Source organism: Cynocephalus volans, chromosome 5 (assembly GCF_027409185.1).
Source record: "Cynocephalus volans isolate mCynVol1 chromosome 5, mCynVol1.pri, whole genome shotgun sequence".
Lineage (NCBI taxonomy): Eukaryota > Metazoa > Chordata > Mammalia > Dermoptera > Cynocephalidae > Cynocephalus > Cynocephalus volans.
The window spans coordinates 152,614,858-152,759,036 of record NC_084464.1 but is presented as its reverse complement, the minus strand read 5'-3'; the positions used below and the strand labels follow the sequence as shown (position 1 = coordinate 152,759,036).

Genomic DNA, 144,179 nt, shown 5'->3' with positions numbered 1-144,179 from the left:
ACGAACAAGTCTACTCTGAGAGTTTCCTGGGAGCACGGTGGATCTTCAGGGTAGGCTAACAAGGAAGGTTAAAAGATGTGACACTGGTCTCAGGGAGAAGCAGAGTGGAGAAGGGCAAAGGTGGGAAGTGAGTTGCTTTAACACTCTCCCATCTTCTTTGTATCTTGCTCTTGCTGCAGTTCCATCCCCAGCTTGCAGCGCCCTGTCCTCAGCTGCCCTCTGGCTGGTGAAAGCTACAAGAACACACTGTGGAACCGGCTCATCTCAAAAGGCCCCTTTCTCTGCATTTCCCTGTTCCTTCCTTTTTGCCTGTGCTTTGCTTTATCCTCATCAAATACGTACAATGAGTTCATAGCATATGAAGACTCAAAACACTGAAAAGTTTGAGAGTCCTGAATTTTGATTCTTTGATATAGCTACTAATTTGGAAGCTAGTAGTTTGAACAGTGTGAGGGAAGAGTCTAACAGGACCTGCCAAGTTAGGCTGCAGCCAACCAGCTGCTGACTGTGTGTGTGCACCTGACAGGGTCACCTCCTGGCTATCAGAGAGAATTTGGTGAACCTCTGGATTGGTTCAGGGACTCAGAGACATGACCAGGTGCATTGCATGGGGTCCAGGGGCCTGCAGGGAAGAGGGGTTAAACTTTTCTGCAGTAGTGGTTTAGACATGTGCAGACTTGGCTGATGCATTGAAGGACCCCAAGGAGCTAGAGAGGAGGACGAGCCATGAGGAGTCTGGCAAAAGCCAAGATGCACGGAGTAGACTGGCAGGTGGGAACAGGTGGCAGGCTCCCTGTGTAGAGGTTGCTGACAGGGGCCCTCTTTTGCTATCTGTTCCTCAACCTATGCTCCTAGGAAAGCGTATGTCACCGTGGAATGTCCTTGTCAAAGTAATGAGCTGAAACGTGTATTTGTGTGAGTGTATGTGTGTGGGGTAGATGTCCAGAGGAGGTTTGTGGCAGCACAGGCTGCCACCCGTGAGCAGTGGAGAGGCAGCTGTCCTCAGGACAGATGATGCCAGGGCAGGAGTCCTCATCTATAAGATGGGAGTAAGGACAGCACTAACATTACAGGGTTGTGGAAACTAAATGATTAGCACACATGGATCACTAAGCACAAGCCTGCACAAATTAAATGATAATCGGAGCTTAACAGATGTTGGCTTTTAATTTTACTATTACTATTATTACTTTTAATAATTGTTGTTTTTGTGACATTTCTTCTCTCTACTTATTTTTTAAAATCAACTTCTACTTATTTTCAAGTGGTTACATAGTTTGACTTTATATAATACAATAACATGGATTTAGCCTTGTTTTTGTTTTTAAGCAGAGAAATTGCTCCTTAGGATGTACTAAAAAGGGGTTAGATAAAACCTGAAATGGGTTAAACTTGAGCAAAGTTTTAAAAATAATTGTGTCTCAAAGTTGAATTTTTACTGAATAAAAAAAGGTTGGGCAATAATGTCATCTTTTGCTTTAGGAAGGTTGTAAGAATATCTAATAGCACTTGGGGAGGTTAATATATTATTGAAAGTAGTAATTTTAACAGTTTTGAACTCATGTTCAAAGATATAATTGGAATAATTTTCAATAGACATCAATCTTTGTTTCTTAGGAAATTACAGTGATTAAATTAACTGCAAGCAGCCTTTATTATCAGCTGAGGATAATAGGAGTCTTTGAGGGTTAGTGGGGAAAAAATGAATGATTCATGTTCTACTGAAGACTTCACATTTGAAACATTTCTTACCACTTTGTCTTACCACAGTTTATATATTCATGGCATAATCATCAATGCAGCTTCCTTTACTGTATCCAGATAAAGAATGAAAATAATGCTTTTTCTAGGATTAAAGTGCAGATTTTTCTTTTCAGGGGTGCATAATGTGCCAGTTCAAAAGAAAACAATGTTATACTCGAAGAACTCCGTGAATGTTGAAAAGAAATTTTAGTTCCTCCTTTAGGTATCTTTCAGGATTCTGTCCCTGCTTCTTTATGAAATAGAACACTGGACAAGGGCAATAATATCGCACTCATTATTCAGGCATTCTAAGTTATTCTTGTACTTCAAAATGAGAGATTCAAATCACTGAATGTTGGGGAAATTGTGCATGGATGAAAGAGTAAATGGGTCTCGACCTGTCATCTCAGCTTGAGGCTTTCTGGAGGTGGTAAAGTGGTTTTTATCAGTGGAAAATCACACGCTATTTTCTTCAAGATCTTCCCAAACTCAAAATGATGTATATGGTATTGCTGAGTTTAATACCACCCAGGTAAGCATCTGCCATTGCCCTTATCTGGACGTGAGTGGTACTGCTTTCAAATTTCAGTATTACTGTGAATATTGCCTGGCTTTTACCCCCTCAGTACCCTTGACCTGCAGGATGAGAAAACCTGTTGGGGCTCTTTGTGGCCGGAATGTCTACTAAGAGCTTCATGTTATCGGTTGTGACTCAAGCTACATACACTGATTCACAAACGTTTCTTGGTTTGACCCTAAACTGAACAACACTGGGATTTAGAGGTCCAAAGGGAAAAAGAAAATAAGAAAAACTACCTGATTTAATATGCTAAGAAGTTCCCATAAAAATGCTGATCAATATATCATGAAATTCTGTTTTCACTGCTTTAGGAAGTAGAAGGAAGTGACATGAAATCTTGTTCTGGGGAGAAAGGAAGATCTGGTGTATTACTGCTTGCAACAAGTGCAGAGAAAAAACCATGAAGAAAAGCCAATTATTTGGCATTCAATACAGCTAACAGGAATTTACTTTTACATTTACACTTGTTTATTTTTAAATTACCACTCATTTACTTTTACATTGTTTCTGGTTTAACTATTGTAATTTTGTATTATTATAGTTGGAAAATGTTTAGATAAAGCATAATGTCATTTTTCCTTGAAATTTAACACAACAAAATAAGGCACAGAGTTTAGACAACAGGGAGCACAGGTTGCAGAAGCAAAAAATGTGTAGATTTATGTGACATGAAAATAGAGTTTCTTACTCTAGAGTGATAGTTACAGTATTTTTATACTTAAATTTTGGACACAGAGGTAGTCTTCCTGTTTATATGAATGTACATAAATTTCCATTCAAAAAGTGAAGATTAAAAAAAAAACATCATGGGGTGGTAGTAGAAATTGAATAAATTATTTCACGTCAAAAGCATTTTGTAAATTGCAAACTGTGACGCTAAATTTACTTTATAGGAGGCAATCAGTGTTATTAAATGATTGAAAGAAAATATTAATTCAACCTATTGTATGCTTTTTCTAATGTATAAAAAGAAGGAAAACATTCCAACCTGTGAGTACCTCTGTTTGAAATGTTAATCTGAGTCTAATTGTGGAGAATAATTAGACAAACCCAAGTAGAGGATCATTATGCAAAGCAACTGGCCTGCACTCTACAAAAACGTCAATCATTAAAGACAAAAGGAGATGATAGACATAAAATACAAGAAATGGTGATCCCTGATTGGATCCAGATTTAAAATAAAATATAGTAAATCCTCTAGACTGAAAAGGACATTATTGAAACAACTGGGGAAACGTGGACTTTGATAGTTGTATTGTATCAATTAAAAATTTCCTGAGTATGATCATTATTATGTAACTATGGTAGGATAATTGTTTTTGGGAGGTACATGCTGAAGTATTTAGGGGTGAAATATCCTTGTGTTTACAAGTAACTCAGATGGTTCATCAAAATATTTATATACACAGACAGAGAGATAAAGTAAACGTGGCAAAATTTTAATAATATGGGAATCAATGTGAAGGCTATCTAGGTGTTTGTTGTTAACTATTCCTAAAACTTTTCTATAGTTTTGAACATTTTCAAGATAGAAAGTTGGAAAAAAAATTTAAAAATTAAAAAAAACCCCAATACTCAAACCAGCTGAGTTATTAAAAAACAGACTTTCAAATATGGTCTTTACAGATCATGTTTTCCTACCTTCTTACTTTACTGCAAGATAAAAACATACAGGTTTAAAATAGAAGAACTGGTATTTTAAAAATTTAGGCATTTAGGCAATAAATAGCATTATTATTATTAATTTAAAACATTTTTCCACTGATGAAATTCCAGAAAAACACATGGAAATTCTAAATCTTTCAAGGCATTTAAAAGTAAAGTAAAAATATATCTTGGATGGTTTCCAAAGGGTTAGGACGTTATTTCACTTCATCTGTTAGAAAACATTCAATTCTGGGGATCTTAGTTTAATGATTTCCCCAAAATATATTACCAAGATATTCTTCTTTCCTATGAGATAGAACTTTCTGTCTATCTCAGAAAGTTCTGGGAGGGACACTGTGTAGTGATCACGATGACCAACTTACTATTTTATTGACTTTTCTTAAGGTTGATGTGGTAGGATACTTATTTCCTCCTAGGCCATTGATTCTAGGCAGAAATCTCATGACACCCTTTCTTGTCGTTTTCTTGTATAGGTTAGAAGTAACAGAATAGGACCAAGGAAGTTCATACATTTTAGGTATGGTAATTAAAAACTCCAAGAAACTAATTTTTTCTCTTAGTGATATTTATGACCTGAAGGGCCTGAGCTCCACATTTTTTTTAGGAACTTTAACCTCTTTAGTTTCACTTTGTTATCCTATTTTGTTCATGACTTAGAATAAGCTAGTATGTTTGTAAATCAAATTAGAATAGCCTAGGTATGTTTGTGCCTAGGCTAGTCTTTTCACAGAGAGAAATTCATAGTAGTGATAAATTACCAATTATATTTGGTCCTCTGGATTTCCCTTGAAAATGGATTTTTGGTAGTGATTACTTTGCAGTGAAAGAGTTGTTTAGTAAAGCAATTTATTTATTTATGGATTGATTTTTTTTGCCCCCTCCCTCAAGGTGAGAAACATATCATAACTATCAAAGTACCATAGAATCATAATTATGTAAATAATCTAGTTTATAAGCAACTATGTGTTTCGATTCCCAAATGTAAGTTAAATGCTCTAGAAATGGGGCATTTACTGATCTAAATTTATTAATAATTGCAATAAAATTATATTTAATAATTATAGTACCAAGTAAAACTATTTTAATATGTTCTTGCCACTAAAGTTCATCCCTAATGATTTAGGAAAGGCTGGAATTCTGGAATTCTGTGATTATTCCCTTGATTTTCTATTTATAAAATGATTGAAAAGAATGGTATGTCTTAGCTCCTCACTGGGACATCCATCTCTTCTTTGGTTTAATTAATTTTTTTTTTTAAGAGGAAACACAATTCTAAACTTGCTGGAGAATTCAAGGTGGGCATTCTTTTCACAGCTGTCTATCAAGGGCACATCTTTTTGTGATTTTAGGGATATAACTGAAATTCTAGTAATTTTTCAGAAAGTATTAATATATTAGTTTAAATGATATTACTTTTCTATGAGCCAAAAAAAAAAAAAAAAGAAATCACTATTCTCCCTAGTATGTATTTTCTGCCACTTTCAATTACATTGCAACTGTCTTTGAAATGTTGTTACTCAGGACCCCTTAGTCACCATTGTGCTTTTTTTGGTGGCCACTGCCTTTCTCTTTCCTTCTGCAGTCATTAAAACCCATTGTCCTGGTTGTCCAACTAATTGACATAAAAATTAGTTTTGGTTAAGGCACTTAATAAATGTTAGTTATGGCAGTGATGAATGATACTGTCATTAGCAGGGGCATCTGTGTCTCTTGCAGATTTTTATAAATTGGCACTAATCCCCCACATTTCTGGTCTTTAAGAGTGGAGAGCATCTTGCAATGATTTCTGTGAATTCCCGACAGCTTGTTTCTTCAGGAGTTCTTATGTCCTGGCTTGCTTCTGTCTGAAGCCCACATGAAGGCTGAGCTCAGACTCTTCACCGCTCTCTACCAACACTGAGAGTGTCACATCTGTCACACGGCTTCCCCCCATTTTGCAGGCTCCATCTCCCATCTTCCTCTCATTGCCTCATTCAGGCTGTTCTGCACACAATGAAACACTTCTGGATCTCAGATCTTATGACAAAGGAGCTTATTATGGGATTTTCCTAACAAAGCCAGCTGTTTAAGAGAAAGTCTTGAGCTGGCTACTAGGATAATAAAATGTCCTCCAACTTGATGCAAAAGCATATTAACAATTTTCATCTTTACTATTCTCATTAAGCAGTAGTGAAGGAGTTTTCTCATTTAGCCACTCTGATGTGTTTTAGGCATAGTTCTTAGCCCATGTGTGTGCAGTGGGAGAAAACAATTCATACTGAGTTCTCGTTTACGTGTACCTATATTTCTGGCCCCATGATTATTTTGAGTTCTTCACAGAATTCTTTAGTACAGAATGCTTGTCTAATTATTTTGACATATTCCTGCTGGGCAATGAATATTGTGAAGTTTTATGAGAATGCATTTTGAACACAAGGTTATATTTTCCTGTTCTTTATTTCTTGCTGTGCCTATGGAAGTTATGTCTAAGACCAACTTAATTTTGATTTGTTCCCAAGTGATTCAGGGTGTCAATGGACTTTTTCCAGAACAGAAATGTACAGGGCCAAGTCTCATACCTCTAATGGAGAAACAGCTTGGACTCCAAAGATTTCTTGTCTTGTTTTAAAATAAACTTGATGTTAAAATCTTGTGTGCTGGCAGTGAAAGAGTAGATGACCACATATTTTTTTTTCTTGAAGGCTCATAATTTTTTTTTGCACAAAATAAAACAATGAACAGAAATGGTGACATCTGGATTAAACAAAGAGAATGGCTAGTAGAAGGAATACTTATATGGAGAGTATTCTTTGAAAACAAAATCTGTAAGCTTTTCAAATTATCTAGTGAGCAGGTTAACACCTGAGCTATTTTTTCTGGTTAGCAATATTTGTGCTTTCTTAAATTTTTGTTCAAAAATATGGATATAACTTTCTAGAGGACAGAATCCAATTCCAAGTCCGATGAGGTGTTAGCTGAAAATCTCAAAATCTTTTGAGATTATTTCCACACATTAATAGGGTATTTTCTCAGAAAATTTTTGTAGACAGCAAGGAAAAGAGAAAGGAGAGGAACAAGCTTACTCAGGGGACAAAAGGTTTCTTGTTGCCAGACATTTTTATTTTCCCTTAGTTTATTATCCTCAGTAGAGATATCAATGTCTTTCCTAATAAAATCACCTTCTAACTAAAGTGTTGAAAAAAGGCACTAACTACCATGGGTATATATTAGTTTACTCTACACAGAAAAAATGTAAACAGAACTGAAAGAGATTTAGAAAAGACTTTTGTTAATAATTACTGAGGCACAAGGAACTCTTGTTAGGCCAGGCTAGACTATGCTGAAATTAATCCTGAAATCTCAGTGGCTTAACCTAGCAAACTTTTGTTTCTTATTCACACTATATGTTCATTGCTGGTCGAAAAGCGGGGGACATCCTCTCTACTTTACATAGTCACTCTGGGAATGCAAGCTGAAAGGAAGCTAAACCATCCTGTGGCACCAGCATATCAATAGGTGGCTTCAGGATTTACAATAAAGGGGGAGGAGAATGTGGAGCATTTATACTTTTCTCCAGAGAGGGAGTGACGCTTATCAGCTCCATCTAGACCCCATCAGCCAGAACTAGTCACATGGCCTCTCCTAGTTGCACGGGGCTGGGACATCTCCCTGGGGGCCTTGGGAGGAGAGGGGAACAAGCTATAGAGAGAACTGGTAACTTCTCTGATGAGATTTGCTGTAAAATTCTTGTATTTGGCATCTCTATATAATGGTTTTCCTTCCTAAATCAATCACAATTATAATTTCTTATGTTTGGCTAGGTAGGTAAGTTATTTAAATATTTTTAAATTAATTTCACATTTTTTACTAACTGACTTTAGGTCAGGATGAATAACATCAGGATTATTGAGAAGGAATTAGTTGAAGGTATAGATATAATCAATAATGCAAAAAATGTCTAATATTTTGGCCTTTGTACATCTGTCTATAGACTTTATTTCTATTATTAATAGTATTTCTTTTTTCTTTTCCATAAAACCATAACTTTGAACTTACTGTAACTCCAAATACAGTGAGAAGTGATTGCATAATCAATTCAAGGGATATCAAACTAGGGATAGGACACTGTACTTGAATAGTTGCAAGATTGTCTGTATGTATTTGCTCTTTCTTTGTTTCTTCCATTATATGCTCAGCTTGCCCTGAATCTTAATCTCAGGTTCTTTTCCTTCCTGTATCTTAGGTTTTTCTCCTAAAATTTCTTTGCCAACTTATTGAAATATTTTATCAAGCAATATTCTCATACAGGGTACATGAGGAATAAACAAACATGTCTGAAAATATCTTCATTTTGCAGTCATCCTTGATTGTATGTTTGACTGGATGTAGAATTCTATGTACAAATTATTTTCACTGACTTTGAAGGCATTGCTTCAACGTCCTTCAGTGTCCCACGTCGCATATGTGAAATCTGATGCCATTCTTGATTTTTTTTATTGGTAGTACCTTTTTATCTTATCTGTAAACTTTTATAGTTCGCTGTATATGTGAAATTTCACAAGACATATTCAGGTATGCATTTTTTAAAATACGTCTGGCTGAGCATTTTATGGCATGGGAAGATTTCTTGTTACCACCCCTCTCCCTCTGGGCTCTGCTTCCTGCTGATTTGGTTTCATTCTTTATTCTCTCCACCAGATAACCAAGAGGACCCCTACTAACCCCAGATTTGCATTGCATTCATAGCTAAAATTCCAAAAAAAAAAAAAAAAAAGGATGAGTCTCTCAGTATTTTAGGCAGAATTTCCTGCTTAGCTCGACTTGGTTCATGTACTCTTTCCTGAATGGGTCATTGGGGCAAAGGGGATAAGTACTTTGATCCACCTATTTCTTGCCGGTTCTATGGCTACCTCTGGTCCAAGACATTGTCCTGTCTTCTCTAGATTGTTACATTAGCCTCTTAACTAGTTTCTTGGTTTATGTCTCATCTCTCTTCCAGTCTGTTCTTAATGCTCGAGCCAAGCTGTTAATGAGTTTGCCAGATCAGACCCTGCAAAACTTGCCTGTTTCACTTCAAGGAAGTCTAAAGTCTTCAGCAATAGCTTTAAAGACTGTCACGGTCTGGCTTCCCATGAACTCTCTCCCCACCGTTCACTTGGCCTCAGCTGAGCTTGCTGTGCCGTCCACATTTCAGACACTCCAACCCCAATTTGGGGCCTTTGCCTCGGCTGTTCTTTAGACCTCAATTGCTCCACCCTTGGATATCCACAGGCCGCTTCCTCCCCTCTTTCAAGCCTTTACTCAAATGTCAGCTATTTAATGAGACAATTCCTGTCCACCTACGTAAAATTACAACTCTCTAAAATACTCTTCCCTATTTTATTTTCTCCATTTAATATACCATTTATTTTACTTATTTATTTTGTTAATTTTTTGGCTAACCCCATGAAATATATGCCTCTTGAGAGCAGAAGGTTTTATCTAGTATGTTCAGTATTGAACCTTCAGGCCATAATACTGTGCCTGGTCAATGCATTTTGATGACTGACTGAATGAATGATTGGCCAACCTAAGCCCCATGCTTGATCCTATTTTGGTGGGGCCTATGATTGACGGTATCATAAAGAGGAGAAGAGACAGTTCCTTGAAGTAAAAGAAGCTGGTCAGACAAAAATGAATGAATGTTCAAATAAAAGACCCTTCTGGTGAGCATTATAACAGGGTCTGTGTTTGAAGGGGATGGGATTAGTAGGTGGAAGAAGGCAGCAGGCTCTGCAACCTGACAGTCATTTTCCTATTTGTTTGATTTTTTAAATTTTGAATGTATGTAAATGTCCTTATATGTTATCATAGTGTTTAATGTTAGGTAACTGCTTGGAAAAATTATGGTGCAACTAATTTTTTCTGATTTTCTAAATAATTTGTTTCTAATTTCAATTAGATTTTTTACTTCCACTGACCAGTGTATGAAAAAATAAGATGGGCAAAGAATATTTTATTTTTTTCAGGAGAGCAGAGTTGCAAGAGGGATTATCAGGCAATCTCTCTATATTGTTAGATTTATTCTTAACTATTTACTCATACAAATGAAATTTTCAAAGTTAAAAATTACAGGATGAATAATTGGCAGGTTAAGAGCTGTAACTTGGAAGTTTTTCTTTCTACCTAATTCCCCACCCCCACACCCTAGTCTTGCTGGATTTCTATTTTATTATTTTTTTCCTCCAAAGAACTGGATTTTGGTTTTAATAATTTTTCTATTTCGTTGATTTCTGCCTTTATTTTTATTATTTCTTCTTTGGCTATTTCTCTAATTTTATGTGTTGTATTTATTTTCATTCTTAAATTTTCCTCTAAAAATGCTTTAATCATGTCCCTAAAAATGTTGACATGTGTTTTCAATGATGATAAATTCTAAATATTTATTTTCTTCCTTTCCTTTTTTAAGCCAAAATTTTTTTAGTAGTGGAGATTTAGTTTCCAGACATACAGACTTTTAAAAACTGTACTATGATTATTAATTTCTATAATTATTCCTTATCCGCTAGAGAACATAATCTGTGTTAAATTGAATCTGTGAAATTTGTTAAGGCTTCCTTTGTAATATAGAACTTTGCCGATTTTTGACAATATGCCATGTGTGTTGGAAATAAGCATGTATTATGTTTTTAAAGTGTGGAGTTCTATGTATCCAGTTGTCTGAATTTATTAATTTGTGTCATTTGGGTCATGTGCATCTCAGTTCACTTACTGCCTGCTTAAGCTATTGATTTCTGAGAGATGCGTGCTGTTAGCTTCAGCTGTAATTGCTAATTACTTCTCTCTCCAGTTCTATGAGCTGTGGTTGCTTGATAAATTTTAAGACAATATATTTATATGTTTATGAAAGCTATATCTTCTGGATTTATTTTTTAAACAATCTATAACATCTTTCTTTATTGTATATACATTTTTTTTGCCATGAATTTTATATTTTCACACATTAAAATTGTCACTACAACTTTCTTTTGGCGTATGTTTGCCAGGGTATCTGTTTCCATCTTTTTATTTTTAACCTTCTGTATCCTTTTGTTTCCTGTGTTTCTTCTTTTAGATAACATATTGCTAGTTCTTGACTTTTAAAATAACTTCTGGGCCGAGCCTGTGGAGCACTCGGGAGAGTGCGGTGCTGGAAGCGCAGCGACGCTCCCTCCGCGGGTTCAGATCCTATATAGGGATGGCCAGTGCACTCACTGGCTGAGTGCCCGGCATGAAAAAGACCAAAAAAAAAATTAAATAAAAAAATAAAAAAATAAAATAAAATAACTTCTGTTCTGAAATATAACGTACAGAGGAGTGCACAGAGCAAATTTGAATAGCTCAATGATTTATATCACAAAGCATAAACTCTTGTAATGACTACTTGAGTCAAGAAATAGAATGCTGCTGGGACCCTAGAATCCCCTCTCATGCCCCTTCCAATAGATAATGCCTGACTTCCCTTCAAAGGTCATTACATTTGACCTCCTGCCATTTGTGGTCATTACATTCCTGAATTCCTTTATAATGTTATGACCCAAATACACTTCTCTGGACACTAAGAGCTAGTTTTGTCTGATTTATTATTTTACACAAATGAAATCATATTGTTTATATTCTTTTGTGTCTGGCTTCTTTCTCTCAGTGTTATATCATGGTGGATACAAGTAGTTTTTTCTTTTTTACTGTTAGGTAGTCCATTGTACAACTAAACCATGATTTATTTATTCACTTTCCTGTTGATGAATATTTTGGTGTTTTTTTAACATTCTGGCTATTATTAACAGAGCTGATAGAAACATATACATGTCTTCAGTGTATATGTGCATGCATACCTAAGAGTAAATTTTATGGGTCATAGACTATGCATGTGATGAACTTTAGCAGATATAGCCAAACAGTTTTCCAAAATGGTTTTCCACCAGCAGTGTTCGACAGTTTTCACTGGCTCTGCTAGCCTTGCTGACACTTGGCAACTTGGTATTGCTAGTCTTTTAAAATCTCACTATTTTGGAGTTTTGCCTTGCATTTCCCTGATTGTTAATGAGGTTAAGCACTTTTCCATATGTATATTGGCTAATTGATTATCCTCTTTTGTGAAATGTCTATTAAATCTTTTCTCATTTTTCTGTTGGGTTTTCTGCCTGTTTCTTATTAATTTGTAGGAGTTCTTTATATATTCTGTAGGTTAGATGAAATGCACATATCTTTTCTCATTCAATTGCTTGCTTTCACAATCCCTAATATGTCTTGGCGAATAAAAATTCTTAATTTCAATGTGTTCCAACTTATGAAGCACTTTCTTTATGGTTAGAGACAATGGAGAAATGACAGTATTTTCAATAAGTGATACTGAGATAATTGGTTATTAATTTAAAAAATGAAACCCGACCCTTATATGAAACCATAATAAAAAACCAATTGCAAGTAGATTGTAGATCTCATATGGGTGGCAAGATAATGGAAGTTCTAGAAGAAAAAGTAGGATAATATCCTTATGACCGTAAGATAATAAAATTAACAGCAAAGAAAAAGCATGAACCATAATCATCTTTTCAATATTGAGTCTTCCAATTAATGAACATGGCACATCCATCCATTTATTTAGATGTTTTTAGTTTCTTTTATTAGTGTTTTATAGATTTCTTCATAGAAATTTTGTACGTCTTTTACTTTTTCATTTTAATGTATTTGAAATTTTATGATATAGCTATTATAAGATCTTAGAAATTTATTTTCAAACTGCTTGTTGTTGTCATGTAGAAATGTTACTGATTTTAACATATTGGCCTTATATCTAGCAACCTTTTTATGTCCACTTTTTAATTTTAATAATTCCTGTGTAGATACTTTCCACATGTAAAAATCATATCATCTGAAAATATGGACAGTCTTAATTTCTTACTTTTTAGTCATTTTACCTTTTACTGTTTTTTCTGTTATTTCTGATACATTGTTGTTGAATAATAATGAGCATCTTTGGTTTATTCCTAATATCAAAGGAAAAGGGTTCAACATTTCACCATCATGTATGTGAGGAAGGAAGTAAGAACCTCCTTACTTACTGAAGACGGTGGTTTAACAAGCTCTTTGTTTTACCCATTACAGGAATTTGGGAAGGATTTGGCTTGTCAGTTCATCTTTGAACCACAAGGCTTTAGCCGGGGTGGTGAGCACTGGAGGATCTACTTCCAAGATCACTTTTTCATCCCCACGTCTGGAGCCTTGACATTGCTTGGCTGCTCCTTTTCCACGTGCTGTCCCATTCTCCTGGGCCAATCTACAAAGCTTGGCTCTTTGTAGAATGGCAGTTGCAGAGTAGTTAGACTTTGTAAATGTCAATCTGGCTTCCACTAGAGCACATGTTCCTTTTTCAGATCTAAAATCCTATGAGTTGGAGCCCATGAGGTCATATAAAGTGCAATTAAACATATCTCTTTAAAAAAATTTTTTTTTCTAATCTCAGCTTTTGACATAACCAAGTTTTAGTACTATGGGGTAAAGAAAAAAAATAGATGATTCGTTATATCTTGTCATGATAGACTTTTACTTTTGAGGTTAGATGAAGTTCTTTAGGGCAGGAGTGAGAACGGCAGGTGCATATGTAAGCCAAAGGTGAGGAGGTGGGGAGAGGCAGTGTGTAGATGAGGTGGGACTGACAGAGGGAGTGTGTAATGAGGAGAGTGGGTGGATCACAGGAAGCTGGCAGACCACAGGAAGCTGGCTGGAAAAAAGTCTCTGGCTTTTCTTAATTAAAAGCAAAAATAAAATTACCAAAAGACAAATGGAAAATCTCATACGCAAAGTCTATAAAGGTATGGAAATAAAAAATAAGCATACGTGTGTTCAGGGAAAAGTGAACTGAAGTGTCTGGCCAATTACAATCTGCTCTGTAATTTTTGTATCACTTCTCAGGACTTTATACAGTGGGATAGTCTAATTAAAAGAACAAATAAAAGAGCAAACACTTCCTTGAGAAACACAAAGTATTATTTTGTAAAACTTAGATATCTAGGCTTATGATTCTAATAGTTTAAAAATGCTGTATTTTTAAAAATAATGTTAAAGAGTAGAAAATAATATCAAATTAGGAATCAGAATGATAGAGAATCAGAATCTTTAGTCTCAAGCTTAATATTGCACTTATCTGTTTTTCCACTAGGTGTCTCTTTGCATACATGTTATGATTCCAGAGAAAGCTGATGTATTCCTGAAAGAATTAGCTTCTATGGATTGTGTCACCAAATACCTCAATTTGGGGGATATTTAAGAATGAATTTAACTTAACAATTCTTCCTAAAGAATAAATAGGTGTGTCTCGGGTATACCTCTCATTCTAGCTTTAGATAGTTTGGAGACACTAATCAGAATCTTTAGCAGATGAAAAATTCAGGTCGAGGTGCCCGGGTTGTTAGAGGGATGTTATGGTAGAAGCCTTTGATTCAATAGTCTAACCATTTAAGATTCCATCCAGAAAGTCAGCCCCACGATATTTCTGAATGCATCTTCAGCAAAGATGTACAATTCCAAAACAAGCTGTGTTTGGCTCTCTAGTGTCTCTTTCTGGATGCTATAAGCCCTGCTGAGACAGACCCTTCAAAACCACCCAGTGGCAGCTGATCTGTGATCCTATATGTAACCCTTTGGGCAGTCACATTATAACTGTGAATCACTTTAGGTCCCTTCTGAATTGTCCAAATTTGGTAAATAGCCTGTCTACTCTAACTTGTCCCAACGTTGAGGCAGTGTCAATATAAGTCAACAGATTTTTGTTAGGTGCGTACTGTATGTCTGACACCAAGTGTCTGTAAGAATTATTGGACTCCCTCATTCTGAAAGAATGTAATAAGATTTACTATTTTCAGAAAAATTAAGCATGCAGCTAGGGAGAAGCTGAAAAGGCAAAGATTATTATAAGAGACAGCACTGCTGATGTCCAAAGGACCCTGAGCTTGGAATTTAAAGAACTGAATTCAAATTCTGGCTTTGTAACTTACTAGCTATGTAAACTAGTTAGTCTATCTGCTGTGTATATCAGTTTCTTTATCTGGAAAAGTAGAGGAAATATTACTTTACTAAGTTGCCGTGAAGACTGAAAGTACTTTGCAATAATTCTACCAAATATAATAAAAGCCACGAAGAGAACTTGCCCTATTTTTGATAAAGGCAGCTCTTCCCATTATTATGCACAGTGGTTTAGCTCTTTATGGTCTGTACCTTTCCTTTCTGACTAGGGCTTGGGCACTATCTTGGCAAAAAATCATAAGACCCATTAAAGTGATATTTCCTAATGAGAGAGCTAGCCAGACCAAACAAGAATTTTGGCTCCAACTCATGAGCAATGGTGGCATATGGCTGGCACCTTTTATCACCATTTTTCTTTGGCCTCCTGCCAGCCAGCAATGGTCCTGTTGCAGAGGCCCTGCTACATGGGGTCTACCTGTTCACTTTGACACAAGGGTGTTGAGTGGAACATTGGTGGGAAAAGTGTTTGGCTGCCTCAGAGCAGTGAATACACTGTTAGGATTTCACCAAGTGAGAAGATATACTGTGTTTCATAGAGAGAAATATGATTATTATTCATGTGGAGAAATTAGGGTGGCAAATTGCAGAAAGCTGAGGTCCGTCATTTGTCCTTCCTGTCTGGTCTACCTTAGAGCACTGCATCGGCTCTCTGCCCCACAGGCTGGAAGTAAAGTGAGGCTAGGAAGGCGTTACTTAGGGGCCACCACAGTAGGGACTTGGTAGGAACCAGGATGTGCGTGTGGGACAGACTGTAGTGGGCCTAAAAATTGATGCCTTGCCCAGGGGCTACCAATGCTTCCTGGGAAATCATTATCAGCCTAGTGCCCTTCTTCCTGCATGATTTACCTGCTTGAGGCCAGTGCAAACCTTTGAGGTGGCTCTTAGAGCTTCTATCAAAAACCTCTTAAAATCACACTTAAGCATATGACTATTTTGGATCTTAGAATGGCTGGCTTGTTCCTTGGATCTGGAGCTGACCTGGGAGGAGGCAGATGTGACTGCACCTTTTATCTGCATTGGTAAAACAGAACAAGGGCTGCCACTAGGGTGTGTGGATGTGTGTGTGTGTGTTTGTGGGGGTGGCGAGGTAAGTGCAAATATGCTTTGTGGGACATCTGCCTATATAAACAATTTGAGTTGCTGAAAGTCAGCATGTTAGCCTCATTTTGTAGACTTAACAGGAACCATTGCTTGCTATACTAATGTCATGGAACTTAGGATAACCATAAAACAAGAACAACCTTGTAGAAATAAGTCTCGGTGCTCTTCGGGTTATCTGGTTGACCCTACGTGCTAGTGAAGAAAAAGCACCTGGATAAGCAGCAACTGACACAGATTGCACATGGGCCAGACTGGTTCCTTGGTGCTCAGAGAGGGATCTGCTGGGTGGGGCCCACAGCAGGTCCCTGCCTGACCCAGCCTAAGGGCATGCTGCGGGTACAGACCATAATCTTAGAATGTTCGGGTTCCAGAGGCCTGCAGAAGGGCAGGAGACCCATGTGGTTCAGTGACTCAAGGGCACTTAGTGCCTCCCAGAGGGTCATGACCAACAGCCATGTGCATTGGTAGATAAAACAGGCAGATTGTGTGATATTTCTCACAGTTTGCCACCTGGTTGTTACTATGATAAAATGGTCCAAAGGGAGCAAAGATTGACATTATTGGCTGAAAAGTTTTTTTTTTTTCTCCCTCCTTTAGATTTGTGGATTTTGCATGTCTGAGCCTTGACTGTCAGGGCTGACAGCTTATGTGGGAATGCATGAAGACGAAGTGAGGAAGAGGCTTGCCGTCTCCTCACATTGATGTATTACAGTATTTTAATGGTGTTGAAAATGAAGTCATTTTAAGCATCATAGTTTCTCTGTTTTAAAAAAGCTGTGGTTATTAAAACCATCTGTCAATTCACTGTCAAAGGGAGGAGACAGCAGAAAAAAATGTAGTGAAATGAGTGGAAAAGATAAAAAAATAAATAAAAGAGAAAGAATTTTCTAAAGCAAGTAGGAAATGGATTGGAATCAGAATGGTAGAGCTTAAATGAAAAAGAAAAAGTCTTGAAATGATTGGGACACAGTCGTTTTCCCTTTCATAAATTTCCTGGACTAAGTAACAACCCCAGTACGCCCCCTCCCCTCTGCCCACCCACATCACTGCACACATGCCAATGGGGAGGTCATCTGGCATTTTCTTCCTTCCCTCCTGCTTTGCCTTGACAAGAAAAATCTCCTGCAAATTGGCAAAACGAATGGATTATTTCATGTCCTTTGCTTTTACACATGCACAAAGATGAATTTCCTGCTTTTCATGGCATTGCTAGGATAGACTGCCATTTAGCAGAAGAGGCTTGCTTACAAACAGTTCTTGTGATCGGTTAGGTGTGCACGTTTGCTGCCACACAGGTTGCATGCTTTTGAATGATTGAGACTTCCACCTCAAGAATGACCAGTGTTTTCTGTTTCCTCTCTAGCTCTGGGTTTTGGATTAAGAATAATGCACATTGTTTTCCTGTGTTTATGGACTTTCTATAAATCCATCTGTTGCTCTGATGAAGTCTTGTCAAATGCTAACATTGTAATTTTAAAGGATAAACAATTTATGAATTAATCTGTGGGTTTAAAAAATTTAAGTTCAGAGTTATGTTGCTTTCACTTAAGGCTCTGTAGAAAAAAAAAAAAAACCTAGCCCATATTTTATTTCAACTGGAAAACCAGCTCTAAATCACAATAAATTGTTTTCTTTTAAAAAATCTTTAAAGCTTTAGGTATGGTGCTTATTTTGCTGCATCGTTCCAAAGATTGTAATGTTTATTAGGGAATAACCAAGACAGTTACTTTGGCTCAGCTGAACAAATCCCTTTAGTAAATTTTTTTCCTAGTTCTTAAAAAAATACCAGTTATACTAGCCTTCTTTTTCAGTAGAGCGTTTGTTACATATTGATATTCTTGGTTTATTTTCTGGCCATATTTCTGACTTAACTAACTTACCAAACAATTTCTAAAATTGCTGGAATATACTTGCTTTAAGAAGCATGCATTGTATTTGTGCCTAAAACAAAATGGAGTGATTCTTTATCAGTACATATAAAGGAAAATCTCTTTGAAATGAACTTTATTGGTATTAATGACTTCCTGGGTTTGGCTATGTCTCATGCTGCAGTATGTTAAGTGATAGTTCTTTAAAGAAGGTAACTGTCTTATACATGACTAAGAAAACTATTCCCTTAAACTCTAAAACAAGGCACTAAAAATGTTGCTGGGAGAGCCGACGAGGAGTTGAATTAACCTTGAAGTGTGAAAATTATTTTATTTGATGAAACCTGTTATCACACTTCCTCAAACCCTTTAGTTGTGTGCTATTTCCACTAGGAAGAACAGTTTTGTATAACAAAGTCATTTCTAGGTAATTGCTCTCTTTCTAGGGAGCAGGCACAGTGCTCTCAGTGTTTCCCATATGATATTTCATTTAATTCTCACAAAAACCCTATGAGCTGGTTATTATTCTTTCTGTTTCACAGATGAGGCATCTGCTAGTCAGAGAAATAAAGTTATTTTCATAAGTTTCCACATTTAGCAAGTGGCAGAATTGGGATTCGAACTTAAATTTGCTCGACCCTAATCCACATGCTTAAGTGTAGGAGTTTTAAAACATAAAATTTAGTTGTGTGCTCATACAATAACTTGAAAACCTTAAGCACCCCTTTATACTTTAAATTGTCTCCTAAAGTTTTCATCATACCTGTAGCTGAGAAAGATATGGCTTCTGGCATATTGTAAATCTTGATGGTAAAAAAGGTACCATTTCTGTTTAACTGTAACCTGTAAATACAACAGAGATTTAACAATCTCATCATTTTTTGAAGTAATCTTTAAAACTTCTAAATTTTACATTGTTCTCTTTTCTCATACTTTTATGCTATAGTCCCATGGATTTTTATCCTATTATATAATATTTTTATATTTAAATGTCTTTTATTGATAATTCTATCATATATATAAGCCAAGATAATACATATTTAAATTAAAATTAATTTAAAATTATTTTTGGTGACATAATTATTTAAACCAAAAAAAAAAAAAAGATTTCATTTGGAGTGAGTTATTATTACAATTATTATGGGTACATAATTTAACAAACAATATGGATATGTTACACATTTTGACCAATAATGATTAAATGCAAGAACAAAGTATTTTTATTGAGTATGCATTACTTAATGAGATAGATAAGGTTTTCCCCCAAATTATATAACATAGCCATGAGTAAATATTATTTTCTGCTAGAAGGAGAGAGATTTCAGAACTAATTCTAATCTTAGTATTGGTTTTCATGTATGTAAGGATTTATAAATATTTTTCATAAAAGTAAATAGATGGGAATTAAGCATTTTTAAAGCTCCTTCCGAGTATATGCCAAAATTTGCATGGTGATTCATCACCACAATTACTTTTAATGATCAACAGACAATTCAAATAGATTTTTCTCTAATTTTGTTGAAAGCAAAGAACTGAAAACCTTATGATTTACAAAAGTGTTTCTTTCTCTGTCATTAGGCTCCTATACATTCTTTAATTTCTGGTAATACAAAATTCCTTTATGAAGACATATCAAATAACTACTATTCTTCTTCTGACTCTTTTACTTATAGGCATCTTGCTTAAACTGATTTTCTTTTTTTTAAAATTTATTTTTATTTATTTTTATTTATTTATTTATTTATTTTTATTTTTTTTCTTTATTTTCTTTCTTTCTTTATTTTAAATTTTATTTTGTCGATATACATTGTGGCTGATTATTGCTCCCCATCACCAAAACTTCCCTCCCTTCTCCCTCCCCCACTCCCCCCCAACAATGTCCTTTCTGTTTGCTTGTCGTATCAACTTCAAGAAGTTGTGGTTGTTATATCTTCTTCCCCCCCCCCGTTTTCTCAGAAAGGGTTGGGAATACTGAAAAGTTAGTACTTTTAAGACACCTTTACCAGCGCTGTTATTTTTTTCATAAATTACTTTTATTGTGTGCTTGACATATATTTTCATCAAAACCTTGAAGCCACATACTTAGCTTATCCACATGTGGATCCCATGTGCTCTATAACCTGCTTAGCTGAGCCAGTTCTCCTTGTGCACACAATAAGCACATGCATTTACATGAGTTTCCATGACCATCCTTGCACTTCCGAATTCTTCCTAATTATGGTTATGTGCCTTGTATGGAAGAGGAGAGACAAGAGTTGAGCTTAGATTATTTTGATGGTTCACCTGCCCCAAATTATCTTTGAATCATTTTGGGGAAATTTTAGTTTTCATATGTCAACTACTTCAAGAAAGGAAGTACCCAAACTCCCTAATTGTTCACTAAACACTCACATAGTTTCTACAAAGGCACATCCATCCCTAGCTGTCTCCCCCCACACCCCACCTCTATGCTAATGGTTGGATTTGTATATTATTTTTACCTATTTACTCTTTGACCAAAGGAAGCTTGACATCAATACAATTTCATTTCCATATCCTGCAAATTGGGAAGGTGATCTCTAACAGGATATTCATGATGGCAATATTCCACCAAATAAAAATTTGGAATTCATAGGTTTTCTTTATGGAAACTCATCTGTAGTTTAGTGGTTTTATTGTTTGTATATTTTAATCATTTATGTAACAAATATCTATTGAATCACCCTGTGTACAAAGACTGGGAATACAGCAGTAAACAAGAGAACAAGAAAAGACACAGTGCCAGCCCTCAGGTAGGTTACGTTACGGTGGGGAGTCAGATTCTAATGAACCAATTGCAAAACCAGTTATTCACTACAGCAATGATAACAACTTCCATGAATAAAAGACAAGGTGCTAGGAGAGCATATAAAAGGGGATTGATCTCTTGCAAGGTTCAGGCGAGGTTTTTTTGACTAAGTGACAGAGGTTGAAAGATTAGATGGTATAAACCATGTTGGGGCTGTTGAGGAAAAGCATGCAAAGGTTCTGAGATTGGGAGTAACATGTTTAAAGAATTAAAAAAAAAAAAAAGCCAGTGAGTCAGGGAGATGAAAAAAAGAGGCAGAGAAGGTCCAAGATAGGGCTGGAGAGGAGGCAGAGGCCAGACTGAGCAAAGCCTCCTTTGTAGGAGATTTTCATGGTTTTGGTATTTATCTCAAGATCAATGGCCATTGTAGAGATTTAAGGAAAGAGAGGAATGGTCAGATGTACACTGAAAAAACATCACTCTGGGCCAGAGAGAAAGCTGGGACATCAGCTAGGATGCTCTTGCAGTGGTCCAAGAGAAGTGCTGGCGCCTTGGACTAGGTGAGGCAATGGGCACGGACAGAGTAGACACAGCTAAGAGATAGGTTGTAAGGAGGTGAATGTGCACGAGAGAAAATCCTTCAGAATCCAAGGAAGGCTTAATATTAGTGGCTAGAGCAGTGTGTTTCAACAAATCCCAATGCTTAGAGGAAGAATTAGACATGAATTTCTTACCTTTGTCTTCTATCCTCTCTGGCCAATTCTGTGTTTGTTTTATTTGTAGAAATCTGGCTGAGTGAAAGGGATTCAGAATTCTAAGGAAATAAAGTTGTCTGAGGGTGTGGTCTATTAGTTTAAAAAATAATTTAAATAAATTTGCCTAACCTGTGCTTTTCACTGGGTTAGAATAGCAAGGCACAAAGAAGACTAGGTCGTGGTCACTGTATCTAAGGTTTTCATTGTTCAACTGGGGGGACAGAAATGTCCATGGAATCAGAGTGTAATACCATGGCCACTGTGGAGTTATGCACAAAGCCTTGTGGGAGACATTGGGGGAGCCAGGATAGTGTTGTGTCCTGAAGGGAACAGGCTCTGAATTCTGGGTCAGAATTCTGACACATCCATTTACGACTTCCTCATCTAAACTGCCTAAATTTCCTCATCTAGGAAATTGGGCTAGTAATAGTTCGTTATTCATAAGGTGGCTCTGACAATTATATAGCATGATATGTGAAAATAACCAATGGGCCTGGTATATAGCAATAACTTAAGAAATGCAATCAATTTAGCTATTGTATTACTACAGGGAAGGGACATCTGGACAGTGTCAGGAAAGGTTCCACAGAGGTGCTTTATGTATTATCTAAAAGGTATACATAGTTGACCTTTAATAAATGCTTAAGGAATGACTATATTTTATCATAATAAAATAATTTATTGAGAATTTATTACATGTTAGGCCTTGCTATGAGCATTATAAAGGTATTTCCTCTTTAAATATCATCCAACCCTAAGAAAGAAATACACTATTATGATCTCCATTTCACAGATGGTAGTCCTGAGGCCCCAGAATGTCAGTTACTTGCCCAAGGCTTCACATAGTTAGTAAATTGCCAAACTGGGATTTAAATCCAGTCTAGTCCTATCCAAAGCTTTTACTCTTAAGTTCTACAATGTATTTCCTTCTTTACCTAAAAGTGCTGCTGAATTTAAACTAGCTTTTGCTCATTATGTTTTGTTATTAGTTTTTTTCTTTGGCAGCTGGCCAATATGGGGATCTGAACCCTTGACCTTGGTTTTATAACATGCTTATTACGTATTCCATCAAGCAATGCATACTAAAAATACATTGCTATAAAAAGTCAATAAAATATTTGCAGCATTTTATCTGACCATTTTAATTTTACAAATAAGTGCTTATTGCAGAAAATAAATCTCTGGTTATTTCAACTCCTATAGATAATTACTGTACACATTTAGCTGGAAATATATTCAGACTCCCTCCCACCCCCAAATGCATTGATATATGAGTGTGGGTATGTGTAGATCTATATTTTTATGACAAAAAAAATGAATGAAAGCACTCTGTACATATTTTTTAACCTACTTTTTAATTAACAATATATTGTAAAACTTTTCATGTTTGTAATGGTAGTGTGTAGCACAGTTCATGGCACATACTAAGGATCAGCAAATGTTAGCTTCCATTGTCACTGTCATTGTCAGCACCTTGAAAAATTTCCCTGCAGCAAGTCTGTAATAATTTGATATCCCAATGACATGTGAGAGTATTGTTTTCAACACAACTTTATCTCCACCAAATTTGACCTTCTATCACTTAATTCTTTTTTTCCAGTCTTGAAGGTTAAAAATGGAGTCACGTTGTTTAATTTTACACTTATTTTATTCCTAATGAAGTTAAGCATTAGTCATTTGTATTTTTTAAATTTTCCTTCACTCGTTTGTCTATTAGTTTGCTTCTTTTCCTTTTTTTTTTAGTAGTTTGCTTATTTTCTTATTGATGTGTAAGAACTCTCTCTGTAATTCTTTAATATTACAAGTATATTGCAGATATTTTCACCAGCATGTGATTTAATTTTTTAATGTAGGTTTTAGTGTTTTTTTAAAAAAATAAGTTTAAAATTAAGTAATTTACCAGTCTCTTTTTATGGTTTCTCTTTTTTGCATCTTACAAATAAATGTCTTTTTCATATCTATGCAAAAAAAAAAATTATGGCATTTTTGACATTAAAAGGCAGTATCCATTTTTCAAAATTTGGGGACCATTTTTGTGGGAAATGAAGTCAAATGGGACGTGTTTACTTGTGGTGTCACTGGGAAGACGTTGAAAAGCTGTCTGCTTTGGGGAGAGTTTCAGTGGCTTGTGGATCTGTAACAAGTTTCTTGCTTGTTAAAATCTGAAGATATGCGGGTTATTTCCTTTTGTTTTCATTTGCTTTTCTTGAAACCACAGAGTGTTTTGTTTTTCAGGTGATCTACTACAAAGTGCAGTACATCAGAAGGACTCACCTTGGAATTAAACTTGGGACTTCTGAGGCAGGGGATTGGTTTCATTTTTGAAATTGGACGATAGTAGTGAATCAAATATTTCCACATCTTACATCGATTGCTGTGTTCATCATAAAGAGAAAAATGTTTTCACTTCTCAAAAAATACATATACACACACACACATAATACATATATGAGATATAATGTATATATGTAGCATATGATACAATATTAAGTATGTACTTCATATAAGTGTCTTGTTTGTGGACTTGAAAAGATACTGACAAATGTGCAGATGAAATTCTGGCTAATTTTATGAACTCAATTTTAAATGGTTAGCTTATTGAGTTTTGCAATAAAAAGCCATTTAATGAATTGCTTTTATTGTGAAATTCATCAAACGTAATAGAAATACCTTCTCCTCCCACCCAAAAAGATGCTTTTATGAACACTTTAATCCCACGTTTAACTGAACATCTTTTTTCTCTTCTAGCTTTTGTTTCTATCAATCTGACATCATACATGGCTACTGATGGCAATACTCTTGTAAGTATCCTTTGGAACACCCTTGGCTTTACATATTGTCAGTTTGATAAATGAGTAAAATAATAAACAAGTTAATTTTAAGTTTGGCTAGCTATTTATTGTCCTCCATTTTATTAGCTGCAATGGAATCAGTTGACCCTGTTGCTAGGTTTCAAGGGTCTTATAGTCACCGAGCATTTAAGACTTCTAGCTATTTATGTTTGAAGATCAAAAAACATAACTGTGATTTTAGTGGACTGCACATAAATTATCTCTGTTTTGAGAAGATGCAAACTGTGATACTAGTGCAATCTCTATAGGAAAAATTTGTTAATAATTACACTGAAATCGTTCATTTCTTTTAAAACAATTTTATGGCTGTAAGTTTGCCTAAGACACATAAGTAAATTGAGCAAGTGTATTATCTCTATTAGAGAAGGAAACTTATTCAGGGAAAAATTAGGAAGTTGACATATTTTTTTTCTACCTGAAGGGGGTGTGGAGTGGTGTGGGATTGCATGGTTTGCTTCTTTAGGCAAATCTAATGACCTCATGGTGGATGCATAGAACAGAGTTTTTGGAGTAGCTAAAAGCAGAATCAGAAGTGGTGTGTTGAGAGAATATAGTATAGACTTCCTACCAAATTGGCAACATGGACAATGATTTTCTGATGCCAATTAGAAAGTGGATGTCAAGGCAGGTTGTAGTAACAGTGATGAAGAAATTGAATTAACTAGACTGCTCCTGGAAGGGACATCCTATTAAAAAGCAGAGCTGCTGATAAAATCTCTGCTTGCCTTGCCAACAATTTCATACCCCAGAAATTAAGAAGGCAATTGTATTAGTCTGTTTCTGTTGCTTATATTAGATACCTGGAACCAGGTGATTTGTAAGAAAATGAAATTTATTGCTTATGGTTTCAGAGGTTGGGAAGTCCAAAATCCAGGGAACACATCTGGTGAGGGTCTTCTTTGATGGGGCTTTACAGCAATGCAGGGGTCTCACATAGCAGAAAATGGCAGAACAGAGAGAGAGCTCCTTGTGTGCCCTCCTTTTAAAGCCCTCAGAACCACACTGTGACTACCATTAACCATCAACATAATTACCTCGTCCAAGCCCCATCTTTCAATTACCTTAATATGATTTTCCACCCTCAATAATTATAGTGGGGATTAAGTTTTGGAGGGACATTCAACCCAAAGCAGCAATGAAAGCACATTAATTCTGAATAATAAGAAAAAGCTTGTCAGTGATAAAAAACAGTGGAAACTTTGGGAGACAGGACTGCAGAAAACTAAACATGAAAACACAAATTATAATCAGTTATGTGTTGTAGGAGATTTGCCATACAAAACTTAGAGAAATGTGTGATCCTTTGGACAAAAATGGGTGGGTGTCTTTTGATAACAGAAATGTGCATAATCACAATGAAGATAAATGAGAGGAACAGTTAAGAGAATAAATGTGGCTACAGCAGGAGACTTTTGCTAAGAGTATGTACAAAGGCGTATGTACAGGATGTTAAAATAGGGTCCTGTGGTCAAGGATAAAAGCAAACAGATATCACAGATCTGTAAAAATTGAGTCAGGAAGGCTAAAGCTCAGTGTAAATAAAATTCATGAGAATTTTTAAAAAGAAAAACAAACGCATGTGACCATGAACATGTGCATATGTTATATGGAACAAATAAATGAAATGAAAGAATTATGATGGTTAGCTCTTTGAGAAAAGTAATGAAATGTTTAAATCTTACATTGCTTCTCTTGTTCCACTGGAAGAATGTAATCTTCCAGCTGGAAGAAATTCATCTTATATGTTTAATAAGAAATGGAAATTAAGGCAATAAGAGAGTGTTAAACTAAATAAACAGAGAGGTTCTTGAAAAGAATGGTGAGTTTAATTGGGAATAGAACATTGCAATGGGAATACACGTGCTATAGTAAACTACGTGCATATTCAGGGAGGTAAAGGAAGACAAGGGTTTTAAAGGAAGAATGATGGAGGATGACATAATTGTTTTGGGATAATTATCCTCGGTTACAAGGATCAGTAGCAATGGTCTGAGGCTGGACAGACAGTTGATGGGCAGATGTCCTTGCAGAAGTATTTTTGTATAAGTTTACAATAGCCTTTGTACAAGATTGTAGTTTTGCAGCTTCGTTAGTGATAATTTTTGTTTTTAGGCATTCCTGGATGAGAACTCTCCCCTTCATGGCCTTCCCCCACTCTATTTGTCAGGGGATTTTTTTTAAAACAAGAGACTCCATTTTGATTCTGACAACATGCACAAGATCATTTTAACACTTTAACAAAGTTATTCACTTATTGAAACATTAATATAATATTCACCCATTACCTATCCTGATTCTATCAAGTATCAGGCACTGTGCCAGGTAGAAACTGGAGACTTGACGTTAGTTAGACAAGTTAAAATCTCCACTCCTTAAAAAAAAAAAAAAAAAAAGTATAACCCTTAGGATTGGATTAAGACCACAGATGTGATTACCAAAAGACTAACATATGATCTGTGTAATTCCCGATCTAGAGCTGTTAACCACTGTAATACTTGTGTGTAACCTGCTCTTTCTAGTGAATTCTGTTCTTATGGTGGGAAATTTGGCTATCGATGGATCTTTCTCATTTCATGAGCCATCTCTCGCTCCTACACTCAATCAGCCCAGCTCTCCTTGTTTGTCTATTTACCTGTTATTTTTATCTCATAGCTATCAGGCCTGGGTGGTACTGCCTAACTTCTCTCATAAGCATTTCTTCTAGCTGCTTTTCAGTGGTTACCCTACTTTGTCTTTCCATTCAGAAAATTAGTTCAATTTTCTGCTGTCGTTTGTTCTCTAAAATGTAGCACAGGAGACCTATTTTTATGCTAGGTAGTTTCAGTAGGTTTGACTCATTTGACCTAATCACATCCCGAATTACACTTCATTTCCATTAAACTTATATTTATTGGGCTGTATGTGCTGAGAGCTCTGCTTGGTGCTGGGGTACGAAGAGGAGGAGCTTACCCTCTCCTAGGAGAAGGAATATTTTCAGGCATTTTTGTGGACCCTACACTGATAGTTATCTTTGAAATCAGTATGGCAAATAGTGCTAATAAAACTGCTCAGAATTTAAAACTAAATTCTAAGTATTTGAAATTTTATTATGTGTGCACTAGAATAGCCTTGTCTTTTTGTGTTAAGCTGAGTTGTTTGGTACCTGATAGTGTTCTTTTCTCTCTTCTAAAGGAAACAGCAGAATTTTCAAAGCTAAAGCTTGATAGAGAAACGAAAGGATGAACTCACCAAATCTATTGGCTCTGTCGTTCAAATAATTCTCCACCTTCACAGCCACGACACTTGCTCCTACCCTCCTCTTACTGGGCTTTCTCCGCAGCACCTGTCCCTTCCAGTCCACTAGCCACACAACACCCAGAGTGAAACTCCTTACATTGCAAGTCCGATTAGGCCATTCATCGGCTGACATAGGTTCAATGGCTCCTCACTGGCTTTTGGATAAACGTCATAGTTTAAATCATGACTTTCCAGGCCCTGCAGGATGAGACTGCCACTCTTAAGTTGTTTATCTCCCCCTAACCCCAACCATGGGGGACTCATACTGGATCTTACTGTACCTGCATCGCTGTATCAGATCCTGTTTGGTCAGGCTCTTTATCTTCCAAGCGTTTGATTTTATCAATTCATGGGCTGTCTTCCCTAACTCCTCAATTCTGGGTTACTTGCCTCTATTTTGTGCTTCTTCTATCCCATTTTAAGTCATTTGCAAACCTTATCATCTTTGTTTAACTGTCCGTCTTCCAAGTTTGAGTGGAAGCTGTGTGTGAGTTTGCTTGCTATTGAGTTTCCAGTCCTGGGCACCAAGTAATTGTGGAATCATTAATTACTGAATAAACAAAAGCCATAATTTACAAATTGCGGCTTAAAAGAAAGAACTAACATAACCACCTTCAGGTTGTGGGTCATAGCTTGGTGGGAAATCTTCAACACAATTATTAGACTTGGTGCAATCCCTAAACATCTCTAAGAATCCGTTTATGTAGTTCATGAAATTTATAAGCCTATCCACTGTGGTGATAACAAAGTATTATGTACTATATCACTATTGCTTAGTTTTCCTTGATGATTAGTTTCTGATTAAAATAAATAAATAGATAAATAAATAATACTAGCATATATGAATCTTCAAGTCTTGATTAAAAAGTTCTTTGATTACTGTTTTAGCTAAGAAAGGAGAACTGCCTTAATTTAAGGATAAGAAGTCTCAGAGGGAATGAAACAGATCGTCTCTTTTACTGTTATACATAATTCTTTTACCTGAGCTCTTGAACTCTCTTGTTTTCAGGGATGGCTCTAGTGGGGAAGAAATGTCAGAATTATCTTAGATCAAAGCTTTATTACAGTGTTTTCTGGAGTATTCTTTTAAATAAAATTCCTTTATTAAATATTGCCAGTAGATAAAATGTCAAGTGAAAAATTTCTCCTGACATGGAAAGTTTTGCATATAAATCATGGTTACTTTTCCCAGTTTTCATGTTGATGAGGAAATGTTCAGTGAATATGGTTGAACATTTACATCTGGCACATGTGGTTAGGCTATTTGCTGTTTTCTGGAACCTTACCTTGGGATGATCTGTCCAGCAGCAAACTGGTACTTGCTTTGTTTGCTTCGCAAGAAGCTCTTCCTTAATTACTTACAAAACATTTATTGCCTGGTCTTTATGTGACTACATGTAAACAGCCCAGACATGATTTTTGCCCTCATTGTAAGTGCCCTACCTCTCACTCCATTTCTGTGCTTGTGGTGTGAACCTAAGGGACGTGGTAATACCAGGGATGAAGTGTGTTCATTTTTTACATTTCTAACTAACCAAAAAGAGCTGAACTTTTGGAAATTTGTTTTTTAGGCTACATCAACATAACCCTATAACCCTATGTTGAAATAACTATATCAAAGCTGCTCTGTACAAGTCTGACACATAGATCAAACTCAGGAAGCTGTTGAACATATTTGCTATCACAAGGACTTCAAGTGGGAAGGCATGAGAGCCAACTGGGGAATAGATTACTGGGTAGGGGGAATAGATTACTGGGTAGGGGTGTGAGGGGCTTGTTAGCTACCACTGGAAAACTTCTGCCCACATGACACCCCCGTCCCATGCGTTTTCTATTTCTTGGGTTTCAGATTCTCAGTATTTGGAGGGTAGAGTTGAAACAGGATGTTAGAGAAAGGTACTGTGGTTTTTAAGGAAATAGTATTTTATATAGAACTAGAGATTTGTTAAGCAAAAGTCCATTTTATCTTCACAGAAATACCAAGAGCCAAACCTCCATGTGGGTTCAATGTCAGTCAATTCCAGGAGGTTTTGTCTATGGATGGGCCACTTTGGGGGATGAAAAAAGTGTTGGAGCACCTTTCGTGTTGCTTAATTTTGCTGATGTTATGTACTAGTGGAAGCATTTTGCAGCTCTGAGTAATCAAGCAGTAGATGGCTTTGTAGATATTTGTGAAATCTCCACTCTGTGTTAGGCACATAGGAAAACATCATACTTACTAAATGCATCATAGGAAGTAAAAATTGTTAAAACACACAGTCTTTTTGTTAAACAGTTTTTGAGTATTTACTATGTGTCAGACATTGGGCTAGGTGCTAGATTTTGAGAGCATGCCATGTTCAAGAATATTAATTCTACCTTGAGGTCTTGGCCAGTCTTTGAAGTATTTTAAGCAAAGTTGTGTTCATGCAGTAGTGTGTTGAATGGATTTGTTAAGGGTTTAGACTACAGACGGGGAGACCAGGAATGAGATGGTCACTGGGTTGGGTCACTGGGTGGACAGTGTTACCACATTGTATGTACAGCAGTGTACCACATAGATAAACAAACAGATAAATTATAATATCCATTTCAGATGAATCAGCAAGGCATTGTGGGAATATAGAAGACAGAGAAGCAGAGTAACATATGGCTAAACAATAGTCTTAGGAGTCGTGACTGGCCTGGATCCCAGTCTTGGCTTTGGTACTAGTTATGTGTTGATCTGTCAGGAAATCACCTAACCACACCACGCTGAAGTTCCTCATCTGTGAAAAGGAGGATAAAAATAGTACTTATCATGAAGATCTTCAGGAGATAACAAAGTGAATTACTACAGTGACTGCAAATAAATAACACTGAGGGAATATGAGGTTATTGTAAGACCTACTTGCCTTCCAAAGTCAGAGAAGACTTCAGGGTGGAGGTGGCATTTGACCTGGGTCTCAGAGGATGCGTAAGCATTATCAAGGTGAAGAATGGAGGAAGGAAATGAAGTATTTAAAAACATGAAGTTGTTAAAGTGCCTGATATTTCTGCACAGTAGAGAAAAGTTTAAGGTGCTTGGAGAAGAAATAGATAAGTTTGGGTGGTATATTGAGGCCAGTATGGGAAGGGACAGGCTTGTCATTTGGATTGTGATTTTAAAATGGAATCTTGTAAGTGAAATGACTGACTTCTATTTGAGGATGGTCTTGTGTGTTCAAACTTTGACACTCCAATCTTGAAACCTCTAGCAATGATAGATAAAGAGAAATGTAGAAAACCAAAAAGGGGTAGTTAAATTCAAAAACATGGTAACCTGTGGGTCAGAAATGAAAAGCAGCAAGAATAACTCAAGCTGTAGGCCTGATGGGATCTTGTCTGGAGGAGGGAAGTAATTTGCCTTCTGCCACAGGCTAAGGGGATGTAAAAAGTGCTGCACTAGATGGGGAGATCTGGGTTCATTCCTTGATGACAGTGGCAAATTCAGGTTTTTAGAACAATTTTTTAGTTTTACCTACATCCAAACTGAAGAAAATAGTATGAGAAAAATATCTTATTGGGTTCTGGGTATTTGTGATGATAACAAGTTATAATTCCCCTGTTGAAACACTGTCTCATAAAACGCTCATCTGGTTGCTTGCTTTTTTTCATTTATCTAGTGAAAAAAAACCACATGTGAGAGCTCTTTGAAACTGACTAGTTTGTGGGTTCCACTCCCTGCTGTGAGGAGTTAAATGTGTCTCAGACTCACTAAAGTTCTCAAAGATTGTTTTCATTCTCTCACATAAACCAATATAAGTTTCAAATTCATGTATGTCAAATGAAACCGAAACTTCCTGTAATTTGTTATTTCTATAAGATGCAGTCTATTTGGTCAGAGGAAACAGTTGAACAGTTAATAATGTGCTTTAGGAGAAGTACTCTCAGAGCAGGTTGACTTCAATACCTACGTTCCCCTCCCCTCTTCAAAAAAAGACCTTTCTCTTATGAGTGGGGACATGTGGTATTTCTCTTTCTGTATCTGGCTTATTTCACTTAACGTAATTTTCTTCCAGTTCATCCATGTTGCTGCAAATGGCAGAATTTCATTCTTTTTTATGGCTGAGTAGTAGTCCATTGTGTGTATATACCACATTTTCCTTATCCAGTCAAGCTAAGAAAGGAAGAAACACAGAAAGAAAAACCGCAATGAGACACTGAACTTCTGAACTTTCAGAAGGAGAGAACAGACCTATGGTTACTAGGGAAATGGGAAGGGGGGTTAGGGAGTAATCGGGTAAGGGACACAAAGAGTTATTATGATTTATAATGATGAACATGCTAATAATATTGATTTGAAAATCATACTATACACAAACACTGATAGTCAACTCTGTACCCCATAAATATGTATAATCAAAAATAAATACAAAAATTTTTTAGGAAGGAATAAAAAAGACCTTTCTTGGAGTTAGGTGCCCACTCTGAGATACTGTCTTCATCTCAGCCGAGGCACAGGAACCTAGCATTGCCCAAGGGCTGGTCTTGGCTCAAACTGAGACACAGCCCACACTTTGATTTGCAGCTTTCCCTGGAAGCAGCCCTGAGATTTGGTGGTGGAGCTGCAGAGCCCCAGTCTCACTGGGATCCCAGGGATGGATGGAGGGACTCACTGGTACCCAGTCAGGGGTGATGGAATGAACCCACAGTGGTCCTCTAGGGACTTCCCTGTGGCTTGTTCTTTTTTGTTTGAATGAATGTAATTTCACTTTGTTCATCTGGGGCCTGAGCACTCTAGAAATGACTATCTACAGATCCCATTTTCTCCCTATCCACTTGGGTCTTAATTTAAGAGCTCCCTGGGGACTCCTGGACCCCAGATTTCCTAAATCTTACATACCATCTAAATTCACTTCCTCTCTTCTTGGCTTTTAGTTTTCTCTCTCAACCAAGTTTTAGCTACCCAAATGACATATATATTTGGGAAAAAATATTTTGTCAACAGGCACTCATCGGGTTTTACTGATCTCAAGTAATTGCTATATCAGAAAAGACACCAGGAGACTATTTGAAGGAATGGTAGGAATCTTAGACTAAGAGGCAGGTGGCGTGGAAGATATTTATAAAGTGGAACTGAAACCCTGTCCTTTTCATGATAACATGCCTAGATTTTAGTGACATGCAATTATTGTAATGTGTCTATCTTTACTTAAAATTTAGGGTAATTATGGCATCTGTTATGTTCTTTTTTCATATGGATGATTAGTTTTTTTGGAGATATAATTTTATTCTAATATTTATAAAATAAAAAGTGTAGTATTTCCCAGGATACATATTCACCAGGAAATGTAATTTAAACAGTTTAGCTTCATTGTGATTGCTGATGGAAGCACAAGTCATACTTATAAAAATTAATATGAATTTTTTTTGTTTATTAGATATTAAGTATTTGTTTATATCTCAATGATATATTACATATACTCATAGAAGGTAATGTTTATTTTTCACAAATACATCTTGTCAAATTTTAATGAGACTTACAGAATTGGAATTATAATAAATATCTCTATTTTACAAACGAGGAAGTGGTTCAGAGAGTGACTTTTACCTGAGTAACACAACTGCTGATTATGACAGCTATGAATTTATTCCAGCCCCTGGATGTAAAAATCCTACCCTATTTGCACCATATCATATTCCTTCTTCAAACATATAGTAGAACCATATATAATAGCAATTAGATCAACAGTTAGATGTGCAGAATACAAGCCAGGCACATTTAGAATAACATAAAACACTGTAATAAGATAACATACCAACTTTTAGAACTGTTATTATATTGCGTACTTTTTTCCCAAATTCTCTATCTGTAAACCTAAAAGGGTAAATCATTTAAATTTGAGTAAATTCAGCTTAGTTATTGAAAAGTGAAACTTCTTTAGGCTAAAACTCTCTCTAAACATACACACACACACAGCCATTTGAAAGCATTTTTTTGTTTGTTTCTTATTTTTCCTGGTAGTCTGATTTTACATAAATTATTTAAAATGTATTGTGAAAAAAATGTGTATTTCAGATATATTGTCTTAAGTCTAATTTGAATATTTGAAGAGCGAGTACAAAATAATAGTTGGTAACTAATTTATGTTCCAAAAACATGTGAGAAATGTTCAGAGACACTTAAAGACAGAATAATAAATTTAAATTAGGCTGTAAATAAGAATTCCTGATAAGAAGTGTTGCTAGTTACTAAGATCTCACGAAAAAAGATTGTGGAATTTATTTTTCTGGGATGATTAATTCATGTGGTTTAGGTATAACCCTATGTGGTAGCAGGACCATGAATTTAGCAGTCCAATTTGAATCTATAATATTTTGAGATTGCAATAATTATTTTCCAGGTTTATTTGAATAATCATTTTTATTTAGAAATTGCAAGAAAAGAAGCAGGATATATTTTTCCTTTTCTCACAAAAATGTAAAAGGGGAAATATTTTATGATTTTTTAAAACTTCAGTGAACATGGTGCTTTCATAGCTAGAGTAGTGAAGGAACTGCCTGTGGGTGGAAACAGGAAACATTCGTGATAAATGCTCTGTTACCTTCTTTTTTTCAGGTTCAGTTCAATGTATATTGATTCTAATTAGCACATTTTGTGCCTCAGCTAGTAGCTCCCCTTCAGCTCTGCTTGGAGAGTTTTTTTTAGATTCCATCCTGCTCATAAACACTGCCACCTCCTCTCTCCTCTCTTTACAAATGTTACAACACAATCAGAAATTTCCTCTTTTCTCTCCTTCCTGCATTTTCAGCAGGTTCCCTTGCGTCAGAAGCCGAGGAAGAAAACTCAAGGTAATTCGATGTCTTCTGTTTCTTTATTCCCTTTTCGTGTGGGTTTTCTCCTGGATGATTTCTTTGGGATCAGATTTTTGTTTGTCTTAATGTTAGTATCAGGAGGTGGATGGCAGATTAATTTTTGGTTATGTTTGGATTGATTTTAAGAAATAAAGACATGCTGTTCATTTGGATTAATCCCTCGTGGTATGTCAATAGAGCTTAGAAAAACTGGCACTGAGTCGGGAAGTAGCTGTGTTTTTAGGTGGGCATTAACCCTTGAACATCTATTGCATAACTACTGCTATTATTGTAGCAAGGAGCTGTGCTACTGCAGTGAAGGGACTGCCAGCCTCATGGCTTTAATTTTTAAAATTTTTCTTGGTGAATAATATTCTTAGACTAATACAGTAGTATTTGCATATTAGTCTTATCATTTCTTTGGCCACATCTTATACCTTCTAAGCATCAAATGAATGTTAAAAATAGAACAAATACATGACTTTTTTTTTTTTTTTTTTGCATTTACTTTGCATTAATCTTGGTGAAAAATCCAACTCCCAGGAGGTAAACAATTACAAGTTGCCTTTCACTCTGTCACGTAAGTCGGGGTCATACTTTACTTACCTCCTCATGTAATTGTTGCAGGGTTTTTCACCATGAGTCGGAGGAGGATATCGTGTAAAGATCTGGGACATGCTGACTGCCAAGGGTGGCTGTATAAGAAAAAGGAAAAGGGAACTTTCCTAAGCAACAAATGGAAAAAGTTCTGGGTGGTGCTGAAGGGGTCATCGCTGTACTGGTATAGCAATCAAATGGTAAGTTCTTTTTCTTTCTCCTGTTCCCAGCCTTGTTAATCAAGGGTAGAGTAAAGATCATGGATCAGGTGATCTCTGTGGGGAAGTTAATTTGATTTCTGGGACTTGGAACAGAGCAAATAAACAAATAAGTTATAGAAATTGTTCCTGGTTCAGTAGATGTGTAGGTTATTTATTTTATTGTATTTTATGGAGGAGAAAACTATCCTGCTTGACTACTCTTTAGTTGGGGAGGAAGGGGATGTCCAAATCTGTATCCTTGCTAAAGGATGCTTTCAGGTTCTATTCATGTTACTATTCCAGGAGAGATTCTGATAGTTTCAGGATTTACGTGGGTATCACTTAATATGGGAACTTCACATTGCTAAGGTCTCTACTAAAAAGGGACTCAGCTTTATGACCTATTAAAGGTACAAATTGATTCAGTTGAGAGAAGCTACTTCCATGTCTCCTGCTTTGCTGTCGTCTTCCTCTTCTTTTCCTTGGACCTTCTTTTCTAGGTGGGTTGGCTTGGAATCACTAACCTGTGTGCCAGCTTTGTGTTGGTGACTGTTGTCTCTCGTTCCTGGTGTTTTCAGTGATGACATTAAATTAGTGATGCTTGGATGACACTTGACAAGATAGTTGCCTAATTTATCCTTTAATAGGCAGTACACTGGTGGGTTCTGCTTCACAGGATAGTTTCCCATTGAAAAGGGCTGGAAATAAAGTTATTGTTAGAATGTGTGCTGATCTTTCAAGGCTTGAAATATTTTGAAAACAGTGCTGTTGTTGAATATTGAGCAGGGACTTTTCCAAGTAGGAACTCTCTCCACGAACACTGGATGTCTTTTAGTCAATTAAGAGAAAAGTACTTAGGAATTGCTCACAAACTAGAAAAATTCATTTTATGTGACACCATTCTTTTAAAATGACTTATGGACGCCCATCACTCAAGCAACAGAGCTATAGAGCATGTACCTTTATAAATGTAAAATAAGTGCTGACTATTATTTGTGGGCCAGATTTTTAGTTGATAAATTTACATTCACTGGCCACTAATCAAAAATATGTGTTACCCACATGCCCCTAGGCACCTGTCCTTTGAAGATTTGGTTAAATAGAACCCACTTCCAATTCCAGCGACCTGGAATAAGCACACTCTCCTGGGCTGCTCTCTGCTCCCCTGCTCCAAGCTTATTGCTTTGGTTTCACCCCATGTAAAACATGGTAGAAAGCTCCTCATCGAGTTTGTGAAAACACATTTCTTCAAGCATTTCGTGAGTTTTAACAACTTCATCAAAGATTTAGGGTGTTCACAAGAGTCACCTTGCAGAGGTGCAGTCTTCATTGTCACCTTTTTTCCCCTTTCTTCTCCCCTTCTACATACCTTCTTCGTCTGTCTAGCAGGAACAGTTTTAGCCAAATTAAGGTAACCTGGGGTTGCAGTCTCACCTTATGTTGTGAGGGAGCTTTCCTTAACACATACAGCTCCCTTCTTAGGAGGAATTAAGGTTAATGTAAATTTCCCTTTGTTGTTTTATGCTATTCTAGTCTCTTGTTCTGGGTAGTTGTGGCAGGTGATTGTCATCTGTATCTTCTAAAAAATGAGAGGACATACTGGTTTACCTTTTAGTAGGTCTGGGGGAATTTCCAGAGGCTGCTGGGAAGATTGGGTACTGACGGAGTGTGGCACATTCTGTGGGAAGTAATACAGCTTTGATATAAGCAGGGCATTCATCTTCTTGGTCAATCAGATTGTTCAGCAAAGATGTTCTGGGTGCTGTCCCTGTCTTCACAGAATTCAGAGGAAGTCCTTCTGAGTAGCACATGCTTGCAGACTTGGCTCATTAGGTTCTATCAGCTCATTTGGCCAATGCTTCTCTTAGAGAAGCAACGAGTTATCTATTTTAGGTGTTGGGCAACTCGTGCTTCCACAGGGAGCAGCAGTGTTGACTGAGACTAGACGAGAGGGAAAGGACAGAGTCTCAGACACACTCAGGCACCCCTGTCCCGACTTGCTTTCATGCAAACACAGAAAGCAATATTCAGGTTGCAAATCACATACTTGAATACATTTAGATTAGTAACAAAGAATGGAGAATATACTTGCTCTTTTCTGGCCAGGGAGCTACCGAATTAAATTAGTGGTATGTAACAGAAGGACCCTTCCCTTCCATAGGGGAATAGTCTCTCTCTCTCTCTCTCTCTCTCTCTCCACACACACACACACACACACACACACACACACACACACACACACACACACACACACACACACACACACACACACTCTTGACATCTTAATTATGTGTTCATTGTAAGAAAATAAAGGCTACTCAATGAATACCTAATTAGCAGTCATATTCCTGCTATCTCTGTGAGTAGCAACTGTGAAATAAGAGCCAAGCACATACCCTAAAGCTAAGAACATTTATTTACTTTCTGCCACTTAAAGAATTCAAATTCAATAAAGTTTGCTCCCAAAGCAGGCTTCTTATTCTACTTTCCATATTCCTTACTCTTGTGGGAGGACATTTACACTTTCTTGTATAGCCTGACGCTGAGAGGTTACAGAGCCAACAGTATCACAGTAAGAGCCACCTCTTATGAGGGTCTATTATATGCCACAGGGTGGATATTCTAGGTATTCTATCCTTTCATGCGCACTCTTATTTACTCCTCAAAAGCACCCTCAGAGGCAGTAATTGTGGCCATGTTATGAAAGCTGGGAAGACTGAGACCTGGAGAGACTGTAACTTGCCCTACGACACACAAGTAGTAAGTGGAAGAGAACAGATTCACATTCAGGCTCCTTTGACTTCTAAGCCCATGATTGTTGCAACATGCCAACCTGACTCCATCTGGGGACCAGGATAAATGACATGATTAAGACCACCCTGTGTTCTGCCTTCAATACGGTCCTGAGAGAACCACTCTAGAAATGAAATCTAGGGCCATTTGCTGGTGAAAGTACAAGTGGTCTCAGTGGATGCCTTTGCTTGTCTCTATGGCTCACTGACACTGCCTGAGGGGACCACACTGTCCTCTTCTCTTTCCTGGTTTTGCTGTTGTTGTTGTTACCCAGTGACTGATGCATGGTGTACCTTCCTTTCACCACACTTCGCTGCTTCAAGCTGTACTACCAGACTTCCTTGAGAAAGGTCAAGTCCAGAGACTCATGCACCATCTTTCACACCACATTTCATGTGCTTAGAGTGTGACACAGCACACAGGATGGCATGCCAAGTCTTACGAAACCACATGCAAGTTTAACAGCCATAAAAATCCAGGCTGTTTAAAATCCTGGATTTAAAATCCACACTCTTGTTTTCCCTTACCCTTAGGATAAAGTACAAATTCATTTCCTAGCTGATGGGAGTCTCCTTAACCGGTGCCTCTCCTATTTCCCCACACTCCCTACCCCAACCCAGCTCCAGCCATGGAACTTCTTTTAAGTCCTGGTAGCATGTGTGCTGGCCCTCCCTAAGCCTTTGCAAGTACTGTTTCTCTGCTCAGAAAACTCTTGGTCTCTGTGTCCTGAAATCTTTCTCCCACCTAATTCCACCAAGCTTTCTCCTAAGTCAAATTTCGGTTTCAACAGCTGTCTTTCTAGGTGGGCTTACCTTATCCTCTGACCTAAATTTGTCTGCCTCTGCCTGGTTCCTGAGCAGCCTAGACTTTTCTTACCATCGTACACTTTCTCCTTCTTTTGCGCGTCTTCGACAGACTTGTTTTCCGTAACTGATGATAATTTCTGTAGTGCAAGATCACAGGTACATCATTAGTGCCTTACTCATTGTCTGACATTTAATAGGCACCCAATTAATATGTGTTGACTTTGTAAATAAATGAGAATTAGGAATTATCAGCATTTATATTGCCCATGGGAGTTTTGAGAAATGGAATCATGAATAAGGATTGGTTTCAACAGGAAATAATTTTCCAGTAAAGAGATTTCCACCTCTATTTTTAAAAAACAGATACAGGAAAGCTTGGTAGAAAGACCCCATTGTCCCAAATAGGTCTTGCACAGCTGCTCCCATTTTACTAACACTTTATGAGGATTTTGGGGGGAGTAGAGGGAAGGGGGACGGCCATTCCAGTGTGGGGACTAATGTGAACAAAGGAAGGAAATATAAATGAGCGGTGCCAACCCACTGTGCTGGACATTATATTGAAATCTCATAATAATACAGCAAGATAGATTTTATTATTTTGATTTTTTCAAGCAAGTTTACTGAAGCTCAGGGAATTTAAGTAACTTGCTCAAAGTCTCATAATGAATAAATGGCAGAGAAGGGTTTAAAAATGAGGTCTTCCAGCACCAAAGCTCGGCTCTTTCCTGTAGGCTGCATGGGTTCTCCATTTAGAAGTGACCCAGGGGCCGGCCCCGTGGCTCACTCGGGAGAGTGCGGCGCTGTTAGCGTCAAGGCCGTGGGTTCGGATCCTATATAGGGCTGGCCGGTATGCTCACTGGCTGAGCGTGGTGCAGACCACACCGTGCTGAGGGTTGCGATCCTCTTACCGGTCCAAAAAAAAAAAGGAAGTGACCCAGGCCCAGTAAACTGGGGCCTTGGGCACGTGGTGCAGGAATGTGGATTTGATCCAGCAGGCAGTAGGAGCCACTGCATATTCTTGAGCCGGAAGGTGATCTAGTGAAATAAACATGTGAAAAATATTAACCCAGCAGCAATAAACTGTATGTACTGGAAGAGGAGGGAGCTTTCAGAAGGCCAGTTAGGAAATGGTGACAAAATGAAGGCCTTCAGACGTGAACTCCTGGACTAGAGTGCTAACAATAAAAATTTGGGACACACTATGCTAATAAGAAAGGACAAGGATGGAGAGTGCTTGGATGTAGGACACAAAGAATTTGGGGCTAAAATAAGAAAGACTCCAAGTTTTAGAGCCTGGGGAAACTGGAAAAATGCTGTGAAAATTGAGGCAGGAAGAATTTGTGGCTAAAAATGTGGAATTTCATTTAGATTCATTGTCATTTACTTCTTTAGTTTATTTTAGCTTTGTACACTATTTCTTTGCTAAAGTCACCAGAAACTTGAGTTTTTCAGTAGTTAACTATTTTTCGATGCCATTTATTAGGTTGCATCAACAGTTCAAAGGAGCCCTGGGATCCCCTCGGCTCTGTGTAGAAAAGGTAAATCACCAAATTCTATTTAATAAAAACTTCAGGTAAACTTATGAGATTTGTAGGTTAATATCTGGTTCAATACATATTATGCAGACTTTTCAGTTCTTTGAGAATCCAATCTGCACAACTGTGATCGTGTTTCTCCCTTACTGTCTGAGTGATTCCACGTGTCTGTGGATTAAATTAACTGTGTATATATAATATGTTTTCCATCTTTAGCTGCATGTGCATTTCATGTGAATTTAGGAGGATTTTAGATTTGGAAGACATTTTTCTTGGAATAAGTGTTATGAGAATCTCTACAGCAAAGATCTAATCAGTTCTTAGATTAGACAGAATTCTTCCTTATAGAAAGTGTTATTTGAAAACCAGAATTTCTCTTTTCATGAGACAACTGTTCCGAAAGTGCCTTATTTTTAGCTTAGGAAAAATAAAGGATGCGTCAATTTTCCCTTGGAAAAAGATACTAAGTCTTCTGTACCTTTTATCAGTAATCGTCTATTAGCATAAATTTTGGAAAAATGTCTGAGCTAGTTTACCATAGATTAGAAAGAATTTCTTCAGGAATTTAAGAATGCTTCAATCATAGCTTATTACATTCAATTTTTCTTTTATCCATTGCAGTGTAAGCACTGAGGACATATTCTTTACTTGTCTGATTTAAACTGTGTCCCTAGACCCTGGATGTAATAAGCACAGAATAGGCATCAATATTTTTTGATTGAACTACTTAATTATTACATTACAGATGCTTCTTGACCTACGATGAGGTTATGTCTCAAATCCATTGTTAAGTTGAACATATTGTAAATCTAAAATGCATTTAGTACACCTAACCTATGGAACGTCATAGCTTAGCCTAGCCTACCTTAAACTGCTTAGAACACTTACATTAGCATACAATTGGGCGCAATAATCTACACAAACCCTATTTTATAATAAAGTGCTTAATATCTCATGTAATTTATTAAATACTGCATATGACATAAAAATTGCGATGGTTTTACATCATTGTAAAGTGAAAAAGAATCATTGAGTTGAGCCATCTTTAGTTGAGGACTGTCTGTACTTAATTATCAATTAGTTATTTAAATCAACTAATGAAAACGTTATTGAGCACTGACATGTTCCCAGAGTTCTGCCAAAAAGAGATGCTTATGAATTGCGGGCTTCTAATTTATTTGGACTCCATATTCATTGCTTTAGCCAACAGCCATCCTGAGTATATTGAAAACAAAATTTCAATGTTTTAAAATGTTTCTTCAGTGAAGACAGTTCAAACCAATTGTATAAAATTGATGAACTTTTTGCTGACATATATTCCTAGAATTTGTTTTGGAAAGGAGTGAGAGGGTGAAGTGTTGACAGATCTTAATGGGACAAAATATGACGTTTCAGCAGCTGTGAGTGACCATGTTACCTCAAGGTGATGCTCGTGGATCAGAGGGGTAAAAATGTTTGTTTAGGTACCGTTAGGACACTTGAACGTAGGAATGAATGAGGTCTTTTTTGAATTCTGTTACTTCTGACATCATAATTTCACGTACGTGGAAAAGATTTTTAAAATGGACATTTAGTTGGATTTATTTATTGTCTGTGATGTTATCATTATGTCCTAACATTTATTTTCTTTCGTAGATCCCTTAAAGTATTTCTAAAATAATGGTCCCTTGGCCATAGCTTTATGGTCAGGCCATCTGTAGTTGGAACGTACTGTTCTTAATAACTTCCTATTGCTAACTCCATATAATGTGGGAACAATTGTTTATATTACCAATATTGTTTTCCCTTAAATTTTTTCCAAACTTTGCAAAATCATTTGTGAAACATCAAGAGCTATGATGTACTTGGGTTCTTCTGCCTTGTTCTCAGGAGGCAATGATATGCTTGGGCATCACTGACCTGGGAGAGGATGGCAGAGTCGATGGCATGGTTGGGGTGTGCAGGAGGACAGTTCTCTTAGCTCACAACAGTGAAATGCCCACTCAGGGGACTCAGCCCATTCTCTTTTTTTCTGGTGGGCAGGGAATAGTATTTCCGTTAGTGTTTCTTCAACTTCTGTCTGTTTTACTCTTTTTATTTATTTATTTTTTTTGGTAGAATTCATCTTCTTGCTTTTTAAAAATTAGAAGTAACTAAAAAAATGCTTTTGAAAATGATACAATAATATGTATTTATTAGAGAAAAAAATAGAGAATGTAAATAAGCAAAATAAAAAAGAAGAAATACAGATAGGGAGGTGAATCGTCAGAAAGAAAGAAATAAAATAAGATCATACACAATCTCACCATTATGTCTGTGAACATTTTGGTGTGTATATTTCCAAACGTTTTTTTTTCCCTGTTTTCCCAAAATAAAATGATATGATGCGTAATGTTGTTACTTGATTTTCTCACTAAGCAATACATTAGAAACATATTTTCATATCAACACATGTATATCCACAACGTCATTTCTAATGATTGTGTTATATATATAGATATATCATAGTTTCTTTATTAATCTATAAAATATAAAATCAGAACTTTTTTTTCTAAAATCCTTTAAAATAACTAACAGGAAATAGAATACACAAGCACTCACTCACTAACAAATATAAAGTGATGTGTATTTAGCTTAAAAAATAAGTGTATAAATATGTGTATAAAATTAATGTATGTATATTAGTATATTGATAAGTATAAGTATAAACACATGTATGTATACGTGTATATATACTTTAGTTGTTCTTCTACACAAGTAGGCAGGAAGGTGGGTTTCAGCAGCATGGGATAAGGGAGACATGGCATCTGGATCTAGTCCTGCAGTGGTTTATGAAGTTGTGTCCCTCTAAGGCAGTGTTATAGCTCTCTATGCATCCATTTTCTTACAAGTAAACATTGACCAAGAACACTATCTCTCCATAATTCAGAGCTGCTTTGAGAAGATCAAAAGCAACTAAAAGCAATATAAAAAAAAAATCAAAGGAATACATGCAAAGAAAAGCAATTTTACCTATGCTTTAGAAGAAATATTCTTGCATAAATATTGTGACTTTTCGGGTGCAGAAGAGTTGTGCTAAGGATTTTCAGACACCAGAAATGGTTTCTTTTGGTAACTATGGCTAATCCCGTGCTGGAGATTCTAAAAATATACTTACTGACTCTGTGTGAAGGGTGAGTTTAAGCCATAGGAGAGGAGAGTGGACTAGAAGGCATTGGGTATTCATCAGGCATTGGGTAGTTCCTATTCTGGAGGAAGAGTTCAGGTTAAATGTAAGTTAGTGGTGAGGGTGTGTGCACATTTCCTAAGCAATAGGATCAGCAGTGGCCCACGGGATGAGCTAAATTTTTGGTTAGGTTTGAGGATTTTCCTGAGAAGTCTTTATCTGAAGGTTTATCATCCCTCTGGAGCAAGCTCTTTTAAGGGCCAGGGCTCAGCTACTTCTACAGACAGGTCAACTGATAAACTCATTTGATACCCTGCTGCTGGGTTTAATCTTCCATAAAGCATGTTTCAAGAACTTTTCAAAAGGAAGTTGGCAGTGGATATTAAAAAAAAAACAGTATTTTTTTAAGGAGTCAGAATTTAGGGAAACTTGTTTGAAGCAATGTCTTTGTAAAATATACAAGGACATGGCATGCTGTATAGTAGAAGATACCCTGGGGTTCAGAATCAGGACAGATTCTACCGTGACACTGCAGCCACTTGGCAACCTAGCAAACCACCCACCTTCTCTGAGCCTCTGCTTCCTTTTCTGTTAAACAGAAACATGCATAGATGGCTTTACCTGTGAAAGAGGTGGTGCTCATTAACAGCACGTTAGCCACAGTGTGATACTGTCACACTTTGAAACTTATAAAACTTACTGTGGCAGGTGCATTTTCATCCTTTACTGACTAATAATGATTTCAGGGTAGTAGCTTTAGATTGTTTTAAATTTATTTTTAAGTTGTGATGAAATATACGTAACATCAAATTTGCCATCTTAACCATTTTTAAGGGTATAGTTGGGTGACATCCAGTACGTTCACATTGTTATGCAACCATCACCACCATCTATCTCTAGTAACTCTTTTTATTTTGCAAATCTGAGACCGTATCTATTAAACTCTGTACCCATTAAACAATAACTCTCTATTCCTTCTCACCCTAGTCTCTGGAAACCACCATTCTACTTTCTGTCTTTATGAATTTGACTACTCTAGGTCCTGCATGTAAGTGGAATGATACAGGATTTGTCCTTTTTTGACTGGCATATTTTACTTAGCATAATGTCTTCAGGGTTCATCCACATTGTAGCATTTGCCAGACTTTCCTTCCTTTTCTAAGGCTAAGTATTCCATTGCGTTGGTATACCACACTTTGTTTATCTGTTTTTATCCACTTGTGGACACTGGGGTTGCTTCTATCTCTTGGCTGTTGTAGATAATGATGCTATGAACATGGGCACACAAATAGCTCTTTGAGACCTTGCTTTCAATTCTTTTGGGTATATCCACCTAGAAGTGGAATTGCTGGATCATATGGAAATTCTATTTTTAATTTTTGGAGGAACTGCCATATTGTTTTGTACAGCACCTGCACTACCTCACATTTCCACCAACGGTGCACAAGGATTTCAATTTCTCCACATCCTCAGCAGCACTTATTTATGTATGTATTTATTTTTTGATAGTAGCCATCCCAATGAATATGAGGTGGTATCTCACTGTGATTTTGGTCTGCATTTTCCTAACGACTCGTAACCTTGAGCATCTTTCCCATGTACTTATTAACCATTTGTCTACCTTCTTTGGAGAAATGTCCTTTCTCCATTCTTGAATCAGGCTGTTTGGTTTTTGTTGTTGTTGAGTGATATCTTAATAATATTCATAAAACTCAAAAAGACAGCTTGAAGAAATTGGAAAGTTTCTTAAATATCTGAAGATTTAATAGACATTGTATGAAGGCAAGATTATGTGGTACGTTGACTAACTGTAATTTTAAAAGAATTAAATGTTTATTACTCTTAAATCTCTAATATTGAAAGGGAATGCACCAGTTTTTAAATTTTCTTAAACGATGTTCCTTTATCTGTTCTTCCTCTATTCTTGTTCTAGCCATGAATAGTAGATGCAACTTATTACATAGCAAGAGAGATAATTTATTCCGTAATAGTGAGATTTAATCAAATTTATTACAATGCGTTTAAAACATTTCCTTCTTATTTATTGCCTTCTTCCTTTTTCTGACTGGGCTTCTGAAGAGATCAACCTAGATAGGTGACAGCGATAACATCTCTTGGGTTTTAAGGTTTCTAGAAGAATAGGTGGGAGATGAGGCTGGCTGGACAGACCACGAACGGCCTTGTGTGTGAGGGCTTGTGTGCTGTGCTGAGGACTTGATACCGCAGAGAACAGCCACCCACAATTCTTTTACATTTGAGGTTTTCATCTTAACTGTTTTGAAAATGACATTTCAGAAGGTAATGACTACCTCGTATGTCAGACACTGGAAAGTTCACTAGTAACTTAATTTCACTTAAAATATGATTCCACAGGGAGAGAATGGAAGAATGTAAGGAAGAGTGGCTGGCTGGGAGAGCTGGGTTACAAATCACAGAATAGGATGCAAGTCCCTTTTAGATCATGACTTAATAGGATCTAATGGGACAGGAAGGTAGACATATGCTTGGGAAATTTTTAGGAGGAAATAGTAAGGAGGGGTTATGGTGCCGAGCATTTGAGCTGCTCACGGTTACCATGAGTAGGAACATTTGCTGTGTGGGTAATGGCCTCTCAGTTCAGGTTTCCCAGAAGGAACCCCTGAGAAGACGATTTAGGTGCAAGTAGTTTGTTTGGGAAGTGATCCAGGAAATACTTGGAAAGGGAATGGGGAAGTGAGAGAGGGTGAAAAGTTATCTAAATGCACCTCTCCTTACAAAGCACATATGGCTGTGGGTGGCTGAAGCTTAATCCTGCTGGGGAGCTCTGAGATCCTGTGAAAAACTTGCACCCCAGTTTTCATGCCCAGAGGCAAGGGAGCTGGGGGTATTTCTGCACCAAGTCCCTTCAGTCTTTGGTTGAGAGCTTATCCTGGGGGCAATGATTCCTGAGTACCTCTGCACAGTTGGAAAAGTGGAATTGGGTAGCTAGAGAAGCCTGCGTGGCCAGTGTGCCCTGGGTAAGGATGAAGGGATATGGCTGGGTCACATGTAACTAGTCATCTGTTACAAGTGACCTGCTTCCTTCAGAGCCCTTTGTCTCTCCCCCTTGTTGGAACCTCAACATCTTCAGAACCATTATGATTATCATCAGCACTTTTGGTCCATTTTTATAATGAATGCCAGGAATCTCTGGGTTCTGTAGGAAATTGGGTTTTTAGTTTATTAGCCACAAACATTTACCCAATGTTTTCCATGTAGAATATCTATTTCTAGGCATTTGTAAGAAGAAAGTTTCTCTGGATCAAAATCCAATTATATACATCGAGTAATGTTAGATAAACCCAAACACAACAATAGTTTAATAAAAATATACTCCAAACAATGTATGAAGAATATAATAGGCTTGCTAGCATTATTGTTCACCAAAGAATTAAAATATTTTTTTTTAAACATTAGTCTGAGGCAAAGAAGACAAGGGAAAACCGAGACACAACTATTCAGAGGGCTCAGCTGAGAGTGACCGGAGTCAAAAAGCTTGTCTTACATCAACTTTTTCTTTCTGGATCATTTCTTCTCTTTTGTTTTCTTTTTACTCCTATTTCTGATTTCCTAGGAATTAAAGATAGTAAAATCTTAAATTTTTTACGGTTTTAATGAGTTTACGGTATTACATACATCTATGTTAATTCTATTTAGCCTCAAATAGCTGATTATACCTCCTTTTTCACTGTGAGGTCACTGACTCAGAGGTTAAGTGTCTGCGTAAGACCACACAGTAGGTGGCTTGCATGGGGAGATCTTGATTCTTTCTTCTGTGCCATGCATTGACTGCAGATCCTCTTCTTCTAGTTCAGCTCCTGGTTGAGACTGAAGTTCTTTAGTCTTGTGTTTCAAATTATTTACCTGATTGCCGGGTCCTGGTCTGAGTTCTGTCAGGCTATTAGTACCACATAATGTTCCCAGTTTGACAATGTCCATGTAGTTTGGTGTTCTAGGTTAAAAACTGATCAGTTTCATGGGTTCTGTCACTTGGAGTAGGATCATTTTCCTCTAAAGGCTACGATAATAATAGCTCACTGACATATGCTTAGTTCTTAATAAATGTTAGCTCTTATTAGCTGTCACTCAAGATAATCATATTTCTTAAAAGGATTTCAAACATTCTCTCTGCCAGACCTGCTTCTGATCTCCAGAAGAAAAAACCAAACAGAATAAAAAATCATTTTTTCTTCCTTCCGTGCAGTGCTTGTCACAGGCTAATGCTAATTAAGCACAGCTCTCTGCCTGCAGGCCCAGGTAGTATTTGCAGAAAGAATGTTGCCTTGGTGGGCTAATCTTCATATTTCCTTTTCTGGAAGGAAGAGGGAGGTGAGCTGCTTATCAGAACAGTGCAGTGTCACGGACAGTATTGCAAGTGGAGAAAGAGGGAAAACTTTAGATTCTGTGCAATTTTGGGGGGAAGGAGTAGAGAAAAACTACCAAACTGTCTAAAAATGATAATATCAATGTCACTACTAAAAGTCCTTAGACTATATTTCCCTGACTATGTGTAGTCAAAATTCTGTGCTCTAAGGTCTCATAGAGTAATGATTATTTGTGTGGGGTTATGTCACCATATTTACATTTAGTCAGGTTCATTTGTTTCTGTTTGTTCTTAATTTTGGGAATTGCTTGTTTTATTTTTGAACTTAAAAAAAAAATCATTTACCCAATTCCAAAGTCAAAACTATGTAACAAGTTACAACCAAGTAAGTCTAGCTTTCATTCCTGTTCTCTACCCTCTTTCCTCCCTCCTTTTCTATGAGTTTTCGGTTATTTTTCATTGCTTTTTTTTTTTTTACAATTACAAGTAGGTGTGTACATCAGGTCATATCCCACCCTCCTTTACTTACGCAAAATTGCTTGCTTTACATTTTGTTCTGCAGCTTTCAGTTTCTCTTACTGTGTCCTGGAGATTACTCTGTATGTATGCATGTCATTTTTCATAGGTATTCATTGTGTGTAGATACCATAGTTTATTCAACTGTCCCCTGATGAGGGACATTTGCATTCTTTACAATATTCTGTAAGTATAAGTAATACTGCAATGCACATGTGGTTACACATATTTTCAAAGGTATACTTAGGACAGATCCCAAAAGTGGGATTTCGGGCTCAAAGGGTAAATGCATTTTTTGTTTTTTTTTTCCTCTGGCTGGTTGGTACAGAGATCAAACACTGGTCCTTGGTGTTATAAGTGCCATGCTGTAACCAACTGAGCTATCCTGCGAGCCCTTGGTAAATGCATTTTTGCTAGTTACTGATCAGTTTCCTTCCATTGGGTTCCATTTTGCATTTCCACCAGCAATATATGAGATTGTTTCTATGTAGAACTAGCACTTTAACAATCAATTTTATCTTATTTTTCCTTCAATCTCAGTTTACTTTCAGCTTGTATTTTAGAGAATATAATTTGGGTTTCTGTAGTAGTCACAAGTGTGTGTGTACCATGAGAATTTAGTGACAGCTGTTCTTAGGTGGCATGAAAATGGACAGCTCTGCTTTGAGTTTAGACTTTCTCAGTTCCCACTGTCCTGTGGGTTTCAGGGCAGAACTGAGAGAACAACAGATGTATTTGGGGAAATGGAGAGCTTCTCCTGATTTTGATATTAATTGGGTAACCTCAGTTAAATTTTCTTAAAGTAATTCCAAAAGCATATTACAAAGAAATCTTTATTTTATTTTTTAAAAACTATTTTTTCCCTGAATTTAAGATTCTATGTGTTTTAAGACCTATAATTTATTTAATAACAGGTTTTATGGGGAAAACGCTACAATGAAAATATATGTAGATTCTAAGGTGCCTTTTGATTTCAGAATTATCGAAGTGTAAAAAAATTAGGTTTCTTAGAACGAAGGAAATACTTTTAACCATGAATATATAGTAATTTCCTCTATGACCATTTATTTGTTTCTGACTTGGTCTTTTTTGACCTGCTTAGCCTCTGGAATATACATTACTCTTATTTCTCTAGGTCTGCCCTTCTACCTTTCTGACCTATGGAGATATTTAAGAAGTAATTTTGTCTATTTTGCAAGGGATTTGTGGTATGAAAAAGCCAAACTTTATAATGGCAATGGACACTTATTTTTGTATTTAAAGATTAAAATTTGATGTCCTATTTTAGTTAACTGTTTTAAAGGCTTTATCTTGTAGAGCAGTTTTAGATTCACAGCCAACTTGAGAAGAAGGTACAGAGATCTAGACCCCTTCCCTCCACATGTGCACAGACTGCACCCCTCCCCAGAAGTGGTCCACTCGTTACAATTGATGAACCTACACTGACACAACATCACCATCCAAAGTCCATATTTAGGGTTCCCTGTTGGTGCTGGGCATTCTAGGGGTTTGCACAAATGTGTAATGAAATACATCCAGCATTATAAAAATAGAGTATTTTCACTGCCCTGAAAAGCCTCTGCACTTACCATTTTAATATTAAAATTTGATGTCCTATTTTAGTTAATTTTTGAAAATGTCTGAAGGGTGGCAAATTTATATAAATATTTATGTCTCTAAAATTCCTATAGGTCAAACTTGAAACCATGGTTAAACTTTAATCATAGTGCATTAGGAATATTAACCCAATTTTGTGTTTAAAGTTTGAACAAATAGTTATTGACTCATAAATGCCTCATATTTCATCTGCTTCCAAGTCTCCCTGATAGCTATATTAGGATGGATTTGATTTGCAGATTTTTATTCCACAAACTTTCCTGCATCTCATGTTTTTGAAAACCGCTTTATTGAGGCACATTTTATGTATCATAAAATTCATCCCATTCATATTTGCAATTTAATATTTTTTGTAAGTTTACCAAGTGATGCAACTATCATAATAGATCAACTGTGGATCATTTTCATTGTACGAGTAGGATCCCTCATGCCCATTCACAGTTAATCCCCATTCCCACCCCCAACCCCAGGCAACCACTGTTCTACTTTCTGTCTCTACAGATTTGCCTTTTCTGGACATTTCAAGCAAATGGAATCACACAGTAATATGTGGTCTCTTGTGCCTGGCTTTCACTTAGCATAATGTTTTCAAGGTTGACTCATGTTTTAGTGTGTGTCAGTGGTTTGCTCCTTTTTATTATTAAACAGTATTCCATTGTATGAATATACCACATTATTTATTTATTAGGTGATGAAATTTAGGTTGTTTCCAGTTTTGGGTTATTATGAATAATGGTGCTATAAATATTTGTGTGCAAATTTTTGTGTGAGAATATGCTTTCACTTATCTTGGGTAGATACCTAGAAGTGGAATTGCTGGGTTGTATGGTAATTATACACTTATAATTTTTAGAAACTGCCAAATTGTCTTCTGCATCTCATTTGAACACTCTATTTTCAGAAGAAAAAGATAATATTTCTATCATTCATTCATTCATAAGACTTATTTGTGTATTCCACACATATCAAATGTCTACCTTGTATAGAAATTATATATGTATAATTGCATATTTTATATATTATATATATTTAATATATATGACACAATTATTTTCTCCATGGTACTCACAGTCTTTTGGAAAAGCAGACAGAAAACCAGACAAGTAAATACAGTAAGAGAAATACTATAAGGCAAGCCCACCTATTGTTCTGGGGGCAAATGGGAGGGCACCTATTCCAGGATAGGAGGAGCAGAAAAACAGTTTTGGAGAAGGTTACACTTAAGGTGAATCCTAGAAATTCATCTAGGAGAGTGAGGTAGAAGGGGAATTATAGTCCCTGGGAGCAGTAGGCAACCTGCCCTGCTCACTTTCTGAAACCCCTTTACTCTGATCAGCTTTACTTCTTTTAATAGCAATTATTGCGTACAACATGCCATGTAATTTTTGTGCTTATGTGTTGAGCTTATTATCTCTGTTTCACTTAAGAGCAGAGATCTCTGATTTGCTAACTGGTCTATCCTACATATACTTTGTAGTGCCTTAGGTGAAAAAGGTGCCCTCTAAATGTTAGTTGAATAAATGGCTCTGTAAAGTCCTGCAGGTAAATAACAGCGGAGTGTTTAAGGTGATTCATGACATGAGAGAGATGATCAGTTTTACTCCCCCCCCTTCAACGTTTTCACACAAATGTTTTGATGAAAGTGTGTATTTAGTGTTGCCTAATGACAGCAACTGCACGTGACACTGCACTGAGATGAACAAAATCTGAGATTTTGGGAAAAGGGGATGAGCTGAATTGTGAGGAGGAAGAACTTTGAAATCATAGAACATCATACAACAAAATGAAACGTACTGTGTTGCTTTAGAATTCAAGACTAGATTTGGTAAGACAAGTTGGCACAATGGCCAGAGGATGGTTTGATATCACTGACAAGAGAGTAAGCTTTTTGTTACATTAGGATTCAGAAGGAAGTTTGTGGGTGCCAACACAAAACAAAGTCAGGTAGTGTTATGCCTCTGGCTTTATTTTTTTTTTTGCTCAGGATTGCTTTGGCTGCTCAGGGTCTTCTGTTGTTCCATATGAATGTTAGGATTGTTTTTCCTATTTCTGTGAAGGATGCCATTGGTGTTTTGATGGGGATTGCATTGAATCTGTAGATCAATTCGGGTAGTGTGGACTTTTCACAATGTTAATTCTTCCAATCCAAGAGCATGGAATGTCTTTCCATCTTTTTGTGTCCTCTTTAATTTCTTTCATCAGTGATTTGTATTTCTGATGGTAGAGATCTTTCACCTCCTTGGTTAAGTTTAATCCTAGGTGGTTTTTTTTGGTTATTGTAAGTGGGCTTACTTTCTTGATTGTGTTTTCTGCTAGTTCATTGCTGGAGTACATAAACACTACTGATTTGTGCATGTTGATTTTATGTCCAGCAACTTTACTGAAATCATTTACAGCTTTAAGACTCTTTCTGTAGAGCCTTTTGTTTTTTCTGTAAATAGGATCATGCTATCTGCAAACAGGGCTTGTTTGACTTCATCTTTTCTAATCTAGATACCCTTTATTTCTTTCTCTTGCCTGATTGCTCTGGCTAGTACTTCCAATACTGTGTTAAATAAGAGTGGTAAGAGTGGGTAGGCAAGGACCATTTTGACATATCTGTGATTTTGAATACAGCTCAGCTGTCTTCACAATAATGAAAAAGTGCCTGTGCTTATAAAGGCAAGCTTTACTGGGAAAACACTAAGGTGTCTTCACTCAGATTTGTTTGGGTTCCTATTTAAAGGAATCTCAATCACTTCTGTTATACAAAAAAGGAATCCACCCAAATATTTACAATTTATCTTTTACATTAATTTATTTTTAAACAAATAAACAATATTAGTAAAAGCATATATAAATGTATTCATGTTTGTTGATTGATTTTTGTGTTGTTGACATGTGAGATGGGCTTCTTGTACTGAAAATAAATTGTCTAGAGACTAATCATGCCATAAATTGGGTGTCGATTCTAATTCAGTTCTGTGGAGGTATTGTTGTTTGTTTTTGGCTGAGTAGGAGGCAGAGACATTGGAGAAGATGAAATCGCGGAATTAATCAGGGTTTGATCATAAAGGGCCTTTTATACTCTGCTAAGACACAGACTTTATCCAAGGGTAATTGAGAACCATGAAGTGTTTTCATTAGAAAAGTGACATGAAGATTGATTATAATGTAAAGATTTGCTGTTACGGTGATTTGGACACTAAATTGGATGAAAGGACAGAATTAGAGAGAAGGAGAACATTTTAGGAGACTTTTACAGTAATTCAAGAAAAAGTTAATGGTGATCTGAAGGAGGTGGTAGGTAATGAATGGACTAGAGACCTGTGGAAAATGTGGCAACGGTACAGCCTTTTTTTATATGCATGGGTGCTCAGAAGGGGATGGAAACATCAGTGATGTCCCCCAGGTTTTCTGTTTCGGGCAACTGGATAGCAAGTGGCATCATTCATTAAAGTTGAGAACACAGGAGAAAGTGGAGCATTTTATGAATAAGGTGATGAGTTTGGTTTTGGACTTGTCACTTTAAGGGAGCCCATGGAACACCCATGTGAATAGGTACACTGGGCAGCTGGAAATCTGGGACAGGATAGAATCCAGGGTAGAATCCCAATTTGTAGTATAGATTATGGATGTGTGTACAATTGTGATACATGAAGCCATGGGAGTGTGTACAATCACCCTTAGAGTTTATTGGAATGAAGAGAGACTAGATCTGTGGACAGAACTCTGGGGAACCCTGACATTTAAGAAGCAGACAGGAGGAGAAGACCCTATGAAAGAGAGTAGGAAGTAGTTAGAGGAAAAGGGGAGCAGGAATGGTGTATTGTTAGAAAAGCCAAGACAGAAAGGCATTTTAAGACAGAGTGGGCTGTAGTACCAGTCACTAGAATTCAATTAAGTGAGGACTAAAAAGGGTTCATGGGATTTGGCAACATGGAAGTCATCGGGATTTATGGTAACTACAGTTACTCTGGAACAGTAAGCATAGAAATGAATGATAGGAGAAAGTAGAAACAAATGGTGAGTCTAAATGATTCTTTTTCTTTCTGAATTAATTATGGGAATTGACCTAAACATACCTTAACCTAACATAGATTTATTTTTTTATTGAGATGAAAGTCACTTAAGATTAGCCATTTTAAAGTGAGTAATTCAGAGGCATTTAGTACATTCACAATGGTGTGTAACCATCTCCTTTGTCTAGTTCAAAAACATTTTCAGCAAACCAAAAAGAAACCCCATACCCACTGAGCAGATGCTCTGCAAGCCCTTCTTCCCCTAACCTCTGGCAACTACCAATCTGTGTTGTGTCTCTATGGATTTCTTATTCTGGACATTTTCTATAAATGAAATAACACAGTATGTGAGCTTTTGTGTCTGGTTTCTTTCACTTAATCTAATGTTTTGAAGGTCCATCCACATAGCATGTATCAGTACTTCATTCATTTTTTATGGCTGAATAATATTCCATTGTATGGACATACCACAATTTGCTTAACCGTTCATCTGCTGAAGAGCATGTGGGCTGTTTTCACCTTTTGGCTGTTGTGAAAAAGTGCTTCTGTGAACATGCATGTACATGTATTTATTTGAGTACCTATTTTCAATTCCTTTGGGTATATATCTAGAAGTGGAATTGATGGAATCTAACGTAGTCTTTCAAAACTATACCTTTATATAAAGGTAATTGAGAATATGTAGGAAGCACTGTGCATTGTATAACAAGTTGACTTATGCAGTCTATGTTCCTTGAATACTTTATATTATCTTTGAGATAGATTGGTAAAACTACCATTCAGTAATTATTCAGCCCATCAAGAGATAAGCTGAATTATATATATATATATATATATATATATGTGTGTATATATATATGTGAATGAGTATGCATTTACTCAGTATATACACACATACATGCATATATAATTTTATTTTATTATTTTTTTATTTTAACTTATCAATATACAATACAGTTGATTTTCATGTCCATTTACCAATTGCTCTTTCCCTGCTCCCTCTCTCCCCTCCCCCTGATCAACATCATATCTGTTCACTTGTCTTAACAAGTTACAGGAACTGTTGTGATTGTTGTCTTCTTCCTCCAACTCACATTTATTTGCTTGTGTATTTATTTATTTATTTCTTTATAGCTCCCACAAGTAAGTGAGAACATGTGGTATTTCTCTTTCTGTGCCTGACTTATTTCACTTAACATAATTTTCTTTAAGTCCATCCATGTTGCTGTGAATGGTAGTATTTCATTCTTTCTTATAGCAGAGTAGTATTCCATTGTGTAGATATACCACAGTTTCCTTATCCACTTATCTGATGATGGACATTCGGGCTGGTTCCAACTCTTGGCTATTGTGAATAGTGCTGCAATAAACATGGGAATACAGGTATCACTTTGGCATGATGATTTCCATTCCTCTGGATATATACCCAGCAATGGAAGAGCTGGGTCATAGGGTAGATCTATCTGTAATTGTTTGCGGAACCTCCATACTATTTTCCATAAAGGCTGCTCCATGTTGCAGTCCCACCAACAGTGTAGGAGGGTTCCTTTCTCTCCACAACCTCATCAGCATTTATCATTCTCAGTCTTTTGGATATTAGCCATCCTAACTGGAGTGAGATGGTATCTCAAAGTGGTTTTCATTTGCATTTCCCGAATGCTGAGTGATTTTGAGCATTTTTTCATGTGTCTGTTGGACATGCATGTATCTTCCTTTGAGAAATGCCTATTTCACTCCTTTGCCCATTTTGTAATTGGGTTACTTGTTTTTTTTTTGCTGTAAAGTTGTTTGAGTTCCTTGTGTGTTCTGGATATTAATCCTCTGTCAGTTGTATATTTTGCAAATATTTTCTCCTCTGTTGGTTGTCTTTTCACTGTGTTGTTTCTTTTGCTGTGCAAAAGCTTTTTAGTTGATATAATCCCATTTGTTTATTTTTCCTTGTTGCCTGTGCTGTTGGGGTCCTATTCATGAAGTCTGTACCCAATCCTACTTCCTGAAGTGTTTCCTCTAAATTTTCTTTAAGGAGTTTTAGTGTTTCAGGATGTATATTTAATTCTTTAATCCATTTTGAGTTGATTTTGGTATATGGTGAAAGGTATGGGTCTAGTTTCATTCTCCTACATATAAATTTCCAGTTTTCCCAGCACCATTTGCTGGAGAGGCAGTCTCTTCCCCAGTCTGTAAACTTGGTGCCTTTGTCAAAGATCAGCTATGTGTCTGTTTTTATGCCAGTACCATGCTGTTTGGGGTATTATAGCTTTGCAGTATGGATTAAAGTCAGATAGTACTACACCTCCAGCTTTATTTTTTTTTGCTCTGGATTGCTTTGGCTATTCATGGTCTTTTGTTATTCCATATAAATGTGAGTATTGTTTTTTCCATTTCTGAGGAAAATGTCACTGGAATTTTCATGGGGATTGCATTGAATCTGTAGATCCCTTTGGGTAATATGAACATTTTCACAGTGTTAATTTTTCCAATCCAAAGCATGCAATATCTTTCCATCTTCTTGTGTCCTCTTTAATTTCTCTCAACAGTGGTTTGTAGTTCCCATCACAGAGATTTTTCACATCCTCAGTTAACTGTATTCCTAAGTATTTTACTTTTCTGGTGATTATTGTAAATGCACTAGCTTTCTTGATTTCTTTTTCTCCATTTTCACTGTTGAAGTATAGAAATGCTACTGATTTTTGTGTGTTGATTTTGTATCTTGCAACTTTTCTGAAATCATTTATCAACTCTAAGAGTTTTTTTGTGGAGGCTTTAGGCTATTTGATACATAGGCTCATATCATCTACAGACAGGGACAGTTTGACTTTATCTTTTCTAGTCTGGATGCCCTTTATTTCCTTCTCTTCTCTGATTGCTCTGGCTAGTACTTCCAACACTATGTTGAATAGGAGTGGTGACAGTGGGCATCCTTGTTTAGTTCCTGTTCTTAAAGGAAAAGCTTTCTGCTTTTCCCTGTTCAGGGTGATATTGGCAGTGGGCTTATCATATATAGCTTTAATTGTGTTGAGATACTTTCCATCTATACCCAACTAATAGAAAGTCTTCATCATGAATGAATGTTGAATTTTGTCAAATGCATCTATAGCATCTATAGAGATGATCATATGGTTTTTGTCATTGATTTAATTGATGTGGTGTATCACATTTATTGATTTGCATATGTTTCACCAACCTTGCATCCCTGGGATGAATCTCACTTGATCATGATGCATAATTTTGTGTATGTGTTGCTGTATTCTGTTAGCTAGTATTTTATTGAGGATTTTTGTAGCTATGTTCACCAAGGATATTGGCCTATAGTTTTCTTTTTTTGTTGTATCCTTTTCTGGTTTAGGTGTCAGGTAATGTTTGTCTCATAGAATGAGTTTGGGAGAATTGCCTCTTTTTCAATCTTTTGGAATAGTTTGTAGAGAATTGGCATCAATTCCTCTTTGAAGGTTTGGTAGAATTCTGCAGTGATTCCATCCAGTCCTGGGCTTTTCTTTTTTGGGAGCCTTCTAACAGCTTCAATCTCTTTTATTGTTATTGACCTGTTCAGATTTTCTATATCTTCTTGGCTCAGTTTTGATAGTTTGTGTGTGTCCAGAAATTTATCTATTTCCTCCAGATTTTCAAGTTTGTTGGAATATAGTGTTTATAGTAGTCTCTAATGATTCCTTGTATTTCTGAGGTATCAGTTGTAATATCACCTTTTTCATTTCTAATTTTTATTTGGTTCTTCTCTCTTCTTTTTTTAGTTAGCCTTGCTAATGGTTTGTCAATTTTATCTATCTTTTCAAAAAACTAACTTTTTGTTTCATTGATCCTTTGTATCATTTTTTTTGGGTTTCTATTTCATTTAGTTCTGCTCTGATCTTAATTGTTTCTTTCCATCTACTAACTTTGTGTTTGGATTGTTCTTGTTTTTCTAGTTCTTTAAGGTGAAGTGTTAGGTGGTTTACTTGCCATCTTTCCATTCTCCTGAGGTAAGCATTTAATGTGATAAATTTCCCCTTTAGTACTGCTTTTGCAGTATCCCACAGGTTTTGCTATGATGTGTCATTATTTTCATGAATTTCAATAAATTTTTTGATTTCCTGTTTAATTTTTTCTTGGACCCATTTTTCATTAAGTAGAATGTTGTTTAATTTCCATGAGTTTGCATAGTTTCCAGAGTTTCATTTGTTATTGATTTCTAATTTTCATCCATTGTTATCTGAAAAAAATACATGGAATAATCCTAATTTTTTTGAATTTCTTGAGACTTGCTTTGTGACATAACATGTGGTCTATCCTGGAGAATGTTCCATGTGCTGATGAGACGAATGAATATTCTGAGGTTATTGGATACAATATTCTGTATTTATCTGTCAAGTCCAATTGTTCTAAAGAGTTGTTTAGATCTTGTGTTTTTCTGTTGATCTTCACCTGGATTATCTGTCCAATGTTGAGAGTGGGGTGTTCACGTGTCTATTTCCTTCTTTAGGTCCAATAGTGTTTGTTTTATAAATCTGGCTGCTTCAATGTTGGGTGCATATATATTTATGATTGTTATGTCTTCTTGATGAATAGATCCTTTTTATCATTATATAGTGGCCTTCTTTATCTCTTTTTATGGTTTTTGGTATAAAGTCTATTTTATCTGATATAAGAATAGCTACTCCAGCTCATTTTTCATTTCTATTTGCATTGTATAACTTTTTCTGTCCTTTCACTCTTAGCCTATATGTGGTTTTACAGTTGAGGTGAGTGTCTTGAAGGCAGCATATTGTTGGGTCCATCTTTTTAATATAGTCAGTCAGTCTTCGTGTTTTGAGTGGGGAATTTAATCTTTTTACATGAAGAGTTATTGAAAGGCGTTGATTTACTGCTGGCATTTTATTGATTTTTGTCTGAATGTCTTAAGTATTTTTTGTTTCTTTCTGATTTACTTTTTGCCTTTTGTGTTTGTTGGTTTCTTGGGATGGTAAATAAACTTTTTTTCTCTTTATTGTTAGCATTTTTGTTTTACTGGTGGGATTTGTTCTTTCTTGAGTATTCATGGCAGTGATGGTTGTTTTTCATGTACCAAACATAGTACTCCCTTGAGAATTTCTTGTAAGGCTGGTTGTGTGGTAGTGAACTCCTGCACTTCTTGTTTGTCTGAAAAATAAAGTATTTCTCAGGATAGTTTATTTCTTGGATAAGAAGGATAGTCTTACTGGGTAAAGTATTCTTGTCTGACAATTTTTGTTTTTTAGTATTTTGAATATATCGTCTCATTCTTTTCTGGCTTTTAGGGTTTCTGATGAAAAGTCTGATGTTAGTCTGGTTGCGGCTCCCTTATAAGTGGCTTGCCGCTTCTCTCTTGCAGCTTTTAAGATTCTCTCTGTCTCTGAATTTTGCCAATTTGACAATAACATGTCTTGGAGAGGACCTTTTTTGGTTGAATATGTTTGGGGATCTTTGAGTCTCTTGAATTTGAAGATCTGTGTCTTTGCCTATACCTGGGAAGTTTTCTGCTATTATTTCATTGAATATATTTTCAATGCCATTTCCTTTTTCCTCCCTTTTTGGCATACCCATGATTTGGATATTTGAGTGCTTAAGGTTGTCTGTTATCTCTCTTAGATTTTCTTCAAAATTTTTAATCTTTTTTCTTTTCTTTTGTCCACCTGTGTTGTTTTGAACAGACTGTCTTCAAGGTCAGAAATTCTCTCTTCTGCTTGTTCTAGCCTGCTGATTATACTTTCTGTTGTGCTTTTTATTTCATTGAATGAATTCTTTAGCTCCACAAGCTCTGTTACATTCTTTTTCAGGGCATTGATTTCTTTGTACATTTCTTCTTTCAGGTCCTGTATACTTTTCCTCATTTCATTGTGTTGTCTAATTGAGTTTTCTTGTATCTCGTTTAGTTTCCTTAGAATTATTGCTCGAAATTCTTTGTCGTTCATTTCAAGGACTTACTGTTCTATAGGATCTAGAACTTGAGAGTTATTATTTTCCTTTGGTGGTGTTGTACTTTCTTGGTTTTTCATATTTCTGTTATCTTTCTTTGGTGTCTAGTCATTGTGGCAGAGGGTTTCACAGTCCACTCATTCCTCCCTGGTATCTAACCTGGATCTTGCAGGAACTGCCAATTTGGCAGGATTGCCATTTCAGTGCAGCTTCCTTGAGGCCTGTGGGCCAGGAGGCTTTCGGACCTCTCTGGGTGGTGGGGACTCACCTGGGCTGGGGTTCCCATGGTGTGGTGGCTGCTGGTTCTGGTGTAGCTGGCTCAGGGCCTGTGGGCCCCACGGCTCTTGACGACACACAGATTTTAATACCAGTACCTTGGCTGCCACTTCGCTGCTCTGCATATATAATTTTAAAAGAAGGAAGTACTCATTAGAATTGAGTTTTGAGTGTTATAAGAAGGCAGTGTTTCAGGCAAAGAATTTGGATAAATCAAGCCATGTAGGAGAGAGAAGATGGGCATGGTGTTAGATGTCTCACAGTTTAATTTTTCTGAAGAAAAGAGTGCAGGTTACACTCTAGTTGGCAATAAAGGAAAGTGACACAGAACAATAAAATCAACTAAGAGCAACCATGATGTTAATTTAATAGCAAGGTGACTTATAAAATTAAGATTATATATTCGAAATCAATTTTTATTCATTTCCCAATAATCACTGACTCATTTATGTTTAATCTCATGGACTGTATTTCTCCACTCACAGACACCAGAGTAGATGAAAGGAGATTTGAGTTCTATCTGTGGTGAACAATCTAGCTTCCTCATGGCTTAGTCAAACTCCATTTATAAAATACAGATTAATGATTTCTTAGAAAGGTGGGACAATGATTATGTTTCCTACAATATTTTGGGTGATTTAATGCAACATTCATGCTATATCCTCAAAACTATCATTTTCTTCTACAGTCTTTCCTTTGTAAAAAGAACTCCCAGAAATTGATTATGGAACTGAGATTCTGCAAGATGTGGCTTTGTGATTTTACCCTCAAGGCACTGCCTACAGATGTGGGAGAGGATATATTGCTTGTTGAGTGTCTGTTAAGTGTATATTTATTTGAGCTCATTTAAGTCATAACAGCCAATAAGTGGGTGATCCATGATAGGGATGTGGATTTGCTGACTCCAGAGTCAGGGCTCCATCTACCCTATCAAGAATGCTAATGAGGTTTCCTCTCCCTCTCCCATGCTTGCAGCTTACTAAAGCAGTGGGATGAGAAGGATGCTGAGGATGCCTGTGGGCTCAGCAGGAGGCAGGACCCTGATGGGTTAGCTCTCTTTTCCACAAAGACAGGAAGGGGTGGGGGCAGGATCTATGCCTGCCATATGTTTACCATCTCTAAGCTGTGTCATGTTACGTCTCACGGAGAGATTCTGACTGATTTATCAGGAGAATATTAATTTCTCTTATAAACGGTGTGTGTGGGATAAGTCAATATTAATTACTGCTGATGCAGGGAGGTTTCTTTTGATTCTACCTCATTTCATTTAGACCGTCTCTATCCATGTATATGATCTCAATAAACTAATCCCTGGGTTGATGCCTTTATTCCTATTTGTGGAATTTGTTTCAGGCAGAGAAAGCTGATGGATTTGTCAACCTGCCTGATTTCACTGTGGAAAGAGCATCCGAATGCAAGAAAAAGCAGTAAGTTGTCTCTCACCCTTCATAGAACTCTGAGCCAGGGTAATAGCCCTTCATAATGTTCATTGAGTGATGAAGTGATTTGCAAGTGAGGGAAGATAACACTCTAAAGCCTGAGAATTTTGTGCATTATGGATTGGCAACCTAAATAGTAATGGAAGCATTTAATCTTTTGTTTTCTGGAATTTCATTTTGTGGAGCAGATGGATTTTAAACCCCCTGTGAAGCCTTGGCATGGAATATTGTTGTTGACTGTGTCTGTGATGGAATAAAAAACAAGCTCCCATCCAGGACTTGTGCGGAGGTCAGATGTCAAGGTTTTGTCCTTTAACTATTTTACAAATGGTTAAATAGGACACACCTCGGTTGCAGATACAATGGCAAGACCAGTGTCTCTTTTTTAGTTCATGGAACTGTCAGCATCATCCTTGAAATTGAATTCTCAGAGCTGTTTTAAGTCTGGGGATTGTACCCCTATATAACTTAAGTACAAAAGATTTGACAGCCGACAAGGACTAAAGAAGTTACTCACTGTCCTTGTTTTACGAGAAGGGAACAGCCCAGAGAGTCTATGACCTGCCTGCAGCTCACGGGAGAGCTGACTCTAAGCCCAGGTATCCAGACTCCCAGTCAAATGCTCTTCCCATAAGAGCATCCTGCTGTATTTTGCATGTGTCTTTTTACACCTTTTTCTTATTCTTTCTTCTACCTTTGACATCTTTTCCAGTCTTATCAGAAAGGAACATTTCCCTATTCACCTATGATACTAGTTGCAGCAATTGATTAGTTGTTTTCTTCTAATAAAACTAATAAACTGAAGTTAGCTTTGAGTCTTTGCCATCGTGGCATAGCTGCTCATGTCCAGTGATGAATGGGTTGTATTGGTTCTTGTGGTTTCTGATTGGTTGTTTCCAAAACCCTGGCCTGTACTGCAGGACTTCGGGGATAAATGGTAAAGTGGAAGCACTTTATTGTTTCTTATCTTCAGTGTTTTGCATTTTTTTAAAGCTAAAATCTACCTTATATTTTCCATTACTAATAAAGAATGCCTTGGATCAGATTTCTGATGTGTTGTCAGTGTGGACATTCCATACCTGATTATTTTTCTATAAATAAAATTTTTTTGTATATTTGATTGAATTTAAATAAAAACTTTGCTTGAAGAAGTTGATCTGAATATTTTGAAGAGATATCTCTATCGGTCTAAATTTGAATTTATTGTATCTTTATAGCAAAAAGTTAGCAAGCGTAAAAGAAAAAAGATATACCCATGTGTTTTAAATGAAAACTATTGACCATCTAAGACTCAGTCCTGCTCTGAATGTTTCAACATGATAAATTGACCGTCAGCTTCCTATATGAAATGGGGATTAGAAATAGATATTTGATGAGACTAAATTTTTTTGGAAAATTTACAAAGAAAGCAGATGAACTTATAATGCTTATATTTGACTGATCTATTTTTAGACCCGTTGATGACTACGGACACTAATTTTTTATGTGTTTGTGCTTTTCTCCCTTCAAGCGCTTTTAAGATCAACCATCCACAGATCAAGACCTTTTATTTTGCAGCTGAGAATGGGCAGGAAATGAACGCGTAAGTAGAGGAAATTGCTAAATCTAGTCCCTCTGGGAGTAGAATTACTTTGGTCTGGTATTGGAATTTTAAGCGCATATTTATATCAATTCCTATTTTATTTGTTTCTATTACTTTAAAGATCATTTTCTTTAGCAGTTATAAAGTCTTCTTGCTGTCTTCCCTAGTAATTGGAAACATTTTGGAGACATATATGTCAAAATGGCAATTTTAGGCAGAAGCTGTAAGATTCTTCTGAGGGAATCACTAAGTTGAGCAAGGAGTAGAGAGAAGTCATTATAAGAAAATGTTAAAATGAGAATCACCATCACAAGGAGAAATTGAAAGTATTATGTAACTAATCTTGCCGCTTTCAGAATTCTACATGCAAAATATCTCTTCAGCATTTAATATGTGCTTTGTGATTATCATGATGATTCATGTATTTATTGCCTCTCCTCATATCATCCTGAACATTTTGCAAAATGTGCTTGCTCAGAGCATATCTAACTTAACATTTTATACCCCTAGCTCCATATTCTGTTTGCTCTGTTTAAATAAGTGGGCTATATGTAGATGTGTAGAGTCTCACCTGCCCTGCTTCTTCCCTACTGGTTTAGATTATGGTGTGAGCACGACTGTTATTTGAATGAGGCTGTATTTGAGGTGCTGACTTGAGAGTATTCTGTTTAATTCAAGCCCCATTCTTAGTATCTCTCATTACCTTCACATAACCAATTAAAAATATGTTATGGAACACCTACCACGTGCCCCATTGCACCAGATGCTGGGCCATAGCAGTAAAAAAATACAGACATAAGCCCTCCATTCATAAACTTCATGGCTTAATCTATTTTATTTGCACATAATGATTTCCCTGTCCATCTGCCCTATACAATTTCTCTTTGCCCTCTCGCTCTAGAAGCTTAAAGAAAAGGAGCAGCTCCCTTCCACCAAACGTGGACACACACGCACTTGCATACAGATACACATGCACACACACGTGAACTCAGCTTCTTACAGGAGATCCTGTCAGCAGCCCCGTCTAGCTGGAAATGCTCTCGTCTGTCCCCTACACTTATCTCCCCACCACAACCCTTGTTAAAGTTTGTTACCACAAGGATGGCTTGTTACTGCAGAAAGTTAGGAAACTCTGAGTTAGAAATACCAAGGCAAGGATTTGACAATTGAATGTTCCAGACAAGTCTTTGATTGACTTAGACAAAGACAGAAGGTGTTTCTACCCTCTTTCTGATTTTAGGTTTTTTTCCCTGAAACATTTTGCAAAATGTCTTTGCTCATGCGTTTGAGAAAAACGAATAGATACACAAAAAGAGAGGATTTTAAAAACTTCACAGTTGAAGCTCCTTACTTATCACTTTATTTGCACTGGGAAGTAAATCCCATTGATTGGCAAGCCCTTGCTCTGTAGCCAGCATAAGGGCTTGCCCAGCAGTACTTGGTGCCCTGGGACAGTGGGCATCAGCCTGCAGCTCATTTATCACTTCCTCCCTGATGGTCGTTTCTGGTCTTTAATGGCCGTGCAGCTGAGCTGTCTGCCACCCCCTCCCCAGAAGCCTTCTGCTGTCCCTGGCCTCTCCTCTCTCATAGCGCCTTGTATCTCCAGTGCCTTCCTTCCCCATCAATGTCCCACTCCTCCTGTGGCAGATCCTTTCAAAGTAGTTGTCTTCTCTCTGGCAAGGGGGGGTGAGACTGAACTTACCAGAGAAATAATCACTTCTAGGTGTTTTATTACATAGTGAATTTCTCCTCCTGCACTGTAAAATACATTTTTAAACCAATAAAAGTGTGACACCCTTTGATGGTTATCTGAATCCATTGTATTTCAGGCAGATTTTCTCTTCAAATCATACACTGCAGTTAATTAGCTTCTTGCTTCTCTTTCTCCCAACCTCCCCAGTTTTTGTTTATATTTCCAGTCCATTTATCTTCAGTTTTTGTATTCCCTTTTTGCAGATACCTGTGTAATGGCAAGTAGAGTTCTATGAGTGTTAGCTGTAGATATGATATGTGTGTTCTCTACTCTGTTGGCTGCTGAATCAAAGCCTTTCACAGTATTCAAAGCCAATATCTTATTTCCTGTCTATGCTGTGAAGATCTGTTAATTTTACTTGAAATTCTATTAGTGTTTGTCTTTCCAACTTACAAACAAGATATAAATAGAAATTTAAACTTAGAGTGCCTTGACTCATGGTTTTGAATCTCTCAGTGAGCTTTATACTTGAAAGTTGCCCATCTGGTAAATGGCCCATTTGGTCTGTGCCTGAATATATATCATACTTTCTTATGTCTATAATGTCATCATTTAGTCTTATTCTAAGGATGATGTTTCTAATTGCCAACCAAGCAACTTCTCCCTTCTCCCACAAGATGATGTGAATGCTATTTAGAGATTTATTTTGCAATAACACCGAAAGAGCTTCCTTTCTTACTGATGTGGCCCATTTAAGCCAGTAAATAATGCGTTTGGGTATCACTTGGTGAGATGCAGAGGTGTGGGGAGGGAGGGATGGCATTTGGAGTGACGAGTTCTGTTTTAGAAGTTTGCCTCCTTGGGTAACTGCATTTCTGGATGGTGACATTTCTCCCAGGGACGATAAAAGGAAAGGTAATTAAGTTTAATAGAAAGTACGCATGTTCTGTGGCGAAACCCAGTTTAAAAGTACAGAGGTAAGTAATTAAGGGTAACGAAGGAGGTGATTTCTAAGCAAAGTCAGTAGCTGCCTTTCTCAGGCAGTGTTTGTGGGAAGAATGCTCTTATTTCATGTGTCAACTTCTTAACATTTGTTCTCCAACACATGCTCACATCAAGTTAATATACAACAAACTCCCAGGGAACATCTGTCATCTTCTTTTCTGTAAACACAACTTCTTTGTGCATCCATTTATTTATCCACAAATAGAAGTTTTCCTACTGTGTGATGTTTAAGAAAAAGTTCTTAGCAAAGGAGGTGCTCTCAGCCTGTGGGTGCTAGAAAGAAAACAGTCAAGCGAGATTCTAAACAATCAGCAGTTTTTCACAGCTAGAAACTAACGGTGGCAATGAAAAGGACATGAGTTTTGGGAAAGGGCTGAGAAGAGTTTTTCTTTATTGTCAATTCTCTTCCATTTTGCTGTATTTCCATGTTTTGAAAAGGAGCTTAGAAATGACTTTTCTTGTCTCAAGCACTCTCAATTCAAAATGATTGTCTTTATTTAAAATTTTTTTTTTTGCCTATTTCACTTTTAGATGCTTTTTGGGGGGAAGGTCGGCTCCTACAATTATGAAATCAGGTGTAAGCGAAAAATTATTACAGTATTTAAAAAAATAAACCTTAAATTTATTGTGTTTTATCTGATCAATTTTTAAAATGTAATTTTAAATGTTTCTTTTAGTTGAGTAATTTATTTGATTGTCTTTTTTTACAGAAGTAGATAAAGTGAAATACTTCCCACACCCCCACCCTCACCTTCCAATTTAACTTCTCTCCATAGGGTTAGCTATTTTTAGTAGTATGGTATATATCCTAGCTGACACTTCTATGCATACCAATTCTGCACATATAAGTATATAAAGTACATTTGATCAGGCTAAACATACTGTTCTATAGTTGCTCTTTTTAATTAACATTACTTTAGGATTTTTCCAGGTCATTACAGGCCGTCCTCTCCCATCTTAGTCTTTTTATTAGCTTCATGATAACGTAGTATCAATAGAATCATTGTCATAGTTTATTAATCCAATGTCCTATGAGTAGACAATTATATTGTCTCGATCTTTTTTCTTTTGGCCATTCCAACCCTTGTTGGCAGTTTACATTCTTCCACGTTTATTTGTTTACGTTAAGGTGTATTTTTGTAGGATATATAATTATAGCTGGGATTGTTGGGCAAGGGGAACGGATACTTAAATTTTGAATAATGTCAAATAACCTGCTCAAAGTTGGCTGTATCAATTTTCATATTCAACTCAACAAAGGATGTGAATGCTTATTTTTCTGTTTATTCTTAAAAACTAAAAATCGACAATATTTTAAATTTTTTCCAAACCAGTGCTGACAAATATTTTCCTGTGTTTGGATATACATTTCCAAAATAGTATTGAAGCTGAGAATTATTTTGCATATATTTATTAGTCATTTGTATTTTTTCTGTGATTTTCTGTTCCTTTATTTTGCCTGTTATTCTATTGGGACTTGATATATATTTTTGGGTTCTATGGCATGATTTGGGCCCTGGTATTGGTCAAGTTTTGAGTGGCCTTTAGAGAACTTGTATTTATTGTTGTGCTGAAGGAAACTGGAGTTCATCTTCCTTCTCGCAGAAGCTCCTGTTTTGTTTACTTTTTAAAATCAAATTTATTACATATTTCCTATTAAAAAATAATGAATACGGCAAGACCATCACATATTGAGGGCTGGATAAGGATTCCTAATTAGCTGGCAATTGTCGACTTGGGAATGTGCAATATTTGCATCATGGTGTGAGTGCAGTATGCTAAATAGTTTATGAGGTATTACAGGACTAGAAGAATTCAAAAGTGTAAATGAATCATCAATGTGTAGCATTATTATTGTTATTTTGTCAGCATTGGTTGACTTAGGCCACTATTGAATGCTCTGGTTTCCCCCCCAAAAAACCCCAAAAAACAAAAAACCCCAAATCTGGAGTATCGGAAGAGGGGGAGGGAGAGGGGGATGAGGAGAGATTGAGTAAGGGGCATAAGAATAATTATGATTTATAATGAATATGCTAATAATATTGATTTGATCAACATATGTTGTACACTGGTGATGGTAGTCAATGTTATACCCTCAAAATATGTATAATCAATTATGTTTCAATAAAATTTTTAAAAAGTCAAAAAAATATACAAAAATCCAGAGAGAACAGGCAAACAAATCACCTTGATTTATACCACCTCAAAACAATACTTTCCCTATAAGATTATGTAGTTAGAAATATATAAAATAGACACATTTTGTGCCTTATTTTTAAAAAATTTGTGTTTAAATATGTGTCTTTTGAAACCGTTGAGAAGGAACTACAGTGTCCAGAAGTCATAAGCCAAATTTGAGTTTCTTAAGGTTTGTCTAGTTCTATTTTTGTTATTGATGTTTAAATGGAATTCATTGTCAATAAAATGGTCCATCAGTGGAAGGTAGGACATTGTCAATTTTTGCCTTTCATGAAATTCCTCAAGGAATTAAAATTTTCCCTACTTTAGGATTATCTGTAAAGTTCTAGCCAGATCTTTTCTGGATTGACATAAAAAATGTTCCTGGTTTAAAAATGGGTGGTCTTGTATTTTTTTTCTGAAGTAAAGTGAGATTTTTAAAAATTATAAATATACAACATTAATGGCTAGGTTACTAAATTAAGCGATAAGGGCTTTGACAGTTGCTAAAAATTGCAAATGTGCAATTACAGAAGAAGATCTATTTGTTATATTATATAACATATATAATGTATATTTATAATATCTAATTTAGATATTATGATATATATATTATAATATCTAATTTAGCTGCTCTCAGTAGCCAAGTGGGTAATGGGCCATCTCACTTCTTATCTTACAAGGGATACACTGAGTAAGGAAAATATTGTGAAACCAGAGGCCTTAGGTTTCGATGCTACAGATTTGTGCTATTTCTGGAAATGTTCACCCTGACAGAAGAATTAATGAGTTAATGTCATTACAAAGTCTGTCATAAGACACTCCTTCAAGGTCTAGGGGGAAGGTGGATGGGTAGGGGACCAATCACTTTGGGCAAACATTTACTTTCTATTCGAATTTTAGGTGGCTAAATAAACTTGGATTAGCTGTAATCCATCACGAACCCACTACAAAGGATGAAGGTATGTTCTATTTTAAATTTCTGAAAATTTAGCAAGACTATGAGAATAGGAGGCAATAGGATGAACAAACAATGTCAAGTTCTATGTATAGTCTGATCCTGTTGAAACATACTTTGGCATTTAAAATGATCTGAAAATATGTAGAGACAGACATACTCACGCAGATGCACCAACATGTAACAGAGCCTCCCGGGCTGGCTGCGAGAGGGGTGCTTTTCACACTCTACCCACACTTCAGCAGCTGTAGGCTTCACCCGCTTCTCAAACAATCACCAATGCAAACGTTTTATTGCTCCACCTACTGAATTCTTACTCACGGCTGTGATCTTGTCATGAACCAGTCAGATAACTTTCATCCCACTGTTTCCTGTGATATTTTAATATTTCCGCCAGGTGTGGGCTGAGACTAATTATCCTCAGAGTGTACTAGAAACCTGAAGGTCAGATTGGGACACAGGCTATAGTGGCTTTCAGGGTTCAAAAGCTACAGGAGTCTTATTCTTCTTAAGGACGCAATTACTTCTGAGTGTTGAAAAGGGGGAGGCTTTAGGTGACAGGGCCACAGAGTTGATAGTATTTCTGAAATGTTCAGATCACATAGGACTTGGAGATTGGAAGTGAGGACTTATCTCTTTTGATAACAAAATCATAAAATCTTAAATGTAGAAATGGAAAAGTGGCAACTTGATTTAAAACGATAAAGGAGTACAATACAGCAACATGAAATCAGTGTCTTAACCATCTTCTTGGTCCTCTTTTCCATAAAATGAACACCCATCGTATAATTATGGAATGCAAGGGAGGTGTACTAGTCCATTTCTGTTGTTTATAACAAAATACCTGAAATTGGGTAATTGTTGAAGAAATGAAGTTTATGTCTTACCGTTTTGGAGGCTGGGAAGTCTACAGTACAGACACAAATGGAGACACACGTGCACACGTGGTGAGGACCTTCCAGAGCAATGTGCAGTGTCTCGTGGCGAGAATGGGCTGAGCAAGAGAGCCAACCTGCTTGCTCACTCTCTGTATAAAGCCATCAGAACCACCCCCGTTACTCCATGAATGGATCAATCTATTCATGGGGTGGGGGACAGTTCTCATAATCTAATCACCTCTTAAAGGCCCCACCTTTCAATGACCATAATAGGATTTCCTAACCTCTTAAGACCGCTACAATGGAGATTAAATTTCCACTACATGATCTTTTGGGGGACACATTTGACCCATAGCAGGGGGAATCACACAAAAAACCTCTCCTTATTCTGGTATTAAGGCCTTCCATGACGTGGCCTCCGTGACCTCTCAGCTTTGTTTTCTATGGTATCCCTTGGGAGTCTCCATTTCCTTGGCTCAGCTGCTCCCTCAGCCTGATACTCTTCGTTCTTTGTGCAGCATTGATGTTTTAGTTTCAGCTCATTATGATTTCTGTAATCAAAATTAATAACTACTGATTATATGCACTCTTAGTGCTGTATATGACTCACACCTTCTTTGAGTAATTGTTTCATTGTCCCCGAGCTATGGTTGGTCCTCTTCCTGCATATCAGATGCCCTTTGAGGGCAGGCATCCTGAGGTGGCCATTCGTTTCTCTCTTTTATGAAATCCCCTGCACCAGGCAGTTCACGAGATACATACTTTCTGAATTGGATTGAAATTGCAATAGCCAGATGGAGAAAAACCTCTACTCATGCATTATGGAGTAAGTGATGACAGCATTAAAACATGAAGCATTTTCAATTTTGTTATAGAATGCTACAGTGAAAGTGAACAGGAAGATCCTGAGATAGCTGCGGAGACACCACAACCTCCTTACTTTTCCGAGGCTTCGACATCTTTGGTATGTGTTGACATAAGTGGTCTGTTGGTCATAGATCAAATGTGTACATGTCATTCCTTCCAAGTGAGTAGAAACTACCTTGACAGATAAACTTTTAGAACAGACTAAATTAAGGTACTTTCCAAACAGCAAGTGCAATTCTCAGGGTGATCATTTTGAGCCTTCTCTATAGCGACCCGCTGACATGACAAACTCAGTGCATTTGTACCTGACTCACAGATGTATCGTGCTCAGAAGATTCACGGGAAGGCAAAGGGCTTCTAAGTGATAGGCCAGTGCTTGCAACGACTTGTTTTATAATGTTGATTTATACCCTATTTGTTCTCAGAAAGAATTTAAAGTGCCTTGCCTAGGTGCATGTACTAAAACAATGCAAAATGAATTTAAAGGGGAGGAAAAAATAGCATGAAAAGAAAAGCAGTCAGAAAGATAGCAAGAAGCCAGGAACAGGGTTCGTGCATAAAAATTGCATATAGAATAATTTTGTATATTCACTAGAGAGGAATTCAAATTTGATTCTAAGCTCTGGAAGCATCCAATATAAGTTCAGGTTATTAGTGGATGTTAAGACTATGGAGAGTTTTTTTTCATATCTGGACGCTCTAATCATTATAGCGATAACCTTTAGAAAGGGTTAAACAAGGGTCATCGGGGAAGTCGATTTATGGTTTTCACGCCTACCATGTACCAAGATGTATTAGTTGTTTTAAATATATGATCATTTAATCCTCCAAACAACCCTGAGAAATAGTATTATTTAATTTGCATTTTACTGATTACTCATGAGGCCAAGCATCTTCTCCTCTTTATTAGCCAGGATTTGCTCTTTTGTGAAGTTTCTATTAAGTTTTTTGCATATTTTTAGCCTCCTCCTCCTCTTCTTCTTGACTTATAAAATTTCTTAAATTTATTATTCTAAATATTAGTCCTCTGTCAGCTAAAAATGAGCATATCTCACTTTCTATTTTTTAAAATTCTTTCATGATTTCTCTTTGTAAACAGATATTCTTGATTTTAATGTCATAGAGTTATCTATCACTTTCAAGTGAAAAGGTTAGCGCCTTTTTTTTTTTCTGGTTTAAAAAATTGTTTACTCTCCCCAGGTCATGAGGAAGTAGATATTACTGTCTTCATTTTACGGTTGAGGAAACTGAAGATCAGAGATGCTGGACGGCATGATCAAACACCCTGCAAATGTAGTCCTGTGATCGGAATCCCAGTCTGTTCAGCATTATAGCACGTGCTCCTTCCACCGTGACACGTGCTTGTCCAGAGACCCAAATAATCACACGTTTTGACAGGTTACTCATTCACTTACCAGACCTCTTCTGCCAAAATTTCTATTCACGCTGATAAAGTTTTAATCTTTATTGTGTTTTGGCAGTTCCTGGATTTAAGGGGTTAAATCGATCATTTCAATAATGACCACGATTGTTTTTATCAACTGTCAGCAGAGAATTGTGGTCACTTTTCTAATTTATTTGGCTAGCAGCCAAGACAAGGAATAAACACTCCTATTTGTTGAAGAAACATGTTTATTAAAATCTATATTAAATATGATTAGCCAAAATTAAGCAAGAGATAAATAAAATTCAACTTTGAACATGGTAAAATGTAAACCAATTTTTTAAAAGTTTTAGTCAGTTTTACTATTGTTTTAAAAATCTCTACACACCAATATACCCCTCTCAATGCCCGTACGAGGGTAGACAGCTCCCACCAATTTTCTAACTAGGCTTTTTAGGCTTTTCCCTAATGTAATCTTTTTCCTCTTTTAAAATCAGTTTCTGAATTTAGAAAAAGCTTTTATTTTTATCTATATCACTCAATCTTAATGGTATCTCCAGACCTTAAAGTGTCTGCCAGATTTTGACACCTTTAAATAAAGTACCCTTTATTGCTCCTAAAGAAGTCATCAACTTTGTGCTGAATAGGTCTTCAATAGTTGTTCATTGTTGTTGATTTAATAGAAAGTCATGCATTTATTTTTGTTTAGTTCCTGTCTCTCTTTGTCTCTTTCTGTCTCTGCCTGTTTCTCTCTTTCTGTATCTGCCTCTGTCTCTCTCTCCTGTTTTAACGTGTAGCACACAAGGATTTGGTTGGCCCTCTCTGCATCTCTTCCTCCAATTTTCTCTCCCTCCGACTGTGCCCACTAATATAACTCTTTTGTGACTATTTTGGCTCTAAAATACTGAGATTTTCAGTTTTATAATTGCAAGCTAGTATCACATATTACTAAGAGCATTGTCAGGCATCTAGAATTCTATTTGTTAAAGTAAAAGCAACAAATTTTCGTCTTAGATGAAGGATTATGGCTCAATTGCATTATACAATGATAGTCTAACCCAGTGTTACAGTAGAAGCTCAGGGAACGCTTGTTTCAAAACAAATAAGTGAAGGCATGCTTATGAGACCAGTAGGTTAGGTTACTGGACGCAGGAAAGTCTAAAATTTTCTGAGTCGTCAATCAAATGTTATTTTTTTACAAGCTCTAAGCTGAGCATTTTTTTGGCAGTCTACTAAAGCTAACATTTTCTAAAGAAATATATTGGAAATAGTCAAATAAATGTTGAATGGTTAGATTTTTTTCCCCCCTTAGCAACAGAATATGTTCCTCCTGCTCACATATTTCCCAGGCAGATTTTGTTTTTGTTTTCTCTTGTTTCTGAACGCAGGCATGCAAGGCACTTAGTTAAAATAACATTTATGCTTTTTATTTAAACTGATGAAATAAAAAAGAATTATGGTAACTTTTATGCACAGTGTGAATCAATGTACTTTTTTGGCTCAATATGATATAGGTTAGCTATGACTTAGATATATGAGCCTGGGGGGGGGGAAAATAATTTTTTCCCAAGTTTTTGCTTTAAGAAAATATTTTGAGTAATGAGCTTTCATTTTGTAATGATGAACTCAACTGTATAATACTATTCTGGAAAATTATCTCAAAAAGTTTTAAACTCTTGAAAGAATTTAATTCAGTGTTCAATTGTTCTAATTGCTATGAAGATGAGTAATAAAGCTTCAGTACCAGCCCAGTTTGGACTATTGCTTCTAATGGACTGAACCACATTCCACAAGAAAGTGAAAATACTTTGGAATCTTCCCTGAGTGAAGAAGAGGTTTTTCTTTATGTTTCTTCTTCTTGGGAAGGCTTTACAGCATTGATAGTAGAAAGGACATCCTTTTATTCTTAAAGAAATTAGAAATGGGGAACTTTCTGACAGGTTTACTAGAGAGGCTCAGAACAGATGAGGGACTCTAAGCTTCACTTTGTAAGATAATTTTTAGATATGACTATCTGTGATTCCTTGGAATTCGCAAAAGAACAAAAATGAACCAATTTTATACTGATAATTTTTATAAGTTACAAATTAATTTAAGATCTATAAAGGTCATTAAAAACCTGCTTCTTGTAGTTTCCTCTAACTTTAATTTTTTGAGTATTATGTAATAGTCTGATCTATGCTTATATGCTTATTTGTTTATTTAACAAATATTTATTAAGAGCCATTGTTCTAAATACTTAGGACACAGTGTATAAAGTGGACAGTGAATTGTGTTCTTCATGAAACCAAACTTCTAGTTAGGGAAATTGATAATAAGCAATGAACATGATAAGGAAAATATCTGCATGTTTTTAGAAGTAGAGCAGGGTGAGTAAGGGGGCTGGGGGGGGCTGGGGGTACATAGTGGGTTATGGCAACGACAGGGCGGCCAGGATAGCCCTGACTGAGAGCAAGATATGAGGCAGGGTGAGAGTCAGCCAGGTAGATACTTGGGAAAGGAATTTTCCAAGCGAAGGGAACAGAGTCAAGGTCTCCCTTAGTAATGTAGGGAGGCCAGTGTGGGTAGAGCAGGAGGAGCCAAGGTGACAGTAGTAGGAAGTGGAGTCAAGGTTCGAGGTGGCCATGCCATGTAGGGCCCATGGGCCAGTAAAGGACTTCAACATTGTGAATTATTTAGGGAGACTTTGGAAGGTTTGAGTAGAGGAGTGACGTAGTCAATTTCCACTTTAAGTGGACCACTCAGTCTGCTGTGGGAAGAGACCCTGGGAGGTGGGGAGTAGGCTAGAGGCAGAGAAAAGTAAGGGAGGGTATGCAGTAATCTACTGTGATATGGTTGTGATTCCATCAGGGGATAGCAGTGGAGTAGATGGAAAATGGCATGGTCGAATTTTGAATGCATTTGGAAGGTAGACCACCAATAGTGAACCATATGTGAAACAGAGGAGGTATGTATTTATAATCCCAGCTTCAAGCAACTCATGCAGATTATTTTCACACAACAGTCCTTACATTTTGATGCTTTTCAGAAGTGCAATTCCTTTATATAACCAAAGGATGGAAAAGAAAAAAAAAATCAGCTAAAGCAAACCACAGAAGCAATAAGTAAAAATAAACCCTGCAAACTGTGGCCCAGTGGCTGGTGTCAGAGTAGGAAGTTGACAATGAAACACAGAAAGGGGTGAAACTCATTTTAGAAATTCAAATGTAATCTTAACAGAACAGATCTTGAACAGTTTACTGAAGTTTTCTTGATCTTTTAATATCTGTCCTATATAAAAAAATAGACATGCTTGCAAGTGGGTAGTTGTATGAAAAATTATCGGTGACTATATATACAAGAAAAAGGTAGAAAGAAAAATTCATCCTTTCTCCTTAAGATGCAAAAAATGATCATAAGTTCTATGACTGGACATTTAACTGATTTTTAAGACTTTTCTGAAAGTCACTTTTATTGATATTTTTGCATTTTCCTTTAACAGTTCATCTTCGCAGCCTGCTCCTCTGGCAGTCAGTCACAAAGCCTGGTGGCTGTCTCCTGCCTTCTGTTCCCTCAGCCCTAGCCGAGGCCCTCATTAGCTCTTGCCTGAGTTATTTATTGAAATAGCAGGCGATTTTTCTTTCCCTGTCTCTAATCTCTCTCTCCTCTTAAAAACCACCTCCAAATGAGTCTTCCTAAAGTGATGTTCTGATAATATGGATTCACCTGCATGAACCTTTCAGTGAGTCCTTATTGCTTATCAAATTAATTCCCAACTCTTTGGCTTGGTATTTAAGAGCTGCCATTACAGTCTTGTTGCTGATTCCTTCTTTATCTCGGCTCAAGAAACTGCCTGCTGTTTCCCAAAGGCTTTCCAGACGTTCTTGTTTGTGCACCTGCAATTGCAAAATTTCTCCACTTGCAGGAACCAGTTGCCCCCTCACCCCCCTACTCAATATCTTTCAAGACTGCTTCCAATGTGACTTCCTTCATAAGAGCATCTCTAGTTCTCTATGTCAGGATAATTCTTTCCTCTTCTGAGCTCTCTGTATTCCTGTAGCACTTTGTTTTTTGATGCTTTTTTCATGTTATAATCTGCCTTGTATTATAGATTTTGTATATCTGGCTTATTTCTCTAATTATTAAATTCTTAAAGTCAGAGAGACAGTGTTCAGTTTCTTTTTGTTTACTCACAACATCTATGACTGTGCCTAGCACATATTTGAAACTAAATAAATATTTAATGGGCCAGTGGATGATTATTGTGACCTCATCTGCACCCTACAAAAATTTCTAGCTGTATGAATATTCCCCCATGTGAATTAGAGAGTCATTTCTTCACACTTGTCAAGTGCTTTCACAGCTTTGAGAAGGATGATTTCCTTTGACTCTCACAAAAATCCTTTATTAGTTTTACAGACAAGGAACCCAAGTTCCAGAGAAGTGAACATGACCATATTAGTAACATTCGCAGGCTGTTTATGTTCCATTAAGATATTCTTTTTGGTGTATCATTTGTTCCTCTTTAAATCTGTGTCAGTTGGGCAGTGAGTAGATACTTTTGTGTGTCTCCCATGCACCAGGTACTGTCTCGGGTAAGGAGATGCTGAGCTGAACAAAACAATGTCTCCTTCCTTGAGCACTTGAAGTTCTAGGTTGAGGAAGAGGGACAATGAATTTGTCATTCAAACAATTATTTCAAGTAATAAAATAAATTTATTTCATTAAAAATAAATGCTACGAAGTGATAAGTGCTATGAAGAAGATAAAACAGGGCAACGTGCTAGGGAGTGGCTGGGGTTGGCAGGGGAGGATGTCGCTTTCTCTACCCGTGTCAGGGAAGACCCTGCTGAGAAGTGACGTTTGCATCGAGGACAATGTGAGGAGAAGGAGGCAGCTGACCAGAAACACACGGGAGAGCCTGCCAGGCAGAAGGAGCTGGAGATGTGCGAAAGGGACAGGGAGAAGGCCACTGTGACTAGAAGGAGTGGACAAGCGGGGAGGTGGAAGGAGGAGCAGCTGGAGGGGCACCCGGGGGTTCATGCGGGTCTTCTTAGCTGTCACGAAGACCATACATGTATTCTTGGACCTGTGCTGGGCAGTTATTAGCAAATCTTCAGCAGACAAATATTGTGATCTGTTTTATGGTTTAGAAATACCCTATCCGTTCTTTGGAGGATGGGCTGGGGTGGGAAGGGGGCAGTGGTGGAGGCAGGAGGCCAGGAGAGTAAAACTTGGAGGTAAAATGACTTCTCCAAGGTCATTTGGAGATAGAGGATTGAAGTGATGAGCGGGTCTTCTGTCAGCTTGTTGCCCAAAGTCATGCAGAAGGTCAGTGAGAGAGGAGGGAGTGTACTCTGAAAGGTCTTTTGGTTTTTAGAGCAATGCTTCTACTAGTATGTGGAAGAAATGCAGACGTAGTACTCCCTAGGGCTTACCAACAATCGATTGGCTTGTTTTTGTTAATATGGCCAATAGAAGGCAAGAAAAGCAGTATACTTTCCTTCCTTTTTTTCTTGTTTGGTTTTATTATGTTTAATCTTAAATTATTCGTATATTTTCTTTTTTTTTGTTTCCCATGTGCTTTGACTAATGTTGCTTAACATTTATATGCTGACTCATTCCTTCCTAACTACAGGCTTTCAGTGGCCATTTTAAACTATTTTTCACCATATCAAACTTGTGTTGTGAAAACAGTTCAAATAAAAGGATTTTTAAAAAATTTTTTAAATTTTTTAATTTTATTATTACACGATAGACTTTTTTTGATTACAGAGCAAACTAACATTTGAATTAAGCTTAAAAATGAAATATTTAAGACCCAAATGTTCTGAAATGAATTAATCCACATACAATTATTAATCTCTATATAAATAAGACAATAATTTTGTTTGAGATTATGAGAATGTTTTGTGGGACTGCTTGTATTGTAATTGCAGTAACTCCTAGATCCTGGGATTAGGATGAACCACCCATCGTAACTTCATGGAGAATTTCAGGGAGCTCCTCAAAGAGGCCGAACTGCTTTTGAGTGCCATTCTTCACGTAGCTGGCTCTCTAGATCATTCTTTGTTGGCATTAATTTGTTACTAACTATGCGTCAGGCACAGATGCAGAAAACAGAGATGAAAAATGATTAAAAACAGCCTGTTCTCAAGTAGCTTGCCAAAAAAGATTAACAGTTCATAAGTAATTTCAACATAAGTTGACAAATAAAATGATATTACACCTGCTATGATAGAAGTAAGCCTGGGAGCATCAGGCAAAGGTACCTACCAGGCTCTGAGGCAATCAGAGAAGGCTTCTTGGAGGAGCTGGCATTGGAACTGACACATGAAGGATGAACTTGTATTAGACCAGCAGAGGCTGGTGGAAAGGAAAGACTATCACTCCTTTTTTTACCTTCGTTTGGTTTGCATTGGGGAGTTTTATGAATATATTGCCTGAGTAGTTCACAGATGGCACTGGGGGCTCAGAGCTCTATGCTTGACATTGGCTATTGGTAGCTACAGAATGTTAGAAATAATGAACCATACCTTAGCAGTATACTTTCTATAAAGCGTGCTCCCATATTGAATCTTCTGGAATGGAACCCCAGGTTCTCTTTGATTTGTATTTTGTCAGTCTGTCTTCCAAGGAAAACTTTCTTTGACCTAATACACGTATTATTTTTCATTTTCCATCCTCTCCAGTTCTTCTCATTCCTTCTTTGTTTTTTTGTTCACTCTTTTCCATTTTAAAATCAAATTTATAAATGTTACATGGTGCCTAGAGAAAATAAATTGAAAGCATTTGTACTATGTTTGAGTAGCACCACAAACAGGAATATACTTTGCAGATATTTTTGATGCTCATTTAATAGGTCTTTGCTAAATCCTTTAAGCAGAGTTTTGATGTTCAAAAAACCTTACAGAAAGTGCTGCAGAGACTATGTACACAGTCTTTTGCTCAAACAGACTATTTTGCTATAATCAAATTAAAGTAATATCAGCAGGAACAACAGGAAAAGCTCACATGTGGTCTCATTTCAAAAAAGGAAGCTGATCACATGGAAGCTGAGTTTTACTAAAATAGCTCACAATAGGGGAACGTGTCAGGACTGGGTCAGAATGGGTATTTTTGTTAATATTTATTTTGTAGATCCTGCTAATGAGTAAACTATTCCTGGCATTTATTTGGACAGTTTGGGTGTTTTGCATTCCCTCCTCCAGATAACTAGGGCTTTATTTAGTCAATTACAGATCTTTGATCTCTTAGGTTAAATGGTCGTATGAGTGATTTAGGTAACCAGTTCCCACGCTACTTGACACATTCCTGAATTTTCATGTCTGTACCAATTTATTATTATAGAGAAGATGTATATGAGCAGTTAGATATTTTTAGTGCCATGCTATTTAAAAGTGGATTTATTGATGATTTGACAATCCATGTCTAGTATGCAGCCAGTTGGGAATACATTGGGTAAGATACTGGCTTTTCCCATCAAAACTCAGATCTTAGAAACTGAAACACTGGAACAAAGTCAATCGTTCTAAGTTAGTTGCAATGACTCTGAGGTTTTCAGAGAGGATCTTAGTTTGGTCTTTGGCTTCCTCTCTCTAACAATCTCCTTTCTGTCACTTCCTTGGATTTTTGAATGCTCGAAACTGACAGGAGTATCTGATAGGATGATGTAATGAAACTGAACCACAAAATGCCTTCTCTGTCTTATCTGCCACTGGAGATATAGGGTGATCCACAGAGCACTGGAGTCTAGATTTTAGGGCTTTATTGACCAGTACAATTAAAAATAGAGAAACAACAGAGAGTTGACAACACAGGTCATTAAAAAAAGGAAACTCCAAAAAGACAAAAGCTTATATATATGATTACCCTTTTTAAAAAAGGCATATATTTTAACATCGAAATGTAACAAGGATAAAAACCTCAGAATAAATGAAGTTTTTCTCAAGAGAGTGTCTTTGTGGGTGATGCTGCATTGACGTTTTCTCTGTGGACTGGTGGAAATGTTGCCAAGGACTGTCATTCGTCCTTGGAGTGTGTGTTAGGAACTGCTGTCAGAAGATCCTACGTAATTGACCCTCTTATCATCTGTGGCACAGCTTCTGTCTTCTGTTTAGTCAATTCAGATTCTGCAAATGTATTCTTTACTTTGGTGAAATTTTATTAAGGTTTTTACATTATTGAAGAGTGAATGAATTAACATTATTTCATCTAACTTGTGTAGAGATGAACTGATAGTTGTCATGTGCTAAGGAACACGTGAACAATATTCAATCATATAAGTATGAAATGTGTGTTCTCTATCCACATCACTGACCTCCATTCAATTAACATTATTTTGCTTCCTGTCTGGCTCGTTTGTCAAGAGTTTTTGCCCCATTAGTGCAAATTCCATGATAAAGTGCAAATTATTTTTTACTTTAATACTCTAAAAAATTTCCCAGAGAGGCCTTTTATGTTTCTGGAGAACATTGGAAAAACAAGGTAAAACATGATATGGAGGTTTTTCAGAACCTCAAACAGTGAATTCAAAGTTCTACAAGTTGATTTTGGAGAAGGGCACCTGAGTGGCTGTCGTACAAAAATAAATACCAACATTTGTCTTTTGAGTCTTTTATTACTGGTCACTTTTTGAAGCAACACTAGGGTACCTTTATTGAAAGTGAAAAATAGAGAATGATGGTTTAATCATGATTTCTTTTATTCTTTTTTGGTTTTATTTGTGAAAAATAGGCTGCACAGCAGGCATCTTCGTCCTCACCCAAACTGAGTAAAACATCATGTTCTTTCCCTTCTCTGGAAAATACAACAAAGACATCCATCAGCTTTTCTTCCTCTGCATCTAAAGAAAGACAGTCCTGGCTTGACACAGCGAGCAGTTCATCTGCTGCTGAAGACATGGCTCACTCCATAACATGTACTGTGCAGGTTCTTTCACCTGTGCCCTCAGAGGGGAACAGTCACAAGGCTCTGGAATACAGCTTTGTTACATCAGAAAGTGGATTTTTGAACTCTTTATCTAGTGATGACACTTCTTCATTGAGTAGCAACCAAGACCATCTTACTGTCCCAGATAAGCCTACTGCATCAAAGATGATGGACAGAGGTAAACCAATAAATTATTTACTCTTTTTTAGAGAATGACTATTTGCATGCGTGTTTGGAATTCTGATGTTAATTTTTGTGACAAGAATGTTTAATCATGAATGGTGATTCAGTAATTAGGCAGTCAGGTGGGTCTAAGCCCAGGAGCTGTTTTTGCAGGGGAGTTTGCATGTGGACAACTCCAGCTACCAGGCCACTAATTACCTGCTAGAAGTTACACCAACCAAATGCTTTAGGACTATGAGACATGTAGTTATAAAGTAATGATACTTTCCCACCAATCTGAGAAAAAGCTTGCATCTTGCTTTGGTCTCATGTCCCATGTTATAGAGCTTGTGGTGGTTGAATCAGGGTTTTGTAGTCTGGTATTCATAACATCACCTCTGTGGTTCCAAATGAACTTAAAGCAGCCACCTTCCCCGGGCCATGCCCACAGACAATGTCTGGTTTCTGGTCAGCAGGCCCGTGGATGTGGGAATGTGGTTAACAGGAAGACAGACAATTTCATGTGCTTTGGAGGGTAGCACTATAACCTTTAAATGTGAAAGAGAGCACAGCTTATGCTTTTAAAAGACATTTTAAATCTTAACAAAGGAAACTTAACGATGTGCAGAAATTAATAATGTGAGTTTTTTAATACTTTGTAAAAATTGATCCTTATCTTTTATTCAGGACTTCTTTTTGTTACTATTCAATCATGATTTGTCTTTTCTGATTGTCGCTACTTTATTCATTCTTGTGTGACACAAACTTACCTGACATAAGATACTGAGCAGGGAGAGAATGATGAGTTTGGTTTGTATTTTGTCAGTGTACAGTTGAAAGAAAGGTGATTGCCCAATTCCCATCATAAGTACCAGAGTTGCCTAATGCCATAGATAAACGCTTTTCTCTGTCCCCAGCCTAATCAGGGAATGGTTCTTCAAGCTCTCTAATGTTCAGATGTACCCTATTAATTAAACCCTATTGCTTTGTTTTTAGAGCAATGTAGGCTAAGGATTACTACTGCCGTCCAGGTTATTTGTGTGTGTGTGTGTGTGTGTGTGTGTGTGTGTGTAGTGTTTAAAATATGTAAATTTGAATACTCAGGCTGGTAACTCATTCTCCAAGTCACTACAGTTGTCACCACCCCTTGTGGCCTTACCTGAAGATGCTTTACATAGTTGGGTTTCTTCCTGGCTTCTGATGGCATTTTTGCTTGATACCTCCAATGTAGGCCAGCTGTCTATTTTACATTTGAAAAATTGCAAGGAATGAAGTCATTGTTAAACTAACCCACTTCTAGAGGTGAATAGGTGGGACAGGGAAGACAAAGGAAACACACCGCTGCAGAACATGGGGGGTAAGGATTAGACTGTGAGGAATGGAAAGGGAAGACTCACGCTGGCCACAGGGATGTGAGGTGCCATTGTACAGACAAGGCATTGGCTCTACTGCAAGCCCTTGGTCTCCCATGGGGGAATGAGGGGGTGCCACGGGCCTCGACCCCACCCCCCCTTCCTCCTTCTCCCACCCTATTTTCTTCTTTCCTCTCTCCTCCTCCCTGCCAACTGCTCCACAACAACATCATAGAATATGGAAAAAATAGTAATATTAATAAACTTGATAAAAAAATAAAATAAAATAAAGACAAGGCAGTGGGGCTTAGTTATATCGCCTTGGAACTACAAAATTGAGGTCTGTGGTATAAGTGAAAAAGACTAGATTTAGTTCAGCATAAGAAACTTCAATGCTGTTAAGAATAGAATAGAATGGGTTCCGTGGAAGGTAATGCATTCCTTTTCCTTGGAGGTGTTCACTTATTCTGAGACAACCATTTATCCTGGGTATTGATTGCACATGGCGGATTGACCACAATTTTGTTCTTGTGAAGATACCTGAAGAGAGGAATTTAGGTATCTTGAACTAGATGACCTCTGACTTGATACTGAGATGATCCTTCCAGATAGAGGATTGTTGGAACTAAAGAAAGTAAGAAGCCCTATATTTGTTATTTTCCTGCTGAAAATTCTTACTTTAATCATTGGACCATAAGTAGAACTAAAAATGTTACACACACACACACACACACACACACACACACACACACACACACACACACACACACACACACACACACACACACACACACACACACACACACACACACACACACACACACACACACACACACACACACACACACACACACACACACACACACACACACACACACACCCCAGAATGAGCATAGCTTCATGAGCATAATACAGAGTAAGATCCTATTTGCATTATTTCCCAAGAGATAATCCTGCAGATTGAGAGTTTTCCTTGAGGACCAGTAACTTGAGTGTCATGGGAAGATGCGTGCAGTTCTTGTACTTGTGTAAATGCCATTCTGGAAGTGCATGTGCTGCTGAGCCTGGCTGGTTCCCAACAGCTTTTTAAATCTAAGAACAAAGAAACCTGGCATTATTTAGTTTTGAATTACATGCAAAGTGACCAACAAAATCTGCACGCTTTTTCCAACATCTTGATGTGAAGGTATTCTTCTTGGTAGAAAGGAAGGGAAAATGAAAGTACTTTTTTCCTCTCTGATTTGTTGACAGCTGCCGTATGTTACAGCATTTTTGCTGATGATTTTCTCCTGCTGCTAGGGATTTGGTTAAATTCCCAGAAGAGCTGAACCATATAAAGTCATCTCTATGGAAACAGCAACCCAGTCTTTGCTTGCATTTGTGATGACTTGCTGTTGAATAATCAAATTGCATATTGTGCATTTTTAAGTGTGTGTTTGTGTGTTGAAGAAGAAGGTAACTTTTCATTTTTGTGACTTCTAAAAATTCCTGGTTTTGAGTTGCCAAAAAAAAAAAAAAAAAAAGGCCTTGAAATTCCTATGTGTGAAATATTGTTCAGGGTGTTTTTATGTCAGGGATTGAAGATTCAACATGGTCCAAGACAAGAGATAGGATTTTAGAAGATTAAGTCCCAGTCCCAAGAAGTATTTGCCAGAGAAAGAGGCTTTTGTTCTAGAAAGGATTCTTAAAGTTTAATAACTGAGTCCAGAAACAAGCAGACTCAATTATAGATTTTCTTTTATTCAGACAATGAAAGAAATATTTTGCAGTTGATATGCAATTAAAACAGTGGTTGCTAGAATTTTGTACTGAATTTAAATATCTTTTTAGACATTTCTCCCTTAGTGTAAGCCATTAAAAACAAATAAAAACTAGGGTGTTAATTGCATCCTATTGCTTTCCTACCCTGGGAGTTCTGGAGTTCCAGAGCTCTAACAATCCTTTACTGAGTATTTTCACAAAGCCTAGTGGGAAAAAGATGATGAGGTTCATGGAATATTCATCTCAGCTCAACAACTCTGTGCTCTTCCTCTATTTTGTGAGATTTTTTTTGGCCCCTGACTTATGCCTATGTGATGGTAAGTTACACAGTATGTCTCTATGTCATATGTACAACTTGCACTACCTGCTGATGATGTGGAGACAGTGTCCCTTCTACTTAATGAATGGAATAACTACACTCTGGATGCTGAAAAGCTGCATATCAACTAATATGTCTAATACCCATTTATGCAAATAAGTTGTCAAGTACAAATACAGCCAGAATAGATCTGGGAGTCATGTAGATTACAAGCTGAATAAAAAGCATTGTTAATGAAAAGACAAGCATTCTAGGGCATGCATAACATCTCAGAGAAGTGACACAAATGAGCCAGATTTTAGAACTTAACAAATATTAGCAAACATACTGTATAAGTGTGACCAATACAGATGCTACATTATTTTAGCTAGCTACTTTGAAGGTTGCTGTAGGAATTATGTGGTATGCCTCTTCAGGAAGCAACTAGATAATAAAAATAAGTTCAATACTGAACACAATTCAATTTAGTATTATTATTTTTATTTTTATTATTATTCTGAGTACCTAACATGTATTCATGTACTTCGTGCTACAATGAATACAAAGATGAGCAAGATGCAATTTCTGATCTAAAAAATCTTTACATCTAATGGTGTGAGTGGGAGCAATAAGACACATTTTACAAAAGAAAGCACAGTGAAATAGGTGCCACAAGAGAGATACTCCAGGGATTTAAAAGAGAGCAAGGGTACAGAAGGAAGATCACATTGAAGTGGCAGGTTCTGAGTGTAGAGAGAGGAGCTGTGGGTAAGGGGGGTGGAAAGGAAATTTGGGCGATATTGAATACTGGTCTAGGTTGTCAGTTAATTTCAATAGATAATGGATGATTGTTTCTAATCAGGGTAATCATATAATTGGAGCTATGCTTTAGAAGAATTTTTTTATCTTTAGAACTTAGGATAGAGTATGAGGGGAGACAGGAAGATACAAGAAGAGTTAGGAAGTTTTGGTAATATCTAAGGTGGTAGTGGAAACAGGAGACAAAGGAGAGACGTGAGGGATTCTGTAACGTGCCTGTTAGGGTGAGGACTGATTTCGGTCTTTGTATATCCTTACTACTTAATTGAGTCTCTAAAAAGGTATTCTTATATTCATAAAGATATAAATTTGGAGGTGAAGGGTTTAGAAGTAAAACAGTTGGGGAGAGGGTATTAAAAATGATCCTCTCTGGCTGTCAAGTACACTAGGGACATCACTGCTAATGACCGCAACATTCCTGCCAGAGCACGAAATTTATTCCAGATGAAAGCTGCATCTGTCATGACAAAACCAAGTCTCTGAAGCAGGCACTTTAGACATCCCATTTAATGGTATGCCACCGGAATTATGTTTTATCAACAAATTTTGGGGCATTTTTTGTTTGTATAGAGTATGGGAAACAGCACTGAAAGAATAAAATTCAGGCTGTTCTCATATTTGATGGCAGAGTTATTTCTAAATCAGTGTAACTTTGAGCCACACGTTTGTCTGCCACAGGTTTATCTGCCTCGTCGGTCTCACAGCGAGGCAGAAGATCTTATGCTTAGCATGTGGTCAAGTAGACCTAGACAGTTTTGAAAGTTATTATCATAATAACTGTTTCCCCCCTCTTTCTTATACCTTCTTGTTCTCAATTAAATGCTTGCTTTTTTTTAGTTCTTTTCATGTATGTATGTGCTTCAGCATTTCTTCTGTTTTGTGGGGATTGTTTATTACAGTGAAAAGTATCATTGAACATAGAAGAGTATTTCGTTTATGAGGGGACTTCAGAAAGCTTGTGGAAAAATAGAATTAAAAGATAATCTGAATCTTTCCACGAACTTTTTGAAGACCTCTTGTATATGTATATAAACACACACGCATGCACTACCCAGGTAGCCACCATGCAGGCCAAGAAACAGAAATTAGCCAGCGTTCTAGAGGCTCCTTGTGAAATCCTCTCTGTGAAGCTGGAATTGGTTCATTTTCATTGCTTTATAGTAGTCCCTTGTTTTGATATTCCACAAGAAATGTATCTACTATTAATGAATACATTTTTTTCCCAGCTTTGAGCTTTTGTGTAAAATGCTGGACATTTAAAAAAAATTAATAGGTCTAATGTTTTAGAGCAGTTTTAGACTTATAAAATAACTGAGCAGAAAATACTGTTTTCATACACCCCCTCCTTTCCCTACACACAGTTTCCTCTGTTGTTAACATCTTGCATTAGCGTGGTTCACTTACTACAACTGACAACAAATACTGATAAATTTTTAACTCAAGTCCATTGTTTACATTTGGGCTCACTTTTGTGCTGTACAGTTCTATGGGTGTACAAATGCATAATGTCATGTATCCACCATTACAGTATCAGACAGAATGATCTCACTGCCCTAAATATCCCCTGTGCTCTATCTGTTTATCCTTCCATCCTTCCCCCAAGTACCTGACAACCACTGATCTTTTTCCTATCTCTTTAGTTTTACTTCTTCCAGAATGTCACATAGTTGGAATCATACAGTACGTAGTCTTTTCAGATTGACTTCTTTCACTTAGTAATATGAAATTAATGTTCCACCATGTCTTTTTGTGGCTTGGTATGTTATTTTTAAAAAATATTATTCCATAGTATGCATATACCACAGTTTGTTATCCATTCGCTCACTGAAGAACATTTTAGTTGCTTTCAAGTTTTTGAAATTATGAATTAAGCTGCTATAAACATCTGTATGTAGGTTTTCGTGTGGATACAGTTTTCAACTCTTTTGGGTAAATACCATGGAGCACAATCACTAGATTATATGGTAAGAGTATGTTTAACTTTGTGAGAAATGCCACATGGACTTCCAAAGTGGCCGCACCATTTTGCATTCCCACCAGCAATTAATGAGAGTTCCTGTTCCTCCACATCCTTGCCAGCATTTGGTGTCATCAGTGTTTTGGGTTTTTACCATGCTAGTAGGTGGCTGGTAGCATCTTGTTGTTTTAATTTGAAGTTCTCTAATGAGGTAATCTTGAGCATCTCTTCATATGCTTATTTGCTTTCTGTATATCTTCTTTGGTGAGATATCTGTTGAGATCTTTTGCTCACTTTTTAATTAGGTTTTTGTTTTCTTATTTCTGAGTTCTTTGTATATTTTGGATACAAGTCCTTTAGCAAGTCCTTTATTCATGTGTTTCTCCCAGTCTCTGGCTGTCTTTTAATTTCCTTAATGGAAATTCTTGTGCATATATCTTGGTCCAGATATGGCTACATTATTTTAGGTGTGTATACCCAGCAATGGAATTGTTGGCCATGACATATACCTGTCTTCAACCTTACTAAATAAGGACAATTGCTTTCTCAATTAACTTCACAAAAATAACATCTCTCTAGCATGAGTGAGAGAGCTCTCAAAGCCTTATGTCTTCACTGTAATTACCGCAGAGTGCACGGTGCCATGAGTATGAACTATGCCAGTTGACCTCCACAATGCCTGCAGCTGATTTTCAAAATGTATTTTTCCTGAACTTCCTAAATTCCTAAGGCAAACTTCCTAAATTCTCATTTTGACTCTAATAATTTATCTTAAAATTTTTTTACATTATCAATCGTATTTACAAGTGATGGTTTTGCTTTTTCCTTTCCAAGTATTATATCTCTTATTTATTTTTCTTGCTTTGGCTAGTCCTGCAGTACAATGCTGATAGAAATGGTGGTTATGGGCATTTTGTGGTGTGCTTGATCTCAAAGCAAAAGCTTCCAGTATTCCTCACTACCACAACCTGAGAAGTAGGTACTTCATAATCACCTGTATTTTATGGATGGAGAAAATGGAGCTTAAAGTGGTTAAGTAAATTGCTTTAAATAGTCATGCAACCAGTAAGTGTGAAAGTTGCCTTGAGGATGGGTTCTGTTTGACTTTGGAGCCTGAGATCTTAGTCACCTAGTACCTAAAAATAATTGTGAATAAATAATCAGTAAGACACAGGGTTGAGTTAGACATGATGTGAGCCAAGCCACATACAACCAGAATAACTTCTCTCCTTAGATAATCATTATATTATGTGCTTTTCAGTAACTACTAGTGAACTAGTACAGGTCACCTAATGATAGAAACAAAAGCATATAAATGCTATTATGACATCTCTCAGTGCGGAAACTTTATTCATTCAACAATATTTATCAAGTGCCTCTTATATGCCAAACACTGTACTCTCTGCTGGGAAAACAAGCAAACAAAAGTCAAAGTAGACACCCTCATAGAGCTTACTGAAGGGAAAGACTAGTAGAAAAATAGTAGGTGGTAGTATATAAATATATAAAATATTCAGTTGTTATAAGTGCTTTTTTTTAATTTATTTTTTTACAGGAGACAGGGTAAGGGGGCTAGAGAGAAACTGGGTGGAGTTGGGGAATGGGGGTAGAGCGTGTTATGTTACATTGGTGGACATGGGAAGTCTCTCTGATAAGTTGACATCTGAGCAAAAATGATGGAGGGAAGAGGATGAGCCAAACTGATATCTGGGGCAGTCTTCCAAGCAAAAGCACAACAAGCACAAAGGCCCTGCAGCTGGACCATGCTTGACGTGATCAGACTAGCAGCAGAAAGGAGAATGTCTCGCATGCAGGCTGAGAGGTGAGAGGCCAGAGGTGGGCAGGGATTGGACCATGCAGGGCCCCGGTAGGCACTCTGGTTCCACTTTGAGGGAGAGGTGGGCAGGGATCGGACCACGCAGGGCCCCGGTAGGCACTCTGGTTCCTGCTGGAGGACTTTGAGGAGAGGAGTGATACCATCTGACGGATGTTTTAAATGAACCGTTCTGGTTCCTTGGTAAAGGACATACATTAGGGAGCATTGGTGAAGGCAGGATGGCCGGCCAGGAGGCTGTGGCACTGGTTCAGGTGAGATGATGGTGACTTGTCCTGGAACGCTAGTGGTGGAGGTGGAAGAGGGTCAGATGCTGCGTATGTTTCAATAGGCACACTTTATGATGGATTTTGTGAATATTTCCCCCTGTGTATTACTTGTTCTTATAAATTTGTTTACAGTGGCTTCATACAGAAAATTTTAATTTCTATGTAGCCAATTTTGTCATTATTTTCTCTCTGGCTTTTGGGTTTTGTGTCTTCCTCAGGAAGGACATGCTTACCTCAATTTATGGTAACATTCACCCATATTTTTTATTAATACACTTACAGGATTAAAAAAGATAGCTCTTTTATTTATGACTGTAAGCGTCTAACTTATTTTTAAGTGAATATTCAGTTGCCTAATGCCACTTAACAGATTCTTTTCACACTGATTTATACTGACACATTTACAGTATCAAAATTCTTATATGTACGTCCTTGTTTCTGCAGCCTTCATATTCTTTCATTGATATTTTAAAATTACTTTTTCAGTATAGTAATTAGAGTCCACCTTTATAGTATTCTTTGATACTCTGTAGAACACTACTCTCCTTGGCACTATTTTCCAAGTAATCTTTTGAATTCGATTTTTAAGTTGTATTTAGACTATATCACATTGGTATTTTCTTTTCTTTTTTCCTTTTGGTTGCTGGCTGGTATAGGGATCGAACCCTGGACCTTGGTATTATCAGCACCATGCTCTGACCAACTGAGCTAACCGGCCAGCCACATTTGAATTTTGATGAAAGTTTCTTCAGATTTTTAGATTAATTGTGTGAAAAGTATTATCTTTAAAGCACTGAGTCATTCCATCTATGAACATGGTAAATCAGTCTATTCAGGTCATATTAACTAAGTAATTATAGATCACACTAGACTATAGTCACAGAGATAAGAGCTTTATCTTAAGAAAGGTAAGGGCATCTGTCTGCTCCAAATTTTCATTTGCTGCCTAGTGAAATTGAGATAGGGTAATTTCTTCCTTCCTCTTGGCCTGAAGAGCCTCCAATTCCCATCCCTTTCCTCCTTCTGAATCTTCCATTTCTATCTTTTGTGCTCCCCTGTCCCCATCAAAGATCTGCACAGTTGATGGATGCAGTAGGTTATGGGGCCACAGTTGACTTATTTATCTACAATACACTGAGTTTGTATTCCTGAGTTTAGATGATTTTCCAGCTTTTTCCCATTTCTTTCCCATTCAATATCTGCCCTATAAATATATTTTTAAGAGAAAAAAAAAAAAACTCGACCAAATGTCTTATTTGTGTGCATGCCAATGTTTTTTGTTTTCTTAGGATGCAGGCAGATGTAAAAATTTTGTCTACTTTAAATATTTCACCTAATCCTAGATGTTCACATATTTGGAAGAATAAAATTTAAAAACAAATGGAATATTTGTTTTAAGAATGTAAAGCTACGTATCAGATGGTTGAGCAATGAATTCAGTCTGAGATTATTTCAGAAATTCACCGCCACAAGATACAATAATAACAAAAGAACAATATTAAATATCACCCAATAGACTAGGTTTGTTTTTATTGATAAAAGCAATAAGACAGTAAAAGAATACAGAGTTGGCTTAATAAACAGAAACATCAAACAAGAGAAAATAGGTACATGACTCTGGCAGAGAAGGTAATCAAATACAGAAAAATGAGGGAAATCAAGGTGAGACTACTTTTCTCTGAGACTCACAACAGCACAAATAGAAATACTAGCTTTATACTTGGGTACCCTGTCTTTCTCTTAATCTCTTTGATTTCTCTCTCATAGAATTTCTTTTACCTGTGTCCTTTTTATTCATTTCTTTCCCAGTTTTGCTTTCTCATTTTCTTTTCTTTTTTTTTCAGGTAGGTAGGATGCTTTTATTTTATTTTTTAATTTAATTTTTTTATTGCCTATGAATATTCATGAGATATAAAGCTGATTGTCGCCCTTTGTGCCCAAGATGTGAGCACCAGATTCACACTGGCAGCATGCCCCTTACCACAAATTGCATTTCTATCCATGTACCCCACCCAATTATCCCCAGTCTCCTTCTGCCTCCCCCTATTCTCCCCACTCCACTTTGTAGCCCAAGGTAGGTTCTCTACCTCTGCAAGTTCAATGCACCACTGTGGTCTTTCTTTCCTTCCTTTTTTTCTCTCTTAGCTCCCACATGTGAGTGAGCACATGTGGTATTTATCCCTCCATACTTTGCTTATTTCACTCAACATAAGTTTCTCCAGCCTCATCCATGTTGTTGAAAATGTGAGAATTTCATTCTTTTTTATGGCAGAGTAGTATTCCATGATGTATATATACTACTGTTTCCTTATCCAAGCGTCCATTGCCAGAGACCAGCTCCAGTCGAGTTGGGGGCCCTTGAAAAAGGGATGAAGAGTCAGCAAAAATAACAAACACAGACAGAGGCCTCAGTTCCTTTGAGGCACATTCTCGCTCTGTGGGCTGTCAGCGCTGTCGCAGCCAGAGCAGCTAAAGCAGCTGAAGCAGCGTTCAGACTGAAAACAGCATTTTTATTTGTTACACAACACGTGGGGGTTAATGTGGGCATTTTAACTACATAAACCTTTAAAATTATTAAACCAATAGTTAAACGGAAACTTTTCTTAAAATTATGTCAGTTCTCATAAAATTAATAATCCACAAGGTTAAATAAAATTCGGTGGTCAGCCAATTCTTTCTGGTGATTATATCTGTTGTGGTCGATTAGTCCGTGACTCGCTGTTCTTGACGTTTCTCACCATTATGTTTCTTTTCTTCTTGCCCTCGTATTAACCTTAAACTTATTACTACCAGCAAGCATAAATTATATGTCTGACTCAAAACTGAGACAGCAGTGATTGCAGTTACAAAGTGTTAAACAAACCTTATATATATATTTAACTTTGATTTAATGATTCTCATATTTCTATAGGCATGAACCTATTGTTCATTTGGAAAAGGAATAAAGGATATTTGAACAGCTTTATCATGCATGTACTTAGTATAGCGGCTGTGTGGCCCAATGTAAAGTGTCAAAGTGCACAGCACCATCTCTCACAAAACCAGGTGTATTCAAAATTCCATCTATAATCTTTATCTTTAGGAGGGAAAGTTGTGCATCATATGTTTTTGTCCCAATATCTTACTAAGATGTTTTTATTTAACTTAGGACACCAATGAGTAACAGGGTTTCTATGCATTCTTTCTCATAAACTTAATTCTTTTTATAGTATCTTTTTCCATTAATTCTAACCATTCTCTTACCATTAACATAATCCCCTGTAAATGATGTTTGCCAACTTAAGTCATATTTAGGACGTCCCCTAGGAGGGTACCAACTTTTTCCTTTTCCCATTTTATAACCCATATAATCATTTACCCAGATGGCGGGAAGAGGATGGGGATTTCTATTGTTTATTAATTTCTTTGGTAAAAACAATTGCTCATGGCTACTCATAAGGTGTTTTTAAAACATCTGTTGGTGTAATAAATTGACTCAAAAGGGACAATTTGGAATTGTTCATTCTTCCCGGATCTTTTGTGGGATAATCTAATTTTATGACAACAACTGTTTGTGTGTCATTTTTTGCATTTTTTGGAAACTCAGGAAACTGCCACACTGACCAAAACATCAAAAGAGAAAGCGAAAGCCGCACCGCTGTGCCAAGGCAGAGATCTTTACAGTGAAAGCAAGTGCTGGTAGCTGTGGCCCTACCAGCAGCTCTCCCTCCGGAGCCTTGCCAACTCAGAAAGGGCAGCCCAAGCTATTCTTTTTAAGACCTTGCCATGGCGTGGACTGTGCCAGTCCATCAGTTGACATTTAGGCTGGTTCCATGTCTTGGCTATTGTAAACAGAGTTGCGATGAACATGGGAGTGCGGGTATCCCTTCGATGTGATGATTTCCATTCCTTTGAGTATATACCCAGAAGTGGGATTGCTGGATCATATGGAAGATCTATCTGTAGTTGTTTGAGAAACCTCCATACTGTTTTCCATAGTGGTTGTACTAATTTACAGTCCCACCAACAGTGCAGGAGGGTTCTCTTCTCTCCACACCATCGCCAACATTTGTTATTCACCATCTTTTCGATTATAGGCAGTCTAACTGGGGTGACGTGGTATCTCAATGTAGTTTTAATTTGTGTTTCCCTGATAACTAGTGATGTTGAGCATTTTTTCATGTACCTGTTGGCCATTTGTATGTCTTCCTTTGAAAAATATCTATTCAGCTCCTTTGCTCATTTTTAAATTGGTTTCTTTTCTTTTCTTTTCTTTTTTTTTTACTGTGTAATTGCTTGAGTTCCTTGTATATTATGGATATTAATCCCTTGTCAGGTGCATAGTTAGCAAAAATTTTCTCTCACTCTGTAGGCTGTCGTTTCATTCTGTTGATTGTTTCCTTTGCGGGGCAGAAGCTTTCTCATTTTTTAGGCACTCATCCTTTGTTGCATACATGGCTGCAGTCATGTACACATGTTGTATATATGACTCTTCTGCTCTTGATTCAAACTGGTTCATTATCCCCAAGTGTCCAGTTCAGTCCCCAGGCTGAGAATCTGATTGACTTCTGCTCCTCATTCAAACTGGTTCACTACTGCCAAGTGTCCAGTTCAAATCCCCACTTTGAGAATATGATTGTCTGGCCTGAGTGTCTTAGGTTGCTGGCCAGCTTATGAATTTCCTGTCCTGGGGTCTGGTGCCCTGGCCTTGTAGGAACAAAGTTTGAGGTACAAAACCTGGGCACCTAGTAAGCAGGGTCTCTGAATGGGGATATTCCCATTTGAAAGCAGAGTTGTGGGGCAGGGATTCAAGGCAGTCAGTTATAGTCCCGTCCAGTCAGTTACCACCTCAATGCCCACATATTGCCTGATTTGAAATAAATAGTCTTCATTGAGCCTAATTCAAAGAAACTACATTAAGTATATTTACAGTATAGCATAATGTTGAAGGAAATGAGCTTTGGATTTAAAACCTAGGTTTGTCTCTTTGTAACTTTGATCAAATTTTTAGATCTTTCTATGTCTTGATAGTCTCTCCTTTATATCAGGGTTAACAATACTTTCCTCATAGGTCTGTTAAAAGATAATGAGATAATGTTGGTATAAGAGTTAACACAGTACCTGTTACATAGAAAAACTCAACGCACGGTAGATGTCTTCTTTAGCAGCAGTCAAAACAGGAGATTTTTCCCTCAAAATTATACTATGCTAATGTTATTAGCATAGGTCCATAGAGTCCTTACTGTTAAGATGAGTTATCTAGATTTTTTTTCTTAGTTAAATAAATATGTCTGTACTGATTTCAAGTCATTTGTTATGTTGTAGAGTTTTTAAAATCACTACTTAAGGAGAACCTGTGAAATTCTTTTGATCTGCTGGCATCAGGTGCTGTAGTAAATAATATCTGCAAAGTCCTGAAGTTCACACGTCTATACAGTTATTTCTTCTCTTTGTGACATGTCTGTACAGTTATTTCTTCTTTCTTCCATGGTGTTTTCTTTCTCAAACGCTTAGAGCATTGCATGTGAAACATGAAACTCTGTTTTCTACCTCAACTATCCAAGTGTTTCATGTTTCGGAACTAAAATTATCTTCCTTGGAACATTGTTTAGACTTTTCCGATCTCAAAATGGTTTCCTTTCAGACCCTGATATGAAATATGGCTTATGAATTTCCCTCCTGTCTTCTGAAGCCAGCATTTATGTTCTAAATAGAAAATAAATAGCTGCATTCTAGAAAGCACAAGGAAAGACCAAAAATAAGATATTTGGGGGAGGCAAAGTTGAAAATACAGCATTTAAGGAGATAATCTGAATATAGTGTTCTCGACAGTCAAATTCTGGGCCTGCTGGAGCATGCCCGTCCTGTCAGAAGCAGACAATAGGCTGGGGGAGTGGGCGGACGAAGGGAGCTCACAGTCACTTGGCATAATCTTGGAAAGGAGTGAACTTCTCACCATTAGTTAAAAATATTGTTTTGTCTCAATTGCTAATGTCACCAAGAAGGATCTTGTGGAAAAAAAGGAAAAAAAGCATCTCTTTCTTGACTCTGACTACTTAGAAAACTGACCTGAGTTTGGAGAAAGTTTATTAGTCTGATGTCTTGAGACATGGTGAGCTAGTCTAGCAGTCATAAAGGGTCACCAGCATGACCTCAAATTCCTACCAACTTCACGTATGAGGTTCTGATGCTTTTGTGCAGAGATTCCTGACATACTTCTTTGAGTAAAGCCAGATTTTCTTTTTTTTTTGTTTTTTAAATTAAGACATGGCACAGAGAAATTAAGTTCTGCTTTATGGACAAGTCCCAACTCGCAGGTTGTAACTCTTGTCTCTTTCTCTTCCAATGAGTTGCAGCTGGTGTTGCATGAACACTTGGTGACAGAGAGTCTGGGCATGCTACTCATGTGTGGCTCACGGGCCAGCAAGTCTGGTATCACCCAGGAGCTTGCTAAAATAATAGAATCTCAGCGCCCTCCCAGATGGACGGAAGCAGAATGTACATTTTAACACGATCCCTAGGTGATTGTCCTGGGCCTGCAGAATGTGGAGTTGAACTTTTTTATTCCTGACTCCGTCACTGATATTCTTTTTGAAAAAATCACTTACTGTTTTTGAAGAATCTTCATTTTTCTCATCCACAAAATAAAAAATACTTTTCATCTTCCCTGACAATGCACTTGTGAGTTGAGATGAGATAAAGTACCTAATGTGGCTATGGAAATCAATGCCCTGCTATTTTACGTAGGAAGATTAAAACATACACTTGAGAGGAAGGATAAAAATTGCATTGGAAACACTTGACTTTCAAACAAAATGCATTTATTTTGCTTCAGAAGATAAGGGAGGTGGAAATAATTAACTTGGCTTCAATTTCCAATGGGAGAGAGACAAGTGATCTTTTCTGCCAATCTTGTTTTCTTGCTTTTTACGATCTGGTAAGATATGAAAAAAAATCTAGTGCTTTCTAATATTAAATGATAATTTAGAGAAATATTTACATAACAAGTGAAAGGGAGATTTTGAAAAAATATTACATTACTGAAAAGCCTCTTCCAGGGACAAGGGTAGCCAGAAAGGGTGAACAAGCCAGCACTAGTCTTAGTACAGCAACTGGGAAGGACTTACACCTCTGCTTTGGGGTCAGGTGCAGGTTGTGTTTTTTGGTGCGCTTGTGCCCTTTGGAAACTTTTTGGTCCTATGATCCTATTTATTACCTGCTTCCATTGTCATTGGGTGTTCATTTCATGGCTCTGTGAAGACCTAAGTACCAGCCATTAGCAGCAGTAAAAATAATAACATGTTCCTGACTAAGTCATAGACTTGCTTGGATCATAGTTATGTCTCCTGGGTATTCAGTAATATGTAGCACATCTTTCAGATTATGATGCCCCAAAAAGCCCATAAGGGCATTTTCTTGACTCCCAACATCACCATTTATTATTTTATTGTCTTTTTCTTTGGGGTGATTCTGGAATCAGGTTATTAGAGGTCAGATATAGAGTCTTTCAGTCTCAGGTCCTCTGCAGGGAGACCATGGCTGAGAGGCAAGAACCTAAGTGGTAATTTGCCTTTCATTTTTTCCTGTTTCCTCTACACTTTAATCTTATCTGAACATACTTGCTCATTTCTGGATAAATTCAAATAGAAAGGGTTTGCTTTTTGAACATTATATATGAATTTTAGGTAAATTCTGTATTAACTTTCAGTAATCCCAACAGGCTCACTTTACATGTGTTAATTTTAAAGTTCAGTTATTTCTTGAAGGATCAAGTTACACACACACACACACACACACACACACACACACACACGCACGCACGCACGCACGCACGCACGCACGCAAGCACTCACGCACGCACGCACCCAACATTCTCATAGCTAATGTCCCAAAGTTTAAGCTGGGAAAAGGAATGGGGGTTGGAGTGGGGAAAAGAAAATAGCTTCTGATATTTTTAACATAAAGATTATATATTTTCATATAAATATATTAAATAATAATAAAATTGCTTACAACATGAATCCTATTTATTTTTTGTTTAGGAAATATACTGTATGCCATGTTATTCCAGGATTCAAAAGTTATTTTTATCTTTACTAACTTAGTCTATTGAATCAGATACATGGTCTTAATATAATAATTTTTACACTGACATAATTATAATCTAAATGTATTAGTCAAAAAATATATTTTTTAATCATAATCTTTAATAGCATGACTGAGCTACTTGGTGACTACAGAGGCATATACATATTTATATAAATTTTTTGACAGCAGACAGGTATGGGCTACAGAGGCATTTAAATAAACCATTCTATTTATACTTGTTTGCTGCCTCTTGAAGTTTATTAAATATTTATTACTTACTTTAAAAATACTGTGGTATTGAAAACTATATATTTGGGTTTTATTCAAAGTAGAGTTCCACCTGGCCAGCAAGGGGGGGGGGGAAGGACATGTAAAATTACTGTGTTCTTATGTGTCTGAAAACTGAGTTCTCAATCCTAATGTCTTCTCTAAGAGTCAGGTGTCTTTCCATTTAATTTTTAAGATTTTATAATGTCTCCAGCTTAACCCCAGGACTGTGGCCAAGCTTAGTATTTCTGCTGTGTAAGTATCATCAGCTATCATGACAGTCTTATAAAAACCTACTTTTTTCACAGCTTTTTTGAGATATGTTTTATATACCATAAAATCCACACATGAAAATGTATAGTTCAGTGTTTTTTTTAGCATATTCACAGCATTGCACAACTGTCACCATGGTCTAATTTGGGAACACTTTCAGCACCACAAGAAGAAACTCCTGCACATACCTTGTCCTTGCCCTTCCTGCTCCTTCCCTCCCAGCCCCAGGAAACCACTATCCTACTTTCCATCTCTGTGGATTTGCTTATTCTGCACATTTCATATAAATAGAATCATACAGTGTGTGGTCTTTTGTGACTGGCTCTTTTACTCAGCATAATGTTTTCAAGGTTCCTCCATGTTGCAGCGCCGTGGGCGATTCAGTACTTAATTTCTTTTAGTTACTGAATAATATTCCATTTTATGCATACATCACATTTTGTTTAGCCATTCATCAGTTGAACATTTAGGCTCATTCTACCTTTTGTCTGTTATGAGTAGTGCTGCTATGAACATGTACAGTTTTTGTGTGAACATATGTTTTCAGTTCTGTGGGGGTGTGTACCTGGGAGTGGAATTGCTGGGTATATGGTGACTTTAGGGTGAGCATTTTGAGGAGCTGTCAAACTGGTTTTTAAAGCAGCATCTCTACTTTTTATTCCCATCAGCAATGTGTGAGGGTTCCAATCTCTCCACATCTTTGTCCACACTTACTGTTGTCTGTTTTATTTTAGCTGTCCTGGTAGGTGGTTGTCATTTGCATTTCCTTAATGACTTATGTGTGGAGCATCTTCTCATGTGCTTATTGACAAAAGCCCACGAGAGAGAGAGAGAGAGAGAGAGAGAGAGAGAGAGAGAGAGAGAGAGAGATATGCTTCTCTGACACCCAAAACCAAGGTCCCAGAATGGAGTCTTCCTGGTCCCAGTCAGCCTGACCTATACACAGGCTCATCCCTGAATCAACAACTGTGGCCAGCACAGTGGGACTGCCAGTGACTTAGTCTAGTACATGTGTCCCCCTGGATCCTGCAGTGGAGTCACTGGCTTGGAATCACATGGGCTGAGGCTGGCAAGGCGTGGTTAAGAAGGAGAGTAGAGTCTGTGTGGCAGGATGAGGAATGATCACTCTGCTCAAAACCATAGACCACAGGCAGGTTTCTTCTCTCCAGGGGCAATTCTGGAAGGGACATTAAACAGTCATCTCAGGCACTGGTTCAGAAACTTTAGGGTGTGTATTAGTTTGCTAGGACTTGCCTGTCCCACCATTGATTTTAGAAGCAGATGATTTGTCACATTTCACAGGTTAAAAGATGGACAGAAATTTTTCCCGGGATAAATCATTCCGAGTCTCACTAATACTTGATTTAGATGATATTTGGTTGAGATTTTGGTCTCAGAGTTGATGTTGAAATGGGTTAAAGTTTTGGAGATGCTGGGATGGGGTGAGTGTATTTTGCAGGTGAGCAGGATATAAATTTTGGTGGACCGGAGGGTGGACTGCTGTGGGTTGAACTGTGTCCCTCTGAATTCCATATGTTATAGTCCTAACCTTCCCCCAACCTCCCCAGTATTTCAGAATGTGATCTTATTGGGAAATGGTGGTGTTGCAGATGTAATTAGCTAAGATGAGGGCAATATATGTTGGGCCCCTAATCCAATACGATTGGTGTCCTTATAAAAAGGGTAAGTTTGGGCACAGAAACATAAATACAGAGAAAGCACCATGAGAATATCGGAGTTATGCTGCCATAAACCAAAGAACCACCAGAAGCTAGGGGAGAGGCCTGGAGCTGTTCCTTCCCTAGTGAGTAAAAAAGGGACCACAGCCCTGCAGTAACAAAGCACCACAAAGTAAATGGCTTAGACACAAACTTTATTGTCTTGTTCTGGAGGATAGAAGTTCAAGGTCAAGGTGTTGGCAGGGCCATGCTTTAGGACTGTCGTTTCTGATATTCTCTCATTGGTTTTAACTGGGTTATTGCTATCGCTTTTTTTTTTCTAGTAGAAGAAACAAAAACATCTGAAGATGATGAGATGGAGAAACTCTACAAATCATTAGAGCAAGCTAGTCTGTCTCCTCTTGGGGACCGACGACCTTCAACCAAAAAGGAGTTGAGAAAGTCTTTTGTTAAGCGGTGCAAAAATCCATCCATAAATGAGAAACTCCACAAAATCCGAACCTTGAATAGCACATTGAAGGTAAAAAAAAAAAATTCAGGTTGTGGATGAACTCTATGGATGTGGGGTGAAGAACGACTGGTTCTGCAGAGGGATTCGTGCTAATCACAGCGCGTTTGTGTTGGTGGAGGGAAGGGCATTAAAATAAATATGTTTATAGGATGAGGTGACCTTTCACATTTTTAAAGCATTAGGACATTTGCACAGTAGCACCCAAGGCGGTTTTCCACAATAGGTCTTGGTTTTTACATTCACTTCAATATAAAATTCCAAATTTTAAGCTCTTAGCAAGGACCATGTGTAATTTGTTTTTGTAACCCTGGTACCTAGAATGGTACCTGGCTCAATAAATGTTGACTACAGAGATTGTCAACTGATGAGGATAAACAGTAATGTGAATAAGATCGTGGGTTTTCACCTGATTCATTCAAGAGTGCCATTCTTCTGTGCTACATCCAGAAGAAAATGTCTGGATTCCAGGTCCAGCAAAGACTTAGTGACTGTCAGCTGTAGGCACTGCAGCCAAGGAACACTGTGAGAGCCGATTTAGTGCATGCTTTGTGGTAAACAGACCTGAAGGTATTTTCACAATGGGGATAAGGGACAGTGTACAGGACATAGTGAAGCTATTTTCAGGACCTCCCATAACTAAAATGGTTCTTCGTAACAAAAGCATTCTGTTTTCACATTTAGATTACAGCATGAACAGGAGGAGGCCAGGATATTTTGTAAAATAACCTTGAATTAGCAGAAGATTTACAGATTCTGAAAAGCCTTGGTAGATCCTGCAATTTAATTCTGTTTTGTTCATGTTCTTTTGCATTAAGAGTTTGAGTCCATTTCCAAGAAGAAATATCAGCAACTGAAAGGACAAGGCTACAAAGAGATGCCTGAGTGGCTCTTAGTCACATGTCCCAGTTAGTAAATAGAAGACCCAAGCACTCTAAAAGGCTGCAAAAATGAGGCTGGAAAAGAAAAGGAAGAGTGTATTTTAATTATACAAAGGAAATACAAATGCAGAGAAATTCTCTAATATTTAATGATAAAAGATATCATTGGGTACTCGTTCTGCAGTATGTACAGAGTTGATAAATATGTTTGGTCGTTCAATGTAATAAGCCATCATATGTTGGGATTTTACTGTCTAACTTGTCTGCGATAGCTAATATGAGTGAGTGACTGTTTTACTGAACAAATACTTCCCGAATCTTGCTATGTACCAGGCACTATTCTAGGGCACTGGGACCATGGAGTGACTGGACTGGGCAGTGGAAACAGAGAGGAAACCAATAGTTAAAATGCAGTGTGACAGGTACTGTGGTGGGCGTGTGCTCAGGGTGCTTTGGTAGCACAGAGGAGGGAAGCGGGGGGCTGTCCGGGAACAGCAGGGATAACATCATGGAGGTGCTGTCAGTGAGCCCGTGCGTAAGGAATGGTGAGTGTCAGGAGAGAGGGGACGGCATGCAGGAAGAGGAACGTATAGCAGCTGATGACGTGTTGCAGTCCACGTTGGGAGACGCAGGATGTACAGGCCAAGGAGAGCACCGGCAGCTCTGGCCATTTGAAGAGGGAGGAAGATTGTGGCTTTGGGCTCCAGGGAGCAGCCAACTCAGGGTTCTAGGCCTTTCCAGGACCGTGGCCTGACCTGGCCACTGGGAGCCCAGGTTTGTGAAAGAATCAGAGGTTTTACCTGCCCCTGTGGTTCTGTGCAACCTTCTGCTCTCTGCACTAGAGCCACGTCATGGGTGAATTCAGCAGCTTTTTCTTTTCTCCAAGTGTATTAATTGTCTCTTTCTAGGTAACAAATTACCCCCCAAACTTAGTAACTTCAAACAATAAGTGTTTATTATTTCAGAGTTTCTGTGGGTCAGGAATCTGGGCATGGCTTGGTCAGGTGCTTCTGCCTCCAGGCCTCTCACAGAGCTGTGATCCAGGTGTAAGCGGGGGTCACAGTCGTTCCTCCACTGGAAGGGATCTGCCTCTAAGCTCGCTCATGTGGTGGTTGGCAGGATTCAGGTCCCTGCAGGTTGTTGGGCTGAGGGTCTCTGTTGCTCGCCGGCTGTTGGCTGGAGGCTCCCCTCTGTTCCTGGCCACGTGGCTTCTTCCTAGGGCAGCTCACAACGTGGAAGCTGGCTTTCCTCAGAGTGAGCCAGACAGGCATAGTGAATGAGCAAGATGGGTCATAGCCCAGTCACAGTAGTGACATCGCATTGCTTTTGCAGTGTTCTGTTTGGTAAAAGCAAGTCACAAGATCAGCCAATATTTAGGAAGGAGAAGACACAAGGACATGAATGCTGGGAATGTTGGGAGCCATCGCAGGGGCTGCCCACCCAGCTGAAGAACTGCTCTCTGGAAAGCAGCCCTCCCCATAGATCCCTGAGGCCCCCAAAAGTGTTGTGCCGGGGCCATGAAATATAACCTATGCCATGTGGTTCTATTAAGTTCACGAGGCAGGAGGATGCGATGACATGGAAATTGGTCTTGTTAAAAAACCAAAATGAAAACAAGGCACATCAACCTATTCAGTGGAGAAAGATAATTTGGTACATGTATACTTATTCATGTCAAAAGGCTATAATCTTTTTTTTTTTTTTTAGCTATTTTAAAAATTCAAGACAGTCAGGATAGTGGTTGTCTTTGAGGAGGAGGGGACGATGTGGTTGGGGGCAGGGAGTGGTGCACAAACGGAGGTGCTGAATAACTGGGTAGGGTCCTCTGTTGACCTCAGTGGCGGTTACATGGATGTGCTCACTTTGTGATCATCCATTAAATGCAAACTTTTTCATTTGTGCTCTTTTCTCCATGTAGGTTACATTGCAATAAAAATGTTTATTTATTTTTTTTATTTTATTTTATTTTTTTTAAATTTTATTTTGTCAATATACATTGTGGCTGATTATTGCTCCCCATCACCAAAACCTCCCTCCCTTCTCCCTCCCCCCCCTCCCTCCCAACAATGTCCTTTCTGTTTGCTTGTCGTATCAACTTCAAATAATTGTGGTTGTTATATCTTCTCCCCCCCCCCCGGTTTGTGTGTGTGTGTGTGTGTGTGTGTGTGTGTGTGTGTGTGTGTGAATTTATATATTAATTTTTAGCTCCCACCAATAAGTGAGAACATGTGGTATTTCTCTTTCTGTGCCTGACTTGTTTCACTTAATATAATTCTCTCAAGGTCCATCCATGTTGTTGCAAATGGCAGTATTTCATTCGTTTTTATAGCTGAGTAGTATTCCATTGTGTATATACCACATTTTCCGTATCCACTCATCCGATGATGGGCATTTGGGCTGGTTCCAACTCTTGGCTATAGTAAAGAGTGCTGCGATAAACATTGGGAAACAGGTATACCTTCGACTTGATGATTTCCATTCCTCTGGGTATATTCCCAACAGTGGGATGGCTGGGTCGTATGGTAGATCTATTTGCAATTGTTTAAGGAACCTCCATACCATTTTCCATAGAGGCTGCACCATTTTGCAGTCCCACCAACAATGTATGAGAGTTCCTTTTTCTCCGCAGCCTCGCCAGCATTTATCGTTCATAGTCTTTTGGATTTTAGCCATCCTAACTGGGGTTAGATGGTATCTCAATGTGGTTTTGATTTGCATTTCCCGGATGCTGAGTGATGTTGAGCATGTTTTCATATGTCTGTTGGCCATTTGTATATCTTCCTTAGAGAAATGCCTACTTAGCTCTTTTGCCCATTTTTTAATCGGGTTGCTTGTTTTCTTCTTGTACAGTTGTTTGAGTTCCTTATATATTCTGGATATTAATCCTTTGTCAGATGTATATTTTGCAAATATTTTCTCCCACTCTGTTGGTTGTCTTTTAACTCTTTTAATTGTTTCTTTTGCTGTGCAGAAGCTTTTTAGTTTGATATAATCCCATTTGTTTATTTTTCCTTTGGTTGCCCGTGCTTTTGGGGTCGTATTCATGAAGTCTGTGCCCAGTCCTATTTCCTGAAGTGTTTCTCCTATGTTTTCTTTAAGAAGTTTTATTGTTTCAGGGTGTATATTTAAATCCTTAATCCATTTTGAGTTGATTTTAGTATACGGCGAGAGGTATGGATCTAGTTTCATTCTCCTGCATATGGATATCCAGTTATCCCAGCACCATTTGCTGAAGAGGCAGTCCCTTTGCCAGTGAATAGGCTTGGTGCCTTTGTCAAAGATCAGCTGGCAGTAAGTGTGTGGGTTGATTTCTGGATTCTCTATTCTATTCCATTGGTCAGTGTGTCTGTTTTTATGCCAGTACCATACTGTTTTGGTTATTATAGCTTTGTAGTATATCTTAAAGTCAGGTAGTGTTATGCCTCCAGCTTTATTTTTTTTGCTCAGCATTGCTTTGGCTATGCATGGTCTTTTATTGTTCCATATAAATGTCTAGATAGTTCTTTCCATTTCTGAGAAAAATGTCTTTGGAATTTTGATGGGGATTGCATTGAATTTGTATATCACTTTGGGTAGTATGGACATTTTCACTATGTTGATTCTTCCAATCCAAGAGCATGGGATATCTTTCCATCTTCTTGTATCCTCTCTGATTTCTCTCAGCAGTGGTTTGTAGTTCTCATTATAGAGATTTTTCACCTCCTTGGTTAACTCAATTCCTAAGTATTTTATTTTTTTGGTGGCAATTGTAAATGGGCAGGCTTTCTTGATTTCTCTTTCTGCATGTTCACTATTGGAGAAAAGAAATGCTACTGATTTTTGTGTGTTGATTTTGTATCCTGCTACTGTGCTGAAATCATTTATCAATTCCAACAGTTTTTTTGTAGAGGTTTTAGGCTGTTCGATATATAGGATCATGTCATCTGCAAACAGGGACAGTTTGACTTTAAAAAAATAAAAAAACACTTCAAAACTGGAGCATGGACAAGAAAAGACAACAGTTTTATGCTGAAACAAGGAAACTGTTTTAACAATGATGTTTATATTAGTGATGGGTGCAGTCCATATAAATAAAGAAAAATCCCTTCAATGGGATTGTTTTGGAATGAATGCTCTCTAGGGAAATTCTTCTAGGAAGTTGAACAAATTATCATGTCATACACTAAATCTAGATATCAAAGAAATTCTGGCAGTTCAACATTCACTGGCTTTTGGCTAAGCCCACATTTATTTTAAAATGAATGATTAATGGAATGATTAACGGGTTCAATTGAAACTCTCTCAGAGTTACTCTGGCTTCCGTCAAAAGAAGAATGAACTCTCCCTTCTCCGTAACTACTCTGTTAGGACACGTTTCCAATGCTTAGGTTTTGCATCCAGCCATTCCTGAGTATTTGGAAGAAAAATTGAAAGTACAGCATTCTCTCCTTCATGATCTTTTTGCAACCCCTGCCATACCCTTACTTGTCTGCCAGAAAGCAAGGCGGATGATGCAAAAGTAGTTCAAAGCCTTCTGTGAGCCTCCCACGCCCTCCAGGAGAAGTAGGACCATGGCAGAGGCTCCAACCCTGGTGGTGCCTGGTCTAGCAAGGAGCTCAGAAGGTTTTGTTGTCTCATTAACTTATTTCCTCTGTATTCTTGTCTACAGTTTTTTTTTCTTTATCCACAAAAGAATTAACACAAATTTGAGCCAAATGGTAAGAAATTTGGTTTAAAGCCAAAAACCCTATGAGAAGTTGGCCTAATGGCCAAAATTGAAGAGACCCTTTCTTTAAAACTTTTTTCAGATGGAAAGGAATGGTTAATTCATTTTTAAGTCAATTTCCCCAATTTTTGTTAATCCTCAAAGATCTTAGTTTTTTCAATAAAATATTAAGATCTCCCTCTGAAGCAGATGTCTGAATTTCTCTAGAACAAAATAAAATGCCTTAAATAACTTCATATAAATAGCACTATGGTGATATCAGAGGATGAAAGCCTTTTTTTTTAAAGATTTTTTTTTGGAAGTATAAATCTTAAGAACTCAGAAAAAAGAAATAAAACTCTTTTGGCCCTGCCTGACTTTCTGCAAACAATCCTTCTAGTTCCCACCTAGCCTTCCTTTCTTCTCTTCTGAGTCTCAGTCCACAAGCTTATCCCTCTCTGGTTACTTTCCTACAGCACTATTTTTTTTTCCTTCCTGGAAGAAATGCTTCCTATCTCTCTGTGTCTGCCTGTCTGTCAATCTGTCTGTCTGTTTGTCTCTATCATCTTTCTATCTATGTCTGTATAGTTTGTTTATGGAGGAGATTTTCTCAGGCTCTAAATAAGGTTCATGATGCAAAAGAGATTAAACATCAAATGGGTAATTAGTTCACTTATTCATGTCTACCATGTGTCCGTCATTCTTTCAGGCACTTGGGGATCTAGCAGTGAGCATATCAGACAAAAATTCCTGCCCTCATGAAGCTTACATTTCAGTAGGGAATAATACAAACCATAATTAATTATAAAATTTTATAGTGTGATACGTGATGATAGATTTGATAGAGAATAGGAAAAAAGGGGAGTAGGGAGTGTTGGGGAATTGGTTTTTAATTAGGAAAGACATGAAAGACTTCTTGGAAAGATGAAATTCGTGTAAAACCTAAAAAAAGGGAAGGGAGTGAGCTTTGAGGTTATCTGCGGCAGTATATTCCAGGCAAAAGGAACATAAACGCAAACCCCTTTGGGTGGGAATGCACCCAACACATTTAAGGAAGAGCAAAGAGGTCAGTGTGGCTGGACTGTAGTGGGGGATGGGGCATGGGGAGAGCAGCCGTGGGCCAGAGGGGCAGGGGGGTCATGTCATAGAGGACCTTGTTGTCACTGCAGACACCTTGGCTTCTACTCAGAATGAGATAGGAAGTCTTTGAAGGTTCTGAACAGAGGTGTGTCATAGTTTGACATATTTTGAAGGTAGAACCATCAGGATTTGCTGGTGGGTTGGTGTGAGAGTTTGCTCTGAGCAGCTGGAAAGATGCAGTTGCCATTAGGTGCTTTGCAGAATACAGTGGTAGGAGCGTGCTTTGTTGTGTCCTGGGAGTGGGTGAGGGTGTAGGGGATAAGAGGAACTTAGCTTTTTTTTTTTTTTTAAGTGCCCACGTGGAGCTGCTGAGGAGGAAGTTTAGACAAACAAGGGTGGAGTTCAGGAGAGATGTAAGGAGATATAAGTTTGGGACTGTCAGCATGTGGGGAAAGTGGGAGAGATTAGATGGGATTACCAGGAGAAGAGGATAAAGGCTGGAGCTCTGGGACCCCACAGTGTGTAAGAGAGTAGCTAAAGCGGAGGAACCAGCAAAGGAGACTGAGAATACGTGGACATTGTGGGCTAAGAAAAATCAAGAAAATGTGTCACTGAAGCCACACAATAAAAGTGTTCAAGAAGGAGGAGTAGCCACAGTTTCCTGATAAATACATCGAAGGTGGATAATTAATTATTATGTTTAGCAACATGGAGTTCACTGATGGGCTTCACAAGAGCAATTTTGGTGCAGTGGTGGGGCCAAAGCTTGGAGGGAGTGGGTCTGTGGAAGAATGGGGACGGGGCATCAAAGACAAGGGGAAGGAAGAGTGGCGGGCTAGCTGGATGTGGATGGGGATGGGAGGGGACTTCTTTTAAGATGGGAGAAATAATGCCAGCGATGATGACTGAGTGGAGATGGGAAACCAGTGCGTCACAGGAGCGGGGAGAGCTGCTGGGGTGAACTTCTTGACTAGGAGAACAGGATCAATCATGCCCACGTGGAGGGACTGGCCTTCGCTAGGAGCACAGACTTTTCATCCATAGGAACAGGAGGGATGGCAGCATACACTTGTGCTGATGCAAGTAGTGACAGTAGGAACTTGGGAGAAGCACTCTTCTGATTGTTTCCATTTCCTCAAAATGTAGAGAGCAAGGGCAGCAGCTGCAAGTGAGGACGGGGAAGGAGGTTTGAGGTGAGAAGTTTTGAAATCATCATTTGGGACAGTGGGAGAGAAGAGGGATGTGAGTGTGATTACTGGATAGTGGCGAATGTCCCCTTACTGGCCGTGGTCGTGAGTTTAGAGTGAGACCCATGAGCAGGGTCATGGAGCTGTAGCTGTGCACGTGCCATCCTGTCTACTGGGCACTGGGCATTGTGTTAAGTGCAGGGAATCCAGGGATAAAGAAAATATGTTTACTGTCACCTTCCTTAAGCTTTGGAACCGGTGGCACACAGATCCCTAAGCATCTAAATATACCATGGAAGTTCTAAGAGGTCTCTGAGCACTGGGAGGAGTGAAAGCATAAAAATTAAAAAGCTTGTCAGTCCAATTGGGGGCTTCTGGGAAGGTTTTCTGGAAAACGTGATGCCTGAAGACAGTATAGATTTATGAGTTATAGAAAAATTGGGTCAATGAAGGTTGGAGAGTGTTCTGTGTGATACTAACTCTCGGAATTAGAGGTCCTCATGTGAGGACAGGTGAGGAGCGTGCTCCCTGTGGCACAGCCTCGTGAGGTGTGAACCAGTGTTGGGTGGGTGAGAAATGCACGTCAGCACTATTGGTCTGGAAAGACAAAAGGACGTGGAGGGTCCACAAATGGAGACGAAGTAGTGAGGAAGCCAGGGGACCGAGGGGACACCGTAAGAGGACTCGGCATTAGGTGAGTCCCCTGCCTTGCCATGCGGGAGATGGATTTAAAATAGGGCTTGGAGGCAGGGTCCTCAGTTAGGAGGCTGCAGCAGCAGATCACGTGTGATATATTGGACTGTAAATCCAAAATTAGGACTGTGGTCAAGGGACGGAGACAACAGGCACAGATTCAAGATAAAATTGTCAGAGCTGAATGATTATTATTTTTTTTAACGTGGAAGAGTATGTATCTCATTTTTCCCCCAATTCCTTGACTATAGAAAACTCTAACCTGAGCAGATGTTTCTGACACACAGAAATGTGTGTCGTTGGTTACAGAGGAGGGAGGGTGAAATAGTAATAATAGTTTGTTTATTCTATTAGCATTATCGAGATACATACTCTTCTAGTCTCTCTCTTTTTTTTTTTTTAATTTTAAAAGATGACGGGTAAGAGGATCTTAACCCTTGACCTGGTGTTGTCAGCACCACGCTCTCCCAAGTGGGCCACAGGCCGGCTCTTCTAGTCTCTTCTTTGAATAAAAAGATAACCTTTATATTTATTCTATATATATTAATTAAATACATGTGATTTATTACAAATAAATTAAGATAATTTAATAAATAAGAAAATAAAAAAGGTATATTTTGTGTTACCTTATTTCTTAGGTAAGGTGTTATGTCCCAATTTTACTTAGTGACATTTGGATGGTTGGTGAAATGTTTATAGATACAATTATTAGTTTCCATAGGAATGATGCTTACACTAAGATAGAATCTACACTGTGGTGTAGAATAATGGGTTTATCAGGGAAGAGCAACGTAGAAGACCTTGGCTATACGTCTAGTTCTTCCACTAAGTCTTTGGTAGGATATGTAACTCCTTTGTGGCTAGCATATGGAAATGGACGTCCTGCCATCTCTCTCTGGCTTGAGGTTGGGATTAGAATATTAATTTGCAAAACACTTTAATAATTTTGTAATGAATGTGTATGTATGTTTGCAAAAGGGTTGATGAAGATGCTTTATTGAAATGAAGATACTCATGACATCTTCCCCCCCCCACCTTCTTTCTATTACATGGACAGTGTAAAGAACATGACCTGGCCATGATTAATCAGTTGCTGGATGATCCAAAGCTGACAGCCAGGAAATACAGAGAGTGGAAGGTGGTGAACACCCTGCTGATCCAGGACATCTATCAGCAGCAGCAGGCCACGCCTGCCCCTGAAGGCAGCCCCCAGGAACTCAAGAAACCATCTTCTTCTGCCTATGTTGAAAGTTCTATTTGAGAAAAAGCCAGGATTCTCTTGTATTTTACCACAAGCAACTCTTCAAGATATTTCAAGAGCTCACATTTTTCCTTAAAAGGAATACTGAAGCCCAGTTCCTTGAGCATCAACTCCCCCTCTAAAGTGCAACTTTGGTGGAAACAGTCGCCAGACACAGCAAGACTCCTCGTTACAGCTGTAAGGCATCCATGAGAGTGGAGTGGCTGAGTTCGGTGGAACAGACATTTTTTGCGTTCCTGCTGGGAGCTCACACTGATGCTAGTTCTAGGTGGGATGTGAGAAATGTATCTTCTGTTCCTTGCTCTTAAGAGAATTACAACATTCTATGGACAAAAGATCAAATTTTACCAGGGATAATTATTCATAGAAACATTCTGTTTTCCAAAAGAAGAATGTACATGTTCTAGCTGGTGGGGTAGCTGAGATCTCCAAATCATTTTCTGAGTGGAGGAATGTTTTCTATAGCAGCAACTGGAGCAGGACAAGTGTGGTATTGCAGAACAAAAATTCCTTGCCTTTGGACAGAAGGGTGGTGGTGCCTTTTCTACTTGTTGAGAAATACTTCACAGAGTTGCACATGGGAGAGCCCAAGGAGGGGGCATGCTCTGTGTTCCACTCACTCCAAGGACAGATTGATGTTTTCACACTTTACGCGGGCTGGGGATCTGATTAATGTTGCTTTTTCTCACAACAGCTGGAGAAAACGATCTCCTTACAGTTGGAGACCTCTGCTCCCTTGTAGCTTTCCTAACCACTGTAGGAGATAGAAGTAAATCCAGCAAAGAACGTGCTGCTTTTGTCCTTGGCTGTGGTGCCTATACACAGTGTGAATATATATCCAGGTTTCCTGGGACCAATATTGACAAGGTGATTCTAGTATCTGAATTATTTTAGTATCTTTACACAAAATGAAACAACCCCCCAAACAAAAACAAAAACAAGAGTTAAAACATGATTGTCTTATTTTTGTATGTTTATGCGTCACTTGGTGTGCTACGTGAAGAGCTATCTACGATGTTTGTTATTTAAATATATTTATAGAAGTTCAAATTACTAGTGTTTTAAAAGATTATATACTATTATATGTTTTGCTCAGTATATATTCTTGAAGTATATGTTTTGCTTGAAAAAAAAGGAATACTTTTGATTCATTGGAGTTATTATGTTGCACTATGATATATGAGGAATGCTCAGGAAATCTTGTGGGAAAAATATGAGGGCATGCATTAATATTTTTTAAAATTTTTCTGATTCCTCTCAATCAACCAATCAATCTCTCTCTCTCTCCTCAGAGATCTTAGATATCTCTATCAATTGTAAGCACTCTCTTAACGAGAAAAGGACTTTCATCTTTGGTTATCCCTTCTATTAAATACACTTGAAGCTTTATCCCATTTATGCCCATGAACCCTAGACCAAATGACACACAACTAATGTAATCTTTTGACTGAAGATGAGTAGAAATTCGAGGGTGGTTGTTGAAGACAGCTGATAGAGAAACAATATGAAAGTCTTCACTTACTAATCATCACCAATTTTTCTCATCACAAGAATCACCACAACCCACCAAGACCCCATTTTGGCCCTTCCTATCCCTAGCAAATTGTTGATAATAACACATTTCATTTTACAGCTTCAAAGTGGGGCTTGATATTCAAATGGAAATAACCATCTGAATTGTATCTATGAACTACATGGAAGTAGGTGTTGAATATTTCCCCATGCTTTTACTAAGAAGTCTTAATATTCTGTAAAACCAAATAAAACAAAACAACAAAAACAGAACCAAAAACAAAACAGGAAGCAAGTGATAGTAGTGGAACCTTCTCTAAGAGGCCATGCCAGTCAGTGGGGCCCAGCAAACACTTAGGTGCCCCTTCACCGAGTGAAACGTGCACAAGGTGCCTCTCACCTGCGGTGAGTTTACAGTTGGCACCTGAGAGAACCCATTCAGCAACTCTGACTGGACCCTGAGGCTTCTGGTTTGAGATGCTATAGCCTCTTCACCCTGGAAATTATCATCCATTCTTTCTGTGATTAGCAGCTATGGGAAGGTTGATTGTTTAGGATTCACAGTGTAAACAGCCTGTTGAGGGCAGGAAAAATCATAATGTAGCAAACAGCAGTGTGATGCGAGGTATTCCTTTACCTTTTCCCTTGGATTGCAGCACCAACCTACAGACTTCCAAATAGCTTTTCCTAAATTGAGGAACTCCAAAAGCTTGGACCACATACATTGAAAGCTGGCAAATACATTTAAAGGCTTTATTTTGGCTTTTTGTTAATACATATTGAACTGACCTTTTAGTGTGAACGTTTTTAGTATCATTCAAACTTAAAGGCAAAATAGATCCATGAGATCATTTAACCAAACCTTAAAGTTATTTTTCAAAGTCACTTCCAGAAAGTTAGCCCAGAAGTTTCTGCTTTGTTAGTTAAAGCTTGCTTTGTGGAACTTCCCAACATGAAAGTTTAACTGAACTGCACTCTTCTGCCCTCTGCCCTTCTCGACCACAGCTGCCTGCTCATGAGTGTTTTCCCCTCTCTAAATGCGCTGGCTCTGTGCTAGGCTGTTAGGAAGTGGGGCTGCTTCTGTGGGTTCCCAGCCACAGCTGTGACCACTAGAGGAGGGTGGGGAAGGGACAGGGGGAGTGAGCGGAAGCGTGGGTGACACGTTCCATGACACCCAGTGTCATGTAGGAGTAACCCTGGGTAAGTTTTCTCTTGGCCTCAAGTCACTTTTCTGGTCCAAAAGATACTGGGAAAACTGAGTTACTTCCAGTTTATTGCTTGGGAGTGGGGCATCTCTGAAATGGATTTTGGCTAGTTTCATGGGGTCTAAGGGGAGATTTCTACACCCACTCCTAGAACCATAGGGTCTGTGGCTGTGGAAAGACACAGAAACATGGCTGCTCAGGAAGGAAGTGGAGAATCTCTGAGTACAAGTCACTTCAAACCTGTGGCACCTGTCAGGGATTAAGTTCTGGAGAGGACCCCTTTTTGGGGTTGTAGGGAGGACCTTTTCTCTACTGTGGGCCTGGAGACCCAAACTGGAGTCTATGATACCCTCGCTGGTCAATAGATTGCAAATCTGTACACACTGAATCCTAGGGCCTGTCCTGCATTTGAAGGGCATTTGTTGCTTTTAAGAATTCTTAGTTTTGACACAACTGCTCAAATATCATAAATAAAAAAAGAAAGATACAACAATCACAATAATACATTGAACTTTCAAAAGGAGAGAAAGAACTGAGGTTACCAGAGGTGGGAAAGGGGGACGGGGAGAGTTGGTTAAGGGAGGAATTGATAAAAGGCCATGAAAAATGATTACTCTGTATAATGTTGGGTATTCTAATCTGCTGATTTTGAGCATCACATATTGCACACAAGTATCGATATTCAACTCTGCACCCCACAGACGTACAATCAACTATGTTTTGTTTCGATAATTTTTTTAAAAAAAATACTATCAGAGACCTAGAAAGAATCCCTAAAGCATAGGATTACAGGGACTTCAGGAAGCTTAAGACAGAGATTGTGTTTGGAGTCAGATTTCAGTGTGAAACCCATGCCTTATATTTACATAGCACTTTGTAGTTTTCAAATTGGTATGTTTGAAGGCCCCTCCACTTCTACCCAACACCCCTCACTCCTCCTGTGGCCCTGAAGTCTATGTGGGTGACAGTGGCTTATCAGTACAGCGAAGTGCTTGGCCAAGATCTTCAAGTGGGGAAGCAGAATTTGAGCTCCAGTCTCAGGACTCTCAGCTCCTGCCTCCCCTGGTACCTTGCAAAGTTGCTGTTGGAGCAGTCAGTGTGACTTGGAGTGTGTGCACCAGTCATGGGGCTTGGCACATGGCTGGCTGTTGCAGCTTTTTGCTAAGTTACCATTTGAAACCTGAGGGGGCCTCTATTTGTCCCTTCCTAGTGGTCCCGCAGTGACCTGCAGCTGGGCTGTCTGTGGGGTTTAACCTGATCACTGTTTCCTTTCATTAGCTCTGCGAGAATGTTGGAAGAAGGAGCTATATTTAAAGAAACGAGAGTGCTTACTTCGTTTTTCTAGCACATGTCCCGTCAGCAGATATCAGAGACCCAACTTAGTGATTAGGGGTTAGTCCCTTGACCTTCCTCTCTCAATTTCTTCTCATGTGATTATGATGATTTCCTCAGGCGGCCTTCAAATCATAAACATGGTTATACACGTGAGACAGATTAAAAGAAAAAAGTCTTTTGAGAGAGGTACTACACAAATTCAAGCCATAATTAAATTTGTGGACATATACCTCTTTGTAGGAAAGACAGTATTTTGATACTGCCACCCAGATGATTCATGGTAATTTAGGTACAGAGGATGCCGATCCAAAAGTCACTTTATATTGAAAAGCCGCTGTATCTAAATAAAGGTTTCAGATGCATTTTTTTCTCAGCCTAGTAGAATATGATATTTGATTGGAGTTTTCCAATTTATTTCCCTTCTAATTTGTTGTATATTGGTTTCACAAGAGAAATTGAGCCCTGGAACTGGGAGGTGACTGTCCTGCAGTCCCCATGAGCCATCAGTATATCCCAGAAATTCCTGGATTTCTAAATTAAGAAGAATTAAAAATAAAAAGAATTAAAAGTTAATTAAAAAGAAACCCCTGAGACTAGATTTTTGTAACCCGCACCGCCCATCTCAGTGAATGATATACTGAGCAGCCACGCTTCTCTATGTCGTGATGCAGGAAGCGATTTCTTTGTCTCTTCTGCACGTCCTTACTACTCTTTCCACAGTACCGCAGAAAACATTAAAAATGGGTTCTGATGATGTTTTAAAATGTTCTTACATGTCTCTTGCTGTGAGGAGACTTAACTGCTCTGTACTGATGTTTCTTTATCTTTAGTCCAAAGGGGAAGCATGCCCCATGGACACATTTAACACCCTGTAATAAAAACCAGGATTTAAAGTCACCGTGTATTTTAACGGTCTTGCATGAGGGGGACGTGACTTTTAGCACTGCATGGTGTTTGGGGATGTTGATGTGGAAATGACACCTTAAATTCCACCATGTCTGCATTCTTTGCCCCCTGCCCCTTTTGACTACACCAAAAAAAGGCATGGCTCATTTCTCCTGCTTTATGTTGTTGAGGTTGATTTGTAAGCTGAAAGTAAGAGAAAACATATCTAGTAAAACTCCATGGGAAAAAATCTGAAATATGCTACTGTTATTCATTTTCTGTCCCGCACTGTTGCTTCCTCAAAGGAAAAAACCTCTCCCTGGGAACTGTTTAAAGGCTGTGCTGTAAAATTCTGCAAAGGTTATAGTGCCCTCTGGTGGCAGTCACCAAGATCATTCTAGGCTCTACGAATGTTTTTATTTTTCAGTGAAAGACCTAATGATATTCGTGAATCTGTTTCAACAATAACCGACGTGGTCTTCTCCAGTGGTTCTCAGTTGACAGGTTTATTGATACAATGATATTTAGGTTTTTGGAAACGTGCCATTGATCCACAAAATTTGACTTGCACATTACATTTCCTCTTATTACGTGGTACCCACATCTCGTTTAGAGAATTTAAAAAATTTGCAGATTATAAAAGTTACAACCCATGGCATGCATGTTCCTTAAACTACATAAGATATTTGTGAAAAATAGAAAAGGATTGAAATAGCATAATAAATTGCCTTTGTTTTGGATCCATGGATCAGAAGAAATTAGCCTGCATTTGAAATCGGTTCCCACCTCCCTGCTGGCTGTCTACCCAACGAAGAGTTTGCATTTTTTCCTCTCTCTCTCCCAGTGCTCACCTCACTTGCTGACCTCCATCCTTTTTTCTCCATCTGCCTCCACCACGTATTTCTCGGCTCCACGTGGAAGCAGTAGAAATTATTTTGGGTCAAAGAAATTAACAAAAGTCTTAGGTACAGTGTGTTCCTGATTTCTAGAACAATCTTGTATTAGTTTCCCATTGCTGCTGTAACAAATTACCACCAATTTAGCAGCTTAAACAAATTTATGACCTTACAGTTCTGGAGGTGTGACACAGGTTTCTCTGGGCTAAAATCAAGGCGCTGCGAAGATTGCCTTCCTTGTGGAGGCTCCAGGGCAGAATCCACCTCTTTAGGTCTCCAGTTTCTACAGGTCACTCACATTGCTGGACTCTGGGCCACTTCCTCTAGCTGCAAAGTCAGCAATGTTGTATCCCTCTGTGCCTTTCTTCTCTGCTCACATCTGCCTGAGCCTGACTCTTAAGGACCCTTGTGACTGCAGTGGGTACACCTGGATAATCTAGGATAGTCTATTTTAAATCAGTTGATTTGTAACCTACATTCCCCTTTACCACCCTTACTTTCTCTTTGTAGCACATACACAAGTACCCGGATCAGGACATGAACACTATCCTGCTTACCATGAATCATTTCAAGAATCCTGCAGTCTTCATGAGCCATCAGTATCTCCTGGAAATTCCAGGATTTCCAAATTTCTACATGTACGAAAGTCTTTTGTCAAACATTGTGATTTGAGTTTGATTGCATCAAAATATGTTCACCATAGGAAAAGTAATTTCACCTTTAAGAGAAGAAAAGGAATAAATTCCTGGCCTTTGAAAAGTTATATGTAACAGGTACAATAGGGAACGTTTCAATAATTAAATCAGGTTTTCACAATACCTCCATTAAAGACAAGCATTAAAAAGTCACTTTTGAGAATCAAGTATCATAAAGCAGAGGGTAATTTGTCTCAAAATCTTAGGTTTATGGTCTGCTCAGTGCCGTGTCGGACTGATAGATGGATTTGGCCAAGTCTGCAGCTTTGTAAAACTATGCGACTATGCCAGTTGTCAGGTTGAGGCAATAGCTACACTAATTGTATGGCTAGGCAATTCACAACCAAAGCCAAAACATTTCATTATTTTAGTTATTTAAGTTTCCATTTGTATTGTCAGGGCTAGGGCTCAAACCCTTCAAACCCATTGTACAGACTGGATCACCAGACCCCTCACACACAGGTCTGCAAGCTAGGTAATTGGAAAAGGTCCCAGGAGCCATCGGTGGATGACAAGAGGTCAGTCCTCGGCAGCAACAGCCTCCAGCAGCGGTAGCGACCTCCCTGTGACTCCCAGGGGTGACAGGATGGAGTGGGGGCCCTGTGGATCAGAGCCGCTCGTCCTTTATACTTAAGTCCATAGACCAGGACACCTGGGTGCACACGCGCACTTACATTAGCAATAGCCAAGGAACACCTGGGCGCATGTGCATATTTACATCAAATGCTCGGCAAGAGTCTGAACACCTGACTGTTTTCCTATATTTTCCCAACAAGCTTCCTCCTTCAAGAGTGAGGAAGGGGACTTCTCCATGAATGATGATGTTGAAATGTACTGATAAGCACAGAATTTCCGTAGGTCCTGACCTTTGAAAATCACAATCTAAGCATTATATTTGTCTTTTCTCTTAAGAAAACAAACCAAACCAAGCAGGTAATTCCTTGATGCTAGTCTACTAGTTTTTTCCATTCATCTATTTCAGAAAGTTGTAGACAGTATTCCAAGACTGAAATCTCTTCTGAGCATGTCTTGGCAGTTCTATCTAGAGTGGGAGGTTTGGAGAAGGGACAGAACTCCCAGGCAAGCAGGGTGCCTGGGCAGTTAGCTGGTTGTTATCCTGGTGCCACAGGTTATTGCTGTGGATGCTGTTGATGCCCTGCTGAGATGTCTTCACTCGGCCAGAGCTCTCATCCCCCAATTGCTATGAGATTTTCCAGCTAATTGCATGCCCTGTTTTCCAGAAAATTGCCCTCAGCCAAATGAGAGCCATTAAACTGGGAGATTATGCTCCTCATCCCCACCATAGCAGCTGAAACCAATGACCAGCTGATGGGCACAAAAGAACAACTCCCTTGCCTCAGGATGGAACCAATTCCCTTGTGCAGTTCTTGCTCCAGAGCTTCCCCAGGACCAGGCTGAATCTAGTCTACAGCTGTGGTCACATCCTTGCCCAGGTTCCCCCCGTCCTATCTTGCTTCCTTCACTCCCTTCTGAAACATTCCTTCAATAAATCACTTTCACAGCACTCCCTGTCTTGGGCTTTGCTTCCCACCAAAGCAGTTATTACTGGAAGTGGTCCTGGGACACTCACTCTATGGACAGAATTAGAGAGGAAGATGCTCCTTGATTGTGAAGCCAGCTGTATGGCAGTGGGACACCACTGCTTGTGGTCAGGGGTTGCTGAAACTTTTACCTACAGTCAACCGAGATGAGGCGCAGGAGGAAGGGGGTATCCCAGCAGGGGCAGTGTCTCTGGTGTTTGAGAGGTATGGGGAAAGCCATAGCTGAGTGCCGCTGATGCACCCAAGAGGGTACCAGGCTCAGATCTATTGACAATTTAAAGCAAACAGAGAGAGAGAGGCTCTTGAGCAGCTTTTACAGAGATCCTGATCTTCCACAGCCAGAGCAGACAGAGCTGAAAACCAGGTGCAAGACTAAATTGTAAGAGTGGCAGAACTTCAAAGAGGATTAAACTCTCAGCTTCAGTGAGTCTCCAGTGCCAAAGACAGAATGCTGGCAGGAAAGGATCAGAGCTCTGTGACTTGGGACAGGGATGCATGCGTGGGTCAGTATTCTTGAGGAACCTGAATCCCCAGGCTGACCTGAAACTTCTGAGCCTGGAAAAGAGGCACACTTCTCTTTGTTGGACCTCCAAACCCACATACTTAGAAACTGTTCAGAGGCTTCACAGGAGGCAGGTGCCTTCTCAGACAATGCTGGTCCTTGTCAGGCTCCCTCCTCACCTCTTCTCATTAGGGCTGACCTCATCACAACTCAACTGGGAAAGGGCTGAGTCAGCTAAAGGAAAAGAGCACGTAGGTATTATGTAACTGCAGAACCCAGCTGACGAGCTGGCAGGAACCAGGACACAAAACCTGGGAGTAGATCCTGAAGGGGATGGATCAAGAGGAGCAAGGACAGACTATCAGGCGAGATATGAGATCCTTAATGTAGACTCGATATACCATGCCTCTCCTGTGCTGCAGGAATTGAAACCCTGGCAAGAGTCCTTGGAGATGAGTCTAATGTGCTGCTGAGATGGCTCTCCTTGGAAGCTTGGAAAAAGCGGTATGGTAGCCCACATTCAATGAAGTAGAGATGCCAGAGTGGCCAGGGAAGACTGTGGGGGAAGGGAGCTGAAAGCCAAGAGAAGGGGACAAAAGGCTCAAAAAAGATGAATTATAAGACCAGGAAACCTACCAGCTGATTATGTGCCTTGGTGCACCCACCTGGAGGATGCTATCTCTCAAGGCAATAAAGGGTGTGCTGGTGAGGGAGCCACTAGCATCCCTGAAAATGTATGGTGGCTGTCCTCTGGAGGCTGAAGCTGTCAGCAGGAGATGCTGTGTGTGAAAGAACCTCTAGCACAGCGGGTATGATGGAATCCTGGAATGGTAGAGGACAGATGGCAGCACTCAACAGTCATAGGCAAGGTAGTCAGAATTAATGTGATGGCAGTGAGACTGGAACGGCAGCCTGGGGCAGGAGTGCTGACCATACGGATCTCGGGACATTGCTAATAGAACATGACATTCCTAGAGACAAGATATATGGGAAGCCAACAAGGATAGATAAACATGTCAAAATGGATCAAGAACAGATATGCTGAGGTCTGCTGCCTCAAAAAAAGTCACAATCCCTTGTTTGATGTCTAGACCTAAGCCTCAGGAGGAGGCTGTTTCCCATGAGGAATATTTCAGCAACACTATGAGATGAGATACAGGAAATTTCCCCCGTCCTTCCGAAAGGAACCTATAACCATTTACTTGGACAACCACATAATCAGGAAGGGGAATACATAAATCTTTCAAGAAAAGTTGGATATAGGATCTAAATTGTTCCTGGTACCTGGCAACAACCCAGAAATATCATGGACCCCGTGTTAGGGTGGAGTCAAATAGAGGTCCATGTTCTTACTGGTTTCTAACCGTACGGTTGGAACGGTCATAGCTGGCAGTAGGGAGAACTCTCATACTGGGTCTTTGACCAGTAAATAAAAATCAATATTGCATCTCAGGAAATGGCAGAGATTAATGCCACCCTTAAAGACTTTAAGGGTGCGAGGGTGGTGGTCCCCACTCATGCCTATTCAATTCACTTGTTTGGTCCCTGAATATGCCGGATAAATCATGGTAAATTACAGTGGATTCCTGAAAACAACCAAGTTATAGGTCTAATTGTAGCTGCTGTGTTGGATGTAGCATTTTGACTAGAGCAGATTACAGCCTCAGTCAGGTACATCGGCTTTGGCTAGGTGAATGTATTCTTTTCAATATTCATTGTGAAGGAAAATCTGAGGCATATCATATTTATATTGGATGGATGACAATATAAATTTATGGTCTTACCTCAGGGCTATATTAATTCTCCTGCTATGTGTTGCAATATAAAAACAGGGACCTGGATCATTTGGGCATTCCACAGGACATTACATTGGTCCGTGCTATAGATGATATCATGTAGTAAACAATAAAAACCCAGTGAGTGAGAATGACATGAACGCTAGAGATTATGATTAGACACATGAACTCCAGAGAGTGAAAGATAAGTCCTACAAAGATTCAGGGGCCTACCAGATATGTAAAATGTTTAGGGGTTCAATGGGCGAGGGCAAGCCAGGACATCTTATCCAAAGTAAGGAATGAGTTATTGCACCTTGCACTTCCACCAGTAAGAAGGAAGCATGATGCTTGCGGGGCCTGTTCAAGTTCTCAAGGCAACTTATTCTATGTCTGGGAAGATTGTTCGGACTTCATTTGTTGAGTACATGGGAAACTTGTAATTTTGAGTGGAGCCTGGAACAAGAATGGGCTGTGTAGCAGGAACAGGCTGGGGTATAAGTAGTCCTGTTGCTGGGGCCCTACGATATGAGAGAGAGAGAGAGAGAGAGAGAGAGAGAGAGAGAGAGAGAGAGAGAGAGAGACAGAGAGACAGAGAGAGAGAGAGAGAGACAGAGAGAGAGAGAGAGAGACAGAGAGAGAGAGAGAGAGAATAGATCCCTAGGTTTCCAGAGCAAGGCTGTGCCACCTTCAACAGAGAAAGGGTCACCACTAAAATATACCTCCTGACATGCTATTTAGCCTTGGTAAACACTAACCATGATAGAGTGTCTAATCTGGGGATATCAGCTAACTTTGTAGCCAGAACTAACTAACCATCAAGAGCTGGGTACTGCTAAGCATGAGTTTGGGGTGGCCCAGAAGAAATATTTTAAAATGGAAGTGGTACATCCAAGATTGTGATTAAAGAGCTGCAGAGGGCACAAAAATACCATGAGCAGGTGACCCAGACACCTATGTCACCTACCACTATTGCATGATCATCTCTTGTTCAGCCCACACACTTGACCTCAAGGGGGAGTTATTATTGTCAGACAGAGGAAGAAATGCCTGAAGTTAGTTCATTATTGGGTCAGCTTGATATGTGAGTTCAAACCAAAAATGGATTACTACTGACCTATAGCTTCACTTATGTGTGACTGAAAGCCACTGGTGAGTGGAAAACCTTCCAGGGGGCAGAGCTTCAGATAATGCATGTGTTCATGCACTTTGTGTGGAGAGAGAAGTGGCCCAGGGAACATCAAGGCCAAGGAGGTATGGGGCAGAGCCTTGTGGATGTTCCTGTGGGAGGGTGCATGATACGTGAGGATCTGGCCTTCGAACTGAATGTTAATTCCCATCAGAGCATCCATTTCAGAAGAAGCACTAAGCAACCAAATGGACAGGATAAGTCAGCCAATTGATGTTTACCAGGCTCTATCATTGACCATCCCAGGGCTTGTGCAATGAAGTCATGAACAGAGAAGCCAGAGGCTAACCATGAATTCCAACCCAGTGCACACTCACCGAGGCTAAAAGCTACTGCTGCTGTTGAATGCCTTGCCTGCTAGTAACTAAAACCAATGCACAGTCCCAATAAGTTATATTTTGGGAAGACCAACTAGCTACTTGTTGGCAAGTTGATTATATTGGACGCCTCCCATCTGGGAAAAGGCAATGTTTCCTCCTGACCACGATTGACAAGTATCCCACATGTGAATTAGCCTTTTCTTTATACAGTGCCTCATTCAACACTGCTATTTAAGGGCTCGCAGAATGTCTGATCTAGGCATGGGATCCCACATAATATCGCTTTAGACAAGCAGGCCATGGAATATCCAAGGAAGTGAGGCAGTGGGCCACAACCATGGGAGCCAGTGGTTCTGTCCCATTCTGTCCCATTCAGAAGTTGCTGGCCTGAAAGAGTCTTGGAAGGTGCAGGTGAGGCACCTGCTGGTGGAGGACACCTTTTGAGGATGGAGCGCTGTCCTTCAGAATATAGTGTACTTTTAAAAAACCAGTGGCCATGATATGGTACTCTGTCCACAACAGGCTGCATCATATAGGTCAGGGATAGTGGCCCAGCTCACCATCATTCCGGATGATCTGCCTGAGGGATTTGTGATTTCCATTCCTACAATTTTAGGCTCTGTGGATCTAGAGGTTCTGCTTGCACCAGAGGATGCCATAAGAATCCTAATAAATCTAAAATTATGGCTGCTAGTGAGTTGCTTTGGATTCCTCATGCTAGGAGAGCAGCAGGCACTAAAAGGACTTACCATACTAGCAGGAATTATTGACCGTGATAACCACGAGGAGCTAGGATTGCTGCTACCTAATGGAAGAGGGAAGAATATGTGTGGCCCTCAGACAACCCACTGGGGCATCTCATGGTCCTCCCACACCCAGTTAAAACTTGCCCAGTAAAAGAGCAAGAAAAGCAACTGGCCTGAGAAGTGTATGGTAACCAGGGGCTCAGTTGGCTCAGGGGTGAGGGTCTGGGACATCAGAGAGCAGAAATGCCAGCCAAAGGGAATGTAGAATGTGAGGTTGAGAAGGGAGGTGACGTGTCGTCTAAGGCCTTAGGACCAATTGCACAGCGGGGCTATAGTTTATCACTCTAACTTGCCTCATGGAGGTTTTCCTAGAAATTGACTGTGCCTATATAACAAACTTATATGAAAAGCAAGAAGTTCTGAACACAAGAGGTAGAGTCCACTGAATGTGGATGGTGCCCTGTTTAGATGCCCTTATCCAGGCAGAGGTTCCCCAACCCCAGTGAATGGTGGCTGCTGACAGTTCAGCACTGTCCCTTCCCCAGAGCTTGGCCTATGGTTGAATAGCAGCTGCTTCTGGGAGAGGAGGGAGCTCCCCTTCTGATCCCCTTCCCCACGCCTCCCCCAGCAGCCAGTAACCAATAAATGACTTACACAGGGTACAAAAGTCCATTTTCCTTGCCCTAAGATAGGACCAGCTCCGTGGTGCAATGTGTACTTCCAGAGCTGCCCTGGAGATTGGACTGAAGCTAGTTTCTATCCAGACCACTTTGTTAACTAGCTTTCTCCCTCGTCCCATCCTGCTTCCCCAACGCCCCTTCTGAGTACCCTCCTCAATACATCACTTCAACAAAAATCCCCACCTCTGGCTCTGCTTCTGTGAAACCCAACCTAAGACCCACCTCTCTGCATGGCTCTTCCATGTGGAAGCCTTTTTGGTTCCATGAGGATACCCCAGGAAACATAGCACATCGAGAATGATGAATTTCTCCTTGCACAATCGCTTGTCAGCTCTGAGAATGAATGCAGAATGCAAGTGCTTTTATCCTAACCCATCACCTTAATGTACCATCCAACCTATGAGTGAAGATCAGAATCATCCATTAGCGATCACACAACATATCTTAAACACTGCCTTTATACATTTTGCACAAAAAGCCCCATTACACTCCCCAGTAACTTTGGTTGGAATTTAAGTGTTTAACCACCATTACAAATTATCGATGAGAATAGATTGTTTGAGATTTCCTCTTTCATTCTCTTCCTTTACCTAAATATCCAAGTTAAGTGAATATTTCCCTAAAAAATGCACTGTGTTGCAGAGATGTCCCATCCTAATATTGCTTAGTATTAGCCATTTTATCAAGGACAGCGTGATACTTTTTTATAAGGTGTGATGTTTATAAACCTTATGAATCAAAGTTCATTTTTTTGCCTACAGATGTCCAGTTACTCCAGTACCATTTGTTGAAAATGCTATCTTTCTTCCATCGAATTGTGACTTTGCCAAGAATAAGTTTGGCATATTGTGTGGGTCTATTTCTGGATTTTCTATTCTGTTCATTTGATTTATGTCTTTATCCCTCTGTCAGATCCACACAGTCTTTGACTACTGTTGCTATATAAATAAGTATTGAAATAGGACAGACCACTTCCTCACACTTTATTCTTTTTTTCCCCCAAATGTTCTAGCTATTCTAGTTTCTTGCCCTTTCGTGTACATGTTAGAATAATCTTATCTATCTCTGAAAAAAAACCTTGCTAGGATTTTGATAGGAATTGCACAAAAATCTCTACAGTAGTCCCCCCTTTTCTGTGGTTTTGCTTTCGTGGTTTCCATTACCTGAGGTCAACCCTGGTCTGAAAATACTGAATGGAAAATTTCAGAAACAAACAATTCATAAATTTAAAACTGTGTGCTGTTCTGAGTGACATGATGAGATCTCACGGTGTCCCACTCCTGGGGTGTGAATTATCTCTTTGTCCAGTGGATCTGTGCTGTATACACTACCGGCTTGTTTGCTGCTTGGTAACCATCAGGATCATCAAATCAAAAAATCATATTATTCATAGGGTTTGGTACTATGTGCGGTTTCAGACATTCACTGGGAGTCTTGGAAGATATCCCTGTGGGTAAGGTGGGAATACTGTATGTCAATTTGGGGAGAATTGCCATGTTGAGTCTTCCAACCTGTGAACATGTCTCTTCATTTATTTGAATCTCTTTGATTACTGTCATCAGTTTTTAGTACTTTTTAGCATATGAGTTCTGCACATTTTTGTTAGATTAACACCTATTTCGTTTTTGGAGTGATCGTAAATGGTATTGCATTTTTAATTCTGCTGTCCACTTGCCTATTGCAAGTATATAGAAATATAATAAATTTTTGTGTATATTTATCTTGAATGCTGTGATTTTGCTGAACTCCCTTATGAGTTCTAGGAGTTTTGTTTAGGTTTTAAAGATTTTTAAGTATTTTCTACACAGACAATCATGTCATCTGCAAACAGTGGAAGTTTTATTTTTTTCCTCTCTGAACTGCATGACATATTTCCTTCTCTTGTCTTATTACTCTGGCTAGAACTTGCAACATTATGTTAAATAAGAGCAGTGAAAGTGGACATCTTTGCCTTTTCCAAGTCTTGAGGGGAAAGCATTCAGTCTTTCACCATTAAGTACAGTGGTAGCTATAGTTCTTTGGTAGATATTCATGATTAAGTTGGGGTAGTTCCTATTTCCTACCTGAGGGTTTTAAAAAAAATTCAATCATCAATGAGTGTTGAATTTTGTCAAATGAATTTTCTGCATCCATTGATAACAAGCGTGATTCTTCTTCTTTAGCTGTGGATATGGTGGATTTCTTGATTTATTTTTGAATATCAAACCAGCCTTGCACCCCTGGAATAAATTCCATTTGGTTATGGTGTATAGTTTTTTTATATGATGCTGAACTTTACTTGCTAATATTTTGTTAAGAATTCTCACTTCTATAGTCTTAAGGGATATGGTCTATAATTATGTTGTTGTTGTGCTATCTTTATTATTATTATTTTTTTATTTTATTTATTTATTTATTATTTTTTTTTTTAAAAATTTTATTTTGTCGATATACATTGTGGCTGATTATTGCTCCCCATCACCAAAACCTCCCTCCCTTCTCCCTCCCCCCCCCAACAATGTCCTTTCTGTTTGCTTGTCGTATCAACTTCAAATAATTGTGGTTGTTATATCTTCTTCCCCCCCCCAGTTTGTGTGTGTGTGTGTCTGTGTGTGTGTGTGTGTGTGTGTATGAATTTATATATTAATTTTTAGCTCCCACCAATAAGTGAGAACATGTGGTATTTCTCTTTCTGCGCCTGACTTGTTTCACTTAATATAATTCTCTCAAGGTCCATGCATGTTGTTGCAAATGGCAGTATTTCATTCGTTTTTATAGCTGAGTAGTATTCCATTGTGTAGATGTACCACATTTTCCGTATCCACTCATCCGATGATGGGCATTTGGGCTGGTTCCAACTCTTGGCTATTGTAAAGAGTGCTGCGATAAACATTGGGAAACAGGTATACCTTCGACTTGATGATTTCCATTCCTCTGGGTATATTCCCAACAGTGGGATAGCTGGGTCATATGGTAGATCTATCTGCAATTGTTTGAGGAATCTCCATACCATTTTCCATAGAGGCTGCACCATTTTGCAGTCCCACCAACAATGTATGAGAGTTCCTTTTTCTCCGCAGCCTCGCCAGCATTTATCATTCATAGTCTTTTGGATTTTAGCCATCCTAACTGGGGTTAGATGGTATCTCAATGTGGTTTTGATTTGCATTTCCCGGATGCTGAGTGATGTTGAGCATTTTTTCATATGTCTGTTGGCCATTTGTATATCTTCCTTAGAGAAATGCCTACTTAGCTCTTTTGCCCATTTTTTAATTGGGTTGCTTGTTTTCTTCTTGTACAGTTGTTTGAGTTCCTTATATATTCTGGATATTAATCCTTTGTCAGATATATATTTTGCAAATATTTTCTCCCACTCTGTTGGTTGTCTTTTAACTCTTTTAATTGTTTCTTTTGCTGTGCAGAAGCTTTTTAGTTTGATATAATCCCATTTGTTTATTTTTCCTTTGGTTGCCTGTGCTTTTGGGGTCGTATTCATGAAGTCTGTGCCCAGTCCTATTTCCTGAAGTGTTTCTCCTATGTTTTCTTTAAGAAGTTTTATTGTTTCAGGGTGTATATTTAAATCCTTAATCCATTTTGAGTTGATTTTAGTATACGGCGAGAGGTATGGATCTAGTTTCATTCTCCTGCATATGGATATCCAGTTGTCCCAGCACCATTTGCTGAAGAGGCAGTCCCTTCGCGACTGAATAGGCTTGGTGCCTTTGTCAAAGATCAGCTGACAGTAAGTGTGTGCGTTGATTTCTGGATTCTCTATTCTATTCCATTGGTCAGTGTGTCTGTTTTTATGCCAGTACCATACTGTTTTGGTTATTATAGCTTTATAGTATAGCTTAAAGTCAGGTAGTGTTATGCCTCCAGCTTTATTTTTTTTGCTCAGCATTGCTTTGGCTATCTTTATCTGGTTTTGGTATCAGTTGTACTTGTAGCTTCAGAAAGTAAATTGGGAAATGTTCTCTAGTCTTCTGTTTTCTGGAAGAGATTGTGTAGAACTCATGCTAATTCTTCTTTAAATCTTTGATAGAATTCTTCAGTGAAATCATTTGGTTTCAAGGATGCCTTTTTTGAGAGTTTTTAAATAACAAATTCTATTTCCTTAATACTTATAGAGTATTTACATTATCTTTTTCATATTAGGTGATTTGTGGTAGTTTGTGATTTTTGAGGAATTGGTCCATTTCACCTAAGTTGCCAAATTTATTTCTGTTGAGTTGTTTGTAATATCCCCTTATCATCCTTTCAATGCAGGGTCTGTACTGACAACCCGTTTTATTCCTGGTGTTGATAACGTGTGTCTTTTCTATTGTTTTTCCTTTGGCAGTCTTGTCAGAGGTTTGTCAATTTTATTGATCTTTCCTGAGAACTACCTTTTTATTTTATTGATTTTCCTTATTTTTTTCTGTTTCCAATATTTACTCCATCTTCCCAGAAGTGGACCTTTTTGAGATTTGCTTTTGGTAAAGCAACTTTATTCTACACATTGTGCTACTCCTGCTTACAAGGAGTTTGGACTCTAATGTGGTGCATACTAATTAGAAAGAGAAATTGTAATTTAGCATGTTAAGTGCCTTGGTAGGAGAAAACATGGGAACACAGAAGAGAAAATAAGACAGGACACAATATCAGGGAATGCTTCTCAAAAGAGGTGACATCTACATTTAAACAGAAGAAACGACAGAGATTGGTTAGATGAGTGGGGGACGGGAGAGCATCCCTCGTGGAATGAATGGTGTCTATGAAGGCTCGGAAGTGGGAAGGACATGGAAGACTGGAGGAATGACAAATAATTTTGTTGTTTGGGTGAGTTGATAAGGAATGAGGCTATGACATTAATCACGGACCAGCTGATGAAAACTATAATAGATCATGTGAAGGAGTTTGGATTCATCCAGGGGGTAAACCAGGACATATTGAAAGGTTTTAAGTGAGGAATTGGTATGATCAGATTTACATGTTAAAAAGAGTTGGTTGTTGAATGAAGCACAGCTTGGATGGCACAGGGCTAGAAGAAGGGAATGTAGCTAAAAGGCCTCTGCAATTATCTAAGAGAGAGATGACAGTGACCTCACACATGGCAGAAGCAGTGGGGTGGATAGAAAAGGATGAATTTAAAAGACTTCAAAGACATGAAAGCCATAGGACTTGGGGACAGTTAGAGTATAAAGAGAGGAGGAAGTTAAGATCACCACCTGTGTTCTGGGTCACACAAGAGGACAAATGGAGTTGCCATTCACCAAGAAAGTAAACAGGAGAAAAAGAAAATTTCCAGGAAAGTGAAGAGTTTGTTTTAGGGCAACTTGCTATTCAAGAGGCAGTGTGTGTGATTATTAAGATCACAGGCTGTGGAGTCAGCCTAAGTTCGAATCCTAGCTTTTCTACTTTAATGCTATGTGATTTTGAAAAATCACTTAACTTCTCTGTGCCTAAGATTCTTCTTCATCAAAATGGCTGTTGGATTGTTGGGAAAAGTAAACAAGCATGTGTGTGTGTGTGCACACACACAGAACATAGTAAGCGATCAATAAATGATTGCTATCAGGAGTATTATTTTGAATGGCCCAGGAGCTATCCGAGGGGGAATAATGGATAAATAAGACATGTCTCGGATTAAATATTAGTTGTGAGTATTGAAATGCTCCATAAGGTTTACTCAGTCCAACCCCTTTATTTTAGAGGTAGGTATTGAAATGACTCCCCCAAATTCACACTTTGGCAGAGCTGAGTAAAACCCTGGATGCCTAACTTTTACTTATACCCACATTCCACTGTTCTTTACTCTCAGGGCATGTGCTGTCTGGTCATGTGGTAGATTAAATTATAAGCCCCAATTCTTTCCTCTTTCCTGCTTCCACCCCACTGCAATGGTCTCACTATAAGTGGAAGGTACTTCTCAGCACCTTCACTTTGGGCTTGGCCACATTATTTACTTTAACCTATAACAGTGAGACCACGCTAGTTCAGAGCCTACGCTTTAAGAGGCCTCATGTGCTTCCTTTCTCTTACTGACTAGCCTGCAGCTCCAAGTAGTATGAGAGACCACAGAGCAGAGCTGCTGCAGCTGATGCATAGACCAACAGTAAGAAACAGAGCTGCCAGCCCAGCCCAGACTAGAAGAATAGGATCCCAGTCTACTTGCAGATTTGCAAATACATGCATATTGTAGGCCATGAGATTTTGTGGTGTTCATTACACAGCATTGTTGTGGAACTAGCTAACTGATACAAGCATCTGATATGACATTCTTATTCTTGTGGGAACAGCTTAACTCTGTCTTTTCCAGACACCCAGAATCTATTACTGCTCTGCTGCTGTTAGTCAAAGAACCAGCTGATGGGTGCTTACTAGAAGGTCGTCAGGCTCTCTCAAATGCAATTCATTTACCTCTTTAAAAATTGATTCTCATTGTCTTAGTTCATTTTGTGTTGCTATGACAGAATACCACAGACTGGGTAATTTATAATATGCAGAAATTTATTGGCTCACAGTTCTAGAGGCTGGGAAGTTCAATATCAAGGTGCCAGCATCTGGCCAGGGCCTTCTTGCTGCATCATCCCATGATGGAAGGCAGAGGGCCAAGAAACAAAATAGGGCTGAACTTGCCCTTTTATAATGGCATTTACCTCTTTAAGGTCCCACCTCTCAACACAGTTACAATGGCAACTGAATTTCTACATGAGTTTTGGAGTGGACAAACATTCAAATCATAGCACCCATCTATCTACAAACTCCTCTTCCCAGTGGTTCATACAAGAGAAGGCAGTTTATACTTTCATACTTCACTTTATGGTCTTGTTAATCTTTATGTCCTGCCTGTCTCTCCTGTCCTGGAGAAGGATAAATTCATTGTCAAATTGTGTCATGGGCAATAATTACAATAAATGCAGATGAAGGAGGGAGGACTGTGTGTTGGGGTGGGCAAGGAGGGCTTCATGGAGGAGGTGAGGTTCGAGCTTGATTTTGAGGTATTGATGTAGATGGAACAAGAGTGACAGAGGGGCTAGGTATGCCAGTCTGAGATAAAATGAGACAGAGGAGTAAACTCAGAAAAATACAACATATATTAATAGAAACATAAGCAGTTTGGCTTCCTGTAGAAAAGTGATCAAAATAATATTAACTACCTTTCATCGAAGATGTATTATGCCTGTGCATTTATCTGCACCTATGTATGTATTTATTAGTGAGCATGTTTTTTGATATGTTAGAGATGAGACTCTATTAGCCTGGCTGGAGATCCTCTACTCTGGGAAGAGAATGTTCTGGGAGTTCACAATAATACCCGATTGGTACAGAACCTAGGAGAATTGTGAGAAAGAACTGGTCCATGCTTGGAGCTTCGACGAGTCTGCACTAGGAGTGAGAGGAGTTGCAGAGCCCCTGGACTGCATGGCTTCAAGTCTAGCTGAGACGGCCGAAGGCTGGAGGGGAGGCATCATAGATCCAGAGTGAGAGAGTCGTGGGCTATTTGCATTTTTTCTGACTTTCAAGTGCCTGAGCATCTGAGAAGGAGAAATCCATGGTGCTAACAGGTGCCACAGGCCTACATGGAAACCCCTTGTGTAAAACTTGGTCATGAGAGTCAGGAGGCAAGGGAGCAACTCGAGGCTCGTGGACTGGGAAAGCTCTGCTGTGCTTCAGACAGCAGAGCTGCCAGGAATTCTGCCATCACCATGAACTCTGAGAGGGAATAAATTGGGAGGGAATTATGATGGAAAGGATTGGACTTTTGAACATGATGAACCTGGGGGGTATAGCAGTGAAACTTAGGGGTAAGGCAACCCATTAGAATATTTATACTTATCAGCTGGAAAAGAAGGGGATAAACTGATAACTTACATAACATTAATACATGTTGCTCGTGTGTTGTGTATAATAAGGGAGAGTGCTTCACATACATTATCTCTTTTATGTGAGGTAGATTTTACCCTTTTGATACACTAAACTAGGGCTCAGAGTAGTTAAATTCCTTGTCTGAAATCATGCATCTAGGAAGAGCTGGAGGTGGGTCTGATTCCGGTTTAAGAGCACTGAGTCCTAACCACTAGACTTACCCAGGGGTGTCAATTCCAGTTTGGTTTTGGCTTCTTTACTGAGCCTCTAACCAAACTGTAAGTCTAGTACTCAAGAGCTGGGGCCATCCATGGGTCATTTGTTCATTCTTGCTTCTACATCATCTAGTAATGGCCTAAAATTGGCATATGATAAGTTATTATTGAATTGATTTGACCATATAAAAACAGCATTTGAGTAGTCGGCATGGGGCACAGTGATGGAGTCTGCAGGGAGTTTGCAGAAAGGCGCCCTCTCTTGGAGGGTAGTCAGCAGGGTGGTGAGTGCAATGGTGGCACCCCCTGCCGGTTGACCTGCTTCATCTATGTTCAAGATTCTCCCTTAGCGCTCAGGCCCATCTGCAAGCACACATCAGAAGTAAATGGCTGAACTTTATCTTATTTTTAAGGTTGATGATGAAATAAATCATAGGCCTGGGAAGTGTGTGAGCTTGAAAGTTGAAGAGTCTTAAAGTCTTACTTCCTCTGGGAGGATAAAAGCTGTGGTTCTTTTGTTGTGATAATGACAGACTGTCAGTGTCTGTCTATTTGCCTGACTCCCATTCACTGGATAAATGCTGGTAATTGCTAATTACTTTGAGAAGAAAACTGACTCATAGCCTGAGAGTGACTCGCATATCAATGTTTCAGGCCTTCCATGCCGTGCTGGTTTTATTTTGAGGTTGAGGAATGTGCTACTGGAGTGGGCACTCTTGCTTGCTTCCTCAACTGCTCTTGGGTTAGACTGATTCAAGTGTGATTTTTGCCAAGAGATAATATCACTGGAGCAATTTAAACTGTGGGCAGTGGAATTAATGGTCCTTGTTTCTGGCCATGTTGGTCTGCAGATCATATCTTCCATTTCATATACAGTGGAGAAGATCAAAAGCATTTGATTAAATTTCTAGCCAGCCAGACCTTAGGGGCCAATTTCAGTGCTACCTACACTTGCCAGGACCCTTTACTGTCTTTCCCTCTGATTGATGCTCTGAAAATATAGCTACAGATTTATGCCTATGTGTTAGAATGAGCTGCAGCCATAGTGATGCCCCTTCCTTCCTCACGAATAATTGTGAACTAAAAAGGGCATCCCCAGGGTACCACACATCACAGGCTCTTTCTGACATGCCAGTAACACAAGACCACCCAAAAGATGTGCTATAGTTGTTCGACTCTATGTGTATTTTCTGGTTTGTAATGAGCTCCAGGTTGCAAGAAATTTTAAAGTCAAAAGAATCTAAGGGGAGAACATAAAGAGTTTGAGGTGCACCGTAAAAAGGAATCATTTTTAAGACCCAAAGGGAGGAATATAACCCTTTGCCTGACCCCTCCAATGTTTGGTCCTCTTCCCAGCTTGGCTTTTCTTCTCAGTTCTTATCCAGCTCCACAAGCCTGGAATCATGGGTTTCAGGAGGCCCACCTCGACTGTCTTCCTCCTCCAAACACACAGAACAGGACAATGGTACGATTCAGTCATAAGTCAAATAATGTATGTTTTATGTGCCATTTCAGAAAAACAAAAACACTTTCAGCCACAATTAGCCTGAAAAAATTCACAGATAAGATAAAAGACGTAAGTAGGAAATAGAGATACTTATTCAAGATCTACTTGAATTGAGAGCTACTTATTCCTTTGCTATGCACAATCCAGAGAGCACGCACGTGAGAATCACCTGTGGGACACTGAAAACGTTACGATGACCAGGCCCCACGTCCAGACAATTAACTGACGTAATTCATGAAGAGCAGGACCGAGGTGCTGCTATTTTTTATTTTGAAGCAATCAGGTGATTCTAATAAATAGCTGGGATGAGAATTACTTCTGTTCGAAGGCATTCAAAAATATTAGCATTGTCAAAAACCACATGACTGCTTTTTTTCTTACTGAAAGCTTTATGCAATTGTCTAATTTAAACCTCCTGTCAATTATTAGTGATTCTGCAGTGACAGAAACAGGCTCAGAGAGGTTAAGAATACGCTAGTAAGTAGAAGAGGTGAGGAGTTACACCTGGTTAGTGTAACTCTGTTGCTCAGAATTTTAATTACTGTTGTAGATGCTGGCTTAATTTTTTTCTTTTCTCCTGGGCTCTGAGCTCCTTATAAAGAAGATTATGACTTTTGATCTCTCTGTATTTAGTGGTTAGCATTATGCTGGATGCTAATTGGAAACAAATGAATACTGAATATTGTTCATGAATACAAAAGTCCTTCAATAGAGAGAGGATTATCAGCACTGAGTTCTGGGTCTTTGGAGTTATTCATCTGCTCATGCAGATCTATCTTCTTCCCATGTCCATTACTTTATTCATTGCTGTTAATGTTCTCTTTACCGTGAGTCTACCCCTAGCTTTATTTTTCCAATTATATCTTTTTATTTATATTTCATTGTCATGTGATCTATATGCTTAAGGAATATGTTTTGAAAGAAGTAGTATAATGTGGTGGTTAAGGGCATAGTTTTGATACAATATATTAGCTGGATTACTACAGTTAATATAATCCCTCAGTCTTGATTTCCTCATCTGTAAAATGGGATACTAGTAATACTTCCTGACAAGGTTGTTGTGAAGATTAAATGAGATAATAATTATAAAGAACGTAGTGGAACAACCATAAATAGTTTGCACTTGATGAATGTTCACAATATGATTATAACATCTTTATTATCATTAAAAGTTTTTTAAGGTAAGCCCCTTTCAAAGGCACTTTATATCCCCAAATAGGAGTGGGGTCTTTTTTTGGCAGGTAGGTGTAGACAGCTACCTACTACCCTGCTTGCCTCATTCTTGCACTCTTCCATTGCAAGTAGCAGGTTGCAATGAAACCCTTCGAACCTCAGCCCTTCCACATCATATGGGCGAGTCGTGGAAAGCAGCTTCCAGTTTCCTTCGTTCTCCTCACATATTTGTATTTAAGGAGCTGTCCATATCTGTTGCACCTGAATCTCCAAATGTGCCTTGAGCATTGTCTATGGGGATGCTGGGCCAGTGGGGGAAAGGGCTCAGGATTGGGGCCGAGGGGCTGAGGAGCTGAGGGATTATGTGGAACATGAGGTCCTCCTAGCCATTCTAGGGAGAGAATACAAAGTGGATATGAGAGATTTAGATGAGCTCAGCCTGCACAATCACTTGGCTATATTTGACATCTCTTTCTTGATTATTCAGGTGAAATTTGATATCGTTGTTTTACTAGGTGAGTTAAAGATAGCGTACTATCATTAATCCCAAAGGGGTTTCTCTTATTTCCCCTTCTCTCCTTCTACCTGGAGCAGAGTGTTCTTCATATGAAATATTTAGCCTCAGAATGGAGCTGTGTGCGGTCAGAAGTGGGAGGGGCAGGAGATGGTGACAGAGACATGGAGAAGTGGCAGGCCAGGAAAGCAGCACTAGTGACAGGCTATGACACAGATAGGTATTTACATGTGATCCCTTTGATGTGGCTTCTCACACCCTTATGACAGCCAGGACCCAGCAAAATCATTCAGCCATTTCCATGTGACGAAGTAGGCCTCTCTGGGATAAGATATTGTAGGCTTTCGAGATGGGCAGAACTGAATTATGTCTTTATAAGTCCTAAACACTCAAAATGTAATGATTTCCCTACCCTTTTATATGTAAATCAAAATAGTAAAAAAAATTCTCAACACTAAAAAGATAAAGTACAGCAAGGTTTTGAGTTTTTCTATGATGCTTCCTTAGGGAAAATTGAATATCAAATGCTTTCAATTTTCTCTGTCTTGATGTTTTTAGTGTACTTGCTTTGATTTCATTCCCAGAAAGCATATGTCTAGTTTCAATGGGAAACTAGCAGCTTTAGCACTGCTGAAAGTATCAGACTGTGCTGAGAAAATTTTAAATACAGCCCATAGCTGCTGGCTTCACTCCTCGGGAAGCTCTGTGTTTCCTGCCAAAACTGAGAGGTTCTGTAAACCTGGGTACAAGGCCCAGGCAGCTCAGGGAAGTTGGGCTCTGTGGCTGGTCCAAGCCTTTCATAGACTTTTCAAGCTGGCCATGGAGCCTGTCACTAGGGAGAAGATGGAATTAAAAAAAGAACTAAAGTTCCCCCAGGATCTGAAAAAGACTAGTTCTACCAGTATTCTTTAGGATGGGTACCCTGACTTAATAAGGGAAGATACCTGTTCTCATATACTTCTAGTTATTTTGACCTATTGTGTTTTTGCAAAATACATCTCCCATTAATTCCATGAGACATACAGCATAAAAATCTTTGTCAAGATATGGACTATAGATTTAACCCAGAAAAATGGCCCAAGGCTCAGGTGGCCACCCAGACTGCCTCTGGGAGTCCCATGACCCCATAGGAGATGGGTGGGAAATAAAGAAGGGATCTCAGATCTTCTCTTCTCAACATAAAATATAACTAAAATAATAGTTCCTGTCACCTGCTTTTCATAACTGGGTTAAGTACTGTTCTCATTTTCCCTTCTCAAATAGTATTTTTCTTTGACTCTGTTCTAAAATGCATATGAATTTCTAAATAAGCTTCTCAGCTAGCCAGCTTTTGGAAGAGAACTACCCGTACTTTTGCAGGTCAGCCTGATTGCTCCCACTATCTGGGTCAGAAGTTTGAGAGCGTGGAGTCTGAGTCATGGTTGAGTATCTTTTAATAAATTGCTGTTTTGGGTTTGTTTTATTGTACACAGTGTGGCTTCTGGATGTATTATGTCTCCAGCACTTTCAGTGCTGAGTATGTTCCCTGACTCAGCCTGGGGTTAGAGGGAGGGGAGGGGTGATGTGGGCACACCTTCATGCACAGCTCCAGAACCAGAGCCATGGGATCTGCTGTCATCATCTCGAATATCCCATAGAACTACGTGTCTTCCCTGCAGACATAAACCAGTTCAGAGAGGGTAGCACTCTCCTGCCTTCCAACCCAAGGCTCAGACTGAATATTGGTGCATCAGAAAGAATACATTGTTGGCTGTGCTTATTCTGTCCCATGGGAAGGTCTCCCCCACAAACCTTGGCATGGAACAACTTCTCCTGTGCTTTTGGGCTCCAGGAGGAAGAACTCATTTCCCAGCACCTGGGTATGACCATAACTCTACATTTAGGGGAGGTGTCTTGGAATTTAGGTGGCTGAAGTTGGTCAAGGATGCTGCCTCTTGGTGATCCTTCAAAAATATCAATCTAATCATCTGACTTCCCTGCTTAAAGATTGCTGATAGCTTCCCATTATACACTGAATAAAGTATATACTCCTTAAATGACATTTAGGGTTCTTTAAAATTTAGCTTCAGCCAAACTTAAAGCTTTTTCCAGTGTTCAGCTCTCAAACCCTATGTCCCAGTCAACCAAACTATAGTCCATGCCCAGCAGGCAACACTTTATCTTAATCAAAATCTCTTTGGCTTTTTCTGTAGAAATTCAGAAGCTAATTCTAAAATTTATACGGAAATGTAAGGGCTAAGAATAACAAAGTCAATCTTGAGGATGAAGAACTTGTAGGACTTATGCTGCTAGATAATCAAGACTTGCTGCACAGTTATAGTATCTAGAAGAGTGTCAATAGACCAATGACAGATTAAGCAGGTAGAAACAGACCCACGCATATAGGGTAACCTGAATTATGGCATAGGTACATGACAATGTAATGGGGAAAAATATCTTTTCAGTAAGAGGTGCTGGGTCAATTGAATGTCCATATGGAAACAACAATGAACATTGTGCGTACTTCATATGTGACACAGAAACAAATTTATGATGGATTATAGACTGTGAAGGGTAAAATCTTCTACGAGAAAACATAGGAGAATATCTTTTTCACCTTGTAGTAGGCAAAGATATCTTAAATAGGACACAAAAACCACTATTATTGAAAATTAGACTTTATCACTGAAAATTAGAAAATTCAATTAGAAACTGAAACATTAAAACCTAGAACTTTCATTCATCCAAATATGATAGGAAAAATAAGTTCTAGTGTACAGTCATGCTAGGCATCTATAATTAACAGTAACTTATTGTGTGCTTTCAAATGGCTAAAAGAACTCAAATACTCTCAGTACAATGAAATGATAAATTTTTATGATGATGGATACGCTAATTACCCTGATTTGATCATCACACATTGTATACATGTATTGAAATATAATTGTGTCCCATAAATATGTATGATTAATATGCACCAATGAAAAAATAAAATCATGTTAAAAAAGAGTTTAAGAAGTTGAGCCATGAGTTGGGAAAAGATACTTGCAATATATATATATATATGTGTGTGTGTGTATATATATATATATATATATATATATATATATATATATATATATATATATATATATCCAGTGAAGGACCTGTATCCAGAAAATATAAAGAATATAAGTCATTCCAAATGCCATTGAGGATATGATAAGATTCTCAGCATAATTACTATCAGAAAAATGCAAATTAAACTCATAGTAAGATATCACTACATACTATGAAGATGGGTAAAATTGTTAAAAACTGATGACATGAAGTGTCAACAAACAAGAGTAACACTGGAACTCTCTCACACACTGCTGGAGGAAGGGTAAACTGATAATGTCTCTTTTGAAAATCATTTGGTATTATTTACCAAACAATTGTGTCCCTAGGTATACATGCAAGACAAATGCATATATGAGTATACGTACATCAAAAGATGTATACATAGCATTGTTTATGATCACCTAAGTTGAAACAACCCAAATGTCTATCAATAGCAGAATGGATGAATAATTTGTAGTATATTCACACAAAGCATAAAAAGGTCCTTGGATATCATGGGAAGAGATTAGACTTTTGTTAGGTAATGGAACACTATGCAAAGGTTTTGAGCTGCAGAAGAAGATTCAAACTATGTGTCAGGAAATTGTCTCTGGTAATGCTATGCAGAGAGGAGGTTTCCACACATCGGGACATAGGTTTTTCTTTCCAAAAGGTCCATGTTAATAACTCTTTAATAGGCAATATGGAGTTATCCAATGTTATTTTGGAATAGCTTTTCTATCATAAAATGTTTCATGTTTAGATTGTTCCCACATTAAAAAAAACATACCTAACAAATTAACAAATTATACTTTAAATTTCACCCTATTAACTCCTTGTTTCTTGCAAAGAATTTCACTGCTTAAAATATCAATAACATATTTCTTTTTACAAAGTAGACTAGAAGTGAATTTAGCTACCTATATATTTTCAACTACTGACTTTACAGCAGAGGATTTTGTTTTCTTTGTATGGTTTGGTTGACAATTCTAGCTTGGGAAGTCATGGTTGTCGAGATTTAAGGACACTTTGATTCTAAAAATAGAAATAATTCATGAAGAGAAAAAGTCCCCTTCTGTCATTCATTCCGAAGGGCTTATTCAGTATCAAAGTCATCTGTTAGTCTGATTCTTAGACTCTTTACTTACATTGCAACATTTACATGGAGAATATTCTTTTTAAACAGGTCAATTATTATGCAGGAATGAGAAAGACAAGGAAAAATCTACAGTTGTGTCACTTTTTGGTTTTTTATTAGTCATATATATAATCCATCATTACATGCAAGAAAATCACAAGACAGCCCAAAATGTTTACGTATTCTGGCATATCAAGAGTAACACAATGCAAAAAGTTAATATATTTTTTACATACAACCATCTTAAACAGTTAAATAGGAATAATGTAAAAATAACTTAGTGACATTCTCACTGTTTGGTGTACAAGTCAACATTTTGATCTGCACACGAGACCATTGTGATTTGGCAGGTAATTCTTTTGAAAGCTACATCTGATCATCCTGTCCTACCTGAAAAAGTGCATAAGGTATGAAATGTTAGCTTAGTCTCTACTGCAAGTGAAGGTATTTATTTTTCAAGAGTAAAAAGACATTATGATGGCACAAAAAGATGAATACCACATGATATCACTCATACGTGGAATCTGAAAAAAAAAAAAAGTGGTTCTCATAGAAGTAGAGAGTAGAGTAATGATTACCGAGGCTGCGGTGGGCGAAGGGAAGAGAAGTGGTGGACTAACAGGCACAAAACTATGCTAACTATCCTAAGTGAATAATTGTGCAGTATATGCATGTATTGAAATAACATGCTATACCCCACAAATATATACAAGTAAGTGTTAAAATATTTTCAATAAAAAAATTAGGAAAGAAAAACACATGATGATAAAAACAAAAAACCAAAAAATTAAAGAAAAACTCCCAGACCATCAAAATGAAAAGAATGTCATATATTTTTGAACATTCCTCTTTGCGTGTTACCACAACAGTCTGTGTGTTTGTCTCAATTTTCCCAGCAGGGACATACAGGCGAAATACAGATTCCCAGGCAAATATTTTTGAAAGATGAATATGAAGAAACAAACACAAGAAGCATGTTGTGCTCACTGGTAAATATATAGATTTCATACTACGTTTTGGAAGTTGTGGTTATGTTTTCATTTACTTGGATGCAAAATCTGTAAAACATGAACTATTCTAGACTTTTTTTTAATGCTACCATTTGGCATTTTTATGTGCTGTTTAGATATTTATTTGGACGACTGTAAATTAAAATGCTACACTGCCATAGAAACTGAATCCTGTGCAGAGCAGCAGGATTCCAACTTTATTTCACCCCCAGCACTTTCAAGGAAGGGATCAATTCTGCTTTACTCTTAGACCCTGGACACAAGATGCTTGAAAGAGACAAATGGGTAGAAGGATTGATTGCTTATGTTAGGTTTAGAGCTATAGAATAAAGAAAGAACAACTCTCCTGCCATTCCTACTGCTGGGGAGAAAAATAGTTTGTGGGCAGAATTCTGTTTAAAAATAAAATTTAGTCAATCATGAGAGAATCTCATTTAACAGATTCTTTACAATATTTTGATTTTTTTCCCACTGAAACATTACAAATATCTTTAAAAACTAAGTGTTATTAATTACCTAAATGTCAAGTGTAGTCAAAAACATGCAGCACATTCTTTTTTTTTTTTTTTTCCTGGAAATTATCTTTGGGCAGCAAAAATATGTCATTAATGTTACAAAACATTTTTTATTGACAAGTTGCAAAGCACCTAACGTTTACACTCGCACTTTTATAAAAACTTGTCTGTTTGCTACATTTGATAGAGTAGATTGTTCAATTTGTTTTTATAAAGCTCCACTTGTAAAATGGTTTCTTTTTTCATGTAACATAACAAAATGCAAACAATAAGATCACTTGTTTTAAGTTTTCAGATTTAATATTCAATTTGGTGAAAAGTTCAGAGAATGTACTCCCAAGGGAAGGATGACTTAGTGGAAACTGGTGTTTCTTCTTTAATTTACATTAAATTAATGGGAATTTATATGCCAATAATCATATAACTGTGCTCAAGACAAAACTTTTTATGGTAGAAGTATTAAATTATAAGTGATAGCATTCAGTTTTATGGATTCAAGATTTATGACAATTCAAACTTTCAGTGAAATTGATGGTTTGGGTAGAGACAATAGAATGTATTTGAACTTCAAATTAATATTTAAATAGAGAAGTTATAGTGGAAAGCATATTCTAATTTTCATTTTAAGTTTATTTCCAGAGTACAAATGGGAATAGTGAGTTTGCAAGTAATTTATTGATCCTGAACTTTTAAATGAGATGACCCCTCGATAAGTTTTATTTTATTAATTACTTTCTATTTTGATCTCAATTACCGTATAATTTCCAAGGGTCAATTTCACTGTGTTTTGTGTTTATGTGTGTCTACCTGTGTGATTGGGGATGGGGTGGTTATTTTAGAATACACTTCAGATGCAAAGCACCTGACTGATAACAGAAAATTAACCAAACCAGCTATTTTAAAAAATCACAGGGATCTTCTTATCTTTGAGAGGCTGCAGAGATATTCCCAGTAGTCTGGGAAGTCATATGTTTATCAGGCCTTGAACTAAATAAATATATTTTGAGAATATATATAAAACCAATTTTAAGTGAATGTATGAAGTTCTTATGAGAAGTAGCATACACATCTAAAAGTATTATTGATGTTTTAGTTTTTCTATTATGAATTTCTCAAACTGTGGGCAGTAAGACTCATTAAATTTGTATGTGGGAGTCTCCAATATTGTGTGATGTTGACATGAAGTTCTTATACCTAAAATACTATAAAATACAGGTAGAGATCAAAAGTCTTATTTTCTTTTAATATAATAGAGTCAAACTGGCTTATTTTTCTAGATCCAACCTAACATTAATTTCCTGTTTTTTACAAAGATATCTATACACTATGCAAAAACAGAGCTAGAACACTTCTAGTTTTAAAATTTATGTCAAAAAAAAAAAAATCCAAACCAAAACAAAATACATAACTATTGCCTGGCAGCTACCATTTACTGGGTTCTGTTCTTTCTCTCTCAGCTCTGCATGGAGTATAAGGTAGCCCTTTTATGCATGGGGTCTTTAATTGCTCAGTTTCAGTGTCTCTAAGTGAGAAGTCAACTAGTTAGAGAACAGCCAGCATGACCACTTCAACTGTCTTCACAATCAATAAGAAAACATTAACCAAATTGATCTCCCAACTTCTTAATGGAAATCTCAGCCTCGTTAGAAGAAAAATGATATTTATACCCCTATTTTTATATGCGTATTTATGCACATGGTCCAAACTACATCCTGGTACAAGTAACCTCAATGGACTGTCCCAGTTCTTAGATGTCATTGGAATTTTGTTGTAGTGAACATTGCTTAAAGAAAATGGATCGTCAGCCATTATTAGGAATTGTATTATATAATTTGGTTTATGGATTTGGTTATGATAAGATTGAGTTAGAAGGAAGGAGTTCACTATAAGAGTGAAAAAGGAATCATGTAATCAGGGTTAACTCCACTTCCATTTTGTTCCTCCAATAAATAGATGCAGTTTATTAAAACCAAAATCGTTGGGCAGTTCTTCAGGTAAACACGTTCTTCCTATTATTTTCTCTCAACCCAGGAAGTTATGTGATTGATGCACAGGTGGCAAGGGGATCCTGAGAACGCTCGCCAGATTTCTCTTTGCAACAGTGAGTTTATAAACTCTGAAAATAACCTGCTATTTGAACCTTATTTATATAGATGCAGTAGCTTGTATGGAAAGTACCCAGTTGGGTAGGAGGCCTATTGGTTTTCTTTATTCCCTCGAGAAATTGGGGCATGAGTTTCCATAAAGTAAATGAGTTTTGAGTTCATACAGCAGTGATCGGAAGCAGCTCCCCCACTGAGTCAGAGCATGGGTGAGCCTGGGGGCAGATGGGAACAAATTGTGTCACAACCAGAGAGAGTCACAGGAAGCCTTTGCTATTTTCCTGTGTTCTGAAAGGACCCCTGCAGAGGCAGGAACAGGTATTAGGAATCGAGTAGACCACCTGCAGAGATGCAGAATGAGAATCAGCTGATGGGCTTCTTGTGCTTGTCAGGATATTGGAGACTGAATTTTGACTGGTCCTACAGTCAAAATGAAGGAGAGAAGGGAGCTGTTATTTAGTGAAATAGGGAACATGAAGCCATGAGCACAGACATGTCTTTATTGGTGGTGCTGACCTCTACAGTGGTCATTACAAGGGGAAATCCATTCAGGAGAGAAAATAGGGGATGGGCTGGTAGTTCTTATTCTAAGGAGAACACATTGCATGATGATGAGCATTTCAGGGAGAAGTGAAAAATCTGGAAGACAATTACAAATAAACAACAACAACAAAATCCCAAACTACTAAACGAAAAACCTCAAAGAGCAGACAAAGAAGGAATAGGCATTCATAAATACCTAACTGGCTACTTTATCCAAATTCACTTTATAAGTGTGACCCCTTCCCTTTTTGAAGTCTCTGGTAGTCAGAATTCTCAGACAACAATGTCCACTGATTTCAAAGCATGATGTCTTGGACCACAGCAAGAGAAAAGCCACATGTACTACTCTAGCAGGAAAGGTACAGAATTTAATACTGCATCTCAAAGTTATGATGTACAAAGGAAACTTCTTGCAAATGGCACTTCTTTTTGGGGGGAAAGTAAGAACTCTAATATGTCACTCAAAACCCAGCAGGATCCACAGGCTTACCTCTGCTTGGAGATCCTTTGAGAGCTTACTGAAGACTGCACACGTGTAACTGGGCCTTTCTAACTCGGAACTGTGAATAATCCTGGAAGCCAAATCTACCCAGGCACTTGCAGAGTAAAAGAAGCACCAGCTGGTTTCTAGGCTCTGTTAGTTTTGGTGTCACAGCAGTGTGGGGTGGTGACATTGCCATCCTAACCAGATACAGAATGTAAAAAGCATCTTTGCAACCCAGAAGCTCATCTATTGAGGAAGTCAGGGAAAGGAGAGCCTATGTGGCACCTGAATTTTGCAAGTATCATGCAGTGTGGGGGAACTTCTGCCCTCCTAAAATGGGGAAAAATAATTGCTGTTCTACTTTCCAGATATTCTTTTTCTTTGTCCTCTTGGACAGTGAAATCACGACCATCAGGTCAAATAAATGGAATCTCCTAAACCTTCTCTCTGATGTTAATTAAGTAAGCAGTTTTACTGTGCTTATATTAACAAAGCTCACTCATGTCATTCAGTGTATATAACTATGTTCAATTTTACCCAGATTTTTAGGAAAATGGTAGTCGGCTTTATTTTCTCTCCTTCTGTTCCCCTTATATCTTCCTTGGTTTATACCACTTCTCTCATTTCCATTTGATATTTTGTAAACCTGTGTATTCATCAAGATTTTTCTAACATTACTG

General features: G+C 38.1%; 1 protein-coding gene across 1 annotated transcript; it reads left to right on the top strand.

The window, feature by feature from the left end:
* Positions 1–35,054: 35,054 nt before the first annotated feature.
* Positions 35,055–110,109, top strand: IPCEF1 (interaction protein for cytohesin exchange factors 1). The gene is made up of 8 exons (XM_063098488.1): positions 35,055–35,224; positions 61,537–61,610; positions 63,133–63,204; positions 68,984–69,042; positions 70,792–70,880; positions 80,883–81,255; positions 100,142–100,335; positions 109,906–110,109. The coding sequence occupies exons 1-8, from the start codon at positions 35,066–35,068 to the stop codon at positions 110,107–110,109; spliced, it is 1,224 nt and encodes a 407-aa protein (XP_062954558.1). The 5' UTR covers positions 35,055–35,065.
* The last annotated feature ends 34,070 nt before the right edge of the window (positions 110,110–144,179 follow it).

Bases quoted from the DNA above. Each gene is read 5' to 3' on its own strand.
- IPCEF1 (XM_063098488.1), top strand. From the start codon at position 35,066: ATGAGTCGGAGGAGGATATCGTGTAAAGATCTGGGACATGCTGACTGC. The intron at 35,225-61,536 runs GTAAGTTCTTTT...AATTTGTTTCAG, and splicing joins ACTGGTATAGCAATCAAATG to GCAGAGAAAGCTGATGGATT. The intron at 81,256-100,141 runs GTAAACCAATAA...TTTTTCTAGTAG, and splicing joins ATCAAAGATGATGGACAGAG to AAGAAACAAAAACATCTGAA.